This window comes from Neomonachus schauinslandi, chromosome 9 (assembly GCF_002201575.2).
Source record: "Neomonachus schauinslandi chromosome 9, ASM220157v2, whole genome shotgun sequence".
Classification (NCBI taxonomy): domain Eukaryota; kingdom Metazoa; phylum Chordata; class Mammalia; order Carnivora; family Phocidae; genus Neomonachus; species Neomonachus schauinslandi.
Window position 1 is genome coordinate 5326401 of NC_058411.1, and position 142718 is coordinate 5469118.

Genomic DNA, 142718 nt, shown 5'->3' on the forward strand with positions numbered 1-142718 from the left:
GTGTTGGTGAGGTTCTGCCACCAATTGAGCCTTCATCTTGCATAGAATTTATTAACCTCTCTGAATTTCAGCTTTCTCATCTGCAAAGTGGGTATAATACCTATCTCTATCTATTGTGTAAAATGCTTACCTCAGTTCCTGATATAGTAAGCGCCCGATTGATGCAGTTATGATGAAGATGATCAAGTTGGGGACCTGCTATAGGACACTGTGTAGCAGGGATGATGGTTTCAGTAATCTGGCAACAATGTGACAGCATGAAAAATTGCATTTAGATTCAGACACTCGTTTGATATAGCACATCTGTCTTGCTGATCAGTTTATGTAACAGGTTTTAGTTGTTTACCATCTTACCCTAAAGGCTATGGGAGTGCGCATGTGTCACTCATCTGTGCATTTCAGATCAGATACTCAAGAAATGTGCACTGAACGAATGAATGCGCTCCTTTGTTTACCTGACTCGTAGGAAAGCTAGGGCAGTCTCCGGCATATTAGTAAGATCCCCTTGATTTGAGCTCCAGGGGAGGCGATTCCCACAGAGCTGTGTCCCTCTCAGAGCTCATCCAAAGGGTTTTGTTGCCTTGGGAAAAAACTGTTTACCAAAGTGGTTTTGTCCACTTTTGAGAAGGGATATGCTAAGTCTGGAGAAGAGAAGACTTTGTTGCGGGGACAGAAATCTGTCTTCGGAAATTGAAGGAGTTGTTTCTTTTGAAAGGCGGGATTGGGAGGTTTCAGAGAGGATGGTGAACTTTCAGACCGTGTGCTGGAGCGGCTCACGACATGGAGGGGGACAAGTGGCAGCTGACAGCAGCGCCCTGTGTGGGGAAGCAGAGGAGCACCCCCAGAAGCACTCAGCAGCAGCAGGCCACAGGGGGCGCATTTCTTCTTGGCCATGACATGCTCCACCCTGCCTCTCCCAGGGGTTTTCAGACCTGAGTTTGCCAGTGGACGGCAAGGCACTCTGACACCTGTCATTGCTTCATGACATTAGGTGTCGTTATTTTAAACATGTGCGAGGTGGAGGGTTAACACAGATAACCCCAAAAGTCTCTTCCAAACCTGGTATTCCACAGTTCTAGAATCTTGAGTCCTTATGGGAGGAATGTGGGTGGTTTGAAGGTAATTTCTTGACAGATTACAGCTGTTTCTTAACATTTTTCTTTTTTATTTTAGAAAGAGATAATAGGAAATGATTATTCATGATACCAAATGATTCTTTGCTTTATGAGAGGTTTTTTCCCCAACTTCCTTTAAATAGGAGCCTCATTTTAAGTGTATTTACAATTTAATTGAACACAGTTTAAAATTGAAACTCTTGTGTATTGAAAAGTCAATCAGAAATGGCTTAAAGCGCTTCTAAAATTACCATGTGAATTAGTGGAAAATTAGCAAAAAACACTGTAGAAAGCAAGAAACATCTGTATTTTTTTAAATCTCAAATTTGTATATATCTATCTATCCCTATCTGTCTATCCATCTATTTATATGACAGCCCAAATTGTTCTATATAGAGATTGAAATTTTACTTACATGTAACTTACAGGCCTTTATTCATCCCCCTACTTAAGTAGCTACTGACTTGAAATTAATTCCACCTTCTTGCCTGCCTGCTTGCCTTGACTTCCTCATACCTTTGAGTTGTGGCACATCAGCACCTCGTTTGATGGGGGTTGGAATGATGGATGCTGTTATCCATTTAAACTGGTAAAGTTCGTGTGGCTTGAACCCACTGCTAGGCCCTGCTACTGTGTGGAGGGTGCGTATTTCCCCCACATGCTAGCTCCAGTTAACATGGTCGCATGCAGTACAGGTCTGTGGGTGCCTTCTCAGTGTCTGTAGGACAGAAAACACTGCACAAATACTTCTCAGTTGGAGAGTGCTTTCGTTTTCCTAAGCTATCATCCTGTAATCCCTGTATTTAATTCAGAGTGTAGTGATCTGATCCTAATGGCCTGCCAGATATTGTAGTGAGATTCTTTTCTTCCTGCACAAAGATAAGGCAGGCTCTCATACTCCCGTCAAGTACATTTACAGCTGCTTTCCTGAGGTAGGAGGAGGAAGTCATAGGACAATTCTCTGCTTTAGTCAGTCCAGCTGTAAAGTAGGGTAGATTCAGGATACATTGAAAAACAGATGCTGGGTTAGAGCTAAAATTTTCTGGTTAAATTGCCAAATAAGTGTAATCAAAAATGTTTATTCTATTTGTATTTAGTTGAAAGCAACTCAAGAAAAATACAGATTTATATACTTCTCATTTAGGATTAAAAAAAACCCACCCAGCTGAAACCTGTCTCAGTGTGTTCAGTGTACGTGAGCTAGACTTGGTAATAATGGGTAAAGTAGCTCCCTCCCTCACTGTCCCCCACCCATTAGCCAAGTTGTCTAAATGTGCTTTATCTTATTTCTCCTGACTTTTTATTCAACCATACAGATTATATATAAAATAATCACTTGCTTGGTCAGAAGTGGCTGGTGATTACAGATGCCAGTTCCTATTAGTCAGCAATTTAAATAATTGAATATTTTACAGTTTTATTTATTTTATGGTTTTCTAAAGTATTTTATCTACTAAGGGGAGAGATTGTTGGTGGGCTTCCTAAATAGTTTATAGTGTCTTCAAGAGCCACATTTTGAGGATTCTCTAGATTTTTAAAATATCTTGATGGTGAAGAAACGTAGACATGTGTGAAACTCCTGGCTTCCTGTTTCTTTTCATAGATGCCCTTCCTTTGAACTATAACTGTTTGTAGAGTCCATTTGTCTGTCAGTCCTGTCTTGCTTTTCTGCTTAGTTTCTTTTGTCTTAAGTATTGTTTCTTTTTTTACTCTATACTTTGGTTTGTTTCCAGGTAATTCCATAAGAATTTGTAAATGATACCTGATTTCAGTCTGAACTTTGGGGAAAAAACTTTGAATTAGCATTGTACCTTCTAGGTAATATTTGGAATTTAACTTGAATGTGTGTGTGTATGTCTGTGTGTGTGTACATGTGTGTACACATATTTAATTTAGACATCTTTATACTTATATAAGTATTTGAAATAAATATTGAAAATAAATATTTGGTCTCTGTAGGAACTTGATGAATTTCTAATAGGTAGTTTTTTTCCAGTGGGGGCATAAAGGATGCTCAGCCTCCCTGTTTGTTCATTTGTTGAAACCTGGAATCTAGCCCCAGATCATCTGAAATCACAATGAAAATTATTCATTATGTGAAACACATTTTTTATATATATATATATATATTTTTAAGATTTTATTTATTTATCAGAGAGAGAGAGACAGAGGCAGGCAGAGGGAGAAGCAGGCTCCTTGCTGAGAAAGGAGCCTGATGTGGGACTCGATCCCAGGACCCAGGTTAAGCCGAAGGCAGAGGCTTAACCGACTGAGCCACCCAGGTGTCCCTATGTGAAACACATTCTTGAATCGTAAATGAAAAGGGTAGGTAGTTATTTCTAATCCATAATGTGGAGGAAATCTTCATTAGCTAAAAAAGGCAGAAAGGGGTTGAATTTAGGAAACCACTCAGACTGGATTCTAACACCTTTAACGCTAACTGCATCTTACAGTTTAGTCATCCTTCTTTAATTGTACTTTTTCCCTTGCCCCTCTCTGTTCAGCTACTTCTCTTAGGTCTTTGAGGAATTACCCATGCTGTGAGTCTTGGTTCCCTCATCATCCTTGACGCCTGCAGGCCTGGCCTGCCTTCATTTTGTGTTCTCCAGCGGCTGGCATAGTCCTAGGCACATAGATGCAGGAGAGCTTGTTTAATGGAGTGCATACATCTATATTTAGAGCCTGCCTATGTGCTGGGAATGATACAGGATTTCAGGTTTGAAGCTGTGGGTCCATGGTTTGGTGGTTGTGGGCTCTTGGCCAAGTCACAGCCATGTTTAAGCCCCCCAGCATGGCTGTCATCAGCGCTGGCCTCTGCCGGCTGGGGCGGGGGGTGTATCAGGCCAGTGCGGAGCACCCTGGTCACGATGGCCCACAGAATTTCAAGCTGTGTTTCGGCCATAACTCTTTTTTTTCCTATTGGAAGTGGACTGGTTCCTGCTTTGTTGCTTTCTAAGAGACCAAAGACACTTAAAAAATTTGGATTCGTGTTTATCAGAGATTTTCTGTTACGAAAATACGCAAAGCTTTTCTGATGATAAACTATGGACTCCCAAAAGACACTGTCTTTTAATTTTAAGGGTAAATTCTGTGTATTTCATGTGTACATAAAATTTACATCATTACTTTTATGAGTCATCTTAGTTCTTTAGCAGAAGTAGATAAATATTTAGTAAATGTTGCATTTTGACTACTGTTTTATTCACCGGTGGGAGCATATATGGAAGTGGTTCTCTGACACAAAATCTTACTGTTGTGATGGGAGATAAACCTTACCCACGAGTAACACTGATGTATCCAAATATGATATCTAGAGATTTTCATTCCTTCAACAAGTATTTGACCCTCACCTGTGTCCATGGCACCGTGCTGGACCCTGTAGGTAATTTAGAGATGGAAACTTTGGTTTTTTTCTGCCGTGAGACAGCGGGCAAAATAGGCACATCAATAACATAGACTGTGGTGTGTGAGCCTCTGGAGGCTCTGGAGCTGGGCTCCAGCAGTGCAGGGAGGGTGACCATCAGCGAGGTGGGGTCTTAACCAAGACGTAGACACACGTGTTCACCCTGGGGTAAAGGCATACAGGCCTCAGTGATGGAGGAAAGAGTGAGGGTCAGCGAATGACAGCCAGGCCAGGGGCTGAGGGAGGGCAGTGTGTGGGGAGCTGGCGGACTGTGACAGGGCCCGATGGTCAGTGGGGTGAAAAGAAGTAAGTGTGTATACTTCCAGGTATACTTTAGCTAGGGGTGTCCTACAGAAGAATTGGTGCCAAACCATATCTAATCTTGAGGTAAATGCATGTCACAGACATCAGTGGTTGTGCAAGCTCAGAAGATTGGCTGCTGTGCTGTAGAACTGGGTACAGAGAGCCCTACCCTTTGGAATCCTGAGTTCATTCAAACTGAAGGCTGGGCGACAAGCCCATGACTACCTCTGATTCAGTGCACAGGGGCCCGAGCTTGGTGGGGACTCCCAGGCAGAACAAGTCCAGGGCAGCTGGGCAGCTTTCCAGGAGGGGGTCAGTGCAAACCTGGTTTCTGGGAGGACAGATTAAGACCTGGCCTGGACCTGTGATCCTGTACCTAGGGAGGTACGTTCATTGGGGACAAGGACAGACAACCCCCTCACCTTAATTAAGATGAAGTGAGTTAACGTCTCTGTGTAAGATTCTTACTGCCTTTCCCAGGCAAGCTGCTTTCTCTCCAGTAGGGTCTATATCCCTGTGGGAGGGAAACAGTCCAAAGAGAGTTGCAAAAGACTGAATCTCAAGGTAAGCCAAGACTTTAGCATCTATTAATCACCTTGAACTTGGCTTGTTCTTACTGACTTTCATGGGTTCAGTCTATGAAATGAATAGAGGAGCCTAGAATTTCCTCAAGGACATTGGGGATGTTTTGGCTGCGTCTTTACGTTTGTGAAACATTTTGTCAGGAGAAGACAAAGGGGGTAGTGGAGGATAGCTTCTTTCCAGAAAGTGGGGAGAGCGAGCAGATCCCTGGAGTGTGCCATGTAAAGGGGTGATGGGTAGAGTGAAGGCAGGCGAGTAAAGTGGGGTGAGGCGTGAAGGACCTCGAGGGCTGTGCTGGGGAGGTGGGACCACCCTGTGAGCTGTGCAAAGACCTTGTGCTGAGCAAAAGAAGCCTACATGTTTGTGATATGAAGTTCAGGAACAGAACAAACTAAGTGATGGTACTGGAATCAACGTGACAGTCCCTTGCTGGGGATGGCTGTGACTGGGAAGGGGCCCGGGAGGCTCCGTGAGTGCTACTACCTTACTGGAAGTGCTGCCTGAGCACTTAGCAAGCGGTGCACTTTATACCTCCATTTATAAAGGCTAACTGTCCACGTGTGGTGGGAAGGAGATTGGAGGCGGGGAAAAAGAAGCCAGAGGGATAGAAGGAGCTGGAGGTGAGGGTCTAACTGGGTGTGGCTTCAGTCAACGTCTCTATAAACACTCCTCCGGCTTTTGAAGGTTATGCTCCATGTACCTACTCTACCCAGTGCTAATTGACGGATGTGTTTGGGAATTTGGCCTGCATTGTATTTCTATGCCTAGTAGTCATTTCTTAAAAGCCAGCAGTTTTCTGGCTTAAGGAAAAGAAATCTTGAGAACAATTGAGTTTTAAGTATTCAACGGCAGAGTATTACTGCCAGGGGAATCTGTTGTGTTTTCAAATCACCGTGACCAGATCTTTAATGGCCTCTCACCTGCGGCAGGAATTACACATTTTCTTAAGTTCCAAGGAGATTGAAACTTGGGTAGGAGCTTCAGCAATACAGATTTTGACCTAAGAGCTGCCCAAAGGAGGCACTGCTTTTCCCTGGGAGCTCATGAGCACCCTGTGCAGAGAGCCTGCTGTGTGCTGGGTTCTGGGCTGGAAGTTGGGGACACAAATAGAAACAGGACAGGGTGCCTCAAGGAGCCTGTTATCCAGGAGGAAAGCCTGTGTGTGGGCAAGTCTCGCAGCGCAGTGAGATCCAGTGGTATAAGAAGTGGTATAGAGGAGGGCATATTACAGCTAGGAGGATCAGGAAGAGGTGATACCCGGCAGGGCTTTTAGAGAAAGCAGGCTACTGAACAAGTGACTCAAGTATTGCAGGTAAGGGGTGGGGTGGGACAGATGGAGGGACAGGGCACGGAGGCACGAGACAACACCTGTATGAGGGACTGGGGCACCACTGGTGGTGGTGGAGCCCGAAGTGCTAGGGCAGGGATGGCAGCGTGGGGCAGATGTAAGTGGTAGCGATGGGCTTGGCCGCAGAGACCTGTAAGAGGCTAGTGTTACAGTGTAAGCGAGAGATGAATTCAGGAGGCGGGCAGGAGCAGATGGCGGGCAGTTGGACACATCCAGGGGTGTGGGCCCTTGGCAAGGTGTTGTTGGGTGTCATGTCTGGAAGACCTTCTAGCCCTCCTGCCCCCTGCAGTGCCCTGTGCTTTTGCTCTGCATTTAAACAGAGGCAGTAGGGCAGTGGCCAAACTTTAGAGTCACACAGATCTGAGTTCCAATTCTAGCTTCATTTCTTACCTGATGTGTGACCTTGGACAAAGCTGAAGGACTTCACCTTTCTGAGAATGCCATCTAAAAGATGAGGATATGATCTGGGGCGCCTGGGTGGCTCAGTCGGTTGAGCATCCGACTCTCTTGGCATTTGACTCAGGTCATGATCTTAGGGTCGTGGGACCAAACCCCACATCAGACTCTGCACTCAGGGTAGAGTCTGCTTGGGGATTCTCTCCTTCTGCCCCCCCCCCCCCCCTCATTCGCGCGTGCATGCGCGCTCTCTCTCAAATAAATACATAAATCTTAAAAAAAAAGATGAGGCTATGATCTACTGATAGAGGGTCTAGGAAGATCAAATGAGGAGGTTATCTTAGCCCAGCACCTGGCAGAGCATAAGCACTGCATGCATACAGGGTCACTGGTGCTGTTTTAATTGATGATCATTATCTCAAGACAGGTATCTACCTACTGGGAGTGATGGCAATCTGGGAATCCCTGCAGGGAGACCTGGGGGGAGGTAGGGGACTGCGGACAGAGTGAAGAAGCCTGTTTGGTAGTGAGTCTCCACACTGTGGGGGCCGGTGTAGGAGAACATGGCTGTCTCGGGCTCACTTTCCCTAGGCCTGCTAGGAGAAGGCGAGGGTCCTGGAATGCCTCATCAAAGTGATGTTTTCAAGTTGTTTGGAGCCTGATAACACAAAAGACTTACCGGCAGGGCCAAAGGGAGAGGCCAAGCAAGCCCATCACCGACAGTGGCCGGTTTCTGTGGTTCTTCCTGCAGAGCTGTATTTGGAAGTGTAATTAAAGTCCTTTTCAAAGGGGGATCTGGGGATGGGTAAAATAGAGGAAGGGGATTAAAAGGTACAAACTTCCAGTTATAAAAGAAGTCACAGAGATGTAATGTATAGCCGAGGGAATATAGTTAATAATACTGTAACAGCTTGGCGTGGTGACAGACGGCAGGTAGACTTGTGATCACTTTGCAGTGTATACAAATGTTGAATCACTATGTTGCACACCTGAAACTAATACAATATTGTATGTCAGCTACCCTTCCAAAGAAAGAAAGAAAAGAATTAAAAAAAAAAAAATCACCCTAAAAAAAGTCTTTCTTTCTAGACTTATGGGTAGTTTTGGCTATTTTGGGGTCAGGTTCAGTGGTTCTCCGCAGAGAGCCCGAGATGCCGAGAAGAGCAGCTGGTGCTCCGATCAGGCTATGCCTTCACTCTTGGCCATGAGCAAGTGCACGTGGGGAGCGATATTCTCTTTTAAGAGGCTAGTCCTTCACTTCAGAAAAAGCTGCGTAAGCTCTTCCTTCTTCTGCCCTCACCCCCATTTATTTATTTTTTTTCTGCTTCTGATCTCAGAGCAACTAATTCCTTGCTGCAAACGTTGTCATAGATACTCTCTTACCTGTTCCCTTTGATTCCGGGATGATGTGCACTGAGTATCGCACACTGTTTTAGAAGGCTTGTTAGATACATAAAGTTACATGTTATATTCTACACCTTAGAGACAGAAGAAACCTATCCTGGCCCTTTGAGGTAGGCGGTTTTCTATTATGTTAGCACACGGGCCCATGCCCTCACTTCCGATGCAGTCAGGGATCATCTATATAATGGGAGAGTATGTCTTTCAAAGCTTTTATCCCATCCCTTCTGGTTCCCCTTTGAGGTGACATGTAACTTATAAGGGCTCCACGGAGAGGCATCGTGGTGTTGGTTATTAATCAGCGTGTGGGTTGCTGCGGTAGCTTCCTGGCTGGGTACTGTCCATCTTGCTGGGCTGTCGTCCTAAGGCGCGTCTCTCTGGAGGAGGAACGCGGGCCAGGCTCCTCAGGCAGCCTTAGTAGCCCTCCTGCAGGGGGCGGACTCTCAGCCCCCCACTGCTCCCTGGCCACCTCTCCACCTCTTGAGCCAGGCATCTTTCCTCCTGGGGGGTTCCCCCTGGGGCACCCTCGTGCCTCCCCCGTTCCTTTCCTTGCCTGTGAATCTCCCTACCCTTTCTTCATACATCCTGATCCCTTACTTTCCTCAAGGCGCGTCTTGAGATCATTGTGCTGAAGCGTTTTCAGATGAGTCGTCTCACAGAGCCTGTGCCCAGCGTGCTCTTGGTGTATTTATGTCCCACTGCCTCATCTGCTTATACAATATTTTGGTCACTTCTCACCCAAGGCTCGTGGGTGGTCAAGGTGCCGCGTTGGGAGGTGCTGGGAGACCTTGTTCCCGGGTAGGATCTGCCATCACCTTCCCGTGAGACCCTGGGCAAGGCACCTTGAGTTTTCCAGTGAAACAAACCCGCAGAGGTAGAGTAGCTCTCTGAGGCGTCTTTGAGCTCCCACATGTCCGCAGCATTTGTCCCGAGAGCCTAGTTTGCTGCTTGTGGCACAGTTGCTCTTAACGGGAGATGATTCTTCCAAAGCAAAGTGGGGAGAGAAGATAGAGGTTTTTGTGCCCATATGGCAGTTTGTGATACACGTGTGTATACAAAATCTTTGTCTGTGTAGTGTCACGGAATAAGCATTTTAGTATACGCAGTAAAATCTGTGTAACTTGACAACATTCCAGAGTAAAATTTGCCTCTACTGTAGTTTCTGTAGGTGAAAAGGAATGAACTTTTCTTCCAGAGACTACAAAGCGATTTTTTTTTCCTTTGGAGAGCCTCCAAATACTAATATTTGGTACACATTTCCTTTTCTGGAAGGAAACTTCAGAATATGGCACTCATGAGGTAAGATGCTAGCATCTTGAGGCTAAGCCACTGCTGTGCCACATTTTATTACTTGATTTGATTCTTTGGAAATGTAACACTCCTTGTCTTTTCGCTCTCTTCTCTATAGTTGGAAAATGGGTAAGAAGAGTCGAGTGAAAACGCAAAAATCAGGCACTGGTGCTGCGGCAAGTGTGTCACCGAAGGAAACCTTGAACCTGACTAGTGAGCTGCTGCAGAGTAAGTTCCGCCCTGGGCTTCCCGCCTCCCTGTGGGGCCTTGTGGCCTCATGTCTTCGCATCCTCGGGCTGCGCAGGACAGCCTCTGGCCCGGTGAGGCAGGAAGTGGGACAAATCCCAACATTTTAGCCACGTGACCTGGGCAAGTGTCAGAACCTCTCTCACCCGCTGTCTCCCCCTTCCATAAAGCTGGGGATATCGGTCGTGGGTAGTGATGAACGAGGGCTGGATGAAACCGCGAACTGCCCAGAACATGGGCTTCCCTGGGCTCCAGTGGGCAGGGATCTACTCGACTACCTCGGGCAGATCGTGCAACCCCTCTGAGTCCTGGTGTTCACAGTGGTACGTACAGCCTGCCGGGGAGGGGGAGGGCCGTGCGAGCCGTGGCGCATAAAGGTGAGCCGTGGCCGTCAGGCCCAAGGTGGGCACGGCAGGCCTCTCAGAGCAGACCTTTGGAACTCTGCCCCCTTGTTAGAGTGGCTCCCCTTTCGTTTTAGTGATTCAGTGATCGTTTTCCAATTTCTTGGTTCAAGGAAGTTAAATATCTATTAAGTGCCTGTACTTGCTTTAATACATTAGTGTAAATTGGTAACTTCTTTTCTTACTTGTGAATTTAAATTGGTGCTATGGTGGTGTCAAACTTAGCTGTGGCCACTGTACTAACTCACTCCATTGTCTCGTTTTCTTTGCCCCTTCTGTTCAGATTATGTGACAGGCTAAACCCCACATAAAAATTTAGCTTTCTCTTCCTGCCAGAAGCAGGCAGCAACCGAGTCGGGGTCAGGTCCCTCCCCAAGGGCTCCTGTGGACCCCTATGACCCCTGTGGCCCTCAGAGCGGTGTGGGCCCCCCATAGAGCACTGAGGTACTGACCGCTTACCACCTCTGTCCCGCACTGGACTGCGGGCAGCTTGAGGACAGGCTCTGTCTTCTTGTATTCCAGGGCCTCAGTCAGGACTTGTTGATGGAAGAATGACTGGTTAACCTTAATAGTCATGAGTCAGCCCATGCGTTATGACTTGTTAGTGTTATTTACCACATACACTCTTTTCCTCAGAGAACAAAGGTGGCCGTGGGAAGAAGGCTCTCTCTTTAAACTCATACAGTTGTTGAAAAAGGAAAGAGTTTGCTGCTAGGCCGGGTGCCCAGGGCACAGCTTTCCAGAACCACCAGCACCAGTCTCGAGTGCTGGTCTTTGCTTCTGGCCCTACAGCAGAGTCTCAGCTTCCTTTTGAGCAGTGACTGTGCCATCTCATTTTTTGACTCCCCCAGAGTACTTAATATAGAGCCTTACACATGGATGTGCAATGTCTGTTGAGTAATTGTTCTTATGTCCAATTTAACTGGTTCCTTTAGAGAGCCATTGTTCTAGGATTTAACTAGAAAGAAATGTTGACTTTTAAGATGACCTTTTTTTAAAATCCATCTAGAAGAGTTTTCAGGGAAATGTTTTGCATTTTTAGCCTAGCTTTTTAGATTTTCCCACGGTCAAGTATATTCTGAGGAGAATTTCTGAACAGCAAGTGTGAGAGAGTTGCAAGCTCAGTGCTCACACTTAGGTACGGGGGTCCCAGTTTAGTAAGTGGCATGTGGATGGGTTCGGAGGGTGTATATGCTTTGAAAAGTATACCTGGTTTATACTTCCCACGTTTATCAGCATGGCTGTGGTATCTTTGTCCTTTAAAAGTAAACCAGCAGCAGTAACAAAACCCCAGTCGTCTCTGTGCTGGAGACTAGCTGGTTGAGTTGAAAGCAAGCAGTATTTGAGTGCCATGGCTTTTGTGTTACAGAATGCAGTAGTCCCACACCTGGCCCCGGAAAGGAATGGGAAGAGTATGTGCAGATCCGGTCTCTAGTCGAGAAAATACGAAAAAAACAAAAAGGTACATTTTCTAGAACAATAATCTTATTTTAATAAAACCCTTTAGAGACTTGGCACAAGTCAGAAATGTTTTGAGGTTATGTGAAAGTCTTGGTGTCATTCCTGCCTGTGGAAGGTCACAGTGGAAGGGGCTCGGAATTTGGGAGAGATGTGCTGGGAAGCTGTCCCAGGATCTCTCCCATTTCTGAGGTGCTGCTACCTGCTTTGGGAGGGGTAAGAATGTTGAGTAGTAGGGGAAAAGTGTTTGTATCTAGGGACTAAAATGACACAACTTTTGGGGCGCCTGGGTGGCTCAGTCGGTTAAGCATTTGCCTTCAGCTCAGGTCATGATCTTGGGGTCCTGGGATCGAGCCCCATGTTGGGCTTCCTGCTCAGCAGGGAGTCTGGTTCTCTCTCTCCCTCTATCCTTCCCCACCACTCGTTCTCTTTCTCTCTCAAATAAATTAAATCTTTAAAAATAAATAAAATGACACAACTTTTATTTATTTTTTACAAAATATGTATTTAGATCTGTTTTTCCACATTGTGTTTCCTTGAGGGTTTGAGGTCAGTACATAATGCCATGAGTGGTCAACACACAAATAAATATACACTAATAGATTAATGTCTTCACAAGATTTACGATGAACTCAAACCTATCTTGGTTAAGTAAGAGATGTAGTTCTATTTCTGAAGCTTTGTTTTTACAGGGTGTATTCAGTAGGCGTCTTAATGATTCTCAGCCAGGCCAGCGACGGGGCCAAGTGTCAGCTTGAAAAAGCCTATTCAATATACCTATTGTTTTTGTTCTGTAAAGCACAAAAAATAAAGATTGGTATGCAGGGCCACATGGAAGGTGGAAGGAGAAAACATAATAAGGAGCCTGCGTTTAAAAGGGTCAGAAGAACCTTCTTAGACTCCATTTTTATTTACTGCCATGAAAGTCAGAAGAGGGTTTGTTTTTTTATTTGCTCTCTGAGGTTTTATTGCGCTCCCGTGTACTTCTAGAAACATGCAGTCTTTAGCTTAGATGGTCTCGAACCCCAGATGGTGACAGGTTCCTTTATAATGTGGTTCTTTGCTCTAAATGGTAGACCTGCCAATCCTGGCTCACCAGATCTATAGCGGGACAGTGTTTGTATGTCCCGAGCGTTTGTTGTTAGCAGAGACGGCTAACTACAACTCACACTAAGGTTAGAGCATTCCTGAATTCTCAGCAAAGAGTGACTTCTGTCTCAGAATGTCCCTAACAAAATCAGCTTTCTGCGTATGCAGTGTGGCACAGCCCTGTGCCGGGCCGTCCTGCTGCAGAGATCCAGGTGACCGCTGATGGTGTGTTGGCGTGGCCGCAGGCACCTGGGCTGGGCTCCACACCCTGCTCCTCACGTTTGTGAAGTTCCTGTTCCTCTCCTTTTATTTGTCAAATAAATCTTGGTTTTTCCTCTGCATGGCTTTTCAAATAACACAACGCCTAAGAATCTCCTACCCAAACTGAATCAGTCCCACCAATCAAGTTCTCCCTCCTTCCTACCTGCTGGTCTGATCCCTGTCCCTCCCTCCATCCTTTGTTTTATTTTCATTATTTGTTTTTAAGAAATACATGTTGCAGATGTAGCTGAAGCCCCATGCTTCTATCCCAGTCCCTTTTTGGCCCCCTTGGGAGTTTGTCTTGACCGAGAATATTTTTCTACCTCTTGTATAACCTCATGAGCAAGTGGTATTTTAAAATTTTGCATAAATGGTATCAGAGCACTTGAATTTTTAAAGATTTATTTATTACTTGAGAGAGAAAGCACATGCGCGCATGTGAGAGAGGGGAGGGGCAGAGGGAGAGCATCTCCAGCAGACTTGCTGAACTCAGAGCCCGAAATGGGGCTCCATCTCAGGACCCCGAGATCATGACCTGAGCTGAAACCAAGAGTCAGACGCTTAACCAGCTGAGCCACCCAGGCGCCCCAGAACACTTGAAGTTTTAAAAACAGTGTTCTGGGCGCCTGGGTGGCTCAGTTGGTTAAGCGACTGCCTTCGGCGCAGGTCATGATCCCGGAGTCCTGGGATCGAGTCCCACATCAGGCTCCTGGCTCGGCGGGGAGCCTGCTTCTCCCTCTGACCCTGTCCCCTCTCATGCTGTTTCTCTTTCTCTCTCTCTCTCAAATAAATAAATAAATAAAATCTTTAAAAAAAAAAAACAAAAACCCCACGGTGTTCTATTTTGTTTTCTTTGTAGATACCTATGATCCAACTCATTCAAACTGTTCAACAGAATTCAGTTGCAGAGCTGTCCAGTTTTGTGCTCTTAGAATCAAGCCTGTAGTGCTCATCCTTACACACACCTCCTGTGTGCATGTCAGCTACTGATTTCTGTGTTCTGGGAATTTTGTTGAAGCAAAGCTGCCTATAAGACACGGCACGCTGGACTTAATGGGGGGGGGGGGCTGCTGTTATGTGTGAGGTGGTGAAGCCCTCCCCTTTCTACTGCATCGCCTCACAGAGCCCATTAGTCAGTAGCCCTATGTCCTGGGCTCAGCAAATGCTTCTCCGCAGCTGACGAGGGTTGAGGATTGTACTTCGCCTTTCCTGCCACTAGTTAGGATATGTACTGTGACTGTTCTGTGATTTGTTTTTTTGTTGTTGTTTTGTTTTTCTTTCCTTGTGATTTCTCCTTTTGTCCATGGGTTATTTAGAAGTGTTCTGCTTAATTCCAAATATTTGGGAATTTTCAAGATTTTTTTCTTTTGTTGATTCTAATTTGATTATGTTTTAATCAGAGAACATTGTATGATTTCAGTCCTTTCCAATTTATTTAAACGATTTTTAAACCAGTTTATTTTTTTAGCTTTTCTTTTTAAGATTTTTTTTTAAGATTAAAGCCTAACTGCCATACAGTATTGTATTAGTTTCAGGTGTACAACACAGGAAGTCGATATTGCATACATTACACAGTGGTCACGCCTGTAAGTCTTGTTACCTGGTGATGAGTTTTGATTTCAAGATTGGAGCGTTATCAGTATTTCCAGTGTGTGTTTTTTAGTTTCTGAGAGCAGAAAGAATGATACGGGTCCTAAATATAGCTCTTGTTTTCTGACACATGGATTGAAACAGGTCTGTCTGTTACTTTTGATGGAAAAAGAGAAGATTACTTCCCTGACCTAATGAAGTGGGCCTCTGAAAATGGAGCCTCTGTTGAGGGTTTTGAAATGGTCAACTTCAAAGAAGAGGGCTTTGGTTTGAGAGCCACGAGAGACATCAAGGTGAGTTTTGATCGCTTGCTCTGGGAGCCCTCGGCGTGCTTGGATTGTGCTGCGGGGCGGGCACAGGACGGGGAGACGGGTGTCTGGGCTGATTCTGACTCATGGGCAAGCGGGCAGTGCGCCGTCAGCACTCTGCTTCCTGCTGCGGGGTCTCCGGGCTGACCAGGGGCCCGGAAGAGCCTTATCAGTGTTCTAGGCAGCCCCTTCCAGTCTGTCCTCTCTGGGAGCCATGCTGCTAACCAGTGACCTGGGGCAAGTCAGTTCATGTTTCAGAGCCTCTGTTAGGAGACCACAGAACATGCCTCAAAGGATTCTGAGACTTCAAGAGAAGGATGTGGGCTCAGGCGGTTAGGAGGGGGAGCACGCAGGACCTGTGATAGAGTCGATGTGCAGGTGGGTGGATTGGGGTGGAGGATGGGCAGTGTCCAGGGTGCTTACTTGTTTTCTGGAGGGGGAACTGAGTGGTTGGCAGTGCCACCTACTGATACTGTACCACCGGAGCTGAAAGGGAAAGAAGAGCAGTATACACCTGCTAAGGGACAAATGCTTTTCCTCTGCTCTGGGTCCTTCCTTCCAGCTGAAGGGAGCAGCAGTACCCTGACATTCCCAGCCTCTCTCTGCCCCTCACTCGTGCCTTTCTTAGAGAGGAGGCGTAACCTAATCTGTTTGAAGATTTGGGAAGAAGGAACTGGTCTTGGCCTATTTCTTGGTGGGAGCTGGTTGCCCATATGCATCCATTGCCCTCTCTCCGCTCTGTGTGCTTTACAGGGCAGGCCACACGTGGGGAGGCCCGTGGGGCTCCAGTTCTCCCTGTAACTAGGTGGGGGAGTCGGTCTAATTCTGGGATTCAGTAGGTGATATTTTGGGTGACCATCTGTTGTAGTCTTGTGTCTCTCTCAGTGGGTTCAGAACTTGGATGGAGGAAATGAGTGTTATTTATTCGGGCCCCCTCAAACCTCAGGCAACGTTTTTGGTCAAGTTGTAGTTAACCTTTCATTGATAAGTTGATAAACCACATACCGGTTTATTAGATAGCTATTAAATGTCTAGTATATGAATAGTACCTTGCTCATTATTATACCAGCCTTCTTCCTTCATGATGTTTATCATCTATATATAGTAGGAGAAGAGACACACATAAACAGAATCCAAATGGTAGACATTGGCAGAAGGCAAGAGTAACCAGGATGTCACACATTCTTCTCATGTATCAGAGAACCATCATTCATGTGGATGCTGCCCCAATTATCTTAACTGTGGTCTGTCTTCACCGTGTGCATTTTTTAAGCTTTATTGAGGTATAATTGATAAAAAAAACTGCACATATGCAGTGTTGACATTGTGATGGGTTGGACGTGCGCACACACCCGTATCGTCACCACAGTCAGGGCACTACTCTTTGCATGTCTTAAACAGTATAGAACATATACAGCACATACCAAAAAGAAACCTCTCATGTTGGCAAAAAATGAGATAATATTTTTGGGAAAAACCTCAGTAAACCAAAATATGTCCTAAGGACTTGTGCTTTTGCTGGTAACTGTTGTGCCTTAAAGACAATCATGTTGAGAAAGGAATGTTCCTCTGGCTTCAAAAATACAGCAGCGAGAGCGGTTTACATCGACAGGTTCAAGTTTTTATTGGAGATAGAAATTGTGTTTTGTTTTGCTTTTTGAACTTAAGAACTTAAGTGCAGCAAAGAATTAATAGTTTTGTGCTCCACTCCAAATGGCTATGTTTACTTCAGATTAAAGTTGAAAGTCCCATTTTTTTTTTTTATCTGTTTTCTCAATGTGTATGGTTAGTTTTTCTATTGGAAGTAAGATTTTAAACCCTGCTTGTACTCATCTAAGTATACCACAAATATTTACATTTAAAAATACATTTCGGGGCTCCTGGGTGGCTCAGTCATTAAGCATCTGCCTTCGGCTCGGGTTGTGATCCCAGTGTCCTGGGGTCGAGCCCCGCATCGGGCTCCCTGCTCAGTGGAGAGCCTGCTTCTTCCTCTCTCTCTGCCCCTCCTCCCTGCTTGTGCTCTCTCTCTTTCTGTCTCTCGCTATCTCTAATAAATAAAATCTTTAAAAAAAAAAATACATTTGATAGTTAGAAATGAAGTGCTAACTTGTAACCTTAAACAGTATATCATGTGTGTTGTGTGATTGGCTTTCTGACCACAGATGAAGGGGCTGAAGATTGTCACATGTTTTAATGATTATATGATTTTCTTATTTTTTTCCTCCTAGGCAGAAGAATTGTTTTTATGGGTTCCACGAAAATTACTAATGACTGTCGAATCTGCTAAAAATTCAGTGTTGGGTGAGAATAGTTTCTGACTGTTCAAGGCAAAGTGCAAGTGATAAAAATATGAAATTTTATTTTGTGGCGCTAAGGACCATATTTGGATATTTCCTCAAACTAGTGAAATGTTCCCCCAAATTCACATTGTTTTGCATGCTTGTAATCTGACATAGTAGAAGAGTGTCAGAAGAAAGGTGCATGTTACTCTAAATATTACAAAACTTTCCAGTTATTTCTGTAACTTTAATATATATTTTGAATGAATACTTTTTAAGTCGCTTTTTGGAACTTAATGCTGTTAACTTCTGGGTTGATTCAGGGCCCTTATATTCTCAAGACCGGATTCTTCAAGCTATGGGAAATATCACACTGGCCTTTCACCTGCTGTGTGAGCGAGCTGACCCTAACTCTTTCTGGCAGCCCTATATTCAGACCCTCCCCAGCGAATATGACACTCCTCTCTACTTTGAGGAGGATGAAGTTCGGGACCTTCAGTCCACACAAGCTATCCATGACGTCTTCAGCCAGTACAAGAACACGGCTCGGCAGTATGCCTACTTCTATAAAGTCATCCAGGTGAGTGGCTGGTTGCTGTTTATTCTTTTTTTTTTTTTTTTAAGATTTTTACTTATTTATTTGACAGAGAGAGACAGTGACAGCGAGAGAGGGAACACAAGCAGGGGGAGTGGGAGAGGGAGAAGCAGACTCCCCACCGAGCAGGGAGCCCGATGCGGGGCTCGATCCTAGGACCCTGGGATCATGACCTGAGTTGAAGGCAGACGCTTAATGACTGAGCCACTCAGGTGCCCCTGGTTACTGTTTAAATGCACGTTTAACAGAGTGCGGAAGAAGGGGAAATCGATGGCATAAATGTTCTACCTCACATTTTATTACACATGTTTAAATATTATGCTTTTTAAGGTAAAAGCCATTCTCATTCTAGTCCACTGTCTGTTTTTGTACAGAAATATCCCTGAAGTGTGATTTGAACATATCTGACTTCCCGTGTTAATAGAAGCAGCCCTTGTTCCCAAGTTAGGAAAGTCTTTGAGCTTTTCTGAAAAGGAAAGATTACAGTACAATACAACTTTAGAAGCTATAAAATGTATCTAATACAAAAAGGTACTCCGTGTATCAATTTTCCAAGAAAGTGAAAGGCCCTTTCTGGGTTCTTCATATATATATATTGACATGTATTTTACTGAATTATAGTGACAGTTAATTTAATAACTTAGAATGCTTAGAATCTTTGTGTCTTTCAGAGTGTGTTGTATATTATATTAATTTTAATTAGTTCTAAGTGGAAGTGTCCTATAAAAACTTATGTAAGGTTGTGAACATTTGAATTACATCTGTTAATTCCTTACATCCTTTTCTGTGTTTTGGCAGTTCTCCCCTTTCTCAGTTGCTCAAGAATTAGCTCCAGGGCTGCTGTGCCTGATACGTGGCAGTGGGGATGCTGCTAAGCTTCCTACGATGTACAGGGCAGCCCCCAAACGAATTTTCCAACCCAAAATGTCAGTAGTGCTAAGGTTGAGAAATCTTGCTTTGTGATTATACATCGAACAAAGTGTCTCAGGTACCAACATGATGCCAAAGATCACCATCATTCCTGACTGGTTGGATTCCTAGGGCCTGACTGAACAGAAGGAACTCAAGCTTCGTAGTGAGATGAACCCGAGTTGAAACCCAGATTCCATATCTCACGTGCTATTTAAATATAATTTGAAATTACAGTTGACCCTTAACACGGGTTTAAGTGGTATGGGTCCACTCATAACACGGTCATTTTCGATAGGTACAGTGCAATGTTGTAAATGTATTTACTCTTACGATTCTCTTGATAACATTTTTTCTCTCTTTATTGTGAGAATATAGAATATAGTATGTATAACATACATAAATCAACTGTTTATGTTATCAGTATTACTTCCCGTCAACAGTAGGCTTTGGTAGTTAAGATTTTGGGGAGTCAGAAGTTATGTGTAGATTTTTGACTGGGTGGGGGTCAGCACCGCACCCCCTGCATTATTTGGGGGTCAGCTCTAGGTGCTTTACCCCTCTGATTGGTTTCCTTATCTGTAGGATAAAAACATATGCCCCATTTTCCAGTGTAACTCTTGTCAGCGCAACTTGGGCTGTTCATCAGAGCACCTACTGAGGTGCTAGGCCTCGGCGCCTGTGGCCATTAGGAGTGCAGTTTCGTCTGGGAAACATGGAGGACATCTCGGTTGAAGCCATCTCAACGGGTGCAATGTCACTGAGGCGGTGGGCTCCGGAGCTGGCCTGTCGGGGTCCGAATCCCCACAGCACCCTGACTGGTGCGCTCTTTGGGGCGTGTCTCTGTGCTTCTGTTTCCTTATCTATAAAATGGGCTAATACGGTGCCCGACTCCAGGGTTGCAGAGCTGACCAAATGAGTTGACATATGTGTGGCCCTTGATGACAGCAGTGTTTGCTGTAGGAATTCTCAGTTTGTGTCACCGTTCTGTGGCTCGTTCCTTCAGGCTGTGTGACTCAGTTGTTTTATTTTTTTATTGTTTTATGTGGCTTCTCCCCCTGTGCCTGCAGGGACTTACATTAGTGTGTCTTAACCTTCCCTACTGAACACCCTTGCCGCCAAGGACAGTGAAGCTTATTCCTGCAAGACGAGGCTCTCCACCCAGAGTGGCCCATTACAGGCTCAGAATTGCTTCAGAGTCTCATGCTTTTGTCATTGTTGTTGGCTTCAGTTTCACATTTAAAAATATCAACAGTTTGTGCAAATGTGTATGTTTGCTCTAGTTTGAAAACCATGTTCAGTGACATACTATCAAGTCAGGTTGGCATTGTAGGAAAACAGCCTGGTTTCTCCTGGGGCCGTACCTGCCCCTGTTTGTGCCTGGGGGCCCCCGCTCCGGCTTGGCCCGTAGTAAACACTGTTACCCCAACATCGTGGCCCGTCCAGGTGTACTTCTTTTTCAGAAGAACGGGGACACTCCACATTAGTAGAAGGGAACCATTACAAACTGAAAATACATCCTAATGAGATTTTGTAGGAAATTTCCTAGGCAGTGGTTTAATTTAAGTGTGGGCCAGAGTAGGACCACAGACAGCCTGATGGGGTGGAGCCGCCGTGGCATCGAGGAGGGTCCAGGCCGGGGAGGGGAAGGGCTTTGCACGAGCGTTCCTGACCAAGAAAAACGGACTCAAGCAAAAGTTATCTTTTTAAAAATTAGAGTTTGAGACCACCTGCTTTTCTGGTTGTAGAACGTTCTCATTGCTCGTGGAATCTTCGATAACGATCCAGCGTAAACACAGATGTTAGCATTGTACTGCCATTATTTTGTAGATCAGGTTTTCTCACCTCGGCACCAAACCCTCCCTCTTTCTCATGCTGTTCCGGGATCAGCTGTCTGGCTTTTGCTCCGTTTTAATAGATCACTCCGTCAGTGTGCCACTGCTCGGGAAGAGAGAGTGAGCGGTGTTGCCTCAGTTTGTATTTAACGTCTTCATTGCCGTGACCTGCCCTCAGTTTTGTTCTGTGGGGCGTGGTGGCTCTTAGCCTTTTCAGGGTCATGGGGCCTCTCTTCCCCGAGAACTGTGCACGTGTCCTCTATCATGAATGCTTACGTACCATTTGAGGGGGTCCCAATTCCAGAACCTGATTTGCGGTTTTTAATGATAACTTCCCATTTAAAGTCATTTTCCTGGGGCTGGGCACTGGACCTGAAACCTGTTATTTTTCTCCTGAGGTCTGCCAGCTACAGCTCTTGGCCACTGTCCCGTGTCACACTAGCAATGTGAGTGCAAGCACGACTTGTTTCCGTGTGTCCCCACTGGTGCTCCCCAGTCCCTGGGAGAAGGGTGCGGAAAAGGGAAATAGTCACGTCAGCCTTACTGACGTGCTTCAGGGGCTGGAGTGTTTATTCTGAAAGAAAAGTAGCATTAGTACTACCTTCTAGTCATTATAAATTCCTGTAGGTAGACTTCTCTGCACTGTGTTTTGTATTTTCATGTTTGTCTGTCTCTTTGGTTGTTGTTGACTAAAAACTAGAAAAATAACTTCCCACACTCTCTTCTCCAGAGTGTTTTCATAGTCAGGGGTTTTTTAGAGCAGCTAGGTGTTAGTTCAGATTACTTTCTGTTCAGAAGTCTTTCTGAGCCTCTGCTGGTTCTCATGTATAGAGAAGGGGTTTGGGCTTTATGATCTTTTCAGTTTTCTGTATTATATTTACATTGTGTTCTTGAGATGTTCAATATACAGGGTTTTCTTTAGGTGTTCAGCAGATGATAGTATGTAACCAGGAGCCTCAGATTCAAGGAATTTGGAGAGCATACCTTGTATGAAGATAGAGCACCTGCTGGTGAAATCTTATACTGCAGCTTAACAGTTGAGAAATGTCAACACCCAGACTCGAGAAGCTAAATTAGGAACCGTGGCTCAGCCAGATCCTGGAAAAGGCTTGTGTGGATTGAGAACCCTAAGTGGTGGTAAAATTTCTGTCAGTTTGTGAAGCGGGGACCAGCGCAGAAGAGAGGATTAATGGTAGAGGGCAGAACTTTGCATTCAAAACCGCTGCAGAGTTTTGAACCTCTAAGAGTACACTTCGCAGACCAGGACGTTCCAAAGTTCAGCTCCAAGTTGAGACTTCTGTCTGGAAATATGGGACCAATTTTGTGATAGGAATCATTGGAAAAGTAGGACTTGGCTTACACCCAGCTCTGAAGCAGTGTAATTGTGTGAACGTGAAGAAATCCTATCAGATTTCACCTGACTTAGCATAGATGACCGATAGTCCACATATTGCTCACCCCTGCCAGTGAAAAACAAATGAACAGATCCTGGGAATGAACAGTCTGTTTCATTTGTAGTCCCATCTACCAGACCGGGCACCGCGACGTGGGGTGTCAGCTTCTCCTGGGGTTACGAGCCGTCTGGGGACATGCACGTTTTCCTGTGTTGCTGAGCTTGAACATGATGCTCACGTAAGGAAATGCAACTGTGTAAGGTTTAATAGAATAGAGGCATAGGTATAAAATTACTGTTTTTCCATTGATCTCATAATTTACGTGATTTGTCCCACCTTACTTGGGTTTCGTCTTTTGTGTTGGTCAGACAGTTTGAGAGGTTGAGTGGAAGGGCTGGAGATGGAGAAACCACTTGTGTGTTAACTGCTGTGAGTTTCAGCTGAGCGAGCTTCCACTCTATCTGCCTTATGCTTCAGGATGGAGTCAGGCAGTCTTAAGTTGGCTCTATTCCTTGAACAGGCCACTTCTCCTACCTAGTCAGAGCTGTAGTGGCAGAAGATTCGAGCAGTCATACTCACAACTTGGCTGAAAACAGAGCCCACCAAGAGGCAGAGGAAGATGTCACGCTTGGTTCTTGGCATCCCGTGGCAGTTGTGGCTAAATACAAACAGTTGCTCCTCCCATTTCTCGCTGTTCTAACTTGTCTCTGACAGAGGCGCACAAGAATAGCACAAGATGGGAGTTGCCAGATAGATTTAGCCTATGTTTTCCTAAAGCTCGCATCTACACATAGAATCTGCTCCTACATAGCGCTTTCAGGGCTGAGCATCCAGTTAGAGTAAGAGGCTCTGGGCACTAGCTCACTCTAAAGACCCCGACCCCCAGAGCCTCGCCATGCAGAGCTGTTTGTGCACTTCCGTGTAGATAATGTGTGCTAGAGCAGCACCTGAGGCAGAGCGTGCATGTGTATTCCTGTAACTGTCTCCTCTGGAGGCAGAGGCTGTGGGCAGGCACCTGCAAGTTTGGGCGCAGGTTGTGGCCCCCAGGCAGCGTGGGGCTCTCCGTGGTCAGCTTCTCCTGCTGTTGGTCTTTCCCCTCCACTTGGAAAGCTGCCTAAGAGTCTTCCTTCGTGGGTATATCAACCCACCGCCTCCTCCTGACCTTGGATTTACTGCCCTGTCTTTTGTTTTTAACCTGTGTGCCCTCTTGATTATTGCATTTTTCAACTAATACTTGTTGAGTGTGTGTGTGTGTGTGTGTGTGTGTGTGTGTGTGTGTGTGAGGTAGCACACCCAGATCTCTGGGGATACAGAGATTTTCTGTTTCTTTTTTTATTTTTATTTTTAAGATTTTATTTATTTATTTTAGAGAGAGAGAGCACAAGGTGGGGGAGCAGAGGGAGAGGAATAAGCAGACTCCTTGCTGAGCGTGGAGCCGGATGTGGGGTTCGATCCCAGGACCCTGAGATCACGACCTGAGCCGAAATCAAGAGTTGGACACTCTGCAGACTGAGCCATCCAGATGCCCCCAGAGATTTTCTTTTTAAATGTTTTGTTCTGGAATGAACTTTTAGGCTTACAGAACAATTGCACACATAGCACAAAGTTGAAAGTGTGGCCATGGACGCACACTGCTTCCTGGATTCCATCCTCCTGACCTTGTTCCCACTTACATGTTTTTCCTTGGAGGCAAACGTGTTCCAAATGGGACATTTTTGTTCTTAGCCAACTTCATGGCAGTGCCACATCTGTGAATAGCTGCAGAAGTGAAGAGGGAAGGAACAGAGTCAGAGGTGACGGTGACAGTGAGGACAGAGGAGGCTGATTGACAGGTTTGGAGGTGTTGGATGCAGGAACATGAGTCCATATTTATTCCTTGGCTGCCATGGTAACGGACTGGGTAGAGGCTGCAGGATGCAGAGAGAGGATGATTTCCGTTTGCAGGTTGCTCATCTGAGTTGACCGGGGCCTTTTCCCTTCAGGTAAGGAGTTTCTGTGCTGTGTGCTTCGTGGGACTGGCCCGAGGAGGCAGGGCCGGGCCAGGGCGGGTCGGAGTGGCTCCTGAACACAGGGCAGGAAACCCAGAGCCCAGCCCATCTCCTATCCAGTCAGAGCCTCTCGCTCTCTTCGCAGGGCTATAATCCTTCCAGTTACCTGTGAGGGTGCCCACGCCCTGGACTGGGGTCGGAGCAGGTCTGCTAGCCCCACGCCCGTGTTCTTGAATTTCTAAAGTTGTTTTTGGTCTTAATTTGATGACAAAGAAGTGGTCTGGTTTTCAGGGCAGAGCAGTCTTGTTTACAGTCTCCCTTGGGCTCTTTTACAGAAAGCTGGGTGTGGCGGCTGGCTTTGAGGCTGCGGTTGGTTGGGCCCAGGGCGGGAGCCTGCACGGGGCTCACCTGCTGGCTGCTTTTTCCAACAGCACGGATGCGCCTCCCGCCCAGCCTGGCTCCCGCTGTACAGAGGTGGGAGAGGCTCCCTCTCCGAGGAACCCATGCCCCTGCCCGGGGCTTTCTCTGCAAGCTGTGAGGAAGTCACCAGTCCTTTCTTTATTGTCATCCTTACTGATTCCGTTTGTAGTGATGTGAAAAACGTGAGAACACTGGAGCTTAGGAAACCAGCGTAGCTTTCGTGTTCCCTGGAGAGTTTCCATTGCCCTTCCAGTCTTTGTTAGAGCCTCTGGCTGTCTCGCTGAGCTGTCATGACCCGCGTCCTTGCTTGTTTCCGATAGCTGACCTTGACCATTATTAATTTGTGTTAAATGTGCAAGAGTGTTGTCCTTATTGTGTCCTTACGTAAGCTTTCTGATTTTGTAAGGTATCCATTCTAAACGTGTATGTGATTTTCATCATTTTCATAAATAGAGGCTGCAGATATGTCATTAAAACTGTTTTTAACTGTCTTCCCTTGTTTTGCATAGTGTTAGAGCAGGGCAGATGGTTATGGACTTCACCTTTCGGAATCCAGTGAGTGGTCCTTGTCTCCTGTTTTTTTCCAGCTTAAGTTTTCAGCAGCCTCTGAGGGAGCTCAAGAAATGAAGTGCTTTCTCTCTCTGTTCGTGGTTCTAATTGGGGAGAGTGGGCCTGATGTCCTAGCGGTGGTGGGTGTTCCTGTCTCGTCGGCTGAGAGAGAACGTCGCCGGAGGGCATTCAGTGGTGTGTCTGTGCAGGGGGAGGCTCGGCAGCCCTGTGCTCCGTGTCCTCCTGTCAAAGTTCTCACATACAGATTCGGCATCTGCCCTGTTTGCTAGTGACATCGCGTCTCCCGGCCTCGCCTGTCCCTGCTGACTCTTCTCACTGGCAGCCCTCCTCCTGAACCACAGCCTCCCTACCCTTTCTCATCTGCTTACCTGACTTGGGATCCTGGCACCCTTCGGAAATCTTCCATTGTTGCTAATCAGGGCTAGGAACATGTGCCCAACACAGCAGGCACATAGATTGTCCCCGTCTCCTCCTTTACGTATCACTTGGGCGTCAGCGTGTTCATAGAGGCCCCTCCACAGGGATGGCAGACAGACCCACAGGGGCGAGATCGATTGTACATACGTGTCCCTGGTGGCAGAACTCGGGAAAGAAGGAGAATCGGCATTTGTGGTGACGCCTGCTGTTTCAGGCCCCGTGATGAGAACTTTCTCTCCTGTTATTCTCGGGGTGAGGAGGAGTCGGGAACTAGTGTCTTCCCATAAGAATCTGAGACAGAATTAGCCAAACTGGATTTTGAAGAAACCCCCAATACCAGGCCCAGGTCACTGGTAGTTAAATTCATGTCTGGAGAAGTTAAAGCCTCCGAGGTCAGAGATGGGGCCTCGCTCCTAAGACGCTGCTCACTGAGCCGATGCTTCTGCGTGCCAGTGGTGGGCTAAGGGGCTTGGCAAGGCTCCTCCAGTCCTCCCTTTTACCTCATAGCTGGGCATCACCCCGTTTTCCAGGGAAGGAGACAGGCTGAGGGTGCGAAAGCCGGCCGGAGCTGCTGATGGTGAGTTAGGATTGAAGCCCGGGACGCCCCACCCACCCACCCTGGGGGCTGTGTGTCCCACTTCCTGTCTCTGCAGACCCATCCTTCTTACAGTTCCTTCCCTCCACCAGCCCCGCTTTACCAGTCCTGGCTCTTCCCACTAGTCGGATCAATGGAACTTTGTGAAATCCCCGCAAGTTTAAAAATAAGCCTCAAAAAAAAAATCTTTCTTGAAACCTGCTTTTTTTCCCCTCAGCCTCCCTAAGATCTGTATTTGTAAATTCCCTCACCTCTGGGACAGGATTTTGGGGTTTTGTTTTCTGTACGCTAGAGGACAGGACTTGCTCATGTTTCTGAGACCTGGGGTAAGTGCCCTTATGAGTGAACACCTTGGTGGTTGATGTTGCTGCCCAAGCTCCATTCCTTCCCTGCAGAACTGTGCTGTGTGTGATGTCTGATGATCTGAATGGTTTAGGCTGCAGCCACCGTGTGGTTGAATACTGTTGGTATTCATCATCCAGTCTCAAGGAAGGCTGCAGAACCAATAGAATGTGTACGTACGTAGAGAAGGAGATTTATTTTTAAGGAGTTGGCTCATGCAGTTATGGAGGCCGGTAACTCTAGAATTTACAGGATGGACCAGCAGGGGCAGACCCTGGAAGGAGCTGATGCTGTGGTTGAAGTCCAAAGGCCCTCTCCTGTAGGATTTCCTCTTGCCTGGGGGAGCCAGCTCTGTTGAGGCCGTCAGCTGATTGGATGAAGCCCACCCGCATTAGGTAGGGCATTCTGCTTTACTCCTAGCCCACCAATTTACATGTTAGTTTCATCTAAAAACAGCCTCACAGCAACATCCAGAATAACCCAGTATCCGGGCACTGTGGCCCAGCCAAGTTGCCGCATAAAATGAATCAGCACAGTGAGCATGCTGTTCATCTCACAGCACATGTCACTGTGTGGACTTGCTCTTGCACTTACCTGTTCTTTCCTCTGGCGCGTGAGCTTCGCGGGCAGGGGCCCTTGTCCCTGGGCACCTTGTGCTGCTGCCCTCCGCACAGTGCCCACCACATAGGAGGCTCGGGCAGGGGAGCCAGTGGCTGTCCGCTCCCCACACAGAAGCCACGTGTGGCCAGGGCCTCTGGGGGAGGGGCGGGGCCAAAGTCCAGCCTGTCCTCACTCCCCAAGCTGGCCCCTGCAGAGCTGCGTCCTTGCAGATGGGCAGCTTTTTCTGGTTTGTACACAGGTCCCTGGCAGACACACTTGCCCCTGCAGGGATACATGCTCGACTTGCTGGGATGTCAGAGGAGCCAGCTTAAGTGAGAACTGTGCCGAGTGTCCCAGAACATTCCTTCCTCTGTTTGAGGCTTCTGTGGCCCTGGACATCCCTGTCCTGTCCTTTCGTCTTTTGTCTTCCCAAAGATGAAGTTTGCAGTGAAGGAAGAATTTATCAGATCCTCTGCTTTTATTTAATTTTTTAAAAAAGATTTTATTTTTGAGAGAGAGCGAGCGAGAGAGAGGGGTAGAGGGAGAGGGAGAAGCAGACTCTGTGCTCAGCAGGGAGCCCGATGCGGGGCTCGATCCCAAGACCCCAGGATCAGTATGTGAGCAGAAGGCAGACGCCCAACTGACTGAGCCACCCAGGCACCCCTCTCCTGTTTTCTTACCGTCCTCACCCGATGTTCACTGCCTGGCCTCTATGCTCAGATTCCAAGAGTTCTGTGCAGGTAGACACTGGGCCATTTTTCTTCCCCTTCTTACTGGATCTCCTTTTAGATGATGCACACCCTCCTGCTGCTGGGTCCCGTGGCGAGTCGGGGCTTTCTGATTGCGCTGAGCCTCACGTGTGCTCTGTGTGTCGCTCCAGTGAAATGCCCCTCCTCCACTCTGCTTGTTGACCTGGAGACACCTGAGGCGAGAAGGTTCCTCCTGACCCTCTTGCTGAGGGTTTCTTCCTGGGGGTCGCTGGGCATCCCCGTCTCACATGTGACTGCAGCAGAGCACCCTGCGAGGGTCCGCACTTCAGACCTGAAGTGCATTTTTGGAGAGCTGTTTCATTTGGCACCCCCATTGTTCTTTAGTCCTCGGGCTTCGTCACACATTTTGATTTGGGTAGTTTTCCCTTTCACAAGTCAACTTTATTTTTTCAGCTTAAAAGAAAAAGTGAGTTCTAGATAGTAGTAGTCAGAAACACAGCATGGATACTGTGCTTATCTTTATTTACATTGAATCTTGTCAGGAAAAAAATAGTTTTTTCTTTTTTAAGTAAATCAAATAACTATTTGAAATATTTGCTGATAGTAATGGAGTTTTACTGAATGCTTGGGTCTCCAGTTCAGTGGTAGGTGCTATAAGGAGATTGAAAAGTAATATGAGATCCTTGCCTTTTCAAAGTTTATGGTAGAGATGGGAGAGACTCAGTTGGCAGGAAACAGAAGAACAAAAATGGTAAACTGAGGCAGTGACCGCTCTCTGAGCTCTGGGATGCCTGGGGCAGTCAGATGGTTGTGGCTTGAAAGGCAGGATTGTCTGGTTGAGGGAAATACTGTCAGTGAAGGTCTGGACTTGGGGGCAAGCAGGGCATATCCAGATGAGCCTGAGAAGACAGCCCAAGCTCAGCAGAGGCCACAGCCCCTGGAATGGAGGGAAGTCATTGCAGATTTGTGGGGACCAGCTCCCAGAAGTCTGATGCCTGAACCTCTCCAGGGTGCCTGGAGCTTCTGTGGCTCAGGCCAGTGTGGGACGAGGGAGTTGTGGCTTAGCCGAGGCTGTTTATGTGACACCTGCTCAAAGTCCCTCAAACTCCACGAGCCTCAGTTTCCACAGTTACAATCTAGCCTGTCTCAGGCTGTCTTTGCAAGTGCAGCTGAGATATCAGTGGATATAAATGTGTTTTTAAAATGCCAGCCTTGCTCTTGATGTCATTAACCAGCAGCTGGGTTTGAGTACCCTTCAGTGATGTCATGAAGGAAATTTCCTGCACTGGATGTAAAAGACAAGAAGATGCAACAGAAAGGCCTGTTCACAGGCGCTGGGATGGAGGGCACAGCAGAGAGGGGGTAGGGATAGACAGAAGGAGGGAGAGCATGAGGCTGAAAATGAGGCAGGAGCCCGGCTCGAGGGCCATCAGCAGGCCTTGGGGTTTGTGTCCTCACGTGATGGGGAGCCATGTGGGACCACACCGGCCTGGGTTTGCTTGCTTGCTGATAAGACCTCAGAAGTGGAAGACCAGCTAGCCCGAGGGATGTGAGAAGTGCTCGGAGGTAGAATCCGTAGTATCCGGGGATACACTGGGCCTGAGGAGTTAAGGACGATCGTGAGGTTTCTGGAATTCGCTGGCTTTAGGTGCACCTTCTCCCCCTTGCTCCTAGACTGAGTCTACCAGCCTCTATTTATAACTTCTGTGCTTTAGAAAGGACATTTTTGATCCTAAATTTCTAGCTTATTCTAACTTGTTTAAACCTGAGACCTACCAGAAGTAACTTGTATCTGAGTTTTCCGTCCAGACAGCTTTATTTTGTACTTTGGAATATATATTTCAAGCAGAAATCTTTTGTATGCAAAAGTCGGGCCTGGAGCAAATGTTTATTGTGAAAGTATGAGCCGGTGAGAGCGAAGGTTTTAATGGAAGTGCTCGGCCAACCTGAACCGCAGTGGCATGCACACGATGGCCCGTCTGAAGGAAGAGCTGTCAGAAGAGCAGCTTTCAATTTAAATATATCTGGGATCTCAAGATGGATTCTAATGCATTTTAAAATCTTCGTGTCAGCCTCATGTTTTTTCTTTAAATGCTGTGAAATCATTTAAAATTAATAAGCCAGTTTGTATTTGACGGCGTCTGCATCAGAAATGATGCCTCCGGCTGTGAAGTCTTTGCTCTTGTGTGGTCTTATCATTCCTCTAAAGTGAATTAGTGGCTGTGGCTTCTAGAACCACTAGGACATCGACTCCTCGTTAATGGGCAAGTTGACTACCCGACAGACCACCTAGATCCAGCTGCTGTGTCTAAATACTGACACTGTCGCCTGAACGTGGGCCACGTAGTGACAAATGAAGGATTCCAGCGACGGGGGGGCGTGGCGCGGAGTTTCCCTGGGTTAGTGAGGTGCCAGACCGGGGTACGCTGGGGACTCAGGGACAGCATTCCAAAGCCGAGGAAGGTTTGTCGGGAAGTCAGTCTCCTCGCACGTGCGCCCCCTCCTCCCCCACGAGAAGTCTCACAGCATCTGGGCTTTTCTCTCTCCAGCATCTCTGCTGAGACATGAGTGCACCTGTGGGTGCTGCTGGGCTGTGGAGCGCTCACGACACAGTTTCTGCTTCCACGGAGCTCCCAGCCTGGTGGAAAACCCAGTCAGGACGGTGACGGAATAGCAGTTCTGGGGACGGGGCAGCCCAGAGGCAAGGGGAGCAGCAGGAAGAGTGGGGAGTCAGGAGAGGCTTCACAGAGGTGGGAGGGCCCCTGACCCTGAAGAAGGTCCAGGAGTTTGCCAGGCAGAGGGCAAAGGGCGCAGCGAAGCCGCCCAGCGCACTCAGGGAGAGGAGGAGAAGGTGGAGAGACGGAGGCAGGCAGGAAGGGGGCCAGGAGCATCCCATGGCTCACAGTGCCACCTGCATCAAGCACAGCTAGCTGCATGTGACCCTCACAACAGCCTCACAAGGGGTCCGCTTGCTGTTATTCCCATTTGAGGGGTGACGAAAGCGAGGCCTGTTTGCAGGTCTGCTGTTCTAGAAACGTAAACGCAGACCTAATTATCAGTACACCAGAACAGAGATTCATGTCTGACTCTGAAGTGTCTTCTCTACTGTGTATATACTGCATTCACCTCGTAACCGTGGGAGCCGGTCACTCATCCCATAAATGTTTATCGAGTACCAGCTGCTCAGGGAATCAGATTTGTATTTCAGCACGAGCTGTTGGAATGTTTCAGGCAGTGGCTCTTATTCTCAGGAGTCCCGCTGAAATGGAAGCATCGCCAAGGCAGGGGCTGGCCTGCGTTGTTCGGGCACCGAGACGGTGAGTGCTGTCACATAGGAGAACTCAGTAACCAGCTAGTGGGGGGGCCAGGAGAGTAGTGACTGAGGTCGCGCTGCCAGCACTTGGCAACACAGTTCTTCGTTTGCTCTCCAGTGTGTGGGCAGGCACTACCTTCCTGGAAAGGCTGCTCTAGGTATTAAAGCACCCTAAGAACAGGACCACGGACCACATCAAATTTGTGTCAAGAAAAAGGCCTTCTAAGCCAGCCTTACGGCTTTTTAAAGAGGTGCGGAATCTCAGCAGACAGGGCTCCTCTGGATGCTGCAGTAGAGTGCCCTCTGAATGTGGTTAGGGAGGGCTGATGGCTGGCGTCAGGCCACAGCGAGGCCTCTGAGGCCGACTACTGGCCCTGTTGTGCTTAACACTTGGTGGGATAGAGGTGAAGACCTAGGGGGCATGCTGACCAAATTTCTGGATGGTGGAAAACTGAGGAGGCTTTGTAAGTAGATCGTGCCTGTTTTGGTTCAGAAAACTCTGACCCACGAGAAGGATGGGATTGAGCAGGAGTCATCTGGAGGCAGGAGGTGTGGGGGGGAAGACTGGTGGCAAGACATGAGAGCTCTGGACCCTGTTCTTCGTCGGTGGCTCACTTGTGACCACAGACAAGTCACTCACGTTCTCAGCCTTGTGCCCCGTTTCCCCCACAGAAGTGTGAAGCCAGGTGAGAAATGGAAGGAAAGGTGTTTTAGATGTAGAGCATTTTACAAATGCATATTTCTTAAAGAGAAGCTCCCTCTCACTGCCCTTTCGGGTCCCGGCATGCGTCTTGGGTGAGGTACAGCTGCTGGCCCCTGGTGGTTCTTCCAGTGCAGTGAACTGCAGGGGGACTGTCCCTTCAAGGCCCCTGCGGGCATAGGAGGCACACACTTAGCCCCATCTCTCCGCAGTCCCTAGCTCACAAACTAGTGGGGGAAATAAGACAAGTTAAGGAAAGCTAAGTGACGATACAACATCAGATTGACAGTTGTTGGCAATGGGAGTTCACTTGGTGGTGTAGGATCAATTACCAAAATTCTAGGGGAAAGTTGCTAAGGGAACTTCAGACGCAAGGAAGATTCTAGTGATTTAAGAGTTTACCACATAAAAAATATGACTCCGCTTTAAAGGCAGTAAAGGTCAATCACAGCTTCCAGCTTCACACATCGAACATTATAAACTTTTAAAATAAGATTAATGTACCATCTCCCCAGGCATTGTACATGGTAAGAAATAGAAGAGGGTGAGAGTTATGTGTGCCTGTTGATGAATTCTATCCTAGTGATACTGAGTAGGCTTTAGACTGTATCAGTTATTCTTGAAAATGGCCCATATTAACAGAATAAATATGTAATAGAAAAAAAAGGCTGGGGACATTTAGTAACCCCCTGTAGTAAAGACGAACAGTTTGGATCATTTTCTGTTGATTTTTAATTTTCTTTAATTGAGGTTTAACTTACACACGTAAAGTACAGGGATTCAATGTCGATTAGTTTTTATCCTACGTAACCACAGCCTAGATCAAGCTGTGGCACGTGTCTGCCACGGAGGAAGCCCCCGGCCTCCTGTCCCAGGCAGTAGCCACCCTCCCGTTTCCGGAGGGAGCACCCTTCCAACTGTCCGCACAGCTTAGTTTGTGAGGCCGAGCGCTTCTGTAGGTAGACCCGGCGGTGCACTTGCTCGCTGCCGGCTGCTTTCACTCCCTGTGCTGTCCGCGGGACTCCTCCACCTGTGGGTCCGCGGGACCTCCCTCCCGTGCCCGTCCCTGCTGCTGCTGCACCGTTCAGCATCCTGTGCGCACCCCGCAGTCTGCATATCCACGCGGTGCCTGGGCCTTTGCGTCGTTTCCGGCCTGGGGCCACAGGCAGCTGCTGTCAGTGATCTTGTCGTCTGCTTGCGGACACATGCATCCCTTTCCTCTGGGCACTCTCTGGGGAGAGGAATTCTGGAGTTTCGGGCAGTCACATATGCAGCTTCAGTAGATACTGGTAAAGTGGTTTCCAAACTGGCTGAACCAGTGTACGTGCCCCCAGCAGTGCGTGAACATTCTGGTTGCTCCCCCCGCCCCCCCGCGCTCTGTTAGGCTTGCTTTTTCCTTTGGGTGTCCAGGGGTGTCTCCTCGGAGCTCTCTCTTCCCCTCCCTGGTGGCTGGTGGGGTCGAGCGTGTCTGCGTTTGCTTATTAGCTACCTGGATATCTTCTAAAGGAGTCCCCAACCAAATCTCTTACTCATTTAAAACACAGTTATTATCGTGTAATTTACCTAACTCAATGTACACAAAAGAGTATTCTTTAGACATATTAATAATATAAAATACTTAATAATACATTTTATATTTTTTTATACGAAATCTTGACAATGCAGTACATTTTTTTCTTTTTTTTGCAGGGAGTATATTACATTAAGGTTTTTAATTGTGGTAAAATATATGTATCAAAAAATCTGCCATTTTGACTCTTTCTAAGAGTACAAGTCAGTGGCATTGGTTATATTCATAATGCTATGTATCTGTCACCACTGTCCGTTCCCCAGAATTTTTCATCGCCCCAAACAGAACCTCTGTAAACACTCGGCAAGACCTCCCCATCTCCCTGCCCCCTTCTGAGTCACCCATTTGTAATTTGGTGTTTTCTCTTTGATCTGTGTCCTTGATGAGGAGTGATTTATGCCTATGTCCTCCCAGTGGCTCACCTAGTCCCTTTCTTAATGAAAGCCTTTGATGATCAGAGTTCTTTATTTTAACAAAGTCTAGTGTATCAGTTTTATTTTTCAAATATGGTATTTTTTGTGTCTCTCTAAAGAACTCTGTGCCTAGCCCTGGGGTTCCCAACTGAGAGTGGTTTACCCCTCAGGGGACGGAGACAATTTGGCTGTCACAGCTGGGCCAGGGAAGTTGCTGTACCTACAACGCACAGGACAGCCCACAACAGAGAATGATGTGGCCTGAGAGGTCAGCGTGCTGCAGTTGGGAAACCTTGTCTAGCACAGGGCCGTGCATGTGTGCTTCTGGAAGCTTTGTGGCTTAACCTTTCACATGTAGTCCAGGACTCACCTCTCCTTAGCCCCTGTGTATGTGAGGAGAAGAATTTGAGAGAAATCTGGATTCTTCCACATCTGTGTCCCTAGCCTTTTATTTAAACCAAAATTCAGTACATGATCAGGAGCTTTATATGGAACATAGTAACGTACAGAACGAAAGTTTTGGTAGTTGGTGGCCTAAGAGCAGTATTTGGAGCAAGAATGTAAATGGCCCGGCATTTGCAGAAAATGGAAAATTTTTCACCTTCCAATCTTTAGTAAAGACTTGATTTAGAGCTTTGTTGTTGTTGTTACTTTGTAACTGTCAGGTTGCCACCATAACGAAAACTGCACACAAAAGGGACAATTCATAAAATACATTGACCTGAAAGTGTGCTGTTTTTATCAGACTCTTACCTGGTTCTTTGCATATAGGTATGATTAACTAGACGTTTCTCACACTGATGGGAATTTGTTACTTTTTTCCATTATAGTTCAGTTGTGTGTGTACTTGTCGGATCTTCTGTACACCATGCACATAAATACACAGATGTTTGAGGATAGTTAGGAGCGGGAGAAAGTACTTGCAGAAGCAGTGTCCTCGAACATGTGGACAGCTGTTCTTCTCGAGGATGGCAAGGAGGGAAGAGTTGCTGGAGCTCTTTGCCTCCGTTTAATGGTCATGCCGACTCCATTCCTAGCATTCTCACATTAAAATCTAATGCTGTGTAAAAACATATGGCCGTGGCGTGGTCAGATGGGAAAAATCACCTTGTCCAGAACGTGCCATGGGCTGTTGATGCTCTTCTGTTGAAATGGACTCTGGCAAGGGGGTGAGTTGCTCTAGGGTTAGAGCCTTAGGTCTCACTTTAAAAATCGTTAAGAACACTCGTTGCTGTTTTGGGGGTACCCCTAGTTCCCCTTTTACTACATTTGTGGGTGGTGTGCACTAGAAAGTGCTAGGTTTGGGATCAACCCCTGGGTCTGAGTCACAGCTGCGCCTCTAAGTGACCTAAGGGTTGGCAGGTCGCTCCGCCCATTGCCTCATCTGGTGGGGCCAGCTTCTGCCTCATGTTGGTACTGAGAAGAGTCGGTGAGAAGTGGAAACCTTCGCATAAATGCAAGGTACCCACCTTGTGGGCCCACCCAGTTTTTAAAAAAGTTCTCACTCCAATATGTGTTAATATTTGTGGAGAGACAGCACGTGGGGTCGTTAGGGGAATGGGTTTGGAGGCTCTTCAGCTTCCTAGCTGGGTGGCCTGGCTCATCATTTATCTAGAAAGTGGGGGTGCTGGTAGTACCTATCTTAACAGGATTACTGTGAGGTTGAAAGCTTATCTCTGTAACATGTCTAGGACATTTTATGTGCCTGGCACACACTAGGTGCTTAGTAAGTGTTTATTTTTATTGTTGCTGTTCGAGTTGATTTGGCAAAGAGTGGAATTCAGGTCCTGCCTCAGTCAGCACTTTTCTTTGTAGACTGACCAGTCCACTGAAAACAGGTGTGGTTAGTTCTCGAAATACAGAGTTTTGGTCGTCAGCATTGTGAAGTTGATTAGGGGTCCTGGGGCATCTGCTGTGGGAGAGAAAGAGATGTGAGCCAGATGCACAACTTGGCCTGCCTCCTCGCTGGGGAGCTGGTTCAGAAGTTTGATGGTTCACTGACGTTCACCTGCTCAGTCTCACCAGTTTACAGGGCTGTTCCGAGCCCCCAGAGGGTTGAGAACAACTTGCTTCCATTCTGTTCCCACAGCTCCTAGCCTGATGTTTGGCACATAGTAAATGTCTGTTGAATAAATTTTCCTTATTTGCAGGTTAAGTCCAAAACTGTATTCGCGATCCTGAGGAAAAAGTAATGTGAGAATTTTTGGCCATATGGTGTCAGAGACCTTTTTGACTTTTTTTTTTAAATGTGAAATTATTTTTAAAATTCTAAATCATACATATGTATAACAGAAAATGTTAGAAAATATTAGCGTAATAGCTTAAGGAGGAAAATATAAGTCTTATTCTGTTTGGCAGGGTTTCAGTGACCCCGAACCTCAAGTGGGCAGATCTGGATGAGGAAGGGGCCAGAAACCCTCGTGGGAAACACAGCTTCTCCCAGACTGCATTTTGCCGTCCTTCATATATATGTGCATACGTGCACATGAAGAGCAGGGAGAGGTTTCATCAGATAGCAAAGATCTTTCCTGTTCTCTTCCTCGGTGGCAGCTAGCAATGAACCCAGGTCCTGGCTTCGGCTGGAGCGAGCGTGCGTCACCGGGGACCCTTGTCACAAACATTGCTTCCAGGGCCCCACTCTTGGGGTCCGTAGGTCTAGACTGCTGGCCCAGCTGCAGCACACCCAGAGAACGGTGTCCTGGGCTGTCGGACTTTGGGGTGGTAGAGTACTTGCTGTGGGAGCCTGTCTGGAGTAGCTTACAACTTCCTTTATGCTTCACTATTTTCATCTCTTTCAAAGGAAAAAACAGGTGTATGGAACTAAAGAGACCAAAATAAATTCATAGATGTAGAAGGCAGGCCTTATGCAGGCCTTCAGATTGGCTGGTTTTCATGAGAACTTTGGAAATTGAGGAGACTCGGAGGGCTTCTCTTTGGATTTGAGGCTGCTGAAGCAACTGTCTCTCACTAGGTCCTCCGTGTCTTTATCCAGAGCTGTCAGCATAGGAGTCCGAGAACGCGAGTATCTCCGAAAACTATGCCTTTGGGATTGAAACAGAGTCTTAGTTCTCCGGTAACTGAGTGCTGAGCATAAGTGGGTGCCAAAGGGACAAGAAACTGTATCATCACGTTAATGATGATCATGAAACAGACCAGATGTCCTTCATTCTAAGCAAAGTCTCCTGCCTTTGATTTGAAGAGAATTGAGGTGTCTTGTTACTTAGATTCCTTGGCTTCTGTCTGTCCCTCTCAGTTTCCCCTTACCTGCACTCATCCTCTTTGTGTTCCCTCTTCTGTCCTTATCCAGACTGCCCCTGCCCCCTGGGACCACAGTGGTTTATTCTGCCCCCTACGTCTTTGTTCTGTTGCTTCCTCCCCACCCTGCAAAATATGTTCATTTCCTTTTTCCTAAGAGGCAGCAGGTCACTAGCATGTGCACAGTGCCTGGGTCCCAGAGTGAAGATGCCTCGGAGCGGAGGCACAGACGAACCATGGTGGGCCTGCAGTGAGTGAGAAATAAAACTTGGTTGTTTTAAGCCACTGGGATTTGAAAGACATTTGTTACTACAGCAACTCCCAGCCTGTCCTGACTGATACCATATGTATATGCTTCTGTGAATTGTTTGCAGAAGTTAGGCCTGGCCCACGTTTGTTTGTTTGTTTGTTTGAGGCTTACAACAACCCATATTTATTAGCTCAGTTTCTGTGAGCGGGAATCCAGTCATGGCCTGGCTGGGCCCGCTGTTTCAGGGTCTCTCACAGGCCATGGTCCCATCTGAAGGCTCAGCTTCGAAAGATCTGCTTCCAAGCCCACTCATATGACTGGTGGCAAGTTTCCGTCCCCAGGGCCTCAGTTCCTTGCTGGCAGTTGGCTGGAGGCTGCCTTGAGTTCCTTGCCTTATCAGACCCATAGTCTTGATCAGATTTTCGAACTTCCACATTCCCCCCCCCCCATTCTCTTCTTCCTGTTTGTTCAGAGACCCAGTTCACATTCCTCTCCTCCACAAGTCATGGCCACATCTCTCTCTTTCCAACAATGTCTGCAACCTCTTCTCTGTAATTCCAACACATGTCGTTTATTCTGGTGTGACACGTTATATTTTACGCATCTGGATTGTCTGTGACGACACTATTAGCTTCTTGTGAAGCCCATCTTACTCATTGCTCCCCCACACAGTGCCTTACATTTCGCAGACAGTGATGTTTGATGAATTGAGGGACAAAACTTTGCTAGAATGCATGGAAGATGCAGAAATATGCTTTAGCAGGTCGGGGGTGAAAGGGTATCACTTTTATGAATTTACTCCTTTATTATTATTTTATATGAAATAATACCTATTTAACTTTGACAACTTCCCTGAGAGTGATCAACCCCCCCCTTTTGTTAAAGTTTCTTAACACTTGCTCCTCTTCCTACATTTTTGCAGATATATTTTATCCTGTAGGACACAGAGCATCACGATCAATACTACGTTTAATTACATTATGTCCTTTTTTTTTGTGCACATAAATTTTAAGCACAGTGAGGAAGCTAAAAGATGTGATTAATTTGGCTATTCTTATAATGGGTGCCTTATTTCCTCTAAAAGTCAGTGAGCATTTTCAAATCAGATGGGGAAGTTGTCATCTGTCTCTCCAGAGGACGTTTTCCTTGTCAGCATCATGTGCCCATTGGGTTACTGGGCGTAAGTTGAAGTACTTAGCTTTCTTTTTCAAAGTAGAAGGTTAATTTGCAGAATGACCATACTTGGAGTAGTTAGCCTAGTAGTAGTAGTAGTAGTTACTGTAGTAGTGACTATAACAACAGGAGGCAGATAGGTAAGTGCCCAGGACACTGCTGTCTGCCCACCAGGCCCCTGGGATTGACCACATTTCAGGAGCAGCCACGCAGAACCAGTCAGTGGATCACCGCCTCCTGCTGACTGCACCCCACCTGCTGCACGGGGGGACGCGGTGCCACTCGCTGGAGCATGTCAGGCCCTATCTATCAGCTCCCTGTGTTTGACAAGTTCAGTGGGAGAGCCCAGATCTCCCCCTGCCGCCCCCCTCTGGCCACCTAACCCCTGCCCATTAGACCACCTCTGCCTGCCTGTCTGGTACCCCCCGTCCACCGGGCAAGAAGCCACGTGGGGGTAGAAACCAGAGCTGTCTTGCTCACTGTGTCCCATTCCTGGCACGGCATCTCACCCATGAGGGGGCGCTCCATGAATATTTGTTGAGTGAGTGCCACGAAGCAACACACGGAGCAACACGAGAGCAGTTTAATAAGGTGCGGAATCGGGAGCTAGGTGGTGTTTTGCAGAGTGTGTGGGTTAGAATTTCAGAGGTCAGGAGGTCATACGAAGGTTTGAAGGAGGAAGGACCTTAAGCTGTCCTAGGGTTGGTGAATCAGTGGAAGGGGTAAATTATCCTAACTGGGAAAGTAATATCAAATATACAGTTGTGAAAATACAGTTGACCCTTGAACAACATGTTTGAACTGCGGGTGTCCACTTGTATGTGAATTTTTTTCAGTAAATACAGCCCAGTATTGTAAACATGTATTCTCTTTCTTACGATTTTCTTAATAACCTGTTCTTTTCCCTAGCTTCCCCTATTGTGAGAATAGAGTGTATAATACATACAGCATACAAAACACGTGCTCATTGACTATGTCAGTAAGGCTCCTGGTCCGCAGTGGGCTGTGAGTCGTGAAGTTTGGGGGAGTCAAAAGTTACATGCGAATTTTTGATGGTGTGGGAGGGTTGGTGCCCTAATCCCGTGTTGTTCAAGGGGCAACTGTGGTTATTTTCCACATCAGGTTTTATCAAGGATAAATAAGGTTATTACTTCCAGATTTTGCAACTTTTTTTAGAAATTAGAGGATGAATCGAAAAAACAGTGGTCATTTTGCCAAGCGCAGAGTCTTAACTGACAAAGCTAATGATCTAGAAAAACCTATGTTGGAAAATGTCACTTTATTATATGTGTCTGGAAGTGCAGATGGGAAAACAGATTTTTTTCTTTTTGCAGTAGATTCATTAAGTGTTTGGGAAGAGGCTCTCTTCCACACCGTCCCCAGCCTGCGTCGTTTGAGACTAAAGCTGAGCCCCACTTGCCTGCTGTCTCTCAGGGCAGAGGCAGCTGCTGATCTTTGCTATGGACCCGGGCTGGCGGCGGGCCTGCGGCAGGGCATCTGCCAGCGCCGCCTGGGGGTCCGGCCCCGCACGGATGAAGCTGGCGTGGCGGGAATGAAGAACGAAGAACCGCTGACACTGCTTGCACAGAAGCCTCGGCGCTTGCCCCTGGTCATCCGCGCGCAGCCTGGCCCTGGCTTTGAGCGGAGGCCTAGGGACCCTGGGCTGGGGCTGTGCGCGCGGCGCTGTGAGCCGGGCCACGTGTCCCCCGGGGCTGTGCGTGCCCCTGGCACAGGCCCTGCCGGCCACTGCGCACCTCAGAGCGGCCGTCTGCTTGCCACCTGTCAGGCTGGCCCAGCGGGCGGGGCGTTACTCCGTGTGGTGACGCAGCAGTTCACCGTCCACACGGAAGTCACGTCTGGCCTGGTTGCTTTTGGTCTGCTGCGGTTTGATTTCAAAGACGTGGAGCGTACTTGGAGGAAACCTGGCCTTGTCGTGGACGTGGCCCGTCATGCCTCCTGGTGGGTGACCTACCCCCGGCCTCCGTGGTGGGCACCCTGCAGCACTCCCCAGTTTCTCCCATCCTGACTTCCGCGCATATGCGCTCGTCCTCACCGCCCACCTTCTCAGCTCCCCTAATACAGCTCCAAGGGTTAGGGTCGAGGGTCGTGAGCTGAGTCAGACCTTCTCAGCCCCTTCTCAGTCAGACTCGGTGTCACGGCCTGACGACCTGAGTCTCATTCCCCTGGGGATTGTTTCAGACTCCCTGCAGGCTCCTTCCGTCCTGCTTCTCAGAGAAAACTGAGACCTCTCCTGCTAACTCTTGTCTCCATGTTGGAGCTGTGTCTTCACCTCCCTTCATCCCTCTGAGAAAGAACACCCCCCAGTCGCCAAGGCGAGCCCGGGGCCTATGTCAGGAGCTCTCTTATACTGCTGTCCTAGCTTTGTCCCCTTGGTTTCCAGAACGTCCCGTCCTTTGCCATAATGTTCTGTCCACCTTCTGCCTTCAACCCCATTTATCAAGAATATTCCACACTTGAGAGTTCTTCAGGCCCCTCCACCCCAGGCCCTCCCCACTGCCCTGCTCTGCCCTCTGGTGGATCTTGGGACTGCCAGTCACCCATTCCCGTGTCTGTTCTTGCTGCCCAGTCTTCTTGCATCCTCCAAGTTGCAGGACTCTGGGTCAGGAGTCAGATCCACTTTTCAAAACCCAGTTCTAAAATCTCTTCTCACTTGTGACTATAATAAAAAATCATCTTGGATCAAAAGATGACTTAAGTCAGTATATTGGATTTCTCGCTCTCTGTTCCAAGTGAACAATTTCCTATCTAACAGGTAGTGCTTAGAAGAGACGCACTGATTAAACTGTTCCATTGGAAATTTGTGTCTAGAGACTGCTCTAACAAAATAGCATTATTCTTGAAATGTGAGATTGTGTTTCCTCTGAAAAAAACATGAGTGAAATCCATTACATAACTATTGATCAGTAAAGCATTTAATTAAGAAAATATAAGGCAAATCGTAATTTTTTGGAGAAGGAAGCAGTCAGATGGGCCTTTTCTGCCTGGTACTGTTTGGCTCTTGCTTGGCCCTCGCTAGGCTTGTCGTCCCGAGATGGGAGCTGGTGAAGCTTGGGGCGGTCCCTGCACGGCCTGGCCTGGCCCTTCGTCACTTCATGCCCTGCGCAGTTTCACGGTAAATCTAACTCTCATATTACTTCACAGAAGAATTTTTCTTTATGACATCGTTTTTTTTTCCCCCTGGGAAGTGTTAATACTGATGGGGAAATAGCCAGTAAGTACTGACGACATCTTGGTGCCTGTTTTTTTTTTTTTTTGGTACAACTGTGTTTAAAGAGTTTTGATACCTATTCTGGACTCTTCATGAAATGAGAGAGGAAATTTTATCAACTAAAGAATATAAGATCTTTTTGCTTCTCCACTGCTCTATCCAAAGTCATGGACACTTGAAATTACGTTTGGTTAGTCAAGTCAGTGTCTTGATGGAGTGTGAGAATGTTTTGTTTTGACTCTAATAAATATAACCTTATAATTCAGTTCATTGCAGTTTTAATGGGGATATTTTTACCAGGAAGGTTCAAATATTTATCGTATCTCAGGGTAATACTTTTGAAAGTCCTCTTTTCAGGAGATACAAAAGTTATTAAGACTTTTCTGAGCTAGACTTTTCATCAGCAGCTTTCTTTGACAACAGAGGTTCAGTGGCCTCTTCACCTCTCTTCCCTTGGTTGGAACTTTTGTAACTTGCTGTCCCACCAGTGACCCAGGGAAATAGTGTTGGGACAGTGCATTCACCACCGACATGTCCACAGATTGTGGATAGAAGTGGCTGCAGGGGCCATGGGGACGCACACTTCACCTTGGAGCTGGGTTCTTGGACATGCACCCCCACCCACCGCCTGTGACCAGCAGGTACCTTTGCCCTAGATTTTGTTGTGTTGGGATTGACCAAAGTAAACTTGTGGCAGCTGGTGACAGCATGTGTGATGTATGGACTCTGATGGTGTGCCTGAGAATGTGGATGTTTCACAGGCTCTCTGAATTGTGGAGATCCTCTTATGTCATTAGGATCGATTGATTCCATCAGAATTTGGTCCATCTTTATCAGAACCGCAAGTCTGATACCTACAGGTTCTCAGCTTCCATGCTGCACTCTACTAGCTACGTACAGACTCCTTCAGTTTCCTTTAGGCTTAAAGGCAGAACATTTAAGGGGCCAAGGTTCATTTCCCTAACAACATGATAACTAGGAGAGTTGAAAGTAGCCAAAAAGTTCATGTCGTTTAAGAACTTGGAGATAGGGGGCGCCTGGGTGGCTCAGACGGGTAAGCGTCTGCCTTTGGCTCAGGTCATGATTCCAGGGTCCTGGGATCAAGCCCCACATCGGACTCCCTGCTGAGCAGGCCCTCTCCCTCTGCCTGCCGCTCCCCCTGCTTTTACTCTCTCTTCCTCTGTGGAAAAAAAAAAAAAAAAAAAGAACTTGGAGATAGTACAGGTTTAATGATTGATAAACCTGTGGGGTATTTTTTAGAGGCTGTTCAGAGTTATCACAAAAATGGTAGGAATTCTAGATAATGGAATATTGGAAGTTGTTGGAACACTAATGTGGCATAATTCTAGTGAAGAAAATACTGGAAAGAAATTCCAAATAATACCCTGATGTTTTGAAATACCATGAAGGGAAGGGGAGCGTGTATATCTACACGTATTTGATACACCTGTGGTTTCTGGGGCCAGCATTCTTCATGTCCAACATGAAGGGAATTGGGCCGGATGATCTCTGAGTTACCGTCTAGGTCTGAGATTTTATGACAGTGGAGGTTACTTTTCAGTAAACACAATATCCTTTCTGGTGGTTGGGAAATAATAGATTCACAGTCTTAGTCTCACTGATACCGCTTGCCTCTAAGCTTTATAATGTTCTTCAAAATATCTCTGTGCTGCATTTTATTTTTATTTTATTTTATTGAAGTGTAGTTGACATACAATATTATATTAGTTTCAGGTGTACAACATAGTGATCCAACATTTATATACATTACAAAATGATCACCATGATAAATCTAGCTACCATCCATTACCATACAAAGTTATTATAGTATTATTAACTATATTCCCTAAGCTGTATATTGCACCCCCAGGTCTTATTTATTTTATAACTGGAAGTTTATACCTTTTAATCCCCTTCCCTTATTTCACCCATCCCCACCCCTCTCCCCTCCGGCAATCACCAGATTGTTCTCTGTGTATATGAGTCTGTTTCTGTTTTGTTTTGTTTTTGGATTCCACATATCTAGAGACCACATGTGTATTTCTCTGACTCATTTCACTTAACATAGTATTGTCTAGGTCCATCCATGCTGTTGCAGATGGCAAGATTTCATTCTTTTTTATGGCTGCATAATATTCCATTCCATATACACATAATAATTAAAATATTATGTTATTATATATTATGCTGAAGGGTATAATATATAACATGTAATCGTATCATGTATAATTAATATGTTATAATGTATATTGTCACACATACACACCACATCTTTATCCTCTCATCTGTCGATGGACACTTAAGTTGATTCCGTATCTTGGCTATTTATTGTAAATAGTGCTGCAATGAACATAGGGTTACATACATCTTTTTGAATTAGTGTTTTCATTTTTTCAGGTAAATACCAAGAAGTGGAATTGTTAGATCATACGATAGTTTTATTTTTAATTTTTGAGGCACCTCCGTACTGTTTTCCAGAGTGGCTGCACCAGTTTGCATTCCCGTCAACAGTGCATGAGAGTTCCCCTTTCTCTACACCCCCGCCAACAGCTGTTGTTTCCTGTGTTGTTGATTTTGGCCATTCTGACAGGTGTGAGGTGGTATCTCATTGTGGTTTTGATTTGTATTTTCCTGGTGATGAGTGATGTTGAGCATCTTTTCATGTGTCTGTTGGCTATCTGTATGACTTCAAAAAATGTGTATTCAGGTCCTCTGCCCATTTTTTAGTTGGATTGTTTGGCTTTTTTTTGATACTGAGTTGTGTGAGTTCTTTATATATTTTAGATATTCACTCCTTATTGATTATGTGATTTGCAAGTATCTTCTCCCATTCAGAAAGTTGCCTTTTTATTTTGTTGATGGTTTTCCTTCACTGTACAAAAACTTTTTAGTTTGATATAGTTCCGTTTTGTTTATTTTTGCTTTTGTTGCCCTTGCTTGAGAAGACATATCCAAAAAATATTGCTCAGACCACTTGTCCAAGAGCTTACTGCCTTTGTTTTTTTTTCCTAGCAGTTTTATGGTTTCTGCTCTTTTATTTACGTCTTTAATCCATTTGAGTTTATTTTTGTATGTGGTGTAGGAAAGTGGTCCAGTTTCATTCTTTTGCATGTAGTCGTCCAGTTTTCCCAACACCATTTATTGAAGAGACTGTCTGTCTCCTTGTTGTGTATTCCTGTCTCTCTTAAAGATTGACCGTAGAGTTGTGGGTTTATTTCTGGACTCGATATTTTGTTTTGTTGGTCTGTGTATCTGTTTTTGTGCCAGTACCATATGGTTTCGATTACTATAGCTTTGTAGTATAGTTCAAAACCTGGGATGGTGATGCCTCCAGCTTTGTTCTTGTTTCTTAAGACTGCTTTGGCTATTTGGGGTCTTCTGTGGTTCCCTACAAATTTTAGAATTATTTGTTCTAGTTCTGTGAAAAAAGCTGTTGGTATTTGATAGGGATTGCATCAACTTTATAGATTGCTTTGGGTAGTATGGACATTCTAACAATATTAATTGTTCCAATCCATGAGCATGGTGTATCTTTCCATTTATTTGTATCATCTTTAATTTTTTTCATCAGTGTTTATAGTTTTCAGAGTATGGGTCTTTCACCTCCTTAGTTTAAATTTATTCCTAGGTATTTTATTCTTTTTGATGCAATTGTAAATGGGATCATTTCCTTGATTTCTCTTTCTGATAATTTATTATTAGAATTTGGAACTGCAACAGAGTTATGTACAATTAATTTATGTGTGTTATTTGTATCCCATAACTATACTGAATTCATTTATTACTACTAATAGGTTTTTGGTGGAGTTTTATGTTTTGACCTCATATTGTGCACATCTTGTTATTTTGTGTATCCTTTGATGAATTATTGTAGGTCTAGATGATTTTACTACTTTGTCTTTTAACCTTCATACCAGCTGTGGACTCTACATTTACCTTTACCAGTGAGTTTTTTCTTTTATGATTTTTTTTATTTCTAGTTATGGCCTTTTCTTTTCTGTTTAAAGAAATCCCTTTAACCTTTCCTGCAAAGCTGGTTTGGTAGTGATGAACTCCTTTAGCTTTTGCTTGTCTGGGAAACTCCTTAGAGATACCCAACCTTGCTGGGTTGAGTATTCTCGATTGTAAGTTTTGGCCCTTCAGGACCTTGAGTATATTGTGCTACTCCCTTCTGGCCTGTAAAGTTCCTGCTGAAAACTCATCTCATAGTCTTAGGTGGGGACTCCCTTGTACAAATCTAGTTGTTTATCTCCTGCTGCTTTTAAGATTCTCTCTTTAACTGTTGAAACTTTAATTATAATGTGTCTTGGTGTGGGTCTCTTTGGTTCATCTTATTTGGAACTCTCTCTGCCTCCTGGATCTGATGTCTGTTTCCTCAGCAGGTTAGAGACGTTTTCAGCCATTATTTCTTCAAATAGGTCTTCCATCCCTTTCCCTCTTTCTTCTCCCTCAGGGAGCCCTATATTGTGAATGTTAGTGCACTTTATGTTGTCTCAGAGGTCCTTTAAACTATGCTCATTTAAAAATTTTTTTTTTTTTTGCTGTTTCAGTTGGGTGATTCCCACTACCCTGTCTTCCAGATTGCTCCTCTTCTGCATCCTCTGATCTTTTGATTCCCTGTAGTGTGTTTTCCATCTTAGTTACTATATTCTTCAACTCTGAGTCTTTTTTCTATTTTTATCTCTTTTATCTCTTTTCTATTTTATCTCTTTTATCACTGTGTTCATCCATTCTTCTCTTGAGTTCAGTGAACATCTTCATGATCATTGCTCTGAACTCTTTATCTGGTAGATTGCTTAACTCTTTCATTTATTCTTTTTCTAAGGTTTTGTCTTATTTTATTTGGAACATATTCCTCTGTCCCCTCATTTTGCCTGACTCTCTGTTTATTTCTATGTATCAGGTAGATCAGTTATGTCTCCCAGCCTTGAAGGAGCTGTTTTATGCAGAAGGTGTCCTGTGGGACCCACTAGAATGAACCGCCCTGGTCACCCAAGCCAGGTGTCCCAGGGGTGAGCCCTGTGTGGGCTGCCTGCACCCTTCTGTTGTGGCTGGGTTGCAGTTGGTGCACACCTACTGTGTGTAGGGCAGGCCTCTGGCAAGGCTGGCTGCAAGGTCCTGGCTATGACCGTTGTAGGCGTTCTAGTGCGTGGAGCTAGATTCCCAGAGCAGGCCTCAGGTATTGGCGTGCTGGGGGTGGCAGGGCTGGGTTTATGTTGAATTTTAAGTTTATTTATTTATTTGTTTAACTAATCTTTCTACCCAGTGTGGGGCTTGAACTCACAACCCTGAGATCAAGAGTCACATTCTTTTCTGACTAAGCCAGCCAGGTGGCCCAATATGCTGAATTTTACTTTATTTTTTTTTAATTTTGAAAAAAAAATTAAAAATTAAAAAAAATTGATTTTATTTATTGAGAGAGAAAGAGGGCACATACGTGAAAGAGAGCACAAATTGGGGGAGGGGCAGAGGGAGAGGGAGAAGCAGACTCCCCACTGACAGGACCCTGGAATCACAACCTGAGCCAAAGGCGGACACTTAACCTACTGAGCCACTCAGGCGTCCCAATACGCTGAATTTTAAGTGAAAGCAATATTTGCCAAGCATTTTTCTAGGATTTCATCAAGAAAAAATGTATTTACCATATCAGAACTTATGCTATATTTATAAAAGTAGGACAACTGATTGTCCTTTGCCTTAAAGTAACATCCAGAAAACAGTGGCCTAAGTCTTTCCCCCAGCCCACCACTTGTTACTGGGCAGCCTTGGACATACTGGTAACTTCTGTGCGCATCAGTTACGGCATCAATAGCATGGGGCTAATAACAGTGCCTATTTCATAGGCATCACAATGATTAAATTATAGTTGACCCTTGGACAATGCGGGTTTTAGGGACACTGACCCTTTTCATCCCCAATGAAAACCCACTTACAACTTTTGACTCCCCAAAAACTTAACTACCAATAACTGGTTGACCAGAAGCCTTACGGATAATGTAAACAGTTGATTAACACATTTTGTATATGTATTATGTACTGTATTCTTACAATAAAGTAAGCTAGAGGAAAGAAAATGTTATTAGGGAAATCCTAAGGAAGAGAAAAATACATTTACAGCACTGGACTGTAAAAAATCCATATATAAGCAGACCTGCACAGTTCAAACCGTGTTGTTCAAGGGTCAGCAGTATATAAATACACGTAAAGTTCTCAAAAGAGTTCCTTGCACAGAGTGCTTAGCAAATGGCCATCGTTGATATCAATCTCCCTCCCTCCTCCTCTCTGTCTCTCTCTCCTGGAGATGCAGAGAGCTTTCCTATGTACCAAACATGGTACTTCCTTTTCTAGGACAAGAGTTTATATGCATGCTCTGAATGTCAGTCACCCTATCAAGGAAATTGGTTTCACAGTGGTGGTCATAATGCTCTCATCTTACAAATGACTGGGGACTCTGATCATGCTGGATTGATGAATTTAACCAGAGTCCAAAGTCTTTATTCTGAATCACTGAAATCTGAAATAGCTGAAATGAAAAGTAAGGTACTATGAAGCTGATGACAAGTAATTCTAGCCTGCTTCCTTGATGCAGATGTGTCCTTCTGAAACAATAACTGCTTTTTACCATTCTGTGTCTTTGCACTTTCATTATTGATAAGTTTGAGGACCTGCAAGTGTAAATTACCTTATCAATAATCATGGATTATGTGGTGGAATTGTCTTCTTGATTATGGTTTAGAGTCCTCAGGTTAATCAGTAGATTGAGATATTTAGGTGGGGGAGTGTCAAAAGACAAAGAAACAAAGCATTTTAGAACTTAAAAGATAGAAGTTATTTATCCAACCCCCTTTTCCGGCAGGGAAATAGAGGCACAGGGAGCTGGGTGATGAGCGATGACACGGGAAGGGATGGGCTAACCTTTTCCAAGGGTGCACGCTGCTGGATGAGGTGGAGTATGGAGGAGGGAAATCTGGTGACTCTTTGGCACAAAGGACTGCCGTGCTTGGTCCCATTTGCTCCCTCTTGGATTCTTAGAGCTTTCTCAAATAAATGTGTTTAAAGGTAGATTTGGGGACAAAGAGAGAGAGGGAGAAAGAATATTCTCTGACCCCCAGATGGTGGGAGAATATTCTCATCTTAAGGGATGGAAGGTAGAAGAAACGGAGGAGGAAAGCTGTGTCTCTGAAGCCTGTGGGAACGCCCCTCAGACCAGGAGCGTGAGGTCCCCATTTCCCTGGTGGTAACTGCACTGCAGCCAGATCGCCTGGTCCCCTGGCCCTGCCTCTCATCCCCCGTGGAGTCCTGGTGGTTTGGGAAGTTGTCACCTCCTGTATCTTGCCCCTTGTTCGGGCTGTTCTGGAGCCATAGACAGGAAATCTAATTCCACAAGGTCAGCGCTCTCCTCTGCCACCCAGCAAAGGAGGGTGTTTCCTTAGCACTTGAAGGAGGAAGAGCCCTTTGAATGAAGCACCATGCGAGCCATTGGAGATTCTCTGGTGATCAAAACAGGCGTGGTCCCTGCCTCACTGAGGTTCCCTGCTGTGGGAGAGAAACAGGTGTCAAATGCTCTCACGCATGTGCATATATGTGCACACGTGTGCGTACACACGCACACTCACAGAGCGGCAGACTGGGGTCGGCCGGGAGGAGGCAGAGCAGGGAACCCAGGGTGGTTGACCAGGGTGGCCCCGGAGAAGGGTCCCCCGGCTTGTTGTTAAGTGACTCCTCTGACTGCCGGTAGGCAGAACCCCCCTACCCCCCTGCAAGGACGTTACCATGTCTTTTTGCCCACCTATCACACGGCATCTGCCAGAGTGCCTTCCGTTTCACATGGTCAGTAAATACAACATTTGTTGAATGAATGAATTTCTAGTCCTAACCTGTTTTCACCTTTTTCTTCCCTGAGTCAATAAATATTTGGTGAGTGGATAAATGGTTGGCAGTCAGAAAATGCTGATTGATCATAACTGTATTTGGTTCATGGTTGTCTATCTTCAGGGTTTACAATTGGTGACTAGTAGTAAAGTTTTTGAAGAGGCATATCTTTTGCAGTGTTTCAGCAAATTTCAATCTAATTTAAACTGAATACAGGTTATAGATTTCAGTGCCTTCCAATGAAAAAAACAATTCTTCCATCTTAGAGTAATTTTGTAAATTTATTGAATGACGTTGATATTTCTCCACTAATCTTATTTTCTTAATTTAAACATTTTTATTACAAGGTAATACGCATTTTTGTAGAAAAATTAAATATGTATATATAAGTGAAAAGCAAATCATTTAAATTTAATGTGTATTGATGTATTTATTTGATCATATTGAGTGAATTCAAAGAACTTTATGATGGAAAATTCCCTGAAGAGTTGGATGTAATCTGTGTTTAAAAATAAAAGTCTTAAAAATTGATTTTTTTCCCTCAAGAGCCAAATACCTGAACCATGCTTTGATTCTGATTTATGGTCATCAGAACTAAATTTTAGATCCGGTAGCTATTTTGCAGCTTGTCATTCTGTTAAACTGTGTTATGTCCACTTAGAAAACGCAGGGCGGGTTGAGCATGAGGAGCATGCCACCTGTGCGGCCTTCACTGGGGGAGAGGCCTTCGTGTTCCGTGTAAATCTCCCTTCTGCCCCCCACCCCCGAAACCCCCACTCTTGGCGTTTTCCCCGTTCTGTCCTGCTGTCCTCTCCTGCCCTGTCCTTTCTTCTTTTTTCTTCTGCCCTGTCTCCTTCATTCAGCTTCCTGCAGGGGAAACCCTTCTTTCCTTCTGCCCACTCTCGTGGAATTGCGTTGAAGAGGAGAGGTCTCCCCAGGCGTCAGGATAGGGGGTGGTTGAAGCTGCCTTTTGCCTCTCTTTTCTCAATCTGCATGGACCTAACATTTGCTGAGACCTGGATCCACACTGGGCTTAGGGAGGATGCCACGGGGCTACTTTGTGGAAGGTTCTCTCAGGTGGCATTGAAAGCACCAAAGAGCTCTTGCTTCTGTGAGAAGAGCTCCCAAACGTCTAATTGCATCCACCCACAGAGTTCAAATCTGAGGTTTGGTGACTGATTTTATCCTTGTAGAAATAAGAGAAATGGAACCATCACTAGAGTTAGGTGTGACTACCCACAGCTAGTTAACCGTGCTGTCCCTTTTAATATACACTTAAGAAGTAAAGCCAAATATAATCTTAGCCATATTTTAGGTGGAAAATTTTAATTGCATGCTATTTTTTTATCAGCTTAAACCAGGTACAACTTCTGAATTTCGTATTTTGCCCTTCCTGATACTATAGAACCATTAATAAGTCACTGAACTACCGTATATATTTTTGAAATTAACAAGTACATATTATAGCAGGCTATAAATTGTTTAAGATACAGTATTTAGGAGTCATTTTTAAGGACTGAGCCACTCTCCTTTTAGTATATTTAAATGCCTCTTTGAAGGTGATTATTAAATGTGTTCAACTTGATTTCCTCATAAAAGTCTGTGTAGGTGGAGGTGAGTGTTTTTTAGAAAATAAAGATCTGATTTTGGAAAGTGTTTGGTGTTTGTGTCTTAGAGGCCATTTGTGTGTTCTAATCCTTTTTTTTTTTTTCCCCCATTAGAGGGTTTTGAATCTTTCCTCAGGTTGAATACAGTTCCTTCTGAGAATTATTTTAGGAAATGCCTCTCTCTCTGTATGTGGGAGCATTTATCTTTGGTTTGGTTTATTTTAAAAATGCTTTCTGTTAGATGTTAAAAAGAAAACAAACTTTAAGTCAAATGCATTTTGTTCGTGTGCAGAGCTGTTGCAAAGCTGTTTCCCATACTAGATGTTTCTGAATTAGGAATTCACATAATAACGAAGTCTGCTTATTTTGGTTCTCCACAAAGGTTTGTTGTATGAGCTTAAAATAAGGCTGCAGCTGATCCGTGTAACACATATTAACTGTTGATTTAGTTTAAGTCCACGTCTGTATCTCTCATTTCTGATCAACCCCAACAATCGGCATGCCGTACTGCAGCCATCTTCTTTTACACTTTATTAAATCTCTGTCAATTATAAATACCAAGGTTTTACATTAATGTCAAGATAGTGCATCAAAAATTCATGGAATATGTGACTTTTTCCAAGGGTATTTAATACTTAATGCATTTGTGTCATTTTTCTTTCCAGAGATATTGACAGGTTTTATTAAGTGTTTGTTAGGGAGATTTCATTTTTATCAAGGGACTATAAAGAGAAGCTGCATGCTAAATCAATTTTTTAAAGCCAGAATATTGTTCATTTTTTTCATCTTCAAACTCTTGTAATCCATAGGTTTTATTTAAATTTCCTCTCGGTTTATTTTTGTTTTATGTGAGTGATAGTTCAAGACAGAACTTTAATAAGGATCAAATATGCTGACTGTAGTGGTTTTTAATTTCCTTAAGCATAGCTACCAGACCCGTGCAATATGGTAAATTCTTCAAAATGTCATACTTACATATTTAGCAATATTACTTCTTTTTATTGAAGCCAAACAAGCGATTTTAGATATTAATCTTTCCCAAACACAGTGATTATTTTGTACTAGATACAATATTACTGTGTCTCATCTGGAATACCTCCTTTTGGCAGAAAAGGGAACGGAAGAGGACTTCACTGGGTTGCCTGTTCACATAAGGAAACAGGAGTCCTCTTTTAAAAGTAAGCTCTTCAGGGCTTCAAGACTGATTATGAGCTTCACCAACTGTTTATTTCTCCAACTTCAAATATTTATAATGCTCAAGAAAGTAAAAATATCAATCATTTAAAAATCTGCAGAAAAATCTGTGGCTAGTTTCTAACCCTGTCTTTATGGGGTGGGGGTGGGGAGGGAGTTAATGCTTTGGCAGATCCCAGACTTGCCCCTGACACTGCCTGATGGCCCTCCTCACCCATCCCAGGTATATCTATGTCTCGGAAACGAGTCACAGCGAAAGCTAATTGGCCACAAAGAATAAGCTTTCTGTTCTAATTTACTTTTTATTTTTATTTTTTTAAAAGATTTTATTTATTTAGTTGACAGAGAGACACAGCGAGAAAGGGAACACAAGCAGGGGGAGTGGGAGAGGGAGAAGCAGGCTTCCCGCTGAGCAGAGAGCCTAACGTGGGGCTCGATCCCAGAACCCTGGGATCATGACCTGAGCCGAAGGTAGACGCTTAACCGGCTGAGTGACCGAGGCTCCCCTACTTTTTTAAAGTACAACTTAGGAATGTCTTCTCTTGGAGAAGATATGTCATGATAAACAAAACCTTGATCAGATTTTGCTTTATAAGGCGAGGAATGTTTATCCTGCCTTTAATGGATGACCTTAAAGACTTTTCATCCAAGAACATTTTAGGAACTTTCAAATAACTTTGGGTTAATATTAAAATTTTTGCAAGATGTGTTTTTAAGCCTTAACTTGGTCTTCAGCAGGAAAAAGGCTTGGTGTTTAAAAAAAAAAAAAAATCATTGGGTCCAGAGCTTCAGGAGTGTTTGAAACCGGTATTTTTCTTATTCTTGTTCATTTTTTCAGGATATGTGAAATTACTTCTTTTCAAAGTTAAATGTTTTTCACACGCAAATCATTTTCAGTATTTCAGTGGTTCAGGATCCTTGTAGAACTATTGTACAATACTTTTAAGAGGTAGGGTAGGTGTTGTTTTTTTTTTTTGGAAACCAAATTTTGCTTGAGTAAAGCTGAAACAGTAGCTATTCTAGATAAACCCTAGATTGGGTTTACTGTAAGTTGCTTTGTAGGCCTTAACCCTGGGAAGGAATTCAGGAATTGAGGAACTCTGCGGCTCTGCCTGTTCTACCCTGAGGCCAGTAGGTGGCGATAGTGCCACAGTGGTGAGAGCCCTGTTGCAATGGCAGTTATTTGCCTTTCTCCACAGTGTCAAATTAAATTGTGCCTCAGCATAACGGTTAAGTGCATGTGTTCTGGGGCAGAATAGCTTTTTATACCAGAATTACATACAGGGGGCACACCCTAATTTTTAAGCATATAAGAACAATTATTTCTAACAGATTCTGCAAATATTACATAACCCTACAGCCAAATAATCATCAAAATTAATCTGAGGAAAGCATTTGCATATTTTTTCCCCCTGAGTTGTCTTTACGACTTCACCAGGACTATGAGCATGAACTTCTGTTTTCAGTAAGAAAGGTATATAAATAGGAGGAAGGGAAACATCTTGGAGAGTTAGTTTTCCATCTTTTTGGCCCTTGAGGAGGTTACCTTGTTTGAGTACGGTTGCAGAGTCCACAGCTGTTTCAGGGTCCTGCAATGGTGGAAGGTCGTTGCTCAAGTCATTTTGACATTCAGCATTCCAGTTTTGAAAATTGTCATCCTTTCTTCTATTCAGTAAGTCAGACTTTTTTTGGGAGGGTGGGTCAGATTCTTAATACCTATGGGATTGAGTGTTGGAATTTACCAACTCTAAATACCATAGTGCATTCCACAGTTTAAATGAATTAAAGTATTTTAAAATAGCAAAAACAACAATGCTTCCCACGTCCTAGAGTTTGAAATGCGGTGGCGTGTGCGCCATCCTGCCCCCGTCCGCCGTGGCGCAGATGTGAAGTGTCACTGTATCGTAAGTGAGAGAGGGTTTCGGCAGGCGAGGTCCTTGCTGTGCTGCTTCTTACCGGCACAGTGGTTCTGGTTTTGTGGAGGGACAGTTCTTATCTGCTGAATTTGTACTTTTATAAGGAAAAACCTGAACACTGTTATGGCTAAGTTTTATAATGGTAAATGGACAGCATCTTTAGGCTCTTAGGACATGGCCTTCCATTTCATTCATTACAAAAAGAGTTTGGAAAGAACCTTCAAGCCCTGGGATTCTCGCATCATCGCTGGGGTTGACCAAAGCATTGGATTTTTTTTTTTTTCTTTTTTTAACAGAGAAAATCCCGATCTGCCACCAGCAGCTGGAAAATTCCTCTGGGCAATATGTCATTTTATATATTGACTTGAGACATACCTTCTTTAATTTCATTTATGTTCCTGCAACATTTCAAACTTACACACACATTTTGACTTTTAATCCTAAGGGTTAAAACCGGGTGAAGAATTAGAGGAGAGAGCGGGCACCTGGGAGCTAACACCCAACTGGCAGCCTTTTGTAGTATATAATTTGCCTAAAATTGTGCACTGAGCACAAGCTTTTGTTTTCTAATTGATTTACGGTTTGAGCCACTTTTACCTCATCCCCTACTGTCCTGCGCGCGGTGCCAGCAAGTACATTACGGGGAGCGATGATAAATGGCCGTGCACTTGTGATGCTAATGCTCCAGGATACAAACTGCATGCTGCACAGAGCTCCACGCATCGGCAGCGGCGCGGAGACCGGACAGCGGGGTCTCGTCGCGTCTTTGGGACGGCCGTTTGCTCACTTGGTCACTCGCTGCCGTCTCTGTCAGACCGGAATTGAAACCGAAGATTAAAATTATGCTGTTACAGCTTATAATTTCTTAACTGAGACAAAGTTTTTGGGGGGTGGAAAGGTGCGGGGGGGGGGGGGGGTCGTTGTGCTGAGAGAATAGGGAATGGATAAAATGTTCTCATAAGTGTGACGTTTGGGACATCGTTACCAAATGTTCTTTTGTCCAGAGGGGGGAAAATGTAGTCCGATTTAAATAGGCCATTCTCTGTTTTATCTTTGTCTTGTTTGTAAAATTTATTATTTCACAAAACTCTCTTGAATTTCTGTACTTGAGCCGCATTTACTACGTATATGATTCATTTGCACATAAGTTGATTTCCATCCAAATGATTTAAGTCGGAGATAAATGAAAGAACCTTCAATTTATTAGAGTGCCTTTAATTGCTCCTTTTATCGATATAAGACGAGATTTGAAATGTATTCATGAGGGATATGCAGCTTGTGGGTAGAAGGATTCGAGGAAGGCCAGGACAGACCCCTAACTTCGGAGGCTCCCGGTTTCAGTTTGGATCAGATTCTCAGAGTGTGGGTGTGCCCACCTTTGGTTAAGTCAGTCCCCTTAAATTTTATTTTTGCGTGGTGTCTGTGGGTTCTGGTATCGAAATATGAAGAAGCAGATTTATGGCGGCTGCTGGGCACAACAAATTAAGTTGACAGTGATGTATGAGAGCATAATAGCACGATGATCCCTCAGTAGCGCGGCTGGACGCCTCCTGCTTCATTTGGCTCTTGTTAGGATCTGTTAGGCAGCTAAATAATGAAATTCTGCTGACTGATTTCTGTTTTCCCTTCTTCTCTTTTCATGTCTGCTTTCTGAAACTTCTAATTCCCAGACCCATCCTCACGCCAACAAACTGCCCTTGAAGGATGCTTTCACATATGAGGACTACAGGTTGGTGGGGGTGGGGTGGGGGGTGGGGGGTGTGTGTGTGTGTGTGTTGGGGTGTGGCGGGGGATGGTTGTGGGGTGTGTGTGTGTGTGTGTGTTTACATCTTTGGTGTGTGTTGTGTATTGTGTGTGTTGGGGGGGGTGGTTTCTGAGTGATCTGGGGATCTTGGAAGTGGGAAGTACTTCAGTAAGAAGTGATCTGCTGTGACCAGTTAAAGGCCCCAGACAGGTAGTCCTGCAGAAGTTATAATGGACAGCTGGGATAAGGATCAGCATTTTAATAACCACACAGAAATTGCCCTCACCTGTAGTGGTGGGATTAGCCAAGGTGGCCAGGTGATAGTGGAGATTAACTTTCACGTGGGGTGGTCATGAGGACTTTTCCCCCTTTTTAAATAGACTATTTTAGTGTAAAGTGGGGATTTCTATAAAAACTTAAATTCAATTAATTAACATATAGTGTATTATTAGTGTCAGAGGTAGAGTTCAATGATTCTTCAGTTGCGTATAACACCCAGTGCTCATTACATCACGTGCCCTCCTTAATGCCCATCACCCAGTTACCCCATCCCCCACCCACCTCCCTTCCAGCAACCCTCGGTTTGTTTCCTATGATTAAGAGTCTTTTATGGTTTGTCTCCCTCTTTGATTTCATCTTATTTTATTTTTCCTTTCCTTTCCCTGTGCTCCTCTGTTTTGTTTCTTAAATTCCACATATGAGTGAAATCATGTAATTTTTTTAAACAAAAAGATTTAATTGACTGCACAACGTAATAAAAAATAACATGCCACATTTTGTTGAGTTCTTAGAGGGTTTCTGGTCAGAAAGGAGTTATGTTGTTTGCCTTTCACTGAGGTTTCATACAGGTGCAGAGTTAGCATTTGGGTAGGAGAAGGTGGTGTGGGCTCGGGGCGGGGGGGGGGGGGGCCCGGCCGTGCTGAAGCCTGGAGGCCTGGAGATCTCTGTCCCTGGCCGTCCTTCCAGACCCTCTGTCTCCCTGGATGGAACATCCCCCCTTTATCCTCACCCCTGGGTTTTCTCTATCTCCTTTTCCCTCCCAGTTTCCCCTTCCTCCCCTCAGCCCTAGATTTAATTTTAAATGATGATGAAAAAGGCCAATCATCACCTGTGGTACTTAGGATAAGGTTCTGAACACTGGTGAGACGTCAGACAAACCAGAGTTTCTCGTTGAGGTCTCACTGCACTGGGCTCTGAAATGTGCCTACCGTAGTTCACCTCTTTTCTGATCGTTACAGGTGGGCAGTCTCTTCTGTTATGACTCGACAAAACCAAATTCCCACGGAGGACGGTTCCCGGGTGACCCTGGCGCTGATTCCTTTATGGGACATGTGCAATCACACCAACGGCCTGGTAACGCCCCCTCTGCGTTGTGTTTAATCCGGGGAGCTGTGGTGAATAAGCTTTAGAGTGGACATTCCACCTGCAAATCCTGCCCCCCTGCTGCCTCCCTCCAGAGGGAGCAGGCAGAACCAAGCCGAGCCACCCCTCCGACCTCCCACAGAGAGAAGCTGGTGTTTTTCTCTCTCTGCGTTTGCTGAATCCTAAAAACCAGGAACTTGAATCTCATTCCACTTTCAGAAACCACAGTGAACTGCATTTATTTGCTAAGCCCTAATTCCAGCCTAAACATTCATTTTCTTATCTTATTGAACCACAGACTAAACCAAAGTTTTTTTTCTTACTGTCTTAAAATACTGATTTATTGAAGGAAAAAAAAACACCTTTCTTCTTTTTCCTTTTCTGTTCCTTGTTTTCTCTTTGCTGACTACATTCCCGGCCATTACGTTCTCTGACTGCTCGCTGTTCCCTTTCCCTTCACCTGACACACTGCCACATCCTTGGCCCCGCTTCTTAACCTGCTTTTGTTCAGGAGCTGGTGCTGGTTTCCCTGGTGCTGGGGCAGGAGGAAGCGCTCTGGGGCGTTTGGCTCCTGGCCTCGCAGGCAGGGTTGGCGTGGGAAGCACCGGGTAGGAGACACTAAGAAAATAAGGAAATTTGAGGGTGATTGTTAATTACGACATGTGAAAGGAGGAAGCCACGGAAGCTGGCTCCCTGTTCCTCAGCGTTCTTTGGATTCCCGGCAACGGTGGAGGTTGACGCGCTCTCTGTGCTGAGGGGGTTGTCTGAGCAAGATTTCCTGATACCCGTACACAGAAATAGGATCAACTTCAGAATATTTTGAATTTTTAAGCATTATAACTGGAATACCAGCTTGGTTACTTTTTTGTTCATCTTTTCTCAACATCAGCTCCCTTTGTTATTATTAGCAGTACTATAAACGGGCTTAAAAAATGCTATAAATGAGTGTTTCACATCTAACCCCACGAAACGGCCAGAACACATGTAACACGTGCCAAACACTTGAAGCTGGAATACCCTGGTGCTAATTTGGAAAGGTGTAGCAACAAGCATACTCTTAACTTGTGGAGAACGAAGAGTTCCCCTCCTACAATTATATTTCTGCCTTAGTTTAGATATGCTTAATTTAATTAGCCATAGTAAGGAGCAGTATATTTTATTTACTTTCATTCTTTTTTTTTTTTTTCTCCTTTCAGAGCTATCTTAACACTGATTACAAGATCGAAGTTCTAAAATTTTTCAAAAAGCTTTTAATACCCGACTATAGTATTTTTCTTTTTGCTTCACTGGATTAGGTCATTGGTTCTCAAGCTTGATTGATCATTAGAGTTCATTGTTTTATATCTCAAATTTAAAAAAGTCCATACTCTATTGTAAACAAACAAAAACAGTTAAACAGAGGCCTCTGCGGGAATAAAATGTGGAGGTTCCCTTCCCCTCCAGCACCCCGCCAGCACCCGGCCCTGCCCGTGGCCCGGGTCCCTCTGCTCAACACCCTCCAGGTACATGGTTAATGATTTTGTGCAAATCTTTCTCTCCTTTGTGTGCATTTGCGCCCTCACACCTTTATATACACACTGGTTTTTGTGTTGCTTTCATGTAAATCGGATTAAACTATTCACTCTTTTCCCTCTAGGAGTAAAAACCAAAAAGTTAGTGCATCTCAAAATAAAAATAATGCATTGGTGACAACCACGAATGCTGTGTTTTCTCTAGCGCTGTTCATAAAGTCTGCATCCCACCCCAGAGCTGGCGAAGCATTGCTAGCCTTTAGAAGGTTTCTACAAGATGCTGGTGCTTTTTCTTACAGTGGTCGTTTTCCCTGAATACTTAACTCCACACCTTGGTTGAACCATTTTCCGTTGTAATTATAAGACTTCAAGGGAAATTGCGTCTGGTAGAATTTGAGAATCTATTTTAACACTATGAAGTTGTATATCACATGTATTAACAGTTAATCTCTTTTTAAAAATAAGGTCCTTGAAATTAAGGCTTGGCTTTTCAGACAGCCAATTTTCTGTTTTGTGTGTGTCTATCTTGACAGTCGTTGTCTGTCTGTTCTGACTACCACCGAGGGAGTAGGTAGAAATTTGTAACCCGGCAACGCTGTGCTTCTGACAAAAACCTGCTTCTGGGAGCAGAGATGGGAGAGCCGAGCCTACAGCAGTAATTCCAGACCAGGAGCGGCAGGGAACTAGGGGAGAAGGGAAAAGGCTGGGTTGGTCCCTGGGCCAGAGATGGTGGCATGTGTGAGCCCATTTCCTAGCCACTTGGAGAAACAGATTCACACAAGTTCATGGACATCATATTAAATTGTAAGATAAGATGTATCTTTAAATTCTGTGTGACTGGTTCAGAATTAATGTAAGCAGCAGTTTTCCTTTCTTGAGCTGGTTCGGTTTGTGCAGAGGACACTGCCAAGTGGTTTATAGGCCACCGTGTCCGTTCCAGTAGGTAAAGCATGTTGAAGTAACCAGCCCTTGTATTTGAGAGCATAACTCTCCTGGAAATTTAAGCAGAATTGAGAGAGGCTCTTTTTCAGGGTCTTTCTGGTTGAGTATTAAAACATCTAAAACATTTAGATTTATACAAGGCTTCCAGTCTCAAAGTGAAAGCCCAGGTTTTTATAAGTAACAGACAAGGCTCCCTGCTTAACTTGTCCCCACTATACTCCCAGCACACACAGGTCTGGGACCCTGGGCTTCCTCAGACACCAGCACACACTCACCTCTGGGCCTTTGCATGGGCTGTTCCTGCTGCCTGAAACACTGTCTGCAAGACCACTCACACACTTCCTCAAGGAAGTGTGTCTCAAGGAAGGCTGCTCTGGGTGCCCTGTGTAACATCGCCCCATGCCTCCCCTTCCGTGAGCCTCCCTTCCCGGCCTGTTGTCTACCTCCCGTGTTTCTACCTAATTATTTTTGTTTCTTGTTGGCCCTTTCCTGCCCCTCTTGCTTCCCTGCCTGCCCTCCTGCTATCTGCGCCTCCTGCCGGGTCCCAGGTAAACACGGCTGCGGAGCTGCAGACTTTCAGGGCAGGGAGCGCTCAGGCAGTTCCTGTTCTATCCTTGTCACCAGAATTAAGGTTTGGGGTCAGAACAGCGATTTTGACAGTGGGCAGGAACTTCCCAGGGCTGATCCTATCAAGTGTTGAAACTGTCCTGTGAGCAGAGATGTGCCAGATTCCTGGGAGCTGCATTCATTTGTTGTCGCTTTTGTGTCTCTGTTGGCTTTGCAGAGCAGAAGCATGAGGGATTTCTAGGTAGACGGTTCATAGGCCATTGGTTCTGGGGATACTGGGTTTAAGGATGATCGTCACATTGCCCTCCATCCTAAAAATGCCATTCCCTAGATTCGGAAGTAAGTTTTTGGATCCAAGCTGTTGATACCTTTATGAGCAAGTAGCACTTGCAGCGGTCTGGAGTGGTGATTCTCAGGACATGTAGTTTCAGACAATCAAAGAGATTGGGGAGGCTGCTCTGAGGGGTGGACGTCTAAGAAGGAGCTTTTTTTTTTTTTTTTTAATTTATTTGACAGCGAGAGAGGGAACACAAGCAGGGGGAGTGGGAGAGGGAGAAGCAGGCCTCCCGCTGAGGGGAGAGCCTGATGCGGGGCTCGATCCCAGGACCCTGGGATCATGACCTGAGCCGAAGGCAGATGCTTAACCCCTGAGTCACCCAGGCGCCCCAGAAGGAGCTTTTAATATAAATTGGGGACCTTGTTCCTTACCCTGGTGGTTCATGCATCAAGTAAATATTATCAAAGGGTTTCAGGTGTCAGGTACAGAGTGCTCAGCGCTGGGGACACAGGTGAAAAGGGAGCTCCAGGTCTGGCTGGTGGGGCAGGTGTTAGATGAGGGGTGACAACTCAGGGGCTCTGGGAGTGCAGGGTGGTTGGGTAGGATAAGGGCAGGCACCCCTAAAGAAGCCGGGGCTCAGGCAAAACAGGTGCAAAAGGTAGTTCTAGGCATGAGGGAGCTGGAGCAGAGACTGGTGTGGCGGGCGATAGCAGGTCAAGAGGCCGAAGGGAGACATGGGCCTCCTCATAAATTGGCCGTGCTCAAGAATTTGGATTTTTTCCTATGGGTAGAGTGGAGGGCCACCAAAAGGTTTTAAACAGGAGGTCAACACGGTAGTGTCACTAGAGATGCAGGAAGGACAGTGAGGAATTTGAAGCCAGTCGGAAGGTTTTTGCAAATGGTAAGGACCTCGGCCACGCAGGGCAATGACGAGGAAGGAAGGAACCCAAAGGATAATTTAGGAGTTCAAGTGCTGACCTGCAGTGGCACCAGGAATATCTCTGTGCCTTGTGCATCAAGACATGGACTTGCCTGGCCCCCCAGGAGAGGAGAGATTGGGGAGAGATGCAGGCTTCTGGTGTAGGGAGCGGGCTTAGAGATGCTAACAGCCTAGCACGCAGCTGAAAATGGATAGGGTACAGCTCAGTTATTTTATTTTCCCTTCGCTTATCTGAAAGTTTCAGTTTCTCTAATTTCAGGGTAAAATATGTACCTAATCTAGAAACAGGCTTTTCTTTTTCCCTGATTCTTTATCCAACGGAAGACACACTTTCATTTCTTGGTGGCCAAACGTAGCTGCCATTCAGCTAGAGTTCTCCAGGAGACTCTGCTTCCGTCTGTGGGGCTTGCTTTGGGACAAGTGACTATGCTTGAGGCCAGCGAGTGATAATCTGTACACTGTATTTTCCTAATAGTTAGTTCCTTTACTCGAGGTGCGGAATCTTGTATAAGAATCTCTGGTATAAACAGGATTAATGGAAATAACCAAGCAGTTCTTTGTCAGTTTAGTAAAGCATGCAGAGTGCAGTACCTTTGGGTATCTTTTATCTTCTAATTGCCGAAAAAGACCCTCATGAGTGAGGGGACCGCAGACCTTGGTGCTCACAGTTGTCACCCTCTCCCCCGCCTAGATCACCACCGGCTACAACCTGGAAGATGATCGCTGTGAGTGTGTCGCTCTGCGGGACTTCCGGGCGGGAGAGCAGGTAGGCGGCATAAGGTCGGCTGGCCAGTGGGCAGGGGGTTAATACTGCGTGGATCAGGGTGAGAGGGTATTTAACTCAGAAAAGTGGGGGATTTGTATTTAGGACTGGTTAGGGAACACATCTTGAGACCCAAAGCTGTAAGAAACATACTGTGCTTTGGGTCCACAAAGAAAAAAGATGTGAAGGCACTTACTTGCACAGTTGACCTAATATTTGTGATCCCGTCAACTGAAAATAAACTTTGTGTTATGACAGTAGAACACAGTTTTCGATTACATAATCCGCATTGTTCTCTCTCTTTTTCTGTTGATTAGAACCTTGTTTATAAAGAGGCTGTTTATTTAAATGGCAAAAACAAGGGGACTGGGAGCCGTGGATCTTACATATCCACTTTAATCCGTGAATTTTTCTCTCATAACCTGGGTGGGGGCAGGGTCAGGCCTTTCAGTACACTTGAAAATGCGCATCTTTGAATGCCTGCTTTCTGCCTATTGGGCTTATGACCAAGCAGTTAACCCCCAAAAGCAGAACTGACGTCAGCCGTTGACCCACCGTTGACGTTCCAACTGAGACAAAACCAACTAACGAAGTGCTGATCGGCCCTTCCTTCAGAAGAGTTAGAAACCCTCCTGCTAGGTGCCGAATTGCCACAGGACCTGGAAATGAGTGTCTTGACAGACATTGTCTGAGATCTTGTTCCAGGAGAGACTCTTGTATTAGAAGGAGAGGGGGGACGGTCGCAAGTTGTCAGCCGTACGTACTAGTCTCGCTGTCCCAGGGACGGGGAGGAGGCAGGGAACGCTGTGGCCCGGGCTCCTCTGAGAGGCAGGCAGGCCCACGCAGCAGCGGGAATAGGCACCCTCTGTCACCCGGCTCAGTCCGGGCAGCTGGGGGGTTGCGGGATTGCAGGGGAGACGTGTAGTCACTGTAGAGCTGTCGTGTGACCCTAGTGGAAAGGACAGTTGAACATAGGGGAACTGATCCTTTGCCCTGCTCTGTATTGAGAATGATGGTGAATTTCTTTTATATCCCTTTATTTTTTTCTTTACTGCATCTCAGATTTACATTTTTTATGGCACTCGGTCAAATGCAGAGTTTGTGATCCACAGTGGTTTTTTCTTTGACAATAATTCACACGACAGAGTGAAAATAAAGCTGGGAGTGAGTAAGAGTGACCGGCTGTACGCCATGAAGGCTGAGGTCCTGGCCCGCGCCGGCATCCCCACGTACGTACGGAAACACTCACCTCTTTCCTGTGTCCCTTAAAGTATTTTCAGTTGTGTAGTGTTTAGTTGGTGCATTAATACAACTTCTCTAGAGTGGTTTGTCTTCATGTCTTTGTCGCTGCTACACAGCAGGTTTAAACAGAGATGTATGGAGACTTAGCAGTGTTTTCAGATAAGTATCATTTTATCGTTGGCAGCACTCACGGTCCATTCCAGGGGACACGGCCTGAGCTCCTCATTAAGTTAAATAAATACTGTGGATCATTGGTGTCTTTCACCTTGAAAAGGTTAATGACCCGGATCAATTTGTTTCATTTAATTCTTTGCCACCATTAGTTTCTGTAATGAAGTCATGATCCCCATTCAAGAATTTCTGGCTAAATTCTTCGCGATTTTCTTGCATTTGAGGTGCAAAATGATAAAGAAGACAAGAATTATGATTTATTAGTTCTCCGGGGAATGGAGGAACCGTTCTTAATGAAAATGGATTATCCAGACCTGTTTTTATTGAACTTGTCAATATTTGATTAATGATTAAAATGTGAACTCAACATAAATTATTGTTAACAGTTTTTGAGAACCACGGGCACACTTAATTCTCTTGAGTATGTCATGTGCACCCTGAGGTGAAGGCTTTTAGACGCTGGACAGCTGGACAGCCGGCAGTCACCACCGTCCTCTCTGGGAAGCCCGCCATCCTGCGCTTCCCAGGCATCCAAGGCAGTACTTGTAGGGCTCAGGCGAGGGGTGGGCGCCCCTTGAGGATGACCCACCCTGCAGAGTGTAGAGTGAAGGGATCTCGCTTGCCGGGAGCAGGTGCCCAGGCAGGGGGACTAATGCTGTTCCCACTTTTGTCAGTTCCAGTGTGTTTGCGCTGCATTTTACCGAGCCACCAGTCTCTGCGCAGCTCCTGGCTTTTCTCCGTGTGTTCTGCATGACCGAAGGTAAATGATTTCCGGGGGAAAAAAAAGATGTTGACTTTTTAAAAAATTCATGAAGTGTAAATCATAGATTTAGATTAAAGATTCAGATTAAAGATACAATTGTTTAAAACTAGAGCACTTTTTGGGGAGAGGGGAGAAGGCACTATTGGAAACCGAAGTGGATCTGTTTGACCCTGGAAATGTTTTATTAAATTCTTGATGTGTTGTCAATATTCATCTGTAATAAACAACTGATTCCCTACTGGGTTGGAAGATAACTTAAAACATCTGGGGTTGTCTGCATGAAAATTCTGCGTTTGTAGAGGGGAGTCTTTGCTGTGCTCGCTCCGCAGACAGCCTCCTCTCACTCGCGCCGTGCTGACGTGTGAGTGCCCCCTGACGTCACGTGGTCAGCGTGGCATACGTGGGCCACAGGACTTCACTGGGCAGCTGACTCTGCGTTCCAGATCTGAAACTGCTGGCAAGCTTTTTAATGTCAGGCATCCTGTCAGAGTCATTAACGCTGCAGACAGAATCTGTTTACATCACAAAATGTTCTTGTCTGCAGCCTCTGATTTCGGGTACAGAAAGTGTTAAATGTATGTATTGAGCATCTACTTTTATGTTTACTTAAGACAAGACATTTGGGGTTTCTTATACTGAGATTTGACCTATTGTGGTTGCGTTTTCATTTTTTGTCTGAAAATGTACCCCCCCGCCCCAATCCCATGGTCCTGAGGTTTCACGTTTACTTTTTTTTTAAGTTTTTATTTAAATTCCAATTAGTTAATGTATAGTGTAGTATGTGCAATATGGGAATCATATATCCCCTGTGCTGATCACAAGTGCACTCCTTAATCCCCATCACCTATTTCCCCCATCTCCCCCTGCCCCCCCACCTCCCCTCTGGTAACCATCATTGTGTTCTATAGAGTTTAAAGGTTTTTTTTTTTATTTATTTGGCAGAGAGAGACACAGCGATAGAGGGAACACAAGCAGGGGGAGTAGGAGAGGGAGAAGCAGGCTTCCCGCTGAGCAGGGAGCCTGATGCGGGGCTCGATCCCAGGATCCTGAGACCATGACCTGAGCCGAAGGCAGACGCTTAACGACTGAGCCACCCAGGCACCCCTGTTCTATAGAGTTTAGAGTCTATTTCTTGGTTTGTCTGTCTCTCTTGTTTCCCTTTTGCTCATTTGTCTTGTTTCTTAAATTCCACATATGAGTGAGATCATATGGTATTTGTCTTTCTCTGACTGACTTATTTTGCTTAGCATTATACTTTTTATCTCTATCCGCATCGTTGCAAATGGCAAGAGTTCATTCTTTTTGGTGGCTGAGTAATATTCCGTTGTATGTATATACCACAGTTTCTTTATCCATTCGTCAGTCAGTGGACATTTGGTCTCTTTCCATATTTTGGCTATTGTAGATAATGCTGCAATATACATCGGGGTGCCTATATCCATTTGAATTAGTATTTTTGTATTCTTTGGTAATACCTAGTAGTGTGATTGCTGGATCATAGGGTAGCTCTATTTTTAACTTTCTGAGAAACCTCCATACTGTTTTCCAGAGTGGCCGCACCAGCTTGCATTCCCACCAACAGTGTAGGAGGGTTCCCCTTTCTCTGCATCCCCGCCAACATCTGTCGTTTCCTGACTTGTTAATTTTAGCCGTCCTGACCGGTGTGAGGTGGTATCTCATTGTGGTTTTGATTTGCATTGCCCTGATGATGAGTGATATTGAACATCTTTTCCTGTGTTTGTCGGCCATTATGTATGTCTTCTCTGGAAAACTGTCTATTCATGTCTTCTACCCATTTTTTAATTGGAATATTTGTTTTTTGGGTGTTGAGTTTGTTAAGTTCTTTATGTATTTTGGATACTAACTCTTTATCAGGTACGTCATTTGCAAATATCTTTTTCCATTTAGTAGGTTGCCTTTTAGTTTTGTTGATTGTTTCCTTTGCTGTGCAAAAGTTTTTTATTTTGATGTAGTCCCAATAGTTCATTTTTGCTTTGGTTTCCCTTGTCTCAGGAGACATACCTAGTCCTACAGCTGATGTCAAAGAGGTTGCTGCCTGTGTCCTTCTCTAGGATTTTAATGGTTTTCTGTCTTATATTTAGGTCTTTAATAAGCCATTTTGAGTTTATTTTTGTGTGTGGTGTAAGAAAGTGGTCCAGTTTCATTCTTCTGCATGTTGCTGTCCGGTTTTCCCAACACCATTTGTTAAAGAGACTGTCTTTTTCTATTGGATATTCTTTCTTGCTTGGTCAAAAATTAATTGACCATATAATTGTGGGTTCATTTCTGGGTTTTCTGTTCTGTTCCATTGATCTGTGTGTCTATTTTTATGCCAGTACTATGCTGTTTTGATTACTGCTACTTTGTAGTATAACTTAAAGTCCAGAATTGTGACGACTCCAGCTTTGTTTTTCTTTTTCAAGATTGCTTTGGCTATTCGGGGTCTTTTGTAGTTCCATACAAATTTTAGGATTGTTTGTTCTAGCTCTTGTGAAAAATGCTATTGGTATTTTGATCGTGATTGCACTAAATGTGTGGATTGTTTTGGGTAGTATAGACATTTTAACAATATTTGTTCTTCCGATACATGAACATGGAATGTCTTTCCATTTCTTTGTGTCTTCCTCAATTTCTTTCATAAGTGTTCTGTAGTTTAATTTAGAGTACAAATCATTTACCTCTTTGGTTAGGTTTATTCCTAAGTATCTTACTGTTTTTGATGCAGTTGTAAGTGGGATTGATTGCCTAATTTCTCTTTCTGTTGCTTCATTATTGGTGTATAGAAATGCAACAGATTTCTGTGTATTGATTTTGTATCCTGCAACTTTACTGAAATCGTTTATCAGTTCTAGCAGTTTTTTGGTGGAGTCTTTTGGGTTTTCTATATATAGTATCATGTCTTCTGCTAATAGTGAAAGTTTGACTTCTTCTTTGCTGATTTGGATGCCTTTTATTTCTTTTTGTTGTGTGATTGCTGTGGCTAGGACTTCGGTACTATGTTAAATAACAATGGTGAGAGTGGACATCCCTGTCTTGTTCCTGACCATACTGGAAAACCTCTCAGTTTTTCCCCATTGAGGGTGATATTAGCTGTGGGTCTTCCATATATGGCCTTTATTATGTTGAGGTATGCTCCCTCTAGACCTATTACTTTGTGGAGGGATTTTTATCATGAATAGATGTTGTACTTTGTCAGATGCTTTTTCTGCATCTATGGGGAGGATCATATGGTTCGTATACTTTCTTTTATTAATGTGGTGTATCGTTGATTGGTTTGTGAATATTGAACCACCCCTGCAGCTCAGGAATGAATCCCACTTGATCATGGTGAATAATTCTTTTAATGTACTGTTGGATTCGATCTGCTAGTGTTTTATTGAGAATTTTTGCATCCATGTTCATCAGGGATATTGGCCCGTAGTTCTCTTTTTTTGTGGTGTCTTTATTTGATTTTGTTATCAGGGTAATGCTAGCCTCATAGAATGAATTTGGAAGCTTTCCTTCCTTTTATATTTTTTGAATAGTTTGAGAGTAGGTATTAACTCTTCTTTACATGGTTGGTAGAATTTGCCTGTGAAGCCATCTGGCTCTGGACTTTTGTTTGTTGGGAGATTTTTGATTACTGATTCAATTTCTTTGCTGGTAATCGGTCTGTTCAAATTTTCTATTTCTTCCTGTTTCCATTTTGGTAGTTCATATGTGTCTAGGAATTTATCCATTTCTTCCAAATTATCCAATTTGTTGGCCTGTAATTTTTTATAATATTCTCTTAAGATTGTTTGTATTTCTGTGGTATTGGTTGCTATTTCTCCTCTCTCGTTTGTGATTTTACTTACTTGGGTCCTTTCTCTTTTCGGTATGTCTGGCTAGAGGTTTATCGGTTTTATTAATTTTTTCAAACCACCGGCTCCCAGTTTCATTGATCTGTTCTATTGTGTTTTTTTTAGTTTCTATGTCATTTATTTCTGCTCTGATCTTTATGATTCCCTTCCTTGAGGTTTCACTTGTAATTGTGTGTGTGTGTTTGCTGTTGTAAACTACCGTAAATCCTGTGATCCTGTGCAAACCAGATTGGGTAGGAAGAAGTGAGTAAGTGAGTTACCATCTAGTTGAGCAGACAGATAAGCACTTCTCCGAAGGAAGCTGCCCCAGCAGCAGGGAAGGGGCGGTTTGGTCTGCAGAGGCAGAGCCTACTGGGCTCTGTTGTCCTTGGCCCCCCTGTCCTCTTGTCTGGCTGCAGGAGAAATGCTGTCCGGTCCAGGGTTTGACATCAGGGTGGAGGTGGTAGAGACAGTCCCCAGACCCTGGCAGTGTAGACACCAGCTGCTGGAACCCACAGAGCTGTGAGATGGCACTTGCCCCTTCTGAGCAGCCACGTTGCTATAGACTCACTGCCCCTCAAGTTAGCGCTTCCGGCTAGTTTGTACTTTGGTCGTGGCTCGAGTTAAGGGTTTCCTGTGGGCTTTTCTTGCATACGATGCAGAGGTAGAACACTGAAGGTCACAGTTCATAGCCTGTAGGAATTTGTAACAAGAGACGACAGTGATACTGATCCCTGTCACTGTGCCGGTGCTCAGTGTGGGGCGGACTTCGTGCTCATTCTCATCAGGCTTGTGAGGCATAGGGATTCCCGCGTGACTGACGTGGAAACTCCAGTTCGAAGAGCAGGAGTAACATGGCCCTCAGCTGGCAGGTGATGGCCCCACGTCAGGACCCAGCTCTGCTCATCCAGAGCCTGCATCCCAGGCATCCCACGTGGCTCCTGCTGGTTTGCAAAGAACAGGATTCGTGGAAGAGATCCTAGTAGTCCAGGGGTCTGGACGAACCAGCGTTCAACACGGAGCCAGGTTGAGGAGCTAGGGCACTGGTCACTGTCTGGGGTGACCCCACATGTACTCCCGTGGTGGCCGGGTGAAGGCACAGAGCCCCGGTGGGGACTCAGAGGAGCTGTCAGGGCTTTGTTAGCTGCAGGCAAGCAGGGGAAAGGGCCTACTCACGAAGCCTCTGGTCACATGGTGACACGGCCTCATGTCCCCTTCCGCCCCCCCTTGGTGGTTTCATGTTCCCAGTAGAGTGAATAAGCCCGGTTTCACTGTTAAAAGTAGCAGAGAGAGAAGGCTCTGCTTCTGCCCCTTAGCTTTTCAACGTTGAGGGCAGACCCTGGGCGGGTTTAGGAAGAAAACAAAACCAGTGACCTTAGTGAGGGGGCTTCTGAAAAGAAATCTCTACCACTCAGGAAGCATGTTTTAAATTTTCAGCACTTTATACAAAGAACATAAACTGTAGGATCCAAAATATAAAAACCCTGAATTTTATCATGATCTTTTGCTAACAAATGCCACCTAATAAATTTCTTTTTTGAACATTAGATTAACTTCTTTTTTCCTTAAAAAACAAACTGCCTGAATCATTTTAGGTCTGCTGATTCTCTTTAGTGTCTCTTTAGTCATAGAAAGATAATTTGTTGTGTCAAGACAATTGATGTATTCTTCTTTGAATTCCTCTAACTAATACTAATAAAAGTTTGGTTTGCTGGCAGCAGATTCTTCAGTTTGAATTGTAAATAGTGACAGCTGTGGGGCATTTTGCTCTGAAAGAGATACTGTCTCATAATTACATAAGAAGTTGGGGTGTATTTCTTGAGCATGAATAGGATCAGCATGTTTGGGTCTCTTGAAGATAATGTGCCTTGAGCTGAAATGCTCAGAGCAGTTGCTGCATCCTTTCCTCTTCTTAAATATACTTGAAGGTAATTGAGTTGTTCACTTGTGCTAATTTGTAATTTCTGTTTAAATTCCTGACAAGTGAGGGAAAAAGGCACATTTTTCATTAACTAAGATTTTTATAGTCCATTTTTCTTATTTCTTTCGGTTTGTGGTTTATGTGTTGTAAGAGGAGATAAATAGCTTTGTCAGGTCCATTGCTGCCATGAGCACCAATCTGATTTAAATTTAGAAGGGTCACTGGATTGTTGTGCTGTCACCCGTGTGTACTATTTACATTGTTCACCTGAACGTCTTTTTGACCCCGTTGGTGTGACTGAGTGCGTGGTTGGCGAGAAGGCTGTCGTCAGAATAAGGGACGTGTCCCTGTAGATTTGTCCTTAAAACGTATCTTGTGAAACTGTCTAAAAGCTCTCAGTGTCCCTCATAAAAGCAACGAGAGATGGAGGGCTGTGCCAAGGCTTGGTCTGGACTCCCAATCAGGAAGGCTAGTAGTGACTTACTCTGGAGAGCCTGGCCTGGCCCAGCCCATCGATCCTGGGGAGCTTTTCACCACAGGCGGGTGACGTCGCTGGGGAAGATCTTTTCCAAGGTGGGCTGCTTGTTAAAATGAGAAGCCGTGCTGTTTCCTCCCTCACAGATGGCTGTTTGTATTTCTGCAGAAGAATTGAAGGAACATTTGCTGGGAGATAATGCTCTCGACAGAATCTTCACTTTGGGTAATTCTGAATATCCCGTTAGCTGGGACAATGAGGTCAGACTTTGGACATTTCTTGAAGATCGAGCCTCGCTTCTTTTAAAAACATACAAAACAACTGTTGAGGTAATTAGATCGCTTCAGTGAGGATTTGAGCTTTGTCATGTTTTTAGCGATTTTTAAAAAGAGATTCCTTCCTAAATGTAAATGACTTTTGTTAGCAAAATCGTTGTATATCTGATATTTTTCATTCAACTTATTAATATTTCCCTATTTAACACATTTATACTTATCAAAAGAATCCTCTTGAGGCATTGTTGACTAGAAGATGAATTTTTAAAAATTATTCAACACTTTCCTGTAATTCTGAGTTTTCATTTGTGCTTTCCAGGTTTACCATTGCACCACTAACTTCACATGCATCTCGCTCCTTCATTCATTCATTCAGCCCAGTGCCGAGCCCTGGGGCCTGGCAGTGCACGAGACAGACAAGGAATGATTTTTAAAATAAGCCAAGTTCCCTGTCAAATGTGGTGGGACACCGTTTGATTTAGGCTCACCATTTTGGTTTTATGATCACTTTCTCGGGGTGTAATTTAAATACAATACAACCCACGCTTCTAAAGTGTACATTTTGATATAAGCACATAGTCCTGCAGCCACCGCCACAGTCAAGTTCTAGAACCTCCTGTCACCCCTCACATTTCCCTCGTGCCCCCATCCATGGCAACAACTGATCTGCCTTCTGTCGCTGTACTTTTGCTGATTTAGACTTCTTACAATTAATTTTGCTCTTTCTCGTTTTCCAGGAAGACAAATCCTTCTTGAAAAACCACGACCTTTCTGTTCGTGCAGCAATGGCCATCAAGCTGCGCTTAGGAGAAAAAGAGATTTTGGAGAAAGCGGTGAAGAGCGCGGCTGCGAACCGGGAGCACTATCGCAAGCAGGTGCAGGTGGGGGCCCCGCTGCCCCGGTGTGAGGAGAGTGGCACGGGGGGCGCCAGGCTGCCCCTGGCCTTGCGGAGCCTGGAGGAGGAGGCCGGGGTGCAGGAGGCCCTCACCCTCACCGAGGCCGTCGGCAGGGCGAAGGCTGTGGAAAACGGGCTGGTGAATGGTGAAAACTCTATCCCCAACGGGACCAGGTCAGAAAAGGGAAATTTAAATCAGGAGGAAAGTAAAAGAGCGACTGAAGGCACCAAAGAATCTTCTTCAGATAGCACTGAGCGTGGTAGAGAGCAGTAGCCCTGAGAGGAGGTGCCGTCTGGCGGGGGGGGGGGGGGGGGGGTGAGTTGAGCAAGTTTATGAACCGTCCATTTACATCGCTGTGTTTTCTTGTTCACATTTTTCTTTCTGCAGAGAGGAAAAGATGTTTTTGCTGCTTTATATAAAAACGATTTTTTTTAAGTTATTTAAAAAAATCTAGCTTCCCTCTTTGATTAAGATTGCCATCTTGCTTCTGGGCAAAACGAACAGGTTATCAAGCCACCAATGAGGTGCTTTGGAAGACTCTGTAGACCCATTGTGGGCAAATGTGTTTTCTTCCTGGGGAAGAATGCAGTTCTGCTCTCAGCTGTGCTTTTGTAGGCCTGTCATCTTGACAACCAGGACGACAGCAGGACTGGGTGTCGGCGCTATGGGGGCTCAGCGTGGGGGAGGGGGGGCGTTGTATAGCACAGAGCGGGCTTGGGGTCTGGCAACTTGAGGGTTGGGGCGAAACTTTTTTTTTTTCCTAAGAAAATAACACCCCGGTACTGAAAGAAAAGTGAAGGTGGCAACCTTATTTTTAATAGTTTTAAATGTTGATGATAATCCTAATTATATAAATACACACACACACACATCTAGTGATTTCTAAAGATTTGTTTACCTTTTGTGTTTTGTTTTACTGTGTTAAGAACTTGTCCTTTCTCCTTAAATCACAGTAGGACATGCATCATCCTCCTAATTTTAAATGTTGGCTCTGATTTTAAAGTGTTGCATTTGATTTCCCGCGTCGGTCCAGCTCGCCATGGCAGTGTTCGAAGTGAGGCGGCTCCCTGGCTTTTCTGGTTTTCACAACAAGCTAGAGATTTTCAAAGCTACACTTTTGAGTAAAAAGCCTTATTAAAAGGAAAACATGATTAATATTTTTTGTGTATTCCTTTTCTTTAAGTGGGGACAGGCCCTTTGAATTGAGCCTTGACGCAAACCATCCTGCTTACTCTTGGAGCAGGTCCAAACGTGGCCTGTGCCCTGAGCTGTGCTTGCCCCAGGTACGCAGAGATGCAGGATGGGCCTGAGGTCGGCCACTGCCCAGCCTGCAGGGGGCTGCCCTGAGGAGGACCTGGTGGCGGCGGGCACACACCAACAGGGCGCTTTTAGGTTTTCCGGGAGGCCAAGGCCTAGGGATGGTGTGCCCAGAAAGCCACCGGTTCTCAGGCTGCGGATGGCCAGTCTTCCTCAGCTACAAGTTTGCACATCATCTCCGAGGTCCTAACTGTGAAGGACATCACTTATTTTGGAAAATGCTGTGTAAATTCTTCACCCTGCTATTTTGGTGACATTGGTGCACACAGGTGGTCTTAAGGACATTCTCCCTGTTTCTTCTCGGAGAAGATGCAGATCTCCAGATAAGTTGCCTAATCCTGCGCTGAGGATGCATTGCCTTCTAGAGCTCAGGAGGCCATTAAATACGAGGGGCAGGTTTCACTTTTACACGTGGTTGGTAGCATTTATCAGTGTTGACGGACGCCCGTAACTCTAGGCCATTGTTGATGGGTGTGCAGCTTCGACCTATTCATAATGATGCCTGTGATTGCAAACTGCCCCATCAGCCTTGTATCTGAGATACTTTACCAAAGATACAAATAGTCTGTAAAACCTACAGATCAATTTCCAAAAGGCAGAACTGTGTATGTGAGGCGCTTTCTGCTCTGGCATAGAAGCCCCCCATAGACTCGGACTTGGATCACCAGTATGTCTGTGGATATATTTTCTCATTGGTTTCAGAGTTAAGTCTAGTATTAAATACGTCTTTGGAAAAAGTATATACAGTTGAGATGTAAAATAGTGTCTTGAGATGGGGTGACAAAATATTCCCTGGAAAAGACACGAGTCCGATGGAGCTGACAGAGCCCTGGGTGGGAGTTGGACTTTAGGTCCTGGCCCGCAGGGCACTGCTGATGGGGGTCGTCACGGCCCCCTGGGGACTCCATTTCTTCTCTTACTTGTAAGGTGATTATCAAAAGTCCCTGCTTAAAAATTTGGAGACTATTCTGTGTATTAAGTCCCCACCGATGGGTCTGTTTGTTCAGGTAATTGGACCAAAAAGTGATTATATAAATTAGGCTCCCAATCAAGGACAGTCTTTGCCTTTGTGACATAGAATGGTGCTCATAAGAACAGAACTTTTTTTTTCTTAAGATTTATTTATTTATTTGAGAGAGAGAGAGAGATCTAGAGAAAGAGTGTGGGTGAGCACACGGAGGGAGATGGAGAGGGAGAAGCAGACTCCCCGCTGAGCAGGGAGCCTGATGCGGGGCTCAATCCCAGGACCCCGGGATCATGACCTGAGCCGAAGGCAGACACTTAACCGACTGAGCCACCCGGGTGCCCCGAGGACAGAACTTTTCACCGTGGGAGGCTGGAGTATCCCTCGAGCAACCTCACTTCCCTAAGCTGGGCGGAATTGCCCTCGGCTGACGGTGAGACTGAGGCGCACGTTAGTCACCCTCCTCCCCGTTTCAGCGTAGCAGATCCCATGCTGGTGCACAAACACTTGGAGCCACAACTTAAGCATTTGAAAATCGAGGAAAAGTGATTAAATTGGCATTGAAGAGCCCTCATTGCCATCTGTCACGAAAATAGACCTTTCTCTCAAATCATTTTCAAGTTTACTTTTTTCTTAATGCTTTTGGATCTGAGGCTGTTCGGGCTAGTGTCCGGGAGAGTTGGCCTCTGCTTCTGTTCCTTAGCTCTGTGTACACACTTAGCAGTTAGATTTCACCGGCCTGGAGAACCACCCCGTTTCTCTACACAGACTGGCAATTGATAGGTGACTTCCCCCAGTCGTTTCTAGAACAGGCTCACTGAAAGATGTTTTTTTTGTTTTTTTTTTTTGTTTTTTTTTTGAGAGAGAGTGAGAGAGAGATAGGGTAAGACATTAAAAAGATTCTCAGGTTCCCAATACAATACACAGGGTTATGCTAAATTAAGCCTTCACTTAAACATAGGGATTTTTTACCGTATTTTCTGGTGGTTAATATGTACGTGTTGGAGTGAAAGAATTAAGAAAAAAAACCCAAAACCGAAGAAAGTACCTGTGACTTGAGCTTAGCACTAAAATAGGACTGTCCGTAAAGAAAACGAGGAGTCATCGTGGCGGCTGGTTTGGGGGGTGAGTTTCAGAGAGCCCACATCTTAAAGTGCTGTAACCATGGCTACGGGAAGAAGCTTTTTATGTGATATATTATGCCACGTTCATATTATTGATCTGGCAAAATGAGCATGTTCAGTTGGGTATAGCTGATGCCCTGAGCCAAGATTTGGGCTCAGTCCGATTTGAATGTCAATTTCAGGCAGCACAGAGTAGAATCCAGTGACCTCATTAGGGGTCAGCCTACTGTTTTCATCCGTAGCACCTTACATAATGTATTCCTAAAATTCTGTGTGTAAATTGAATTTGAGTAACTGGAATTGTATTTAAATGCACTGGTGAATTTGTTATTCAAATGACGCTGCTGTGCTGGTCCTGGGTGCGCTTGGGCTGAGGGGGAGGAAGCTGTGTGATGAAGCTGTGTGACTATGCCCAGTCATAGTCTCCGCAGAGGCAGAGCCGAGGCCAGCGTGGGGGAGGCAGGTGGCCCCTGAGTAAGGGAGCACTTTCTAAGGACGCCCACCAGCAGGGTGACTGTGCTGAAGGCGGTGTTCTAAACATCTGGGGTGCTCTGATTTTATTAATCACTTTGCAGAGGCTTGGGGAGGCCATGCACGGTGGCTAAGTGTGCGGATTCCGGACACAGACCCGGGTTCTCCCTCCATGGGACCACGCACAGTCCTTGGACATTTTTGTACCCTCCTGTAGGATATCTGTGCTTCCTGCCTCTCCCGGCTCTGGGACGACCAAAGGAGATCATGCATATACCGGCTGGTGGCACAGTGTCTGTGCATGCTGAGCATTCAGAAAATGTTTATGGGACTGGGGTAGCAAAAATGACCCGTGCTCTGCAGACACACAGCTTGCCTCTGTCCATAGATTTGAGGAACTTCAGACCCGGACTCAGCAGGAGTTGTGTTCCTGGTGAATGGCAGCTTCTGTGAGTAATTCAGGATTCCCAAAACCCTTGCTGCCCTCAAGGTGGCGGGGCGGCCGTTTGAACAAAGAATCCAGGCAGACCACACCACGTGTCATTGGAAGGGTAGACTGTGTGCTCTGGTACTCAGTGGGCAGAGAAATGCCGGAGGAAGGACCTTGGACGGGCTGTCAGCGGTCCGTTTGTGCATCTTGCAGTGGGGACAGGGAGAGCCAGGAAGTCCACGCCTCCTGGGGAGGAGGGATCCTGCAGGGACTGAATCCTGAACACCGTGCCCAGCCACCGCATCGAGAACCCCACGGTGTTTAACCGACTTGTAATGAATGAGCTTCTTTAGGTGGGAGAAGGTAGCGATCGCCAGCCCCTTGAAACACAAGTGCCGCGGTGGGTGTCTCCTTTAAAAGCAAGACGGGAAGGCAGAAAAGTCTGTGTTCGGCGACTCAGAGCACCATTTATGGAGTTGGGAACGTTCACCCAGATTGTCACACTCCTGTCAGCTCCGACTCACACATACCTGTGTGTGTGTGTGTCCGTATGTTTTATATACGCAAACGTGCACACAGACACGGAGATATGCATACATGCACACAGCTGCGTGTGTGCGTACACGCGTGTGTATACCCTTCACCTCGCATCTTCAGTTCCAGGCAACCGAGAGCCCCCCGGGCACAGCCTGGGCTCCGCTGTACCCCAGCTCGCGGGCGTGGGTATGCAAGTGGCGCTGCGTGGCTGGCTCAGCCTCGCGTCCCTGGCGTCTAGCGTGGGAACTGGCACCTCGGGCGCGCCCCGCACGGCTCCCCCACCGAGGGGACGCCTCCTCCCTCCCGGAACCAGGTTGGCGTGGAATCTCACCCCTTGTTTCCTCCTGTACCCCGACCCTTCCAGAGTGTTCCAGTAGAAGAGGACCGTGTTGTGGCTTGAACCTCAGAACATCCTTTCCTGTCTTAACAGTGCGTGGTTCTGGAGAAGCTACTTCTAGGCTGACCGGGGCTGCTGACGTCGGGGTGCCCGAGTGGTGGTTGCTCTCGCGGCCCGCATGCCCCCGGGGAGGTTCGAATCCTGATCGCTCCTTTCTCCACTGTAGTCTGGGCCCCATGGCAGGTTTCTTGAAGTTCAAGCCTTGATTTTCTTCTTCTCTGCAGAATGGAATGAGCTCGTGGTTGCAGGAAGGAGGAGCCGCGACGTTGTGTGTAATCCCGGCGCGGTGTGGGGAGCGGAGTAGGTGCTCAGGAAAACACCCCCAGTGTTACTGATGCATTGTGGCAGTGAGCCTGGGAACTCCGCCTGTGGTGGGACCCCAGGCTCCACATCCTGAGGGAGGAGGTGCCGCGTGGACGCCAAGTCTTCCCATCAGCCCTGCGGTTGCAGAAGGCGGGACTCATGTCGTGTGTCACGGTCACACCAGGCGTCATCCCAACCCGGCAGATCTCCCAAACTGACCGTAGTTACTTCTCTTACACGGGCCTGTTTGTAAGCATGAAGACCCGTCCTAGAATAGGCACGTCTGAATTACTTGGCTTTTGGTTCTCAAGTAAATCTCGCTCAGAACAAACCCTCCCCTGAACGTAGGTGCAGGTGACATGTGAGGGCCACCCCCGCAGACCTCACTTTGGAAATAATGCTCTAGCTGGCTCCAGATCCTCTTGCAGGTGAGTCCTGACCTGCACCTAGAGAAACAACCGCTTTTTCATACAAGACTTGCAGGAAAAGTTTGGTTTTATTTTGGTCCCTGGCAGTTGTCACAATGGGCAGCTTCGGGCTTATGTCATCTAATGAATTAAGTGTCACGCCATGAAGACTGCAGGGTAGTGACAGTCTGAAAATTGGGGTGGAACGCTCCTTGGGTTTTAAAAGGACCAGGACAGGTGTTTGGGAAAAGTTGGAGCAGGAGAAAGGGAGGCTGGGATTTTCTTCTCCACTCTGCGCTTGGTGCTGAGCATCAGGCCGATCGACGAAAGGGCACGTTCATCGCCTCCGTCCCGTGTCACCGGCCACCTCCTCCCTGGAAGCAGGTGCTCCTCTCACTGTATCAGCTGCTCCAGCAAATGTGGCGTTTTACAGAAAAGCCCTTATGGCGGTGTTTCCACGACACTGGGGTGCCGAGCGGGTTTGGGGTGTGCAGCAGCCTGGTCGCGGGCATTTTGGCCGCATGTGTAGGCAGGGTGCTGTGGGAGCCGGTGACTCCTGCGCCAGGGACATCGACAAGAAGCCACCAGCTCGGCACCGGGGGTCGAACGCAGTGGGCCTGGCCGGTTCGCTGAGTAACTGGGGCGAGCCCGCGGGGAGCCGGAAGCCCAGTAACATCTGGCTTTCGGCTCTTACTTCGTGGTGACGGAAGAGGCTGTCTCCTCCAGGGACTAGTGCCATTCAGCCTGACGTGGCCAGGGGAGGCGCAGGGGTGAGGAAGGACGTCCACCGGGCCCTTGGTTTCTCCAAGGGTTAGACCCCGCGGTTGCCCCCAGGCTGTCTTCTTGGAGGCTCGGGACAGCAGGGGTTTAACTGAAGAGCCTCGAGGCACAGGTGCTTCCCCACCAGGACCCACGCAGGCTTGACCTGCTGCTGCCGCCACCTCGCCCAGGTGGCAGGGGCAGACGGCAAAGCCCTGTTTGACAGACGACAAAGCACCGCAGGTCCAGTCGTGATGTGGGGCGACACGTGTCACCCCAGGGTCTTGGAGCCACAGGGACTCGCCCCAGTGTTGCTTCCGTGATGCGCTTTGGGTCAGTGACCAGCAGTGACTTGATACCCGATATGCGCTGGGCGCCCCACCAGGCCCCGGGGTGCACAGCGCATGACGCGGGTGCTTGCCCACGATGGGGGGGGGCTCACGGAGGACCCCACCCGGCCCTGCCCGAGGCTGCCGCAGCCTTCACCTTTTCTATTCTTAACAGAAAGGAGCCTGGCCAGGGCTTTTCATTCCACTGTATACAACATCGTAGGTGACCTGCTTGCTGTTTCTCTTTTACCCCCTCCCTCCCGCAACAGGTTCATTTCTGTAACCAAACAATAGAGAATGTAACTCTGATTTCTCTTCCCACCTTCACTTACGTGCTTTGAAAACACGCCTCCGGGAACGGGGGTCATCTTCAGGTTTTCTGACATTCTGGGATGTTCGGAATGAGTGGTGGAATTCTAAGAGGGGACCCAGCGTCACCGCTTTCGAGGGACTCCATAAATGACAGTGAAGTCCCTGTGTCCTTTGCAGAAACAAATGTGTTAAGAGGCTGGCCTGGGAGAGCATACACCGTGGGGATTCGTCCTGTTTCTCCAGACCGGTCGGCAGACAACCGTCCCCAGATGAGGGCATTTAAGAAACGACCTGTTGGTCCCGTGTGGGGTTGACTTGACTGTCTACCAGTAACAGGACAAATCACAGGGCCACACCTACGTCACCCTGTCCTCCATGGACAACTAACAAGGAAAGGAGAGGACCCAGGGTCAGTGATAGACTGAGTCAGGCAGAGAAGCTGTCCTCAGTTTCCACTTCATTCCTGGGGCTCATCCTGTTGTTTATGGCCCAAGCCACATTTGGTCGAAACGGCCAGGCTCTGTGTCCATGAACAGTGTCTTGCAGTGTCTAGAAATCCCAGTGAACAAGTATACCTTCCTGAAACAAATACAGAATGACTCGTGTAAGCATCAGATAATTCTGCAGGCTAACTCGAAGGAAGCCAGGATTTCCAGCAGCAATTAAATTGCGTGATTGGATACAGGGAAAATTTTATAATTGCCCACAGGTAGCAATTTATTAGGATAGATGTTACTTATGACATGTGTCAAGAAGGTCAAAGTTTATACTTCCTTGGACATTAACCTAATCTTTGAAACTCTAAAAGTTACACTTTTTGGTCATTAATTTTTTTTTTACAAGCAGAGATTTTGACAATTAACCCAGTTAATAAAGGTCAAATTTCAGTTTTTTTCCAATTTCTGGAGCACTTAACTTATTCCTTTTTGAAAATGGGCAGATAGAGGATGATAAATAGTTATTAAATGAGTACAAGGATGTAGTTCTGCTGTCAGGGTGATGATTATAAAACAGCTGATCCTGGAAGAAGAGAATTGCTGTGTATCTGATGGAAGGGGAGTAGATTACAAGCCAAGGAAATAGAAAAATTAAGCCCAAATACTGTGTGCAGTTAGTAGGATAATATGAGTACATGCGCTTGTTAACTCATCTCAAGATTCTAGCCATTCAGTTATGTAGACTTCAGGCTTCAACGGTTGAATCTGCACATTTTAAAATGAGTAATTTCTGCAAACTTGCACTAACTACAATGTGAGTTAAGAACCAACGTGTCACCCACTAGGCTGCGTCCTTCAGACGAACCGGCAGATGGGCCATCAGCAGTGGAGGCAGCTGAGTGGCCCTGACCAGAGGGCGGGCGCAGTGGGAGCCCTGTGCCCCCCTCCACACCACCCCCATGCGCAGCCCCCCAGAGTGGACAACATACAGCAGCAAGAGCCCACAAAGCCCTCCTCTGCCACCCAAGCAAGATAAACCAAACCTCCCTTTCCACTCTCATCAAAACCCCCCAGTGCTCAAGGTCAGCTCCCCCCAAGCCTTCATGGGGGCTTCTACCCTGGCGACCCCCACTCCCCTGCTCCGACAGTGCCCTAGGGAAATGGAGCCCAGTGCTGGCATCCCACACCCTTGGGAGCAGGTACCTTCGCGGACCTGGCCGAGAACCTGACCCGCGGGCCAGGCTTTGTCGTCGCTGCTGTTGTGTGGCAGAAATAAAGGCTTCCCGGTTCGGATGTGCTCAGTGTTAAAGAACCAGTATGTCAAGACCGCAGGTACCTTGCCTCTGCGTCTCCCACAGCACCCGTGATGTGCAAGGGACCAGCACCCTGCCTCTTCCGCCCGCCGCCCTCTGGCCCTCCCCGTCGTCCCCACCTGCTTCTCTGTGCTTAAACTCTCGGCCGGAGGCCTGGGCTGCCCCTGCGCGTTGCTCGCTGACCTCTTGCAGGGGCTACCTGAGGTTCCTCGCAAAGGAAGTCCGAGCCAGTTAGCTCAGCAAGAGGGCTTGAAAGTATGCATAACAACAAAAACGGTCTTCTTAGAAATTGTTAGAGGGGTGACTTTGCCTTCATGTTCTGTTCCCAACAACCCCCCCCCCCCCCACCTCCACCAGTCCGTGCCGGCAGACGGTGTGCAGGGGCAGGAGCTCACGGGGTGATTACAGACTGTGAAGAAGGATAGATCATTTCCCCAGAGATGTGGTTGGGAGACAAAAATGTGACTCTGTTTACAAAGCTCCGGTGAGCTGCAAGTCCTCGGGAGCTGGTGTTGCTTGCAGCGAGTGCCACCTACACGGACACCATGGAGAGGAAAAGCCGGGGAGTGGAGCAGCATCTGCTGTTCCCCGAAATACCCCCGCAGGCTGCAAACCTGGGTTATATCTGAGCGCACCTGATGTCTGAGCCCTCTGTGGGGCTCGGTGTTAAAATAAGCTGTTGTGTCCTAGCCAGAAACCTGCAGGAGAGACGACTTTGGCCTTGCATTTTCCTTCCTTTGGACCTCCAGCACCCATGCGGGCCCTGCCCCCTGCCCTCCTGCTGTCTCTCCTCCCGGCCTACTTGGTAACCTCCTCAGCCCTCCCGCCACCCCATCTGTCTCCCTCTTTGCCACCCCGACTCTGCTCCCGTTTCCACAAGAGATCGCCTCACGGATTTTATTTGACCTACAATTTGCTCAGTGTTTGCAGGGGTCGGACCCCCACTCTGGATGGGGCCAGGGCAGGTCTGGGCACGTCAGAGGGACAATGACCACATGGGAGATGCCGGGCCCCAGCAGACATCTGGGGCAGTTTTCCCAGTGGGCAGGGAGGTGGGTGGTGCCTGGCTGTTCCGAGGCTGGGGAGCTGATCCAGGGGCTGGGTGTAATGGAAGAAGGGCCCTCCAAAGGGAACCCGAGCCCCGTCACAGAGCTTTCCATGCCACGCAAGCCTGGCTTTTCTCCAGGGAGAGACTCTCTGAACTTCCGTGAGGTCCCTGTGGGGCCCTACGATGCACTGGGGGGACCAGGCTGGTGCCGGGAAGTGCCCAGGTGTCTGCAGCAGTGGGTGTGGGCAGGGGGAGGAGGGAAGACCTGGGGGTTGCCTCAGACCCCCTCTTCCACCCCTGCCTCTTTGATCGAGGCAGGGTCTTTAGCTGAACTTGGGTTGCTCGGTCTGTAGAATAGGAGAGAGGTCAAGGAGGGTGGAAGAGCCCTAGCATGAACCCGAACCCCCAGATTTATGCGTGGGAGGGATATGGGGACTCTCGTGGTTGTGTCTCACCAGGAAACACAGCGAGCTCTTCATGAGGCATGGGTGTTTTCGCTCAGTTTTGGCAAATCTACCCAAATCTAAAGTGTTTGGGGAGCCACAGTGTGAGCCCCTTCATAACCTTTTCAAGGTCACAATGAATCTGCCTTGTCTTCCTTTTCCAGCAAAGCCTCCATCTTCCCTTGTTGGCCCTGCCCACCCCGGGGTCCATGGTGAAGGTCTGCGTGCACGGGATGAGGAGGCTGGAACTGTCCCTCAAACCCCAGGGCGATTCAAGATGGATAGATCAGACTACATACATTTCTCTTTAATCACATCGAAGAAAACTCCACCATAGTAAACAAAGTCAAGGGCACCTGGGTGGCTCAGTCAGTTAAGCGTCCGACTCTTGGTTTCGTCTCAGGTCTTGATCTCAGGGTTGTGAGATGGAGCCCTGAGTCGGCCTCCACTCTGGGTGTGGAATCTGCTTGAGATTCTCTCTTTCCCTCTGCCCCTCCCCACCTGCTTGTGCTCTCTCCATGCCCACCCCCAAATATAAATAAATCTTAAAAAAAATAAAGTCAAAAGTCAATATACCGGGAGAAAACATTTACAACATTTGCTGTAGACAAAGGACTAGTATCTCTATTATATAAAGAACTCTTAAAAATTGAGACAAAGGACCAAAATCTTGAAAGAAAATGGGAAAAAGATGAATACACAGTTTACAGACATAAAGTCATCAAACAGAAAAAGCATCCCAACCCACTCATCGTTCAGAAATGCAGTCAAAGCAACACCGAACCAATACACCTGGACCGTTTCTATCCTATCAGACTAACAAAAATTGAAACATGACCCCGCGCTCTCTTGGCAAGGCTATGGGGACCCCCATGCACGCTGCATTTGGTCTCTCATGCAAATTAGTGCAGAGCTTTTGAAGGGAAACTTGGCAACATCAAACAGAACCACATATACACACGTACACTTACCTTTCAATACAGCATTCCCACTTCTGGGACTCTGTTCTGAAGATATGCCTGCAGAAATACAGAAATAGATATACAAGGTGACTCAAAATATGGGAAAGCACCCAGAAGTTCACAGATAGGAGAGGGGCTGAGTGAAGTCTGGTACCTGCACACCATGGAGCATTACGCAGCCATAAAGAAGCAGGGCAAGAGCTCTGTGAACTGATGTGGAGTGATTTCCGGGCCATACTGTTAAATGCAAACAGCAGAGTGCAAGAGAGTTCTATAGCACGTGATCCTTGTAAGAAAGAAGGAGATCTGAGAAAGTACACACGCACCTGCTCATCTGTGTACCATCGATACTGGAAGGATAAAATCCACACTAAAGACTGGCGCCCAGCGGTGCGAGGGTGGGCCGGGCTCAGTGTGTCCTTCCTTCCAGGGCTGGCTCAGCACCTCTGCAATATTTCCTAGACCTTCACGGAGCCCCCCAAATAAACCAAATACACCTGGACGGGTGGAGCCCCGAATGGAGTAAAAACCCCCAATGAGCCACACTGGATTACAGGTGAATAACATGACCGCCCTGGAGGGGCTGGGGAGGTACCTCTGGATGGTGATGTCTTGGTGGGGTTGGCAGGGCCGCAGGCAAAGGCCAGCGAGCACGTTTGCGAGTGCGTTTCTCACTGCGGGGCAGGTGGCAGGTGGGCAACTCGGAAACCGCCCTCTGGAGCCACGGGCACTGGACGATGAGTCACCAGGTTGCAGCTCATAAGAGTTGGGTTTCTTTCTGTTGGAGAAACCAGTTACAGCCGAGGAAAAGAGTGCCAGGCTGAAGTGGGCTACGTGGTGTGGGAAGCTCAGGCATCCAGAGGAACTCTCGGTTTGTACAGCGCACCGTGTGACGGGTGGACACAGAACCACGGATGTGAGTGCTTGTGGCTCCGCACAGGGTGAGCCCCTGTGTGCCCAGCTCTGTCCGCCGAGTGGCCTGGAAGCCGTGAGCGGCAGGAACAATGGGCACCCCCAGCGCTCTTGGTTTCTAAGGAGCACCCCCAATTAAAGCTCGTTGGAGGAGTGGTCTCAGCCCTGGGGCAGGGAAGATACCAGATGAGCTTGGGGGACCTTGTGGTGTCAGAAAGATGGGGGGCTTGTGGAGAGAACACAGGAGGCAAAATGAAGAGGCTCCCGATGGCCAAATGGAAACAATTTGTGCAAGAAAATAATAATAGGACTGCATTGTAACACACAGAATACAATAAATACCCACGAGTCCACACTGATACAAATAATCAGTCTGATAAATAAATGGGGAGAAGGGACAGTTCTTCCTTAGAGTCCAATTCCTATTATGAAAAGGAGAGAATTAAAAACAGTCACCATTGAGCAGACATTACGGCAATTACTGTTTTGGACAAAATCTGCCAAGTGATGCTAAAGTCAGCGGACCAAAGTTTGAGAAGTTGCCAAATATCTCCCTCAAGACATTTATAGGAAAGATGGAAGCTTGAGGGTGGGGGAGCCCAGCAGACACCACCGTGACCAGCAACCAAGATCATCAACACAGTGACCGGACACGGACACCGTGAACCCCCGACAGGAGGCATGAGCGAGACGCAACATCACCTCTGTGGGGTTCTTGCCAACAAGGAACCACCCAGAAAGTGTTACAGCCTTGTGGGGGGGGGGCGGCGCGGAGACCCAGCGAAAGCAATGGGGGGTCCCCGTGGCGTCCTGGGTGTGGAAAAGGACACGCACGAGTGGAAAACCTGCGTCTGCTGACCACACTCTGGTCGTGCGTGGAAGCTGAGGGCTTGAGAGGTTGCTAGGTGAAGAATACATGGAAACCGCACTATTTCTAGGGCTTCTCTATAAGCCTAAAGGTAGTTCACGAAACCAAGACAAAATCCTGTGTCCTGGCGGAGACTGCCGGGTCTGAATCCTTCTGTGCCAGTCAGCACTGTGCATCAGGGTCCCCGTCCAGCCCGCGGGGACTGGTCTCAGACGGCAGAGAGCTCTCGGAGCGACACCTGGGCCCAGGGCCGCCGCCGGGAAATCAGCCGCCGGGCTGCACAGAGAGATTTACAAATTATTTTCTCATTTCTCTTGTAAAAGTACAGAACTGTAGACGAGTCTGTAATGGTGCATCAGGGTCCAAGGGGTGCTTTTTTTGTTTTTCAGATGAAATGCGGGGAGGCTGGTGGTAGACCACACAAAGGAAAAAGGACAGGGTTTTTAAGGCAATTTAGAAAACTCAGCCAATAGCAAGACAGGCTGAGGCTCGTCTCCAGGGAAAGGGGAGTAGCCGGCACTGAGCGCTTCCCTGTCTGGTACCCCAGCACTCCTGGTCGGCCAGGGACGGAGGACACCCCACCACCTCACAGATGGCATCCTCCGGTGCCCCCATCCCGCCTCCCCCTCTGGCCTGGAATGCCCTGGAATGTCCATCCCGCCGCCCTGTACCTAACAAATCCCTCCTTTCTGACTCTGCACACCCACCACCCACCTGGTGACCCCCCCCACACACATCCCTTTGCACCTGTAGAACTGAGCCCTCCCCCCAGGGAGGCCAAGTTGCCCCCACCAGCCCCCCCGGGACCTGGTCAGTGCACAGGGGCTGGTTTATGGTCTCCCTCTGAGGCCACCTGGGTCCCCTCAGTGAGCGGCAGAGACGGGAGGAAGAATTAATTCGATGACCAAGTGGCAGCCCATGTATTGGGCACTTCCATGTGCCAAGCACCCCCCTCAGAGGCTCCAGCCTTGCTCGGCAGCCCAGGAAGCAGAGGCCTAACGAGGTGAGTGCATGTGTGTGCGTGCATGCGCGTGTGGGAACGTGTTTGTGCCTGTGTGTTACACGTGTGCCTGTGTGCCTGGGACCCAGGGAGGCCGGCTGCAGAGCCCCACCAGACACCGCAAACTGTGATTACCTGCTCCAGACAAGGAACGAGGCCCAGAGAGACCTGTGGCCCATGAGGGGCACAGACAGGGAGAGAGAGGCCAAGTGGGGCTTCCCTCCAAGTGGCCTGCCCTGGGTCCAAGCAGCCCCTGCGACCGTGGACTGAAATGACCAAGGAGCGTCTTGCCGTGACAACGGAGATCTTTTTCCTGCAGGATGTCGCTCAAATGGCTCCTCCTCAAAATCAGTAGGTCCTTCCCGCTGGCCCTTCCGTTGGCCTCCTCAGCGGGCCTTTGATGATTTGTGTTTATGACTGCGAACACCTCAAAGTCAGAGACCTGTCCGATGCGGCGTTGACACGGCCGCGTTTCTGCACCCTGCATCCTGCCCACCCCGGGGCCCTGCCCTGATGGCCGTTGGTTCCTGCACCCAGGGATGCTGACGACGGCGTAGCTCTCGCCGTCTCCCGAGTCCTCATGACTGGAAGCCTTTTCTCGTGTCTCCTTCGCATTGCAAGCCTCCCTCCGCCCCTACACCCTGGAAGGATGATTCTAAACCTCTACGCCAGGAGGAAGGTAGATTTTATTACCCCATTTTCTGGAGGTGGAAACTGAAGCCTCGGAGGTCAAATTTGTTCCCTGCCATTTGATGGAAGATGGAGCGGTGACTTGCCCCCAGCCCTGGGACTCTGCTCCCGGTCTCTTTCCAGCACATCGTGACCGGCGTCTGGAGCTCCCTCCAGGGCTGTGCGCACCCCGCGTCTGCCTCCCAAGTGCTACCGGCAGGATGAAGTTCTCACCTCTCTTTCTTCCTCTTTAAAAACAAACAAAACTATTTGTCACCACCCACATGCTGCATCCAACTCTACTAAAATACTCCCTTCCTTGGCTATATTCTATTAGGTGGTATTACTTTTCCGTCAGCTATTCATCTTGCAAAAAGATCATAATCCTGAAGACACTTACTCTCCATTAGAGAAAAGAGGTTCAGCGTTTATTATTTAAGTGAGTCCACAGGACTGAAATTGATGGTGTGCCCAGATAGCTTGGGGACGGGGGAAGGAAGCTCAAAGCACAGGATGAAGGGATGTTTCTGCAAAGGAATGGTCCTACAGAGCACAGACTGGGTAGCAACTGGGCATTTCTCGGCTTTCAGGGAGCAGCTCAGCCGAGTGAGACCAGCGTGAGGCTGGTTTGTTATGGAAGCTTCACAAGCACACACCGCGGAGACTTGCGGTCCCCTCTGACGTCAGCTCTGCCCAGAGACAGGTGGGGTGCAGGAGGGGCTGGCCAACGTGTGGATGAGGAGACAGGGCTCATAGAGGTGGGCTGGTTCTGGACCACGGGACCCGGGCTCCCACCCGGCTGGGCCTGGCCGATTCCTTTCCCAGGTTGGAGAGCTCCTGGACCGCGTGGGTCCTGCATCAGGGAGGTCAGGGGCAGCAGTCCCAGGCCCTTGTGGGGCTCCCATCTGGAGGGAGAATCCTACAACAAGGCAGTAACAGATTCCAGAGGATGACAAGTACCTAAAGGGACAGAAAGCAGGTTGGTAGGTTGGCAGGTGGTTGGAGCGGGCAGGCCCCTCAGGGTGGGAAGGAATGTGGGTGGGGGGTGGCTCAAGCACAGAAAGGCCGTCCTGGCCTCATGGGCTGGGCAGGGAGTGGTGTGGGTCATGAAGGTGATGAACTGGCTGTGAGGGAAAGCAGGGAATCCGGTTGCATCAGGTTTCGGCTGAGCCGCCGGGTGAGTGGCGCGGACGCCATTTCCTGGGATGGGGAGAATGCAGAGAGGAGGAGGGGTCAGGAGTCCCATTTGCGCCCAATTACATTCAAGATGCCTGCCGGGCAGCCAAGCTGGGTGGAGGCAGATGGACAGGGGCATCAGAGGTGAGGCTGCAGACAGAGACGTGCACCTGTGGGACAGGCTCTGAAGACGGTGCTGTGGGTCCCTGAGCCCTCTAGGTAGCCGCCCTTGTCCTGGTCCTGCAGCACGAGGTCCGAAATGGTACTCGGGCCAGGCTGCATCAGCCGGGAGGGGCTCGAGTCTGGCCATCCAGCCCCTGCTCTGCTGTCCCACAGGGAGAGGGAGAAGCTCACGGGCCTGGAGAGGTGGCTCTGACGTGTGTCCCAGCCGGCCTCAGCTCCCGCATCCACAGGGCTCCAGGCTGGCTTGGGGTGGAGGGGGTCCTTGAGTGTCCTGAAGGTCCCCTTGGACCCTCACTCAGAAAGTATCATCTGCAACCACATGCCGTCTGGTGAGGAGCCCTGGGGCCCAGAAGCCGGCGCCTGATGTGTCCTGGCTCCTAACTGTGCTCAGGCCAAGCCCATGAGCGGGGCTGGGCAGCAGCAGGGCGCCGAGGCGCACGTGCTCTGTAAGGGATCCTGGCAGAAGCAGAATGGAGCAGAGGGTGCAGGACTCTGGCACATCAGCTGCGGGGAACCTTGGTGGCCCTTCTTCCACCGGATTTGCCCATGGGGAGTGAGCTAGGGGTGGAGAGTGTGGGCACAGCTCAGGGAGGTGGGTGGATTTGGGGGCGGGGAGATGAGGGTAGGGACAAACAAGGCAGACTCCTCACGTGGGGCTCGGGGAGAGGAGCAAACATCTGGGGAGAGGTGGAAAGGTGAGAAACGGTGGATGTTCGGGAGGTAGAGCCAGGCCACTGGGGACGAGCTGCAAGTGAGCGGGCCAGGCAGTATGCATGGATTTGAAATGAAACCTGCCAGAACAACTGCGCCCTTCTCCGCGGCCACCATCGGCTGCTTCTGCACACGCGTGGAGAGTGCAGTTGAATCCACTTGGCAAAACCCCAGCTGCAGTTTGGGGTTTGGAGGAAAAGGGGCAGGGGTCAGGAGGAGCTCTCCTGGGGGTGAGGTGACAGGGGAACACTGAGAGGTGTGTGTGGGGGTGCTAGAGAGGCAGGGTGTCCGGCTGAGCCCCAGACTGCAAGGGAGGAGGGTGCCGGAGGGCGGGAGGGGCACGCTGGAGCTGCTTTTTGGGGGGAAGGTGAGGAAGGTCAGGTGTGGCAGGGGCCGTGGGTCTGAGATGAGCTGGAAGGGAGGCCGAGATGCTGGGTGAGGACTTGTCCCTCGGGGGACAGAGAGCGGCATTGCAAGCCGACTTCATTCTTTGTTCGCCAAGGACATCATCTGGCTGGGCCAGGGGAAGCCCACTCTCTCGGCCAGGGGCCCCCGGGCATGCGGCCCCTCCCCGGACCAGGAGGCCCAACTCTGCAAACAGAGCTGGCAACCCCAGCCTTATTGAAAACGCTCAGTAATTTCTGGTAATGACCAACCAGAACCGAAGAACAAGCTCTTCTGAAAGGTCATTTCTCCAGAAGAGAATTATTCCTTTTCCTGGAGTCTGTCATCTTTTGCTTTAATTAATATCAAACGTGCACATGCTTGGCAGTGGCTTCAAGGGTTTGAGTGGACTTCCTGTGACATTTTTAATAAAAAATTGTAAATCTTCCTGGACGAACGGAGGTGTTGATCAGAGCCTCCTCGGCGGCAGACCGGTGCCGGCCCCAGCCAGGACGGCCCGGTGCACCTGCCGGCGGCAGGGAAGCGATGCGTGTGACAAAGCAGGATTGCCTGTGGTCACTTCAGAGCTGCCCTCCCCGTGCTTCAGCTCTAACAGCCCCGGGTTCACGAGGCTGCTTTACAGATGACGCCGGATGCATTACGGGGACGGCTTAGCCCAGAGCCGGGAGCCCGTGGACGGCAGCCAGAGCCGTTTGTCACTTTGTGCCGGGCACCAGGGATGAGCTGGACAGGAGGCCCTGCCTCCCAGCCGAGTCTAGTGGTTCTGCTCTTCAGACCCTGGGCAGCTGTGGGTCTCCTCCTCTCCCTCACCTCTCCCCGCCCCGCCAGGGGTCCCCAAGGCACGTGCCCCACTGTGTCGTGGTTGTTTCTGGGTCTGCTGCCCCGACCAGACTGAAGCTGGGACCTTGTCCGATTTCTCCTGGTCCACCTGCGTCCTGGGGCCTTTCCTGGGGGAAAGAGGAGCCAGCATGGACTAGGTCTCTGAGGAGGAGGAAGGAGCCTCTGTGGTTCAGGGGTCCAAGTGGGGAACAGGCCCCCGACAGAGACTGAGACTTTAGCTTCTCTCCATGCAGCTGCAGAGGATTGCCCGGTCCAGTTGTGGTATTGTTCCCATTTTTCCAACAAGAAAATTGAAGCCGAGTTACAGGATTTTGCCCCAAATCACAAAGCTGACTTATTCCTCAAGGAATCAAGAGATAAATACCTGCCAGGTTGCCAGGACACCCCCTCAGCCCACTAGGGCCGTTGAAAGCCCATGTTGTTGGCCCTCAACAAGGAAAATCTCACCCAGCTCGGGCCCATCTGGTCTCCCACGCCCATGCTGGACTGCCCACTGCCTTCCTCCTTCTGGGGTGGGGGCACATCTACCCTGCTCAGCCTCATCTAGGCTTTTGGTCTGAATATGCAAGAAGAAAAGCCAGCAGGAGAGCTGCATATTAAATTTGAATAGCTATTGCCAAATTGGTCTCCAAAGTGACTTTACCCATTTGCAACCCCACCAGCAGTGGATGAGCGAACTATTTCCCTACATGCTCTCCAAAACTCGATGTTGACACATTTAAATTTTTGCCAATTGATGGGGAAAAAATATGTCGAATTAATTTACATTTCCCTTTTTTTAACTAATAAGTTGAGCATCTGTTAATACGTGTCTTAACCCTTCATAATTTCTGTTCTGCATCTTGTCTATTCAGATCCTTTTCTTATTTTCTTATTAAAGGAATTCTTTATATATACATATATTTTTTATTAGGAATTCTTTACATATTTTGGATACTAATCCTTGGTGTGTTATATATGGTGTGAACATTTTCACCTTATCTGCTACTTCTCTTTTAATCTTACATTATCTTTCTTCATACAGATATTTAAAATCTATAGTAAAATTTATGAACTTCGCTTTTCTTTAAATCTTGCTTAAGATTCCTCAAGGTCATAAATATATCCTCTTAAGCTTTCTTCTATTACTCCTGTAGGGTTCTTAAAAAAACACTTATGTCTTTATTCCATTAATTTTTGTTAATGGCACGAAGACAGAATTTTATTTTATTTTTTTCCAGGTAGTAAATGGTTCCAATATTTATTGAACAATCCACCTTTCCCCCAGTGATTTGAAATGCCACCTTTGTTCACATACTAAATTCCAGTATATACATGGTCTATTTTTTTATCTTCTATTTTTGTTCCAAGGATCTATTTATCTATTCATGTGCTAATATCACATTATATTTATTAAAATTACTTTATAATATGCTTTGACATCTTGTCGGGCAAAATTCCCCTCTTTGTTTTTTCTTTTTTCAAGCTGTCTTGGCTATTCTTGAACATTTACTTTTCCATCTGAATATTAGAATCAGCTTGTCAAATCCTATTAAAATCTTGATCAGGTTTTGATTAGAATTGTGTTGAATTTATAGATTTATTGGGGGGGGATGAAAACGGAGAAAAAAATATTAATGCTTCGTGTTATGATAGGGTCCAGAAAAAGGGTGCAGTCATGAGCAGGCTCTCCGTGGAAGGTGGGCAGCCTGAGCTTCCATGGGCCACTGAGCCTAGCTCTGGCCCTGGGATCCAGGAAGGAGCCTAGTGTGTGGCCCGAGTCATGCAGAGCCCCCGGAACTTCTGCCTGTGGGGCCTCCTCGGGATATGAAATCCTGCCCTGGAATGATCAATTCCAACACCACTCATTTACCCTCAACACATGCTGAGTGCCTGTCAGAGGGTGTCCAGGTGCCAGGTGCAAAGATGACCCAGGCAGGGGCCAGGCCACAGATCCTGCTTTGTGGACCACGGTGTGGGACCCCTGAGGAAAGAGCCATTGACTGCTTCCTGGAGGGGACAGCCCAAAGATGGGCTTCATAAGATGGCTAAGTTTCCTAGACAGCACTGAGAATGGGGCTGTGCAGCGAGGGGATGCTTCGTGCATGACGTAGCCGTGTGGATGGGATGTGGGAGGAATGGGGTGGCCTGCATCAGGGGAGGGGCAGCTGGGTCATGCCAAGGTCAGTCCAGGAGTCACGTGTGCCATGTAGGGGGTGCCCGGGGAAGTGAGGAGGGATGCCAGGAACTAGATACAGGAGGCCTGTGGTGTGTCCCTGTGGCTGGGGACAGAGAGGAGACCAAGCAGCTCTGCGTGGGGAGTTGCTGAGTCTATGTGCTTCCGGGGCCAATGGAATTTATTTCCATGTAGACAGCAACGTTTAGGGAAGGGTAAGGAATAGCATGTGCTGACCTGACCTTGCATGTATGTCTTGAAAAAGAGTTACTACAGCATTTGTTTAGGACTCAGACCAACGGAGGATTTTTTTCTAGGGAGGGCTCTTTATCACTGACATTGTATAGAATTGCAGACACATGGTGATACTAAACATTAGATTGACTTTTAATCTGTTTTATTATGTTTTGAATTCCCTACAAACAACACACCTGGGTGGACCCCTCCTACCGATCCCACCTTGGGTACGCTGGCCCCTGGTCCCTCGTGGCCCCCCAGCACCTGCCTGCTTTTCTAACTCCCTTCCACGGCAAACCCCTGTGCCCTCATAAACCACATTCTCTACAAAATGTCTGCTTAGTTAAATAGTGAGACCAACAAAAGAGTATTTGTGAAAATACATACGGTAAAAAAGAGTAACAATACAGGAGACCTCATTACCCACCACCTAGTTTAAGAAACAGGATGATGCATCCTTTGAGGCCGTCTGTGGGCCCTCCCCATCCCATCGCTGCCTGAAATCACGTGCCTTGTTTTATCAGAACAGTGCTACTCACTCAGGACCAGTCTCCTGGTGCTAACGGGCCAGAACTTTCTAAGGTATACACCATCGGGTGGCACTGCGGGGTCATGGAGTATTCATTTCTTCGACGTTATTATGTAACGTAAAAAAAAAAAATGCCTTTGGTAATGTAGACTCCTGCCAGTATGAAGTTCCCATTTTCAGATCAAAAGGGCACACCAAGTTTCAGAGAGGATTAGCCTGGTGAAATCCCTAAATTCTGGGGAAAACTTTTTTAAAGCCTTCAAAATTCCAGAAAGACAAAGTCAACTCACTAAGGGAATCTAGACTATAATTAGACTTCTCATTTGATGCCCTGGAAGTCAGAAGGCAGGAGAATAAGGCAATCATCATAACAACCCTGTAATACAGGTCAGTACTGTTATTAGCCCTGCTTTACAGATCAGGAAACAGAAAAATTGAGTGAGGTCACAAATCTAGTAAGGAACTTATGATTTAGACTTACATGGTCTGACTCCAAGATGCACCCTTTCTTTTTTTTTTTAAAGATTTTATTTATTTATTTGAGACAGAGAGAATGAGAGAGAGAGAGAGCACATGAGAGGGGGGAGGGTCAGAGGGAGAAGCAGACCCCCCGCTGAGCAGGGAGCCCGATGCGGGACTCGATCCAGGGACTCCAGGATCATGACCTGAGCCGAAGGCAGTCGCTTAACCAACTGAGCCACCCAGGCGCCCCCAAAATGCACACTTCTAACTACTACACTCTCCTAAGTAAAATGGGATATAAGAAAAGTACTTAAATGTGTAAAGCCCTTTTACCCAAAACTGAACAGTAAACAGAAATGTTAAAGCTGCTGTCATTCAAATTAGGACCAAGAGAAGGTGCCTGTTATCACCACAGTTATTCAACACTGGTCTAACTAAGGCAACTGGAAAGGAAAATGAACAAAGGCAATCTAAATATGTGAAGAGAAGTGATAATGTTGTCTTTATTTGCAGGTTATATAATAATGTCTCTAAAAATTTCAAGCAATTCCACAAAAACTAAGGTGGCTGGTTACTAGATAAATAAACAACAAAAAATAACCTTTCTTTATATTAGCAATACACAGAAATGGAAACAGAAAAACCACATCCACAATGGGAACAAAACTATTTTTCCAAAATATCTGATATTTTATATATATCTGATATAATATTTTCCAAAAATATCTGAAATATTCCATGTATGGTAGCATAAGAAAGAATAAACTATGTAGGAATAAACTTTTTTTTTAAAAAGCACACAATTCGGGGCGCCTGGGTGGCTCAGATGGTTAAGCGTCTGCCTTCGGCTCAGGTCATGATCCCAGGGTCCTGGGATCGAGCCCCGCATCGAGCTCCCTGCTTGGCGGGGAGCCTGCTTCTCCCTCTCCCTCTGCTGTTCCCCCTGCTTGTGTTCTCTCACTCTCTCTATCAAATAAATAAATAAAATCTTAAAAAAAAAACACACACACACAATTTATACTCTGAAAGCTACAAAACATTGTTGAAAAGAATGGAAGCCCTAAACAAATGGAAAAACATCCCGTATTTGTAGACTATAGGATTTATTATTGTTAAGATGGCAGTTCTCCCCCAAATTATGTACAGATTCAGTGTAATCCATATGAGAACCCCAGCTGATTTCTTTGTAGAAATTGACAAGATGATTCTAAAATTCATATGGAATTACAAGGAACCGGAATGGTGAGAATAAGTTTGAAGAAGAGAAACAAAGCTGGAGGACTCACATTCCTGCTTTCTAAACTTACTACAGAGCAATAGTAATGAAGATGGTGTGGTGTGGGCATGAGGATAGACATGTAGATAAGTGGAATAGACTTGAGAGTCTAGAAATAAACCCATGTGTCTGTGGTGAACTAATTTTTCACGAAGGTGCCAAGATCATTCAATGAGGGAATAGATGGTCTTTTTAATAAATGGTGCTAGGACAACTGGATGGTCACATGCAAAAGAATGAAGTTGGACCCTTATCTCACACCATATACAAAAATTAAGCTCAAAATGGCTCCATGAACTAAACCAAACCAAACCAAAGCCATAAAACTCTGAAGAAAACACAAGGGTAAACCTTCACGACCTCAGTTTTGGCGATGGATTCTTAGGTATGACACCAAAAACATGAGCAACAAAAGAAAGACTAAATCATTTGGTCTTCATCAAAATTAAAAAATTTTTGTGCTTCAAAGGTCATTATCAATCAAGTGAAAAGGCAACCCACCTCGGAATGGGAGAAAATATTTGCAAATTATCTGATAAGGGCATTGTATCTACAATATATAAAGAACTCCTAGAACTCAATAATAAAAAGATAGATAATCCAATTTAGGAACAGGCAAAAGACTTGAGTAGACTTATGTATCTTTCTCTGAAGAAGATATACAGATGGCCAATAAGCAGCTGAAAAGAGGCTCAACATCATTAGTCACTAGGGGCATGCAAATCAAAACCATGATGAGACCCCACTTTATACCCACTAAAATGGCTAGATTAAAATGTGAGCCAATAACAAGAGATGATAAGGATATAGAAAAATCAGGACCATCATATACGGCTCTCAGGAATATAAAATGTTGCAGCTGCACTTTAAAATTCTGGCAGGGGCGCCTGGCTGGTTCAATCAGTGGCGCGTGCGACTCTTGATCTCGGGGTTGTGAGTTCAAGCCCCATGTTGGGTGTGGAGATGACTTAAAAATAAAATCTTTTTTTTTTTTTAAGAGTTTATTTATTTACTTGGGAGAAAGAGGGAGAGTGAGAGAGCACGAGAGAGAGCATAAGCAGGGGGAGGGGCAGAAGGAGAGGGACAAGCAGACTCCCCACTGAGGAGGGAGCCCAATGTGGGGCTCCAACCCAGGACCCCGGGATCCTGACCTGAGCCGAAGGCAGACACTTAACCGACTGAGCCACCCAGGTGCCCCTAAAAATAAAATCTTAAAAAAAAATAGTCTGGCAGTTACTCAAATGATTAAACATAAAGTTACCGCATGACCCAGCAAATCCACATGTATATGTGTGCCAAGAAGAATGAAAGCATTTGTCTACACAAAAACCTTCATGCAGATGTTTATTCACATGGACTGTTATTGCATCATTATTTATAAGAGCCCAAAGGTGGAAACAACCCAAGTGTCCATTAACCAATGACGGGATAAACCAAATGTGGTCTAGCCATACAGTGGAGTGTTATTCCACAGAGAGGAAGGAAGGACTGACACCTGCTACCACATGGATGCACCTTGAATACTTGCTGCTCAGGGAAAGCATCTGGCCCCAGAAGACCACAGGTCACATGATTCCCTTTGTATGAAATGCCCCGAACAGGAGAATCGATGGAGACAGAAGGTAGCTTAGTGGTTGGTGGGGGCTGAGGAGGATGAGGGGCTTAAGGGTAAATGGCAAGGGGGTGAACAGTATGGGGTTTCTCTCTGAGGTGATGAAGATGTTCTAAAATGGATTGTGATGATGGTTGCACACATTTGTGAGTACACTAAAAACCACTGAATTATATGCTTTAGATGGGTCAGTTGTATGGTATGTGAATTATATCTCAATAAAGCTGTGTTTGTGTGTGTGTGTTTTGTTGTTGTTGTTGTGTTTGTTTGTTTTTAAGGAATGAGTTGTGGCAATTATACTGACCTGGAGAGATTTTTATGATAAACACTTAAGTGAAGAAAGAAAATTGCAAACTGTTACGGGTTGAATTGTATCTCGCCTCCTACCCCAATGTATACATTTAAGTCTTAACCCCCAGTACCTCAGAATGAAACTTTACTTGGATATAGGGTTGTTGTAGATGTAATTAGTGAGGATATCATACTGGAGTAGTGTGGGTCCTAATCCAGTATGACTGGAGCCCTTATAAAAGGGGGAGTGTGGACACAGACACGCACAGGGGGACACACCAGGCGAGAATCAGAGTTAGGTTGTCAAGAGTCAAGGAGTCACCGGGAGTTGGGGAGGGGCCTGGAGCACAACCTTCTCCAGCATCTCAGAGGGAGCACGGCCCTGCAGGTACGCTGATCCCCGACTTCCAGTGAGGTCGGATAATCTCAAGACAACACATTTCTGTTTAAGCCATTCAGTTTGTGGTACTCGGTTACGGCAGCCATCGCAGACCCATACAGAGTAACTGTGGAAATAGAAATTAATTTATATTAACTCACTTCGTTAACATTGGTTATCTTATGGGATAGGACTGGGGAGAGAGACAATGTTAGTTAGGTTGTTAAATATGCATTTAGTGTTTGAATTGTTGTAATGAGCACGCCCCCCTTTTCTTTCTTTCTTTCTTTTTTTTTTTGCATTTATAAAACAAGGATTTTTAAAAAGAGAGCTTTGCCTGCAAGGTTTGAGGACTCTTCATTTTTTCTTTTACCTTCCAGGGTTAGACATTTTATTTATTTTTATTTTTTAAAATTTGATTTATTTATTTGAGAGAGAGAGAGAGAGACCATGAGCAGGGGGAGCAGCAGAGGGAGAGGAAGAAGCAGGCTCCCCCAAATTCCCGCCCGAGCAGGGAGCCCGATGGGGGACTCGATCCCAGAACCCCGGGATCATGACCTGAGCCAAAGGCAGACGCTTAACCGACTGAGCCACCCAGGCGCCCCAGGGTTAGATATTTTAACTGTCTTCTGTGAAGTTCCTCCTTCCCAGCATCCAAATTGGTAGGCCATATTCTCTGAAGCAGTCAGGAAAGTTCTATGGAACCCGAGGTATGGTGAAAGCAAGGCAGGAACGTGGCTCTTGGTGCCTGGGACTGAAGACCGTCGCTGTGGGGGTAAGGATGAGGAAGACAGTGAAGACGTTGGTGGTGGTGATGGAGGAAAGGGTTGAACTTCCCGGTTGGCACTCTCCCTTCTCCATCCAACCTCATGCAGTGCTCCAAGGCAATAGCTTCAATGTACAGATTTGGAAACCGAGGGCCCACGAGGTCAGGTGACTTGCGTAGGGGTCACCGTCAGTAAGCCGGGGAGTCCGGATCAGAACCTGAACTGGCCTGGCTTTGACCCCCTTCCCCTCCAGCTCAGCTGCTTCCCACAGCCCAGCGGCTGGGAGAGGTGCGGTGCCTCTCCATCCATGGCCCCCAACCCGCCGCACGGAGCAGGTCTCGTCCCCAGCCCCGCGGGAACCTCCTCTACTTCAAAATGGTCAAGGAAACAAATCGGGAACCCCCCAGGCTTTCTATCTGTAGTTTCCCACCAGCCCCAGTTGGGTTGCTGGGGTGCGGGAGGCCTGCATTATTCAAGCCCATGGAATATTCAGGCTGTTGGGCAGAGGAGCTGAATCTGTCAGGGCTGGCAGAGCTGTTCTCTCGCAGAGGGCCCCAGGGGCTGGGGAAGCTGCAGGGCTCTGGGACAGATACGTCATCCCGGCCTGACCCAGGCAGGGGCGCACGCCGCCTCTGCCACCTGATGGATGTCCTCATTTGGGGAGAATGCATTATTGAGCACAGGGCTCTTTCCAACCAGACTCCTGGACCAAATGGCTCAGCTGTGTCCCCCTGGTGGGAGGCTCAAAGAACCCACTCCCAGGAGGAGCTGGTCCACTGCGCCAGGCCTGTGCGGCCCAGGGTGGCAGACACCCTTCCCTCCGTTCTGGCGCGGAGTCACCTCTAGCAAGAAAACCGAGGACTTGGGACACCCTGCTTTTAGTGCTGTGCCAGCCGTGTGGCTGTAGGCATGTCAGGACCGTCAGGTTGCAGATCCTGGTTCTCTGTGAGAGTTGAGCTCAGTGTGAATGGGGTCCCCAAGAAAGAGGTGGAATACCAAAGCCCACGCTTCCAGAATCATGGAACGTGTTGTTCCTGAGCCTTTGCCCTCTTGAGCCCTTGGGTATGGCTCTGGAGAGCCCAAATGTCATGGTGTACAGTTCTGGAACTCTAGAGCCACGGGCAGTTCTGGAACCTCGGGGCAATTTCGTGAACCTCAGAGTTGGTGGCTCTAGAACCCTGGGGGTGATTTTCCGCCCAGGCCAGAAAACTGAGCTCCCAGCCACACTGTGCAGAGCTCACCTGCTCCCTCCTGAGCCTTCTGGGGCAGAGTCTGTCTAAGGAAGCCTGGCTTATGGGGCACCTGGCCAGAGGGAATGCCCGTGGTTTGCCGTTAAAGGTACGATTAAGGAAGAACTACCAGAAAGTTCTTCAACAGTGACACAGTTACTTGCAGTCAGTCAGGGCTGCCAGTGTTCCTGCCTTCCTGTGCTGACTTATGGGAGGGGCGGGAGACCCCGAGCTCCACGGTTCACTCACTCACCCACTCCCTCGGCAGCTCAGGGGAGCACCCCTCCCCTTGGGAGGCACCTGTTGCTCAAGATCCCCTCTTCCTCCCCCTGCCCTCTGGGCAATGGCAGGTTTGGGGGTTTGGAAGGCTCCTACTTAGTGGGAGTCCCCCCATGTTGCAATCTCCTTGTCCTCTTCCTGAGGGACTCTGAGCCTCTGAACACCCTCCTTGGTCTAGTCCAGAGCTTCTCAAGCTCAGCACTATGGACATTTTGGACTAGGTAACCCTCTGTTGGGCATTGCAGAGTGTTCCGCCACAACCCTGGCCTCAGTCCGTTAGATGCCAGGGGCTCTCCTCCAGGGTGACAGCCAAAAATCTCTCCAGACATTGCCAAATGTCCCCTGGGAGGCAAAAATCTCCTCCGGCTGGGAGCCACTGGTCTAGGGGATGGTTCCTGAGCTCCATGTTGATTCCTGAGGTGGACCTCATGGTTGCCCCACCAACCGTGTCTACTGCCTCACTGGCCCCTGTTCCCAACTTGAAGATGCCCCATGAGGGTCCCAGGAGAATAACCTGGGTATCCCCATTTTGCAGAGAAGGAAACAGAGGACCAGAGACATTTTTGTTTAAGATTTTATTTATTTATTTGAGAGAGAGAGAATGAGAGAGAGAGCACATGAGATGGCGGGGGTCAGAGGGAGAAGCAGACTCCCCACTGAGCAGGGAGCCTGATGTGGAACTTGATCCTGGGACTCCAGGATCATGACCTGAGCTGAAGGCAGTTGCTTAACCAACTGAGCCACCCAAGCTCCCCGACCAGAGACTTTAAAAAGAGGTTTAAATTGTACAAGGTCATGCAGCAAGTCAGTGGTAGAATTAGAATTCAAACTCAAATCTGTGTCTTGCAACTCAACGACACCATCCCCTTCGTTTCTTTTTTTTAATTTATATTTATTTATTTATTTATTTATTTATTTATTTATTTATTTATTTATTTGTTTGTTTTTAGAATTAGAGAGAAAGTGAGAGAGAGAGCACGAGCAGGGTGAAGGGCAGAGGGAGAAGCAGACTCCCAGCCGAGCAGGGAGTCCGATGTGGGACTCGATCCCGGGACTCCAGAATCAAGACCCAAGCCGAAGGCAGATGCTTAACCAACTGAGCCACCCAGGCGCCCATCCCCCTCATTTCTGCTGCGATCCTGAGCTTGCTTGGGCATTCAATAAATCTGTACTGAGTATATACAGTGGACCGAGACCTATTCTAGATGCTGCAGCAATAGCAACCAACAAACCCGACAGGGACCCTTGCCCTCATATTGCTGATATTCTAGTGGGGGGAGTTGGGGGGAAAACGCCCAGCTTGGTGTCAGGATTGAAGGCAAGCGAGAGGACCCCGTGACTGCTCAAATGCCCCCTCTTCAGCTCGGCTGTGACTCGCAGCTGTAAAACCACCACCACCAATATAACCCGATGACCCCTGTTCACCCTGCTGCGCCCAGAAACAGGGGCCCGGAGACATGTTAGGTCTAGGCCTCTCCTTCAGCCCCCGATGCTTGGTTTCCTAAAGAACAGGGTGGAGGAGCCAGGTCAGGGCGGCCGCTCCCAGCAGACCCCCTCGGGGTGCTTTTCCATTCTCCCACATCCGTTCCACTGTGAGCAAGTAGGCGCCCAGCCTGGCTATGCAGACCCAGACCCCCATGAATTATGTACATCGCTCCCATTTCTGGATGGAGAGCTGGAGAAATTATAACTCCCATTAGCTCACACTGCACAGGCAGCCCAGCTGTTTCCCCAACTCTGGCCTTTCCGGGCTGGAAGGACGGGCTTGGCTGCGGGAGGGCCGGAAACGCACAGCCACTCTGGGGCCTGATTCCTTGGCAGAGAGGAGCCTTCCATCCACAGCAGGTACGGCGCTCGTGCCCCGCGAGCTGGTTGGATGCTTGAAAAGCTAGATGGGGGAGGAAGCAGGCATGCAGAGGCCAGATGCCAAGGTGCTGGTGCTGCTTGCCCACCGTGTGTACGAGGGGCTGAGAGTGGGCATCTCCAGCTCCCCTGAGGACAGTGCCACACTCTTAGCTGCCTGCATAGCTGGACCCAGGCTTGCCGGGCTGGGTGGGGGAGGGGGGCGGAGCCAAAGACCAGCGCAGGTGGGTGCTGGTGGTGGGCATGAGCTCTGTCCCACAGGAGCTGGCCCTGTCCTGGAACGCTATAAAAGCTCAGGGATGCCCACATGGGCTGTCGGCACACCTCCTCTAGGAAGGCCGCTGTGTAGGAATCCCCACTGGGGGTGGGGGCCGAGCCCGATCTTCCCAGTGGCTCAGGCGCCCTGCCAGTGCTCTGGGACCGAGTTCCCAGATGGTGCGGACACTCCCGGGTGAGAATTCGGGGCGTCCCCGGACCAGGCCTCTGGAGGTGATCAGAGACTCACAGCAGGGCAGCCAGCCAGCCAGGTTCGGCTTTCCAGGATGTCACGGCTAGTGAACACCCGCGTCCGCAGAAAGACCGGGGAGTTTAGATATTGCAAGGCGCAGCGATGTCGATCAGCATCAATATTTATAAAAGTGGCAACTGTTTCCGTACGGAGGGGGCCTGTCTGCTGGCCCTTACAGATACCCATTCCCGGGCTCGGGGGTATCAGCTCCGAGAGCCAGGCAAACCTAAACTCCCCACTTCACAGGCTGGAGACGGGGCCCAGCCCGGAGCAGAGCCCAGCCCCCACACACCCAGTCCTCTGCTCGCGGTCTCCTTCGCGTCCGAGTGACCCCAGGGCCCCTCTCCTTTCACCTGACCTATATTCTGTGGGCAGCAGTAAGCGGTGCCGGCCACCATGTACCGAGTGTATTCTGGCACCTGGATTGTGCTGGACACTTAATGGAAACTCTCAAAATACATGAAGCCCTCACTGGCAAGCTTCCTCAGCCTCTTTATAAAGATGGGGAAACTGAGGCCCACAGAGAGTATGCACCCAAGACTAGAAAATGGCAGAGCTGGAACCTGCAACTTAATTTCTGATTCCAAAGCTCTGCTCTCATTGCCGGTCAGCCCCCGAGTTGGGTCTGGACGGGGAAGGCTGGAGAGCATTCATTCGCTCCCACGTGCACACACTCGTTTCTCCCACGCCGATTTCACAGTTCTTACAACGTCCTTCCTATGCTTCGTAATCTTTTTCTTGTATAGCCACCCGTCTCCCGTGAAATGTGAGGGTCCATAAAACACGCCAGGGTCTGCGTGTTTTATGGACCCCCCACCCCATGCCCAGCACTGGGCTAGTCCTCGAGAAACGTTGGCTGAATGTTGAATGGATTATAGGAAATTAACAAGTCAAGATTTATTCGTCGTTGAATGAATGGGTGAGTGATCGAGGCTGGATGAATCCACGAATGAGTGAACGGAGGAGACACGTCCTGTCTCTGAGGCTGTCTTCCCCGTGAAGGGAGGACGGTAGCATTCGGAACAACCGTCCGCCTACCGCGGGGAGGGTCAGGGAACACATGTGTGGAAGTCATTAGGGCTGGTCACAGATTTTCTAGATCCTTCTTTGGGTTGATTAGGAATGTAGTTCCCTGTCTCCCAGAAGTTAGGCTTGGCCAAGTGAGTAGCTTTGGCGAATGAAATGTGAGTGGTAAGTGTGTAAGTGAGTGTAAATGTGTAAGTGAGCGTAAGTGTCCTTTCTGGGTGAAAACTGTAAGAAGCACCAGTGAGACGTTCACTCCCCCCCACCCCCAATGGCAACCAGGCCAACATGCAGGTGGGTGGACCCTCCGGCTAATCCCCGTCCCTGAAGACCTTGCCGAGCGAGCTCCTGGGAAGCCTGTGTTGAAACACGGTGACTAAGTCAATTTTGTTGAGTGAAGCCACGAGAGTTTGGGTGGCTCATGCATCACCACGTAGCCCCCCTGACTTAGCGGAGTGGGCGCACCCAGCCCGTGGGGCCAAGGGCAGTGGGTGTTTTCCCCAAAAGGCCGCCGGGCCGACCGTCCTGCCCATCACAGCGAAGTGGGCTTCTCCTTCCTGGATGCCAGGGACCCTGTCTAGGGACAATGGAGACGTTTTTCTCCAGCTCTTTCCCAGTTGGCTCTGCAGCAGGAAAGCAGAGAAAACCAGACATGAAGTCACCGCTTGTTTTCGGCGAGAGAGCAAGAAAAAAGCTGCCGCAGTATTGTGTTTGCCTTATTAAGGCTCATTTTCTCATTACAATTTTCCCTCCTAATTGCTAATTTTTCCAGCTTCTCCAAGAGCCATTCTACTTCCGCCTTGTTCCTCCCCCTACCCCTCCACTTCCAAGAGCTGGTGCTTCGAGAAACTGCCACAGATGGGCAAAGGAGAAACACACATGCTTGTTTTTTTTGTTTTTTTTGTTTTAAAGATTTTATTTATTTATTTGACAGAGAGATAGAGAGAGAGAACAAGTATGCAGAGAGGCAGGCAGAGGGAGAGGGAGAAGCAGGCTGCCTGCTGAGCAGGGAGCCCGATGCGGGGCTCGATCCCAGGACCCTGGGATCATGACCCGAGCCGAAGGCAGCCGCTTAACCGACTGAGCCACCCAGGCGCCCCCACATGCTTGTTTTTAATTTACTTGAAATCCTCTTCTCTTGGTGCTACTGGGACGGGCAGCTTCTAGGCTCTGGTGGCCATGAGGCTGGGGACTCAGCCCTGAGGACCGGCCCGGTGGAGGCAGGGGGCCTGGGCCAAGTTCCCCGCTCTGTGCCCCTCCTGAGGACCTGGCTTTTTGGCGGCCAGGTGGCCCTCACCTGGCCAGGACTTCTGAGCATCCAGAGCACCTGTCCTCGACAGAGAGGACAGGGGTTGTGAGTCCTTGGACTGTAGGACTCCCCGAGTGCCTACGGCACCCCCAGAGCGGGGCCTGGAGCTGCTTCCCTGTGCCAACAGGGCATCCACCATCCCCGCAGTGGGAGGGAGCCGTGGCCACCCTGTTTTCAGATGGGAGACGGACTCAGAGAACCCAGGAGCCTTGGCTACATCTGCTTAGCTGGTGGCAGCCTGTCTAAGTCAGTCTGTCTGTCCATTCCAGGGGCTTCTTCCACTCATCAGCAATGAGCCCATCACAAGTGACAGAAACTTCTTGGATCTTCTCTGAGCGAGCTCTCCGTCGGATGGGCCACTGTGCACTGGCCATGGGACCTAAGTACATTCCCTCCAGCCTCCAGCCTTTTGACTGAGGGGATGAAATCACGTGATGCCTGTAGGTCTGATATTTGGGACCCCGGGCATGATAGTCTCCCAGGTCTCCCAACCCCTGCGAGGCAGGGAGGACCTGGTGTTCCAGGTAGAATCAGACTGTGAACCGTGCAGGAGAGTGGTCTGGAGCGGTCGGGTGGGCTCTGTGAGTTTGGGCCCACCATCTCCCCTCTCCAAGCCTTGGCTTCGTCGTCCATGAGAGGAAGGTAATAATCCCTCCCTCCCTGAGTGTAAAGCCATTAGCCCAGCGTCTGGCAGCAAGGAAATATTCCTAAAACAGTAGTGGTTACTGCTGTTTATCACCACCATCATCATCATCGTTGTTGTTATACAGACTTTTTTTTTTTTTTTTTTTAGGATTGGAGAAAGTCATAGCTGTCATATACCAAAAGGTCACTTGGTCCAGCTTCCGTCGTTTTAAAATTGGGAAACCAAGTCAAGAGAAGGGGAATACTGTGCTCCACCCGGGATCTACAGAGAGTTAGCAGGACTCTGTTTTACCTGTCTGTCTCCTCTTCCCTCTAAATGGAAAAATCAGAGCACCTGCATTTGAAAACAACTGGTGTGATTTGTCAGATGCCTGAGGGAAAGGACCCATGGGGACAATTCCTGCTGAACAGTGTGCTGTCATCAGATTCGGGGGGAGTGGGTTCCCGGTGGTCCACATCAGGGAGCTTTGGGGTGGGGTTGATGTCATGGGGCGAGGGAGGGTCCCACCGAGTTGTCTACAGGGACCCCCCGAACAGCTTGGAGGCAACTGTTCTTCAAGGAACACAAACCCACATCACTGCCACTGACTGACCAGACTGTCCTTGTCCTTGCTTGCACTTCTCACAATCACAGCGAGCATGGGGGTCACTGTGCCTTCAGAGCCTGACTCCTGCTGTGCCGGGGGCTCAGACCCTGCACCCCCAGGCTCCAGCCCAGGGCCTGGTACTTCAGAGGGACTTGTCAGGATGAAAGAAATGAATCGAAGGTTGCTGAATGGGATCCTTTGTGTTCCTCACCAGTTTGTAGTTCATGAGGTTCCTTTATAACCACCTATCTCATTTCATCCCTCAAATCCCCTGGCAGGTAAGGATTCCTCATCCCATTTCACGGATTAGAAAACAGAGGCTCAGAATTGGAGGCCAGTCTGGTAGCCCCATGGGGCTATTTCTATTAAAATTCAATACAATTGAAAATGCTCAGGTCCTTCGTTGCGTTAGCCGCATTTCCAGTGCGTGATAGGGACCTGTGGCTTGTAGAGGGGCAGCTCTCAGAAGTTCTCTGGGCCTGGGGTTTCCCATCGGGCACTTTGGATCTGGAGGGCCACCTTGCTGGGCAGGTGGGCAGGCATGAGATTCAGGAACAATCTTTCATTCTTCTCCAACATCATTTTCTAAGGAAAGAGCATATGTTCCCCAATCGACAGGATGTCTCAAGTCTCCCCCTTGGATTCTGCTCATCTTCCTCCAGTGTTGATCAAACCTGAAGTGCAGGCCTCCCCAAAGGGTGCCCGTTCATCCTCCTCCACCCAGTTGGACAGAATCTGGCTCTGAGCTCTGTGTCCTGGCGCAGCCTGTGTTGTCCAGAACCATGCTATCCGGCTGCTGGAGGATGCGGGCCTGCTGCTGCCCAGGGGAGGAGCCCTGTGCCCACTTCCCCAGGCCAAGCTTAGGCTACAGGGTTCGGGGCTCAGCACGTCAGTCCCGCAGGTGGCCGTAGTCCAGGGGACCCATCAGAATTGGGCTGGGCCAGGCCCTTCGTGGGACCGCTTTCTTCTCTCAGTGGCCTTTTCCCCTTCTCTACCCTTGGGACTCAGGAGTCCTGATTGATTTTTCTGTCCACCCTCAGAGGACACAACTCTGCCCTCAGGACAGGGAGCTACTGATAACCAAGGTGATCTTTTGTCACCTGTCACGAGAGCAGAGAGGGAGTGTAACTTTTAGCGGGACCCCTTTCTTTTTTTTTTTTTTTAAAGATTTTATTAATTTATTCATGAGAGATAGAGAGAGAGAGAGAGGCAGAGGGAGAAGCAGGCTCCCCGCTGAGCAGGGAGTCTGATGCGGGACTCGATCCCAGGACTCTGGGATCATGACCTGAGCCGAAGGCAGACACTTAACCATCTGAGCCACCCAGGCGCCAGCGGGACCCCTTTCTATATACCTGGGGGAGGGTTGTGGAATTTGAGTAAAAGGTTGCTTGAAAAAATAAACTTAGGGGGTGCTTGGGTGGCTCAGTCAGTTAAGTGCCCAATTCTTGATTTTGGCTCAGGTTGTGATCTCAGGGTTGAGGGATCAAGCCCCGTGTCAGGTTCTGTGCTGGGCATGGAGCTTGCTTAGATTCTCCCTTCCTCTCCCTTTGCCTGCCCCCCCCCCCCCGACTCACGTGGGTGTATGCATGCTCTCTCTCTCTCTAAAAAAATAAGATAAAATAAAAGAACAAACTTAGAAGCCACTGGTCTTGTTCATCTCCCTTGTTTTATGGACGGCAGTCGGAGGCCGGGGAAGGGCAGGGTCCTAACCAAAGCCAGCAATGACTGACAAAAGAGCTGGCTTGAGTGCCCGGGCCATCCCTTTAGATTCTCAGAAATGTATTTCCCGGGAGCAGGTGACCTCACCTTCCTTCCCAACCTCGGGCCCTCCTGTGCTTATTTTCATCAACCTTGGGACACCTGGGTGGCTCAGTCGTTAAGCGCCTGCCTTCGGCTCAGGTCATGATCCCAGGGTCCTGGGATCAAGCCCCACGTCGGGCTCCCAGCTCAGCGGGGAGTCTGCTTCTCCCTCTGCCACTCCCCCTGCTTGTGCTCTCTCTCTGATAAATAAATAAATAATCAATCTTTATTTTCATCAACCTTGTGGGCTGCCCTGGGGCCCTTCTAGACAGAGGGGCCGTGAGAACCCTGCCCAGGAGTTTTGGGGCTCGAGCCCTAGTCTTGGGGCGGGGATTGGCTTGGGAATGGAGCATCTGGAGGGGTCATAGATTCACTGCAAAGCTGTCATCTGCCCAAACCCAGTCCTGCTCCCAGGCCCCGAGCATGATCTTGGACACCTCTGCTGCTTCTCCTTCCCTTCTTGCCCACCTGCCACCAGGCGCCAAGTCCTTGAGCACCTGTCCTGCCTCTCTCCTCCATCTCTGCCTCTTCAGTGCCACCATCCATGGTTTGGGTTATTGCTATAGCCCTAGCTGGTTTTCTGTCTCTTCCCTGGCTTGCTCCCAACAGCTGGGGGTGCCCTGCTCACATCCAGACCGGACCAAGCCACTCCTCTGGGGGCATGGAGGGGGTATGCAGCTCAGTAGCTTCCCCATCATGGGCAACAGGAATGGCAAGTGGATGCTAGCCTATTTGCTACCTCTAGTCAGCCTGGTGCATTAACCCTTAAGAAGAGTTCTGAAGCCATGTCTCACCTCAGCGGGGAGGAATACTGCGGTCAATTAGAAGTGCCTGCCAGGGGCCTGAGAGGGAAGAACATTGTGTGTGTGTGTGGACACACACACATTCTTGCCATCCCTGATTATAGACAAACATTTGTCCTTTAGCATGGCACTTAGACCTCTTATGATCTGACCCTGCCCACCCCCCTAGCACTTTCTCCCATAGTTCCTCTCACCCAACCGTGCGCACGACCCCAGGTCTATCTTTCCCACTCCAGGCTGTTGCTCACACAGCACCCTCTGCATGGAAACCCCCTCCCTATCTCCCCATGTCCAAAGCCGCCCTGGCTTTCCCACCTCAGTACCAGCCCTGCCTCCTCCAGGAAGCTCTGATACTCCCCGTCACAATGAGCCTCTTCCCTCACGGGGCGTCTCGGCCCTCCTCTGGCCTCCGTGGGCTCTCCCTACCGTTCTCATCAACAGTGCAGATTCCCTCCTCCATGGGTCAGGGCGAGATGAACAGGGCGTTTGGGTCCCAGCTGGAGCCAGTTCGGGCAGAAAGAGGTCACAGTCCAGTTGACCGCCTGCCTTGCGGGAAGGGTAAGGATGCAGTAGGGATGCAGGAAAGAGTGGGCCCCCGAGGGCGTTGACTCCCATCTCTCATCTCTGCCCCTTTCGTGTGCTGGCCTCATCCTCTGTCTCTTCAGAGCACCTTATCCAAAGGCTCCCGGCTTAACAGCCAACACAAGACGATTCTCCCCACCCTCCGTCTTGAAGAAAAACCCAAGGAAGGGCTCTGATTGGCCTGCCTGGGCCAGATGCTCACCACTGGACCAGTCAGCTGGGGCCAGGAGTGCGCTGTCCAAGAAGGAAGCTACGGGAAGGGGGACGGACACCCCAGGGCAGAGACGGAGGGCTGCCCGCCGCAGCCGCAGTCCCAGCCCCCTTGCTTCTGCTGTGTGTGCGTGTGGCTGTGCCCTACGCACCCAGAACACAGGACGTGCGGAAGGGAGAGTGAGGGGTTGAGTGGGTGGGCTTGGAGCGCCAGCCAGACACAGGCGGGGCTGGGGGCTTCTTTCCATTATACTCTTGCATTTAATCCACGCAATACTCCTTCCATGGGGTAGAGATTCTCTGTTTACTCAAGGGCGTACAGCTGATCCATGAACTGCTGAGCGCTTAGGTGTCTCCTTGGGAAGCATTCTCTCTATCCCTCCACTTCAGATGGGGAAGAATGGGGTGCAGAGAAGCTGAATGACTTGCCTCAGGGCACACGGTTAGCAGGTGGCTGAATCTGGATTCAAACCCAGCGCTGTTTGACTCCCTGGCCTGTGGCTCTTAAGACAAAGGAGCCAAGACTTTTTTTTTTTTTTAACCTTGCAGCTCTGTGGCTTTCAAAGCTTTGAAGGCTGTGGGGCTGTGGGAAGGTAAGATGGGCCCTTTCTCCAAATCTGGGGGTCATCCTGGAGCGCTCTCCTTGTAATTCTTGTTTCTGCTGCCCTGAAGTTTTCTCTGCCTCCGTATGTTAAAAAGAAAGAAAACAATTTAACGACAACAACACACAAAAAAACTTAGATCATTTAAAAAAAATACAAAAAAGTCTGACTTATGTGAAATTTAATTTAATTTATTTTTATACCAGCAGCTGTCAGTTCAAAGAACAACAACAAAGTAGCCATCTGTGCCTAATTTCATCAATCCACTGCCGATGGTCACGTGAGCGTGGCTTTTGGACTGAGGCAGAGCACGTGGCCAGATCGCAGCGCCCCATCCCCCGCCCCCACGGGCCCTCCATCCAGGTGGGGGTCTGGTGGCTCTGCGGGAGCAGAGGGGGGCGGCACCTGGGCGGGTGGGCCAAACTTGTTGCCAACGAGGAAAACCCAGCAATCTCTTCTCAAGACACAGCAGCCCCCCACCCCCTGACTTTTCGTTTGCTGAGCCCTGCATTGTCTCACCGACTCCTGCCCGTGGTGAATGGGCAGTTCAGCCCTGCTGAACAGATGGGGAAACTGAGTCTCGGCGGGCTGTCTCCCCCAAGGTCACACAGCCGAGAAGCAGATTCAAACCCTGGTTTGTTGCATTCCGAACCCGTGTTCTCAGTAAGCCCAGCAGCCTCCTGAGCCTGGAGCTGCTGCACACTTTGTTTGGGGCTCGGGGATCAGAGTTGGACACAGGGTGGGAGCGACTCTCTGGGTCACAGACCAAGCCCCTCCTGCACAACAGGAAGAACATGACAATAATGGGGTGCAGCTGCCTCCTCCTGGGTGCTTCCCTCCCCTGGGGGCCGGGCAGGGCACCTCGGGGCTTTGCGAGGCAGGTGAGCACTGTCCTTCCCCGTCCACAGACCCAGCTGAAGGCCTGTCCAAGCATGGGGAACCTGCCCAGGTCATGTGAAGAGTGAGTGGTGGACGCAGGGTTTGCTCTTAAACATTGGAACATGGTGCTCATCCAAGCCACTAGAAAATCTATGCACAAGAAGCCCAACTGCAGGGCTGAATCTCAGGACCTCACAGCCCAAGAGATTGGGGATCAGCCCAGGGAGGAGGGGGACCTGCCTAGGGCTGTGTGGGTTCAGCTGCAGTGCGGTCCTGGGACAGGCAGCCTGGGGCTCCGTTCACGCCGCAAGGCCAGCTTGTCTCCAGCCACGGGGCCACGGGGCCTCGGCAGCTTGTCTTTTCTGGAGTGGGCTGGGGTTGGGGGGCTTTGCCAGGCCCCATTTCTTTGGGATTCAAAGAGCAAACTATGGGATTGAACAGGTCCCTTCCAGGGGCAGTCAGGAAAGGGGTAACCTGGCAAAACCCTTCTCCCCACAAAAGAAAGACCCCAACCCCCTAGGCAGAATCAGAAGAAGCCCCCGTAGGGATTCCTGGGCCAGTCACAGCTTTATTTACTGCTGAATTAAGAGAAGTAAGAGCGAGCAAGTCAGAATCATTAAAATATGGATCAAGAGAGTCACATTTTTCGATTTGCCATATTAAAGAGAAGGGGGGGAAAACACGCCAATTGGCTTGTCATCTCATTCAGTAACAGATGGTGGCTGAGTCACCGCCCCCGGCAGTCAGGACGCCGCTGTCTGCCGGCTTCCTTGTTGGGGCCCAGCCACTCGGGACTGAGGGGGCCTGTGGGGGCCGAGGAGGAAGCCCCACTCCTTCCACCTCTTCATCCAGCCCCATTCCAAGCCCCACCCCCCACCTGCCTTCTCACGAATGGACCTGAGTCCCCTCATGTGCCCCCCATGTGCCCCTGCACCCGTGGACGCCCCAGGCAGGTGGGGGAGACAGATATTGGGGCAAGAATGTAGTACCCTGATGCCAGGGTTGTGGGGGAGGATGACCAGGGGAGCCAGCAGAAATCCCTGACCCAGTCTGAGGGGAGTGGGTCTAAGGCCCATGTAGCTTGGACAGGGGGTTCTCCACCCTAAGGACCACTGAGGCAGCCACTCCCGGACCCTCCAATGCCCCCTGGGTCAGGGTCTTCTTGCCTGGAATTTGTTCCTTTCTACCAAATTCCTTGTCTCTCCCGCCACCCCCCCAGCATTCTCCACCCACCCCTTCCTCTAACCCCCACCACATATGCTTGCTGGGCACCTGCCACCCGCCAGCCCCAGGGGTGGGCTCAGAGGAGCACATTCCCTTCCCTGCAAGGGACATTCTGACCCAAAGATAATCATTCATATGTCCTTCTCCCTGGCCTGCTGGTTCCCATCACTGTTGCTCTGGGGGACTCGTGTGCACACCCCACTGCTGTGGACGTCTCCCCAGGTGGGCAGTATGTTTTGGATGCTGTCCCTGCAGAACCCTTGGTGGGCCGAGCAGGGCAGTAGCCATGGCTGCAGGGTCATTTGAAGGGTGGGAGAGAGGTCTGTGATGGGCCAATGACTTTTAATGAGGTCTCTTTCAAGGACAAATTTGGAACATTTGGAATTTTTGTAGGAATTGCATTGAATCTATGGATGGCTTTGGGTAGTATGGACATTTTAACAATATTAAATCTTCTGTTCCATGAACATGGGCTATCTTTCCATTTGTGTCTTCTTCAATTTCTTTCATCAAAGTCTTATAGTTTTCATTAGACTGCAACGGAATGGAAAGGATCTTTCACGTCCTTGATTAAATTTATTCCTAAGTATTCTATTATTTTGAATTTGAATGGGATAGTTTGCTTCTTTTTTTTCGATGTTTCATCATTTGTGTATAGAATCCCAACCAATTTCTGTACGTTGATTTTTATATTCCTGTAACTTTACTGAATTCTTTGGTTAGTTCCAATAGTTTTGTGGTGGGGACTTTAGGATTTTCTATATATAAGAGCATATCATCTCCAAATAAAGACAATTTTACTTCTTCCTTTCCGGTTTAGATGCCTTTTATTTCTTTGTCTTGCCTGATTGCTCCAGCTGGGACTTCCAGTACCAGGTTGGATAGCAGTGGCAAGAGTCGGCATCCTTGTCTTTCCCGATCTTAGAGGAAATGCTTCCAACCTTTCACTGCTGGATGTGATGTTACTGTGGGTTTGTCATATATGGCCTTTATTATGTTGAGGTATGTTCTTTCTGTATCCAGTTTGGTGAGGGCTCTTATCATGAAAGGATGTTGTATTTTGTCAAATGCTTTTTCTGCATCTATTGAGAAGATCATATGATCTTTACCTTTCATCCTAGTCATGTTACACTGATTGATTTGCAGATGTTGAGCCATCCTTGCCTCCCCGGGATAAGTCCCCCTTGGTCATGGTGTATGATCCTTTTAATGTGTTGTTGAGAATTTGGGCCACTGGAGATTTGCAGCTCGCACTCTCTTCGTTTCTCCTCAGGTGGTCACAGACTCAACTGGGATCTGGGCCCCATGAGTGGAGAGGCTTTGCCATGATGGATGATAAATGTCATAACTGATAAATGTCCAGTGTCATAACTCTGGTTTCCATCACATTCACAAGGAAATAACAGGCAATGCCATGTGTGTGAAATAGCCAGGTGTCTCTTACACAGCATCGCAAGTACCATGGACACCAGTCCAGCTTAATAGAGTGAACTTGGGTCTGGGAATCCCAGCTCATTTGACCTCCAAAGTGCGTGTGGAAATGGGCTCTGCTGGGTCCCAGCAGTGGGAACAGGCAAATTCCTTCCTTCTCTGTCCCCTGGACTCCTCTCGAGGCAAATGGAAGGAGCAGTCCCTATGGCCTGGGTTGTGGGGGGACCCAACAACATAGGAAGGGCCTGCCCAGGAGGGGGCCTGGCCCCCAGGAGGAGGACAATAGCAACACTGGGTTTTCAGGTCACAAGTGTACCCAGGAAGGGTATTCCAAATGTCCGGGTCATAAGGCTCCCCCCAGGAGCCCAACCTGGGATGTCTGCCTCCAGATGTTGCTTCTTTTCCATGAAAGTGTCACTGTTCTCGGCGCAGGCGTCGCTGGAGGGGTGTGTTTGATGCCGCCTGGCATCAGTTGGTAACGGGCAGTCCCCTCTACCTCCCCTACCCCGCCTGAGAGTCCTGTCTGGCCTGTAAGTCCAGGCTGCCTGCCCCGGCTTTAACAGACTCTTCTGGTCTGTGGGATGAATTATGAAATTCTTTGCATTTTTTGGTGCAGCAACATCTGGTCTTGTTGACCCACAGCCCTTGATGAATGGCTGGCAAAGTCTTTTTCCCGTCTCTCTTTGCTGGCTCGTATCTCCCACCTGTTTGAAATCAATATTCTCTGGTGTAAATTGTGGCACGTCCTCCACACCGTGCCACAGTCCGGTCTCACTCCAGACAGCTCCCCACTAAAGCGTTGGCTGGTGGGTGCCCGCCCTGCTGGCCCAGCGGGTGACATGACTTCTGCGGTCTCCGCTGGCAGCTCTCTGGGCCCAGCGCTGGTGGGCATTCTCTCTTCACCCAGTGTCCCCCAACACTGACGATCCAGCAGGTCCAAACCTCACCCCCTCTCCCAGGTCTGCTCCTCTCGGCTTTCTGATTTCTGTGAGGGTCCCCACCGCCCACCCAGTCACCCAACCAAGAAACCTGCATGCCTACAATGTCATTAACAAATTTTATGAGGTTACATCCTAAACAATCTAGGCTCCTCCCTCTTTTCTCCTGTTTGTAAATCCTATTGAGGAACTCTGTGATTTCCCGGTCTCCAATCTCATTCCTTCCTAAGCCATCCTCCCGACAGCCACACGAATAACCTAAGACACACGTCTCATACATTCGCCACCCCAACCCCCAAGGTGAAGCCTGGGGTTGTGGGCATTGTGTGCACCTTGCTCGGGACCTTCCTTCCCCTCCCAGCATCTCCCGCTCGCTCCTGGCCTTCAGGTGGGCTGCTCTCAGTTAAGAACACCCTTTCCACCCTCTTGAGTCTCAGAGATGCCAGTGACTTTTTCAAAACCTGAGTCCTTTCTGGATTTAATCAGTATTTCCTCTGTGTCTTACAGATACTTCTGGTAATTTCCTTCCCACCTGCCTGTAGCAGAGAGGAGAGGTGTTGCCTGCCTCCGTGGAGTCACGGGGGGAGGGGACTTTCCCAGGTCCCTCTGCATCTTGATGGGGCCTCAGAACTAGTTCTTGCCAAGGAACCCAGGGGGAAGGGGGAAGTGCCCTTCCAGGCACGGCGCCTAGCTTGTAGGTCTCCTGTCCTCTCTTCCGCCCTTTCATGGGCCCAATGCCAATGAGCACGGTGCCCTCAGAATCCTGCTGGATGCCGGAGCTCCATGGGGGCGGGTGTCCGGGAGTCTGAATCAGAACTTAGAGGAGAGCCGCCCACTGACCAGAAATGCCTGTTTTGGGCTTTTCACTAGTGAAAGAGAAACTTCTATGAGGATACTTTTGATTTGGTTTATAGCAGCAGCTAACATTACCCTCAACCAAGGACAAGCAAACCACAGGCCAAGGTCCAAATCTGCCCGCCACTTACTTTTACAAATAAAGTTTTATTGGAACACATGCCCATTCACTTACATGGCAGAGTCGAGTGGCTGTGACAGAGATCACATGACCCGCAAAGCTGAAAATTCTTTGGCGGTTTACAGAAAAAGTTGACTGATGTACTAACTAATGTACTCTATTTGATTATTTGATTCAAATCAAATCGGTGTTTGATTCCTCTACCTGACGAAGCTCTAAAACTTAGTCTGTCTACCTGATCTCTGGAAAGCACCTAGCCCGGTGAAGGCCGAAAGTGCATGAACGGATAGTGCTTGATGGTCATTGTTCTCCACTGGTATTTCCACTGCTGCTGAGTCACCTAGGAAAACCATACATTTCCTTCCTTCAGACTTTACTACTCAGATATCGGACAATGCAGATGGGGCCTGGGTCCGCAAGCCTCCCTCCAGGTGGGGAAAGGTAATATAACCTAGGGAGATCTCTTCCCCCACCTCCTCCCAGAACCGCCTGAGGAGCCTGGAGAATGCTACATGCTCCTGGCCCCTCAGAGTCCCGGTGCATGGACATGGGGTATGGCGCCATGGGGGTTTAGCAGACAGTGGTGCCCAAGGAATCCAGGGGTGACCTGAAGAAGCGGTGGATGCCTTTCAGGTGTGCTGAGGCCAGGCAGGCGGGCTATAATGGGGTGGGGGGGTTGGAAGCAGAGGGAAAAGATGGGCCCGCCACATGACTGTCCCGCAGCTGCTGTTTGCATGCCCAAGCCTATGTAGGACCCCTCCAGGGGCTGTCCCTCAAATACTTGAGCTGGTGTGTGTGTGTGTATGTGTGTGTGTGTGCATGCATGTGTGTGTGTGGAGTGGGTTGATTGTGTAGTGCTGTGGACCCACATTAGTTGGTAGGAGCAGAAGACCATGAAATGTGGGCTCCACATTTGTTCATTAAACGAACATGCAATGGAAGTCTTTCCAGCCTTTGAGGACAGTCTTGAGCTGGGCAGGTTGGGGGGTAGGAGCATGATGAAGCTGGGGCCCCTGTTCTCCTGACCCCAGAGTTCAGTAGGGGTTAGACCGTGGACAAAGGACAGTGGTTCTCTCTTGGCTCAATCCACCCCTTGTTCCTCCACCAGGTATCCCATGTTTTGGATATAAAAGGCTACTACGCACACAAATAAACCTTTAATATTTGATTTGTTCTTGGGATTTTTAAACAAAGATACATAAAACTGCTAGTGGGGGCTGATGTAACCAGATTGATGAAGGTCCGCTGAATGCAAGGTCATGTACTATTTTAGTGTGCTCGAAAGGCTGGAACACGGGTTAAGATTGAACTTCCATTCAGCGCCTTGGTCTTGGTGTCACCAACCAGGCCGACACACGAGGCCTCTGTGCACAGAGCCAAGCTCCTGGGTGGGAGCAGTGGGGAGGGGAGAGACGGTCCATGAGTCATGGCGGGGGTTGGGAGTTGAAAGAATAAGAATAAAGAATAATATTAGGAGATTAATGTTTCCGCAATATTTTCCCCTTTTCTGTGGTTAACTATCCAACTCCAAGTAGATTTTCTAAGTGTCACTTCCTGTTGTGGTGGCTGATCACCTCCAGGAACTTATGCCCCACTGTGCCCATCTGGATCGGGGCCCTGGTGCTCTGCCAGAGCCTCGCAAAGGCAGGACCCTCCCTTCCTTGTCTTCTAGAAAGCTCCTGCCTCCTCACAGATCCTTCTCTTAGAACCAGCTCTGCTCTTGGGACCTACATGCTTCCCTCGGATAACTGGCCATGGCTTGACTGACCCCTGGCATCTCGAGCTCTTGGAAACCACTGCACCCCCAAACTGGGGCTTCTTGGTTTCCTACCCAGGTCCCATCTGAGAACAAGTGGGTTCTTTCTCCTATCTTGCAGAGTGGTGGGAGATCCCCCATCAGCCTCCCTGGAACTCCGGCACAGTTTCTGGGAAGCCCACGAACGTGACCCAGGACAGTACATGGAACCCCTGATCCGAACCCCTGGGTCGGATGCCAGGTGACAATACCACACTTTATGAGCCCCTGGCAGAATGGTGGGGCATTCGACAGTCTTGTTTTGTTTTAGACCTCTAGAGGACAGTCCTCAGGGGCTTACAAAAAATGCATTGCTTAAATGGGGTGATGGAGTCAAAACAGACAGATGGCACGGGACTCACTTTTTGCATCTACCTAAAGGGGCTTACAACTCAAGCCAGCCAAGATGGACACATAAATGAGCTGAAGCCAGGATCAGTAAGACAGATGCCTCCTCTGGGAACATGTATTCATCCACATGGCACTTAGAGTCCAATAAGACACAAATGTAATCATGAGCTGGCAATTCTAAACATTACGACACAAGCAAACACCCTCCTGCCTCCCCACCCACCCTGCAGGGGGGAGAGGGACGGTCGGTGACATCAGCATATCGCTGTGCTCCGTGTGAGCTCTGGGATCCAGTGCTGGGACTACCTCCTCCTGCCACGTCCTAGGACTCTGGGGCTCTGGTGAGGCAGAACCCAGTTCACAGAGGACAGGACCGCAAGGAGCCTTGGCGCACATCCAGTGGGCCAGCCTCCCCCTGGAGCAGTGAGAATCGGAGATCAGAGAGAAAGGCTCACCCAAGGTCACCAGACCGGAGCCTGCATTTCTCCATTCTCCAACCAATTAGCTAAAAATAAAATTTGAGAAATGCCCACCTGCGCATGGTGCTTAGTGGCTGGCAGTTGGCAAAGCATTATGCTTCCATCCTGACAATAATGCTGTGAGGTAGTCCAGACAGAGACTTGCATTTCATCTTGCTGATGAGGAAACAGGCACACTGGGGAGAAAGGGCGACTTGGAGATTGAGATTTAGATTCAAACGCACAGATGTCCTGGATGCTCCCTCCTTCCCTCACTTTTCTCTCCTCCCCATGCCATGGCCCATCCTTGCTTCCCCCATTAGGCTTATGTGGTTCCCACTGAGCTCCCTGCAGAACTCTCAGAGCTGTGACAGCATTTGGGGATAGTCCGTCCAGAGCCTTGCATGGCAGACAAGGGCACAGAGTCTCGGGGACATCATGTGACCTGCCCGACACTCCTCGGCGTCCAGGGTCAGGTCCTTGGGTGCTGGTGCAGCCTTCTTTCCATCAACCTGCATGCCTCGCAGGACAGACACGGAGGACCACGGGACACTTGGTTTGGCACATTTTCAGGACACACCAATGTGCCCCGTAGTCACACGCGGTCCCATTTCGTCATCCCTCTGCTTGGAAGCTGGCCGGCCACATTTGTCTCTCTGCAGATCTCATTTGCTAACTCCGGAGCTGGGCTCCAGGGGGCAGGGCAAGCCTCATGGTGTGATGGGCATCAGGAAGGCCGTTGATGGCCACTGCTTCCTTGGGGACTGGCTGATCTGTCTTCAGGAAGAATCATCCCCCACCATCTTCCTGGTCAAATGGAGGCGGGAGTTCATTTCCCCACATTCGTAACTCCGAGGCCCTCTCTTCATACTTACCTCCTGATAGCAGATGCTGGCCTGTGCCATCCCGGCCAGGTCCTTCCCTCTCTGGCCTTGCTCCTCACCTGTAAAGGAAGGCTGCGTGTGTGAGTGTGCATGGGCGTGCCTATGTGTGCACACGTGTGGCCCGCAGGGCCCTTCTCAGCTCCGGGCTTCCAGCACTGGCTCTCTGCCTACCTGGGATATAGGTATTATGCTAATGGTATTCGCACATGCAGATGTGTCCAAGTTGACCTCATCACACCCTCCTGCCTTCATATCACAGGAATCCCCACTAAAGGGGCTCAGGTCCCACAAACATTCAGACCAAACTCCACATTTCCACCTAGAACTGCTCATTTCTCTTTCAGAGCCTGGGCTACAACGATGAACACCCAGCCGTGCAGTATTTAAATGAATCAGACTCCGAGCTCCGCATCCCGGTGGTTCCTGGAGGGTCCTGTGCTGCTTCCCTTCCTGAAGTCTCCGATCACCATCCAAGAACTGCAGGGGTGGACTCTGCAAAGGCCTTGGTTGCCGTGTCACCCCTGAAATCCGACTCAGACACTCCCCCTTGAGGCCAGAGGTCTTCACCACAGCCACTAGAGAGGCATGGCCCCAGTAGGTTGACTGGGGCTCCCAGCTGGCTTTTTAGATGTTCTTTTTTGTGCCGGCGTGGCTGAACCAGACCATGTTCCAGCAACAACCCCTGCCCCCCTCAAGAAACTAAAAGTCACCTCGCAAGATCTCTTGTTCCTCACCGTGCTTTCCCCTTCAGGAGTCCTTGGAACTTTCTGCCAATGGGCCTATGATAGAGCCATTTCAGTACCTTGATTTTTAGCTTGTATATTGGTACCCATCCAAAAGACTGTTTCCCAGTTTCCCTTGCAGCTAAGTGAATAATTTATGGCTAGTAAAGGGTGAGCATAAATGTCCTGTGGGACAACTAGGAATTTCTCTTAGTTAGAATCATGCCCTTCTTTGATCCTTCCTCTGTCCTGCTGTTTGGAACATAGACGTGATGGCTGGAACTCAAGCAGCCATTTTAGATCACAAGGGTCACACCTTAGTGATGGTGGAACAGTATGCTAGAAAGAGCCCAGGTTCTTGATGGCCCTGTGTCCTTTACCAGTTTTGTGTTTTCTACTTCTGGATCTCTTTAATGTGAAAGAGAAATAAATTTCTCTAGCATCTGAGCTACTGTTATTTGGGGTTTTCAGTCACAAGTGGTTGAACACAGTCCTAACTGATACACCAAGCAAGCTTGATTTCTAAACAAAGGGGAACCCTGAGGGTATTTGCAGACCTCACATGTTCCCTTCCTTGTGGCAGCTCTAGAGCCTGTCTTCTGTGAGGGGACACACAGATCCTTGTGTACCTTGCTTAAGAACAAGAGACAATAGTTACAATCTGTTAATCCCATCTGTTTTCTGTAAGAGGGGAAAATGGTTACATGGTGATGATAGAAATTCTCAGGCCGGGTGGAGGGGATGTTCCCTAAGTGTCCCCTAACAGGAACACTAGAGACGGAGGGGACACAAAGAAGTGATGCTCATGGTGCCCATCACAGGAGACTTTTTTATCTGTACTCACGGAGTTTGTAATTTCAAAGCCCACTTGCATTCTTTATAGACACGTTAACTCCTGCTTCTCCTTCTCCTAGCAAGTGCTCCCAGTGATATCGATATTATGCCCATTTTACAGGGACAAACTTGAGGCTGCAGGGGTGGTATAGCTTGCCGGGGTAGTAAGTGGTGAAGCTAGTCTGCCTGGCTCCTTTTTGTTGTACTTTCTCTTAGTGGAGGCAGAACAATCTAGAAACCACATATACTAGACTTTCCAGAAAAATTTCAAGTTCATTAAAGGCTGTGTTCCCTCCCACCCCTCAAAGCCTATTTGTTCCAGAAAGAACACACACACACACTGAGGTCTGGTTTGGCAAATATATCAGTCATTGGGAAAACTTACTTTTTAAAACCATCCTCGAAGTAACATGCATTTCTGAGAAAGAGAACGTGCTGGGGAATTCAGAGGAAGTCAGAAAAGACTTCCTGGAGGAGGTGGGCTCTGATCAAGGTATAGAAACAATGCTCAACTGGAAAGGCAGAAAGCTCTTGGGGAGTGGCTGGGACTCTAGAGAGGAGGTAATGACAAGGAGATGGTCATGGAAGGTAAGGACATTCTGGAAGAAGGAAGAGCACATGACATGCAAAGACCTCAGGGCTCTGGTGAAACATCAGGGATCTGTGATGCTTGTGGCGAACCTGGAGGGGGGCAGGAGGGGAGCAGAGCGGACAAGACCAGGTGATGGCCCCAGGGAGAGATGGGGTGATGCCAGCTAGAGCGGGGCAGAAAGAGAGGACAGGCCGGAAGGGCCTCGAGGAGGCCGACAGGAAATGGTTGGACTGGTATCACCACACGAATGACAGATGCTTTTTTTTCTCCACCGCGAGGCCTGTGGTCAGCACATACACATTAGTCATTAATGTTGCTCCCCACCGCCATGCATCTTCTTTAAATATTTACTTAAAATATATTTCATGAGCTCAAAGAGAAAGTGACTTTCTATTAATAAAAACTGTATTCAGAAACAGATTCACTTGCTAATTCTCTTCCAAGTAGCTGAAAACGTTTAACCAAACATTTCCTATACTTTTGTTGTTCGTAATTCTTCTCAGGTCAGCTTTGAATATGAGCTGGTGTTTTACATCGGGAAAAAAAGATCAAAAAGGCATCAAAGTATTTAACAGTCTTATCCATGTTTGGGGTTGATTATAGGTGATTGGTTATTTTTCTTTGTGTTTCTCAAGTTTCTTTCACTGAGCAGAAAAGTATTAAAAAACAGGCTACCTAAACACGAAGAAAACACAGGCTTGCTCCAGGCTTCTCCTCCGAATACTATACGATAGAAGCAAATACAAGCACTCTTCAGACCTTTGAGGGGAAAAGTTTGGGGGCCAGGAGCTATGTGCCAGCCATGTGTCTCTTGTGAATGAAGGGCACAGGGACATATCCTTAGATAGGTGAAGACTGGGGAGCGATGGCTCCTGTCACCTTCCTGGAAAACAATTATCCAAAGACGTGTAGCCAAGGGAGAGATGAGTCAAAATGAAGACGGCGGTATCAGGGGCTGGCCCCAAGAGCCGAGGCCAAACCAAACACAGAGGTGGAGGTATGAAAGCTGCCCTAAACAGAGCAGCACGATAGACTGAAAAAAAAACAAAACCCAAAATTCATGAAAAAAAAATTTATAAAATTAAAAACGATCTGAAGAAGAGGCTGGATCTGTAACCCCAAACTGAAACCACCAAGACTTGGGGGGCAGCGAGGAAGGGAGGCATTCCACCAGGGCTAGAAGTACTGAGCAAGCAGCCAGGCTCAGTTACATTGTTCTTGATTCGGGCAGATCTAGAAATAGAAGCTTGGGTATGCATTTGCTTCTCTTAAAGGAGAGATAGCTGCTAGAAGCAAAATTATGCTAAGATATACTAGATGAAAAAAGCCACGGCAAGAGAGTTTTCACGTTTGCATAAGAAGGGAAGGCCCCCATTCTGGCCCTGTCCACGGGAAGCAGGGCTGCCATGGGGGGGGGGGTCCCAGAGGCCAGAGTCCCAGGGCTGATCTCCAGGGACGTCACGAATCTTTTAGAACAAGGTGGAGGGCATTTCAAATCAGCTTGCCTGGGGCGCCTGGCTGGCTCAGTCAGGGGAGCATGGAATGCTTGGTCTTGGGGTTGTGAATTCGAGCCCCATGTTAGGTGTAGAGATTACTTAAATAAATAAATAAATTTAAAAATAAAAACAGCTTTATTGAGGTATACTAGAACGTACAATAAACTGCACGATGCTTCAGCCTACAATTTCACACACTCTGGCGTGGACACCAGAGTGGCCATCATGCTAGGGCACGAATCCGTCACCCCCAAATGTTCCCTCCGTAGCCCCTCCCCTCCCCCAGAACAGATAAAAGTGAGCAAAACATCTAATAAAAGGTAAAGACTCTCAGAATAATAATAACAATAAATGTCTCCTTTTGTGCACAGAAATAAAGAATGCACCTTATGTTTAAGCATCCATGGGACAATGACCAGAGCCAGAGATATGTTAGGTCTTAAAAATCCAATTGTGTTCCCAAAAAAACCCATAAATTTCACAGATCCACAGTATTAAATGCATTATTTATCAAAAGAGAAAGCTAAAACAGGTGTGATTGAAGCATTCAATTCAATAATCTAGAAAAGGAGGAAATGCAACCAGAATAAAATAAAAAAGATAAAGTCCAACTTAATGCAGTAAAAAAACACAGCTGACAGAGAAATGTGAGTGGATTTGAAAAATAAAAATAAACTTTAATAATCTGGTGACTCTAATTAAATAAAAAGACACAAAATACATACAACATGGCAAAGATGTAATTGCAGAGAGGGGGCTCACAAGAAGAATAATATATATAATTATGCTAATGCTTTGGAAATCTCGGTGAAAATAGGCAATTATCTGGAATGCTATAAATTACTAAAAATCTTGAGAGGATATCAAAATCTTCCATAATTATAGAATACATTGAAATTTTAATAAAAATACTTTCAAAAGAAGGTTGTAGGCCAGGTAGTTTTACATGTAAGTTATTGAGAATATTTAAGAACAGACACGTAACTTTTCCGAAGCACAGAATAGACCAAAACCTCCCCAAATAATCTTGCAAAACTGAAATAATCTCATCACCAAAATCTATCAAAGCTAACCTCAAAACAATTGGCCTGTCTCACTTATGAACACAGATATGAAAATTCTTAGTAAAACACTCACATGTCAAATTCAATAGCATGTTAATTATTCATCAAAGTCCGGTAGACTTCGTCCCAGGAGTGTGAGAATGGTTTCATGTTTTGGGTAATCTGTTGGTAGAAGAAATCTCATCAATAGGTTATATGAGAAAAAAAAAATATGATTATCTCAATCGATGCCTAAAAAGCATTTGGCCAAAATGGTAGTTTATTCCCATTCTTAAATAGCACCATTTAACAGAAGAATAGTTTTTCCTAGGTGCTGACCACCCGGCTAAGTACTAATGGGGTTCATATTCTTAACTATCCATAGTGACCTCGACATGGGTCTGCTCTACCCACAGCCTGCCCCTCCACCTGCTCATCAGGCCCTAACTCCTTCCCATCTCAGGGACCTTATACAATCCGTTAACTACCCCTTTCCTATACTTTCACCTTTTCCGTGCCGCCCCCCCCAAAATCTGGCTCCTTCCTATCAATATTTCAACAAACTAAAGATCTTTTAAAAAATTTTATCTGAGGGCACCGACTGGTGGCTCAGTCATTTAAATGTCTACCTTCAGCTCAGGTCATGATCCCAGAGTCCTGGGATCAAGTCCCACATCGGGCTCCCTGCTCAGTGGGGAGTCTGATTCTCCCTCTGCCCCTCCCCCCACTTGTGCATGCGCGCGCTCTCTCTGTCTTTTCTCAAATAAATAAATAAAATCTTAAAAAAAAAAAAAATCTTGTCTTGACCCCCTGTGACCCTCCCCAGTGAAGACTTCCTGAAAGATTTGTCTGTTCATACCCTGTTGTCTGGTGCTCCCACCCTGGGCCCACCCCAGGCTGGTTTCTGCTCCTTTCACTCCCCTGAACCGATTTCCCGGATGACCTGTGTGCTACCCAGCCCGCGTGAAATGTGGCTCTCAGGGGTGGAGCACAGCCCGGGATGGTGATACAAAGGCGCACACGTGAGCCAGGGGGAGGCTGTGCTCACGAAGGAGCCCCCAAATCCAGCGATGCCATGAAGACAGGAAGGGAGTCCAGCTTTCCTGCAGGGGTCTCGTTTGGTGGGCGGCTCTGCTCCTGGTGGTGACTCAGGGATTCGGGTTCCTCCATCATCCTGTCACTAACGAAAACAATAATCCCTTATGTACAGATGGTGTTTTCCACTTTACAAAACATGGATGTTTTACAAAGCACAGGACCCCTGTGAGCTATTGATCATTATCCCAGTTTTGTAAATAATGAGCCTGAAGCTCTGAGCCCTTGTCAAGCAGACAAGCACCCCACAGCTACAAAGAGGACTGGTCCCATGTCACATGGCAATGGACAGGGGCCACCTTTTGCGGGTTTACAGCCCTGCCCACGTCTAACCCATGATCGGGGGAGCCACCCCCAGGTGCTTTCCTTAGACTGCAGGCTCAGAAAGTTCCCTTGGTTTCTGGAAGTCTCTTCTCCCCACTGCTGGAGTTTTTCCAGTGGGCCCGGCAGCCCCCTCCCATGTGTATTCGGGGTCCTGCCAAGAGCTTTTCAAATGTTCCCCAAGAAAAGGCCAGACCTGTTCATTGGGCTCCAGGGCTGGCCAGACACCACCCTCTTATTCGCTGCATAGAAATCAAACACGGAGGTGACAAGCAGCTTGGAGGAGTTGAAATGTCAGCGCGACACCCTGAAGTCTCCGCCGAGCGTGTAACTCGGAGATGGTAAAGGTTGCCCAGAAAGCAAACTGTCAGCTAGGAACCGAGGGAAGTTCCTCCTCTGGGTTCTCGGAGCCAGCAGCTCCAGAAGAAACGGTTTGGATGCCAGGAGCCCACCCTGACTCTCAGGCAAACCGTCGGCGAGTGCCAGGAACCCGCTCCACCCACCGCGTGCTCTCGCCGCCAAACCACTTGTAGCTTCTGAAAGCTCTCCCGTCCCCATCCCCTCGTGCATCCCCTTTCCAAATGCCCCTCCGGCCCCTGCCCTCTGCTCTGCTCTGCTCTGCCGGGGTGGCCGCCCCTGCACGCCTGCCAGCCCCCTCCCCGCCCCGCCCCAGACCTCCAGCTCCTCAAGCACAGAGATGGCAGCATCTTTGTTTTCCCTACCCTGGCGTCCCGGCACACAGGAGGGCTTCAGTCGGTCTTTGTGTCCACTGAGCCAGTGACACTTCCCAGAGCCCAGCCTTTGGAGTGGACTGGAGGCCAAGCCCAGAGGTCCTTTCCACCATCGGCTGGCAGCCTGTTGCTGGGACTCGGTTTCTTCATTTCTAGAAGCATGGGACACCAGCTTGGGGCCCAAAGGCAGAGCAGTCCTGGTGTTGTTGCAAAATCGCCTTGCCGGGACCTGACTTCCAGCTTTGACTCAGCGGCTCCCCCATGCCCACCCACCCTCTGCTCCCTCTGGACCTTAGAGGAGCTCCTGGAGGCTTGAGCTCCGTCCATTGCACAGAACGTCCACCTCGGAGCAGGTGCTTATGTGCGTGCATCGGCGTGCTGGCCTGGGCTTACGTGTAGTGTGTACATCTTAGGGAGAGGAGAGGGTGCGTGGGCGTGTGTCGGTTTGTATCTTTGCGTGTCACCCTGTAGATTTGGTCAGAGGCAGGCCACAATCAAGAGGGGAGCTCTGGGGGGACGGACATAGGGTCAGGCTGGGCACCATGGAGAAGAGTGGTGTGTGTACAACACCTGCCACTGGCCATGCCCGTGCACAGGTGAGGGGGGGTGTGCGTGGCTGATGGTGGGCCTGTGGATGTTTGGCAGTGTGTGTGTGTAAATGCACGTGTTTCTCTGTGAGTACGCGTGCGTGCGTTTGTGCGTGTGTGTGTGTGTGTGTGCGCGTGTGCAGGCCCCACCTTGGACCTCCTCAGAAGCCAGGGGAGATGTTCTGTAAGGCAGGTGGAGGCTTTGGGAAGCGGGCCCTGCCGGCAGCCCCACTCACCTTTCCGCTCCTACCCGATTTTAAGTATTGATTGTCACGTCTGAAAATGCTGGAATGGCAGCCGCGGTTCTCTGAGCCAAAGTGCCGTGTGAACCGTGAAAACTGTCTACCCCATGTGGGAGGCAGAGACGGCTTCCTATTTTAGTCTTCTGTGAGACTCCAAAGGTTAGTGGTTTCTGCAGAGCAGACCTCAGGGTCACGCATGTGAGCCCCGCACAGATGTTCCTGGTGGTTGCGGGTGGCCGGGGAGACTTTTCCTGGTGCCTGGTGGCCCCGTGGAGGGACTTCTCGGCCTGCAGCAACTCTGGCTTTGGGCACACAGTTGGGAGGGACTTCAGAGTCTCAGGTCTTGAATCTTTCCCACTCAGAGCTGGGGACAGACATTCAGCGGCATGTCCGAGGTTGTACGGAGCGGAAATTCAAGCCCAGCTGTGTCCCTCCCCAGAGGGGACGTAGAACGAGCAGAGGCTGTAACTGGGAGCAGTGGGGGGTGGTGGGCAGCCGAAGGCCAGGCAAGGACCTGGGGCTGTCCCACGAGCAGAGGGAGCCATGGAGGGTTCTTGAGCAGGAGAGGAACACGCTCTTTGGCATGTTTCAGGGAACTTCGCCTGACCGGTCCTCGGTGCTGAGTAGTTTTGGGTGGGGCGGTGAGACCCACGCTGGGGGTCCCCTGGCGCTCTTGGGAGGCTTCACGGTGGCCAGGCATGTTGAAGGGGGAATGGAGGGAAAGCGGAGCTTCGGCAGGTAAAGGAGGGCAGGAGGGGTGCTCCGGGCAGAAGAAACGGCAGCTGCTATGGCAGCAAGGGGCAGTACCACGTGCGCGGGGGAAGCCAGGCATTTCACGGGGATCGGAGGGTCCCCGCCAGCAGGAAGCCAGGCAGGAGGGCCGTGAGTGCTGTGGGGGCACTGGCCTCTCCCTTCAGGGCCCCCCCAGATCCATATTAGCAATGGGGGTAGATTACGGGGGCAGGGAGGAGCACAGCTGTGGCGGGAGTGGGGAGTGGGGAGTGGGCTCCTTTCTGGAGGGGCTTGAGCTAGGACAGCAAGCTGTGAAGGGAGGCAAAGGCCCCCTGCTGCCCCCACACCTCCCCTTCTTCCTTGGAAGACTCCCAAGCTGTCTTCACACATGCCTGGGGGGCTAGAGAGATGGTTAACTCCTCCCTGCCAAGTCCTGCGTGAAGTGGGGGAGGGGCCATGGGTGCTTCCGTCCTCCCGGGGGGGCCCCAGGGACCAGGAGCACCCAGCATGCTGGGGCCAGAGGGCACGGGTCTAAGCACCGAAGTCTCCTGAATGTAGCACTCCCCAAGGAAGCCCTTCTGCAGGCTCAGTCCTGGGCGCCTGGCTCCTCTCCTCACCACCTCTTACGGAAGGCAGTGGTGGCTCCCTTTTGTAAATGGGGAGACGGAGACTCAGGGGGGCTGCGTGACTTGCTCAAACAGCACAGCTGGAAGAGGCAGAGTGGGGACCCACCTACCTGCCCGACAAAACAGGGAGTGTGCTGTTAAGATTGTGGGCTCTGGATTGAGATGCCTCCCCAGCAAGCCAGCAGCTGACCTCTGTTTCCCCATCTCTACGCGAGGGCGTGAGGGCGTGAGGGCGAGTCTAGTGCCTGCCTTGGGGGCGGGGGTGCAGGTGAGGAAACACAGAGAGTGCTGGAGGATTGTCTGCTGCGCAACAGCGTTCCGCGAGCCCCGTTGTTCTTGGGGTCAGTCTCTGACTCCGGAGCCCATCCTCCCTCCCTCTGAGGCAGGATGCTGGCACACACCTCGCTGCCTTCCAAGTCCCACCAAATTCCTACCAAAATCTGCATCCCTTTGCTAGGCCTGTCTTAACAAACACCACACACTGGGGGGCTTAAGCAACAGACAATTATATTCCCACACTCCTAGAGGCTGGCAGTCCAGGGTCAAGGTGTCAGTTGGGCTGGTTCCTTCTGAGGCTGGGAGGGAGAATCTGTTCCCGGGCTCTCCCCAAGTGGCTGGCTGGTTGCTGGTGGTCTTTGGTGTTCTTGGCTTGCAGACACATCGCGCTAATTTCTGCCTTCATCTTCACAAGACACTGTCCCTATGGGTGCCTGTGTCCAAATTTCCTCTTTAATAAAGACAAGGTCATATTAGATTAGGGTCTACCCTCATGACCTCATCGTAACTTGACCCTCTTCTGTGTTAGTCTCTGCCCGTGAGCATCATGGTCTGCTGGGAAAATCAGACACGTCCAAGGCAGTTGAAGATGGGGTAATGTGTGCCCTGAAAGAGAGGGCGCGGGGTCCTGAACCCAGGAGAGGGTGGGGAAGCTTGGGTGTGCCCTGCTGGCCTGGGACACAGAAGCTGCTCACTGCCTCTGTGGACGGATGAATGAATGACCACAGATCAGAAGAGGGCATACGGGATGCCAAGTACCAGAAGCACCAAAACCATTTAAAGAGGCAGGAAGGAATTTTTTGCCCCAGGCTCCAGCTCCTTGGGTGTTGAAAGATCAAATTCCTGGAATTCATCTCCTCTATTTGGGCCATCCCTTTATCAAGCTCAGAGACTCAGGGAGATGCTGGTAGCATGTCGGGGCTTGATGGAGGGGTTAGCTGGGCTCCACGTGCGGCATCGGTTCCAAAGACTTTCAAAGCCAGCTTGGTGTGTGTGTGGTCTCAGCAGAGAATCTTTCCATCATCTGACTGTCCCCGTCTAAAAACTGGACAGAGAGTCCCTTCGAAATTCATGTCTTGTTTTCTGGAGCCATTAGGTTAATTCCTGGTGTGGGGACTCCCACCAGCCTGCAAAAGTAAAAGCCCCCATGTGGCCCAAAGCAGGACCGATGGATGTGGCTTTGCTTTACTGTTGTGATGGCACCATTATTGTCTGCACCATCCAAACCAGGGTTTGGGTGCTTTTGGGGCCAGGAGTCCTGCGATGGGGCCACAGAGTGCTTTTAAGATCTCTTCATTTGGTTCAGCGACCAGAGTAGGGAGTCCCCTGCCAGCCACCCTGCCCACCCGTGCAATCCTGGGCAAATCACTTTCCCCTTCTGAGCCTCAGTTTCCCCATCTGTACAATATGGACTAAGATACTGGGCATAGGTGATTTTTTAGAATTCTCTCAGTTTGAAGGTTAGCGGTTCTTTAGGGCTTGAATGACTTTTATTACCACGGTGGAGGGTCTGAAGACCTTATAGGCTGTTCTTATGGGGAACTTGGTGATAATCTGTCATTTGGGGAAAACCTTGGCAGCACCAAGTTGGTGCTGAACCTCACAGCAGATGGGGGAGTTGATCATTGACCTGCTGACCTGTCCAGCAAGGATTCACTTTATGTCCTATGTGGTCAAGGCAGGAGACAGAGGAAGGTCAGTGGCCCCTATCACCATCCCTCCCTCTGCCTGTGTGACCCTCTTTCTCTCTGCCATCGGTTCCTCTAAGCACAAAACAAATAAAATGGCAAGATGTGGGCTCCACCTAATGTCAAGGTCCATCAGCTCCTTCTGGCATTAGCCAGAGACGCTTGGCCCGTGTCTAAACTTGGAAGACCAAACCACCCTTTCCAATACGTTCGCCATTAAATTGGCAGCCCCGAAAGTCAGCATTTGTGAGCATTTCAAGTGTGTGGGTGATTTTGTTCTAAGCACCATCAATGAGCAAACCTTTGGTGTTTGTTGAACAAATGGATGAATGTTTATTCTGGGGCAGATTGAATATTGGTTGAGCCTCTCTATCTTGCTAATCTTGACACTAGCCAGATTATCTGCTTTACCCGTATACAGAATCCCAGAATTTGGGGTAGAAGAACAAACTTTAGACTGCTTGACAAGCAGAACTCTTGCCAATGACAACGAAGAAACAAGGGTGGCGTAGATTGCTCAAGATCACGCAGTAACCTGAAGTGGAAGGTGGGGTGCAGACAGTTCTGCCCACTCTCAAGTCACGGATTCGCTCCTCTGATGGCTGGTCACAGGCCAGGCAAGTCTGTCTGATAGGGTTTGAGGTTTGTGGATCCCCTCAACAGATGCATCTTCTCCACCAGGGGACCACGACGCTAGCATTTCTGTCACAAGCTCCTCAGGCTCTGGACTCAGAGCATCTGATCCTCAGGAGACACGTGGGGGGAGTGACCAGAACTGCTGAGGCTGCCGGCCAGGGATCGGGAGCAATGAGCCTGTGCTCAGCCAACACGGTCTGATTCGAGAGTGAACACCAAGGGAACAAAGCACTTAGTGCCAAAGAGAGAGGTAGAGACAGAGACAGAGACAGAGGAGAGAGGGGCCCGGGGGGAAGGCTGGTGTGGAAAACCGCACGGGGGCCCTGTGTACACCGTGGGGCCACGTTAAGGGTGATTCATGCAGAGTAGGGCAGGGTAGGGAGCCTGGCCCCATTCTTAGTCTCTCTATTCATCCCCTAGACCTGAAGGGAACAGGGACTCAGAATAAAGGAGAAACAACAGTGAAGCCATGAGTGTGGTAAGTACATAAGATGTAGGCAAATATTACATGGGATGTACTTATACTAAAACAATTGTTCATCATCTACCTGAAATTTAAATTTATTGCGTGTCTTGCATTTTTTTAACCTTTTTTTCTTTTAAGTAGGCTCCATGCCCAACATGGAGCCCAACACGGGCCTGAACTTACAACCCTGAGATCAAGACCTGAGCTGAGAATTAAGAGTTGGATGCCCAACCAACTGAGCCACCCGGATACCCCTGGGTGTCTTGTATTCTTATTTGCTAAATTTGGCAACCATCACCCAGTGGAGAGGGGGTGATGGGGCTGCCAGCATCCTCAATGTCCCACTCACCGGGAAGCTTCCCAGCAGCTTCCTGTATTGTCTTTAATGTGGGCTGGGGCCATGATGCAAAGCAGGGTTCTGCCAGGCCCAGTCTGCGGGTCCAGGTAAGCAGGGGTTCTGGTGCTGAGCTCCCATGTGGACTCTTGGCAGACCTGATGGCTAATTTTATATTGACTGGGTCATGAGGTGCCCAGATACTTGGTCAAACATTATTATCGTGTTCCTGTGAGGGTGTTTTTGGGTGAGATTAACATTGAAATCAGTAGCCTGAGCAAAGCAGATTATTCTCCCGAATGGGGGTGGGTCCGACCTAATCAGGCGAAGGCCCAACTAGAACAAAAAGGCGGTCTCTCCTAGGAGTAAGAGAGAATTCTTCCTCCTGACTGGCTTTACACTGGGACATTGGCTTTTTCCCGTCTTTGAACTTGAACTGAAATACCAGTTCTCCCTGGGCCTTGAGCCTTCCAGACCACACGGGAACCACCCACTTGGCTCCCCTGGGTCTCTGGCCTCAGGTTTGGACTGGGATCATAATGTCGACTCTCCTAGTGTCCAACTTGCTGACTGCAGAGCTTAGGACTCATTAGCCTCCATAATCATGTCAGCCAATTCCTTATCATAAAATAATAATAATTCCTTATAATAAATATAAATAATAAATAAATTCTAATTCCTTATTAGAAATTCCTAAATATTAAATATTGATCCTTCCTGTCTGGGGAACTCTAACTAGGACAGCAACCATGGGGATGGGGAGCCAGAAGCTCCTGTCCTCATGGCCCCCCGCAGCTGTAGCAGCTCCCTGTGGCTGGCTCCACGTACGTCAGAGTGCTGGGGGCTCACTGGACACAAGAGGACAGCCGAGGTGCTGGGGGGGACCCGGCACAGGCCGCCGCAGTGGGCGCTTGTCTTCTGCCCGTACAGCGACTAAGGGGCTCTGGAGCAAACACTGATTCTTCAGGAGGGAGACGTGCTTCTCGTCTCTTCTAAAATTCACCGGGATGGCACAAATCTGCTTTGTAAAAGCAAGGAAAATGTCACATTGCAGGAAGGAAGCTGGGGAGGAGGCATTTATTTAGTGCCTTCTGTGAGCCAGGCTCCCTACAGACAGCATTTCATTCTGTTTTAATTCTGTGAGGACCTCAAAACACAGGACCGGGTCCTGAGCTGGTCCTTGGTTTACACCTCACACTTGTGACTGGCCTGGTGTGTTCATAGTTTATGTATGTCAGTAAGAGACCCTGGGACCCACCACCTAACACGAGAACCAGAACATTGTCGATAACTTCTTCCCACCCAGGGCCTCTGCTCTCCCCTCACCCAGGTGGCCACACTGCTGAACTCGGGTCTGAAATTAAACAAGAAAGTAATCTGGTTTTTCACATGTAAATATTAGAAGAGGTATGTTGTCTGGTTTTACATTTTTAAAACTTCAGAAAAAGGCATCTCTTCTCACGGACTTCCCAGGAATCATGTGGAGCAGGCTTGCCGTGCCCATTTCACAGATGGGCAAGCAGCGTCCCAGCATGATGGGGGCAGAGCTGGGATCTGAACCTGAGTCTGTGCAGTTGGTTCTAAGGCCGTGTTCCTGCAGCTTGGGGCAGCTGGGCCCCTGAGGGACAGGGAGCCCCCCTTGGGCAGGGCCGCGCCGTCTGCCTCGTTCAACACAGAATCATCAGGGCCTGGCATGTGCAGAGTGTTCAGTAAACATTTGTTGAGCAAACAAACAACATCTTTCCCTGTAGGTCTATATGGGAAAGGGGCATCATAGTGAGCATCCTCAGGAACACAGAGGGGTGGGAGGTGGTTGGATTGTCCTCATGGGAGCTCACACTGAATTTCCCAATTAACTTTCTTTTTTTCCCCCAGTAAGGAAAAACAAAACTGTTTTCCGTTCCACAAAATCAGGGGGGCACAAACAGAAGTAGGATCCAGGAGCCAGGCGGTATTTCCATGGTTCCAGGCTACCTGCTGTAGCAGGATGCAGAGCCCCCCCGGGCGGGCTTCTGGAAGCTTCCATCCTGTCTTTCTCCTCCTCCCTTGCTCTGGTCCCCCGGAGAGACCCTCAGACACTGCCTCGTGTGGCTGCCGGAGCCTGGGTCAGCTGCTCCACGACTCCAGAGGCTGTCACCCCCGATATCCCCCTGAGATGTGGGCAAGGCTCTGCACCTTGTGGGTGCCGCTGTGGGTGCTCAAGGTGAGTAGGGGGACCCACCGCCCTGTGCTTACACTCACCTCTCCAGGGCCAAGTCCTGAGCCTCACTCCCCTGTTCCTCAGGGCAGTTCCTTCCCAGGAGGCTACTTCATCCTTCAGGCAAATAGAGTCTGGGGGGCCCCCCCGAACTCCAGACTGACAGTAGCAATAACGGTAATGATAGCTAACATCTAGTCTGTGTGCCAAGCTCTTTATGTACATCATCTCATGCGATCTTCACTAACATGCCCATTTTATAGATGAGAACACTGAGGCTCAGAGGAGTCAGGTTATCTGGCATGGGTCCCACCAATGATACATGAGGAGCTTGGACTCAAATTGTGGTCTGACCCAGCCCATGTTCTGTGTTGGTCTTGGAGTGGGGATGGGGCACAGAGCTGAGGCAGACAAATGGGGCTCCCATTCCTAGCCTGGGTCTCCTCAGGCAGGGTCATTGTAAAACCCGCCCGCCACCAGTGCCCAGCCTTGACGTCTGGGGAGCCATTCTAGGGGACTCTGATAATGAGACGCTGGGCCCTTGAACCTGCCAGTTAAGTTCCTGATGACTCAGACCCCATCTGCACACATTCCTTTTCAAGTTCCTGTTTGCTTCTGCAAGTTTAGGTTCTTAAAAGCCAGCTTTGAATCTTGAAACTGTGGGACAAGGGCAGGCATTCAAATTCGGCAGAAAACACCAGAAAATGGCATGGTAGCAAAATGTAGGGGCAGGTGCAGGGAAACATGGTCTGTGTGCTCCTGTGTGATCTCCTGTGTACACACAGCCACAAACAACACGTGTGTCCCCAAGAACACACCTGGATATCCCCGAGCGCTTGCAGCCACGTGAACACGCATCTGCATGCACAGGGCCATTCCTGTGTGTGTGTATGTGTGTGTGTGTGCACGCGAGCCTGGGAGGCGGCCTGTGGGGATGGACACCCAGGTGGTAGCCCTTGCCTTCCCTGGGCTGAAAATGCAGGGGACAAATGAGATGCTGGCTGAGGACGTTTTGGGAGTCAGTTCTCCCTCGCTTTCCCTCCTGACTCTCTTGACAGTGGGGCAGGCATCTTAGGAACTGAGCTGGGCACAGATTTTAGAATCAGCACGACTCTGCGGCTGTCACCAGGTACTATGGTTTGAATGTTTGTGTCCTCCCAAGTTCATATGTTGAAGCTCTGATGGCCCATGTGGTTATGTTTGCAGATGGGGCCTCTTGGGAGGTAATTAAGGTTAAATTCGGTCATAAGGGTGGGGCTCTGATCTGATAGGATTAGCGTCCTTGAGAAAAGGGGCTTCAGAAAGCTCACTCTCTTGCCGCACGCGCCGAGGAGAGGCCACGTGGGCAGGTAGCGAGACGGTAGCCACAGGCCCAGGGAAGAGCCTCAGAAGAAACCAACCCTGCGGGCACCTTGATCTTGGACTCCGGCCTCCAGGACTGTGAGAAATCAATGTCTGTTGGGTAAGCCCCCGGGTCAGTGGTATTTCACTGAGGCAGTGTGAGCGGACAAAGACACCAGGGTGGCCTGTCCTTTGTGCTAATGCGTACATTTGTCATGTCTTCATGCATGTGAGATGCATATTCCCCGTGCAGCTGTGGCCCCGAGTAGCCTGTCCCCATGCCAGCCTCCCGGGACGCCCGGTTTCAGCCGGAGGCCAAGGCAGACTTGGCGTGCCTGTTATCTGGTCTCCGGTGCATAGGAAGCTGGGCTGGGCCTGGGCCTCCCTGCTGCCCCGGCCTCGGCGTCTGGGCTCCTTCGTGACTGCTGAGCATCTGAATCACACTGTAGACCCACGTAGCCCGTCTCGGGGCCGTGTCTGCTGGCCATGTCTGCACAGCCCCGGGAGGGGTGCTCGAGCTCCTGGGAAGAGGAGACAGGCTGGTGGGCAGCTGGGCAGACCAGCCCAGGACAGGAATTCAAGGAGGGACCACCAGACAGCTTTGCTCTAAGGAAGACAGGTGTAAGAGGGAGAGGCCTGTGGGTTCGGGCTTTCTTTTCTAAGTTGCTAATTATTAAATGCGTGCCAGGTGCCTGGCTGAGTGCTCAGGAGCAATCCTCATGAATCCTCACTGCATTCTGGAAAGCAGCACCCTTTTTATTCCCCTTAGACAGGGCAGGAAACCAAGGCTGAGATTGGAGAGGTGAAGTGATTTGCAGCCCAGAGGGGAGGAGTCAGGGCTCCTTTGACCCTCAGAGGCCTCAGACACCTGAACAAACCCCATATGGGCGGCGCATTGCTTGGCCTTGAGTGAAACTCCTCTTAGCCTTCTCTTAATTTCTTGAGAAATTAATAGGGGAAGAGTTTGAGGAGGATCAGGCTATCTGGTGAAGTTTGGGGCTTGATGCTGAGTAGGGGGCTCAAGGGGAGAGCCATCTCTGAGGCTGGGCTACAGGAAGGTTTCCTGGAGGAAGAGACACCAGAGCAGGGAAGGAGGGGAGAGGGGGCTCTGGGCCAGGCCTGGCCAGAGTCAGGGTGCAGGGGTGGGCAGGCTGGCAGCCTGTGCAAGGAACAGAAGCAGTGCGGGCAGGAGGAACAGGCATACACCTGCTCACTTGAGCCTCTGCAGTCCTCCCTGGGTTGGGGCCACGGTCCTCGTCCTGCGTCTGAGAACGCCCAAGGCCCGGGTCTCATGGCGACATAACAGGCCAAAGTCAAACCCCAATGTCTGAATTTGTGGCCTGCTGTCTTCCCTGCAACAGGGTGGTTTCTGAGGCCAGGGTCTGGGGTCAGAGTTGCAGCAGGTGAGAGATTGGAGGGGGTGCAGAAGCAGCATGAGCTGCAAGAGGTCAGGGACCAAGGGTCAGGTGCCCGGAAGGAAGAGGGCTGGGGCCCAGGGGACAAAGCCAGGACAGGGGACCCTCAGCTGGGGCTGGCCTCCCAGGGCAAGGCCAGGTCAGGGGCTTTGGTTCAGGCCAGTTGGCCCCTTCCCAGACCTTCCTTCCAACACCCCAGAGAACTGAAGGCAGGAAACGGGTGCCTGGGAGGGAGAACCACCTTGGGAAAGGGGAGCCCCCTTCACAGGATCCAAACTTTGTTGGGCAGGAAGATGCTTCCTGGAGCCTTGGAAGGAACTGAGAAACACGGAGTCCTGGGGTCGCTGCCAAACCCAAAGTTCGCTCCTCAGGCGAATGCTGTGGGGGGAGAGAAACATATGGAAAAACCAGTGTCTTCCACATTGCTGGGAGGGGCAGCCCCCCTCCACAGCCTGCTGTCCCGTTTCCTTTCTGTTTCCCCCGGTGCCTTCCAGGGACAGTGACTAGAGTCTCTATGGCCTGGCTCTGAGTGGCCTCTGACACTGGGCACCAGGGTCACCCGAGCCCCTGCCTTCAGGGAGTCACAATGTGTAAGGAGAGACACAGGAACAGGAGGTGACAGGGACCATAGAGCCAGAAGGCAAAGTCACCGACTGCCTGGGGAGATCAAGGAGGGCTTCCAGGAGGAAGCAGCCATCAAAGTAAGCTGGAATTAGGCCAGAGTAGAAGAGGGGATGCAGGCGTGTTTCCACCTATGCATCTATTTGGGATGTTGAAATACAAGCACAAAGAAATGGAGGCTCAGAAGTGTTAGCCGAGTTTTGCCCAGGAACACACAGGAAGCAATAGGTCTGTGAGGTCAGGATTTAAACCCAAGCACCAGCCTGAGGCCAGGGTCTGTGTATGGGTGCATGGAGCCACTTTGATTCCTGAAGAGACTTCCCAGTAACCAGGCTAAGGAACCAGGGAGGTGCTGGGAAAGAAGAGGGGCCTGACCATATTGGGACCCGACCTGAGGAGTGGGTCTTGGGACAGAGAGGAAGGGACGTCCTCAGGGATGTGGGCCAGTGTCTCAGGGGCTGGGCCAGTGGAGGGGAGGGGAGGGGATGGGAGAAGGAGTTGACTGGGGTTCCAGACACATCGTACAGCAGGACCTGGAAACCTGCAGACTCTTCCTTCCTGAGGCCATCAGTGTTCCCTGGGGTAAGAGGTGTGTGCATGTGTGCATGCATGTCTGAGTGTGTGTGCATGCATGTCTGAGTGTATGTGTGTGCATGTCTGAGTGTGTGTGCATGCATGCCTCAGTGTGTGTGTGTGCATGCATGTCTGAGTATGTGTGTGCATGCATGTCTGAGTATATGTGTGTGCATGCATGTCTGAGTGTGTGTGCATGCATGTCTGAGTGTGTGTGTGCATGCATGTCTGAGTGTGTGTGTGCATGCATATCTGAGTGTGTATGTGCATGCATGTCTGAGTGTATGTGTGTGCATGCATGCCTCAGTGTGTATGTGTGTGCATGCATGTCTGAGTGTATGTGTGTGCATGCATGTCTGAGTGTGTGTGTGAGTGCATGTCTCTGTGTGTGCATGCATGCCTCAGTGTGTGTGTGTGCATGCATGTCTGAGTGTGTGCATGCATGCCTCAGTGTGTGTGTGTGTGCATGCATGTCTGAGTGTGTGAGTGCATGCATGTCTGAGTGTATGTGTGTGCATGCATGCCTGAGTGTGTGTGTGCATGCATGCCTCAGTGTGTGTGTGAGTGCATGCATGTCTGAGTGTATGTGTGTTCATGCATGTCTGAGTGTGTGTGCATGCATGCCTGAGTGTATGCGTGTCTGAGTGTGTGTGTGCATGTGGACAAGAGTGCCCTCAATGAGCAGTGGTCAATGAACAGATGCACAAAAGGTCAAGGTTGGGCAGACCAGTGTCAGTGGCACCCCGAGTGTGTCTGGGCACAGACTGGGAGTGTGTAGGTGCTCCCCAGGCGCTTGGCCATATGCTCAGGGCTTAGTGGTGGGCTTGTGCCCTCTAATCTGCTGATCACCTGTGAGTGGGTGAAGACGTCATGTAGGCAGCTGGTCACCTGTGGTTTGGTGGCAGTGCCCCGTGGCTGTAGCATCCACAAGGGCTGAGGAGAACCAGGTGCCCTCAGCTGGCTGACCCTCAGGTACTCTGGCCTGTCTCCCAAGAAAAGGGGCCAGAAGCAGGACAGGAACACCCGAGGAGCTGGCTGGGGTCTCAGCATTGCCATGGCAGATGGCCCAGGGCATCCAAGAAGCCTCCTCACTCTGGGCAGACAGGGGGTTCGCATCTGATGCTTGCAACATGACCTCACCTTGAGCCCTGACAGGTGGAACAGGGAAGGTGTGCCTGGGTGAGGTACCCCCTGGCATGTTTGGTCAGGGGAAGCATGTCCTTCCTCCTGGATGTCCCCCCTAGGGACACCAACAGAGTGACCTGCCAGGGCTGGACGCCTGAGGACAGTCCAGGGAGGAAGTGGAAGCGAAGGCCACATAGGTGGGCGGAGGTGAGAAGCCAGCTCAGCTCAGGAGTGTTTTCTCACCCTCCACAAAGGCCTGGCCTGGCCGCCCATCTGTGTGGTCAGCCAGCCGGCCCAGGCTCTGACTCCGGAAGGTCACCCTTCTGTGGCCCCCCACAATTGCCCAGCACTGCGGGGGGGGTGCTCCTCTGCTGGGGCTTATGTGACAGCCTGCAGACCACACCCTGCAGCTGTCCCAGGCCTCTGATCTTGGCCTCCCTGGGCCCCTGAGAAGCCTCCTGACCTCCCTGGGGCTGACCATTTTCTGCCCGTCTGCCTCCCAGTCTGTCCTAACCAGCCCATGGGGGGCGTCCTCGTGGAGCTCTTCCCGGTGGGCCTCCCACCCACCTGGGTCCCTCGCACCACCCACTTGCTCTCTGCACAGATGGCCAGTCCTCAGATCTCCCACCAGCAGGGCAGCTGGGACCAGGTTCGGGACAAGGGTGTACCTGCTAGAGTGGCGCCCCCTTGTGGCAAGAGCAACAAACACATTTACAGGGCCCTCTGCCCCATCCACACTGAAATTCCCTGATTCCTTGACGAGCTTTTAAATGGGGGGGGGGGGGGGGGGAGTTTATCTTAATTTCAATTTTGTCCATTCGCTCAGACTTCATTCATGTTGCCATATCATGCTGCAGCAAATCCTTGTATTTGGGGTTACCATAAAATGCAAGTCACCTGTATGTGGGCTTAATCTTTTGTTTGAAAATCATAAACCCCAAAATTATTGATTAAAAAAGTAAAATAACTGTATTCATTATCCCAGAAAACACTTCCCACAGCCGCCCCATGCCCCATGTCCGTCAGAGGACACAGACATCCACAGACACTCCGTCTCCAAAGCACTCCAGACACCGGGGTCCCGCATGCTCAGTCTAAGACGAGGACATGGAGGCTCAGAGACATGCGGCCACACAGCGAGGGGGAGGCGCCGGGTCAGCTGCAGAGCTGACTGCGGCAGCGTGTGCGGAAGGGCTTGGCAGCTTGGCAGCGTTTGGTATACAGTAAGTGTGTATTAGATGCTTAAGAAATGGAGACAGGTACACCGCTACTTCATCCCCCAAGTCTTCTGACGTTCAAGTTCAAACTCCGCGCCCTGCGTGGCGCCCTCCTTCCTGTGGGCTCCACCCCAGCCCCAAGACGGCGATACTCGGCGGGCTCACGCACGAGCGGCACCGAGGTGGCCGCTTCGGCACAGGACAGTGTGGCCACAGGAGGGGACTGAACACAGAGGGGAAGGGGGGCAGGTGGAGGTGCCCAGTCATTCTTCTATTCCAGCTTCACTGGTCGGGATCCTTTGAGCTTAGGTTTTTCAAACCTGAGGGCCGGGGGCCTTCCAAGCGTTACCCACCAGCCCCTGCTGGGCGGGGCCCAAACACAAAATGGCTTTCCTTTTCTCCACTCTCTGGCCCCATCTGGACAATGTCACATCTCCCCTGCCCTCTTTTAACCCCTGACCCCTCGGTCCCTGGGCGGCTGGCGCCGTCGAGACGCTGGCTCTCATGAGGGGGGCGGTTGCCAGGGGCTGTCCCACCGCACAACTGTTGGCCTGGCAGGGCTGGCTCTGTTCAGCCTTGTCCAACGCAGCCAGGCCCCCGTGGCCTGCGAGCATCCCCTCTCCTCCAAGGTGGCTGTCTCGGGTGAGCCCAGACCTCATCACCTTGCTCTGTGTCCTCTTGGACTTAGGGAGATGCACGCATGCCCTGTCATGCCAAACCGTGCTCCCTCTGCTTTCTCCCGCCCCAAGGTCACCACCTGTTGTTGCCTGGGGGTGATGGTCAAACACAACGGGGCAGCCACCAGCCCCTCGTTCTCCCTGAGGGTGGGCTTTGGTTCTCATCCAGCCGAGGTCCTGCAGGAAGCAGAACTGTACGCAGGAAGGGAGAGTTACAACGAGATGCTCTACAGAGGTGTGAACCAGCTTAAAGGAACCAACAGGGGCCAGCGGCAGCAGGAGGCTGGTAGCTCCAGCTCGGGACTGGGGGTGGGATGGGTGTCACCTGACAAAGCTGCAGGCATGTGAGGACAAAGCTAAGAAAGCCAAGAATACCCCGACCTCAACCGTGACCCACCGTCTCATCCCGGGGGGGGCTTCCTATTGGCTGGCCCCAACGGGAAGTCAGAGGGCAGAGCCACCCAGGAAGTGCTCGCTGCTGGTCCCTGGGCCTCAGGGCAGGACAGAGGAGGACAGAAAGTGACTCATGGGGTGGGCAAGGGGTGGCACCCCGGGGAACGGTGGGCAGAGTCCGTCACCTATCTCTGGTGGCCAGGGCATCAGGAAAAGGCTCATTCCACATCCATGACATTCCCCGTGTTTTAGAGAGGCGGTAGAGGGGGGCCTCTGAGGTGGGTGTGAGGACCCTGCAGGTTCAGCCCTCAGCCGGGAGCCGCCTGTGGGAAGCCAGGACTTGGCCTTGGTGCAAATGCAGTGGTGATGGTTTCCAGAGCACCACAGGGGCTGGGGGTGGCGGCAAGGGTGGGGGGCACAGGTCAATCCAGCCCCTTGAGATTGGAGGCCGCTCAGTGCATTTTCATGGGCTCCAGAGAGTAAGGCATAACTCACAGGCCTGGCGCAAGGATTATGAGGAGTAAAAACAATAGTCACCATTGATGGTGCGCCTATGGTGGGCTACGGGCTGTTTGGGATGCCGCCGAGTTGGAGATTCACAAAATGCATGAAGCGCTGGTCACACAGTAGGCATAAGTCCCCCTTTCCAGCAAGATCCTTGCTGTCCAGCCACAAAGGATGACCCCTGACAATCTGCACCATCCAAAGGAGTAAGTTCCTCACCCCACGGTGCCCACCGCCCGCACAGGGGCTGCCCTGGCCTACAAGAGACTATGTTCCACCGGAAACATCCAGGTCCCCTCACTCAGCATCCACAGGTTCTGAGGCCCTGGGAGGGGAGGGGAGCAGCCCAGGGCCTTCCAGCCTGTGGGCAGAGTCAAGCGGAGCCCCTCCATCCTGGGCTTCCCTGTCCCCTGTGGCTCAGCACCCACTGTGTGACCAGCACAGGTATGTTTCTGAGGCCAGTAGTGGACTCTGGAGGATCATTTACAGATTGGAGGGGGGAAGGTAAAGGTGTTGTTGATGGCTGTTTATGTGCCCTTTATGGGTCATAAAGAGATGGTACTGCTAGGGGCCACACTCCTCTGCCAGTTGCCCCCCCCCACTGTCTCTTTCTGCCTATCTTTTATTGCCCACTCCTATCTTTCTCCCTCCCCAAGCCTCACCCTTGTGCAGATCCCAAGACCATAACCTTCCTCAAATTGCTGCTGGCTTTTCCTGACCTTCTGCCCTAGGCACAGAAGGTAACTTTATCAGCAGGGCTTGTGAGGGCTTGGCTGGGGCCCCAGCCCTGGATGGTGGAGGGGGGGGGGATCCTGCCAGCACAGCAGAGACCCAGAGCTGCCCAGGTTTGAGAAGGAAAGGGATTAAGGAATCCAATCCAGACTAATAACATCCTATCTCTTGGTGTATTTTCCACCTGTCTGTAGCCTCTACCCCTTGGGGGTGGGGATGGGGTTAAATTCAGCCCGGATCTCCTTGTCTGTCCTTCCCCTGCACAGTGACAATGGGTTTGATCAAAGAGTGAGGTGGCTGACTGGGACAGGCACTCCTGTGTTACCAGGGCCCATTAGGGAGTCCCAGGTCTCCATCTTTGCACCTTAAAATGGACTCAGACCCCGGCTCTGTGTCTAAACCTTCTCATGATGGTGATAATAGTTGCCCATGGGTGTGGGCAGCCCTCCCGAGTTTGATAGGATGTAAAGGGGACATGGAATCAAATGACCCAGGCTTCAACCAGAACCCCCTGTTCACTTGCACGGGGACCGAACCTCACTGTCCTCATCCTCCAAGTGGAGCCACGATCCCTACCTCACAGACACCGTGAGAGGGCTCAATGCATGTTTGCTGGAAGGGCTTGCCTTGTGCAGTAAAGTGGAAAGAGGACAGCTTTGTAGTCATGGAGACTTGGGTTCAGCTCTCGGCATCACCATTGGGCAAGTCTGCTCTCTGCACCAGACTTGCCAGTTTGCAAAATGGAGACAGTGAAGCCCACTTTTTGGGTGTTGTGAGAATTGGAGCAAAGTGTGTCCATAGTAAATGCCCAGCAATGGCGGCAGCCGGTACTGAGGCTGAGAGGAGATGTTAGAGGTCCCATTTCACAGGGAGGAAACTGAGGCTCCAGGAGGATGGTCAGATGAATGGTGGAGCCCGGTCAGCTGGGCCTGTCTGATGCCCACCCATCCCACTGCTCACCCTGCCCCTCTACCCCCTTGACTGACCCCAGCAGAAGTGTTGCTCCTGCAGTGGGCCCAGCTAGCCTTGCATCTCAGCCACAGGCCCGGGGTGAGCATGGCCAGTGTGGCATCTGCCTTCATTCCCTGAACCTG

General features: G+C 48.7%; 1 protein-coding gene across 3 annotated transcripts; it reads left to right on the plus strand.

The window, feature by feature from the left end:
* Positions 1-9962: 9962 nt before the first annotated feature.
* SETD3 (SET domain containing 3, actin histidine methyltransferase) lies at positions 9963-73177 on the plus strand. 3 transcript variants are annotated; one of them, XM_021679836.2, is made up of 12 exons: positions 9963-10066; positions 11855-11947; positions 15028-15176; positions 17420-17492; positions 17794-18050; positions 56008-56066; positions 57320-57434; positions 62372-62446; positions 63506-63672; positions 64531-64616; positions 71005-71165; positions 71849-73177. In XM_021679836.2, exons 1-12 carry the CDS (start codon positions 9964-9966, stop codon positions 72278-72280), a joined length of 1770 nt encoding a protein of 589 aa, XP_021535511.1. In that variant the 5' UTR covers position 9963; the 3' UTR covers positions 72281-73177. The 3 variants fall into 3 exon arrangements, 2 of the variants coding, with proteins under 2 accessions (XP_021535511.1, XP_021535512.1); XM_021679837.2 differs by lacking the exon at positions 57320-57434 and having other exon boundaries at positions 63589-63672; XR_002479801.2 differs by lacking the exons at positions 71005-71165; positions 71849-73177 and having other exon boundaries at positions 63589-63672.
* The last annotated feature ends 69541 nt before the right edge of the window (positions 73178-142718 follow it).

What these genes read in the sequence shown, in the direction of transcription:
- SETD3 (XM_021679836.2), top strand. Translation starts at nt 9,964, where the DNA reads ATGGGTAAGAAGAGTCGAGTGAAAACGCAAAAATCAGGCACTGGTGCT. An exon ending in TGCTAAAAATTCAGTGTTGG is followed by an intron (nt 17,493 to 17,793) that starts GTGAGAATAGTT and finishes GGGTTGATTCAG; the next exon opens with GGCCCTTATATTCTCAAGAC. An exon ending in ACTTCCGGGCGGGAGAGCAG is followed by an intron (nt 62,447 to 63,505) that starts GTAGGCGGCATA and finishes ACTGCATCTCAG; the next exon opens with ATTTACATTTTTTATGGCAC.